We start from the raw sequence: 114,105 nt of genomic DNA, 5'->3' as shown, positions 1-114,105 counted from the left end.
GTCAAGAACTGTTAGTGGAGTGTTTCTTGAAGAAATACGTGTGAAAAATAAAATAAAAAGTTGTCTTTGCCTCAATCTATCGAAAAGCTGGAACAGCCAATGAGATATGCTCAAATTTCGCATTAGGAAGTAACGTAATCGTCGGTAATTTTTCTGTTGTAATAAAAGTAGAAAAAAAAACGCGCGCGCTGATATATGTGGGTGTGCGTACTTTCCTTTTCATAACGCGCTGACCGCTTTCTTTTTTTCCTGGTGGGGGTGGGGGGGGGGGGGGGGTGGAGGCATTTCCATTGAAACACACGAGGCTATATAGTGTTGACGGTAAGCTAACCGCCCCTCCCCCTCCCCCATTTTTGTTTTTATTTAGAATAGCAGCTTGGCGTGTTGCTTATGCATCTTGAGGTGACAGCGCGGAACGTGGACGGGAGCACAAGGTCAGAAGACGACACAACGAATAGATTGATGTTTTAGATTGAGCTCCTTGTGCTATATACAGCAACATGAGCAGGCGGGCTGAAGGCGAATGCACCAGCGCTGGTAGTAAGCGTACATTGGTAATGGTACTCCAGCTACAATAACTACCGCGAGCTCTAGTTTCAAGTCAGTCTGCGCTCTTGTTGCGACATTTTAGCTATAAGGTGCGTTGAGAAAGCGGACTGCCATACTAGCAGCACTCGAGAGCGTGAGTGCAACATATTTCTGAAATATATTCAAAATATATGTAATGCCTCCCTGAGGGGTAATGTAAATAAAATAAGTAAATAAACATATTCTGAGCAATAAGACGACCAGAAAAGTGCGACATCACGAGCAGTTATCTAAATATGCGCCGCTTTGCAACTAGCACATGTGTTTCTTGACAATGATTTCATAATTTGAAATTTGCCAGCCCCGGAATTCTTTTGACATGTCTGGGGATCGTACAATAAGATACCCTTTTTGGTTCATCTGCGGTTCCAATGAAGAAGGGGGGGGGGGGGGGGGGGGATAGCCCCATTTAGACAAGTACTGGCGAACCTACACCGTTTGCAAACATTGTCCCCACGAATGTGTGAAGGGTTTGTTTCATCATTGATGGAAAAAAGAAAAACAGCTCGAGGAAACAGTACGGAAAATCGAAGAACTGACAAACATGGCTGTCAATCCTCACATTCCTTCTGTAGGTAAACCCTCGTAACTGCCATAAATAAAGCGGGTACTCCAAAGCATTTTCCATGCGCCGCGACGTCAACGCCGCCGTCACGGCAGGCGTCGCAAAAGGGGAATGCACCTGCATGTTCGTGGTGCTGGCTCGCTCACCCTCTCGCGCGGACTGAGAAAATTTGAAAACCGTGAAGAAAACTATTCTGTGAAGAAAAGAAGCAGGGGGAGCTAAGTGGACTTCAGGACGAGAAGAACGGAGTAGGGGACAGCCGCGCGGTCCCAACCGCTCGCTAGTTTTCGACGCGTGTAGCACGCGCCAGATATCTGGCAGGGACAGATCACAGCATCAGAGCTCGCGATGCACGCAGGCGCTGCGCGCATGCGCAGACCGGCTTTGGCTGACGCGTGCGTCGACGTTAGCGCGGCAGTGCATGACGCATGTGTGTTTGGAGTCGGGGCTTATGTATTCCAGTAGTTCCCTTCACCCCACGCCACTTCTACCCCCAACATGACGCAATTTTGGATGTACTTTGGGGAAGTGGTATGCCTTTATACTTTCTTCAATAGCCACACTGAGAGAAAAAAACTTGACGAATGCTAAGCAGCACAGGCATCGGAATGTATTCATTTTCATGTTAGACAAAACATTTTCCCAGTGCATGCCCAGATTATTTTGGTCAATTTTGGTCAATCTAGTCTGAATTTACTAGCTTTTGTAGCCTTACAAAAAGCGGCTATGAGCTTTAGGTACACTGTCTCTCTGCAATGCTGTTTCTTGGGCTAGTTGGTGGAGTTTGCTCATTTTGACAAAGCGCAAAAAAAGAGGCAGGGATGGTCGAGAGACATGGGACAAAGCGCTTTGCCTGTCCCTCGTGCCTGTATATTTTTAGCCCTTGCCCAAAATGACCAGTCTCTGTCCTTCTCTCTTCCTCTATCATGAGATCAATCATGGTGGCAATTCGTTGACCTCACCCCAATGTTTTGTTGTTTCACTATGCCATGCAGCGTTTCAGCAGGATTAGAGCTGAACAATGGCAGAGCTGGTTCAGGGCCACTTGTTGCACATAACCCTTATCCTCCTGCTTTTTTTGTCCACACAAGAACTCCTTAGAATGACTTTCCAATCAGTCGGCTGAAGTATGCTCGCGAACGCTCAAGATGCAAGTTGATAGACCCTTGAAGCAATTTCTCTAAACCAAGAAAATGGCAGATGCTGCGAATATTTATGCAGTTTCTTCTGCGGCGATGCTGTTTCAAGTCATTTTGTTTTTTGAACATTATGTTTCCATTCCCTCCCATTTATTTCCGATTTTATCATTGCAAAGGAGTGGAAATTTGTTTTCCTATCACTAAAAAAAAAAAAAAAAAAGTTGTCTGCAAGGCGTGGTCGCCATTTGTTATCTGTGCACAGCAAAAATGGGTGATGTTCGCTACACGTGGGAACGAAGCTATAGCGATAACTCGACGCGGTCAACTGTGGGTTTCACCGCAAGGTCTCTACATACAGCTGTCTACATCGAATTGACGTGGTATTGTTATCAAAAATCATTTCGAAACGGATTGAACAAGTTCAGCCCAGTTCGTGAATGCACCTTCGTGCAAGACTCAGACTCCTATCTCCTGAGGGAAGCAACAACTGCTGCCTTGGTAGATGTTGCCGCGTGTCTTCTGCGTGTTTGCTTGGAATTGCTTTCGCACTGCTAGCTGTGCTACTACGCTTATATTTCTGAATCTTTTTGATAAAGACCACGTGGCTCCTTGATGCTAAGCAGTAAGAATTGCAACTAGCGTTAGTCTTTGGTTTTATTTCCTTTTACTGCTTTGCATGTTTGTTATCGGAAATGCTTTCAGTAAAAAAAGAAAAATGCCGCTGGTGACCTCGACGTCAAAACTGCGCGCCGAATCAGACTGTCATGTGATTTCCGCTCCACACATCGTCGCATATTTCATTTCGGTGGTGTCAATCGATATTCAGTCATTCGGAGGCAAAAATTCTGAGCCTCCTCTACTTACTTTACTAAAACTAACTGACGTGTTCGAAGGTGTGAAGAAAACGATGTCCTATGTCAAAACCAAACGCGACGTTTATTTACTTTTTTTTTTCGGTACAAAACCGAAATGAGGTGCAAGAAACACCCAAAAAGCTTGGAATTTCACCGCGATGACTAATCGGGGATGACCATGTGCGCTCGTAAAGGGAGGCTGTCATTGTGCTAATAAATACGTTCGATTTTTTTCATTGCGGCAGTCTAAAAACAGTGGCGATTTGCGTGTGCCGCGGTGGATAACAGTACTCTCTTCTGCACGACCGCCGGATACAGCCACGCGCTTCATTCCGTCAACCCACCACATGCACTAAATGTCCGCGAAAGCGTTTACGGTGCATTGAATAATAATAATAATAATAATAATAATAATAATAATAATAATAATAATAATAATAATAATAATAATAATAATAATAATAATAATAATAATAATAATAATAATAATAATAATAATAATAATAATAATAATAATAACAATAATAATAATAATATTATTATTATTATTATTATTATTATTATTATTATTATTAATATTATTATTATTATTATTATTATTATTATTATTATTATTATTATTATTATTATTATTATTATTATTATTATTATTATTATTATTATTATTATTATTATTATTATTATTAAAACAGACCCCTGGCCTTGAAACATGAATCCACGGCTTCGAGGCTTACTATTTTGAGCATAGCGTAGACGCACAGAGAAGTAGAGAGTGCCGGCTGCGCACGCGCATTAGCCCTACTTGGTCCCACTAATGCCACTGCGTGTGCGCCGAAGGAATCCGGTAATTCGGTTTACATGTAGGCAAGCACTTTTCTCTTGTCACAGTGAAATGCGCCCAGCTGCCCTCTCGGTGTCACTTTGTTTATGTTACGCTGTCTGCAGTTGAAACTTCTCTCTTTCCACGCAGCGTAGTGCGGTCAACTGTCCCACCTTTGCGAAGTTGTCCATACACGCTTCGTAAGTGACCAAATACAATTAGACAGACGTACAACGGCTGTTACGTTTCATTATCGTTTCATTACAATGATTATCGGTGATGACGTCTGGTTTTTGATTATCTATGAGCACATATTTGTAATGTTTATAAGAATGAAAAGCACTGAACCAAAACAGTGTACATTCTCATTTCAGCTAACGCTCGACATTCGGTTCAGCAGCGTCGAATTCCTTCGTTTCTTTTTTCTTTTTTTTCATCTGTACTCCGTATGCGACGTCGTCCTTTTGCAGTTGTATTTCTTTTAGCGGCTGCGAAGCTACATTCAAAACGGTGCTTTCCGAGAGGACAGCTGCACCTAAGCACACGTGTGCCACTGAAAGCTCTAGGGAACAGAGCACGCACCAACGGAGATGTGAAGGAGACAACCACTCGATACCGCCGGCCGAAACTATTTCTTTTGGTCTACTGTCCTATTCCTTTTTCGACCAATATTTGAGAGTCGCATGACGCACATAGCATCTAAACGGTGGATCATACGCGTGGTATGCCAGCTGGCGTATCGTGATGTCACGTGCGAGCATTTTGCCAGCACACCATGAAGCATAACGTGGCGATATCCGTAGCACTCGCTGTCAAACATAATGTCTACATTTTGCGAGAAATACCACTGGACCAACTGCGCGCACGGATGAAGAACCTCGTCCAAGCAACCTGCAATCTGTCAAGGCATGTCTAGCCGAAAAGCAAGCCCGATACATGTAAATTTACCGGAAGATTCTGCGCATTCTGTTTGGATTTTGCTAGCCGTGTCACTTGCTATCCGAGCTTGAAGCGCCTGGCGAAATACGAATGCGTGAGGGAAAAAGTACAGGGCCAGAAGCATATTCAGAAAAGCACAAAATAGCGCAAAGCCCCTCAGCGATTGGGCGTGAAGGTTAGCGGCTTAGCACTGCAGGCGAGCGTCCACTGTTCGCACACAATGCAGGGGTGCAAAGGGTGATGCGGTGACCATGTGCAGGTTCTTCGTGCGAGCGAATAGCCCCCGCATAAACCACAGTATATGCGCGCAAAACATGTGCACGCACGTAGTGTGCGTGTCATGTCTTGTCACCTAAAAAAAAAACTTTCACACAGCGGTCCTTCCCTAATGAACTGTTTGTGTTTCCACTTTGAGTAGATGCGTCTCCTCGTGCTAAGAACCAGCGGTGTCTCGCACCACGTTCTCAATCGAGTGGTGCCTCCAGGTATCCATTCATTCCTTTCACTCCACTGACACTCCCTGCTTTCCTCTATATCATGAATTGTAGCCTCTGCATCAGGTGCGAGAGTTGTCGAAATTCTTCCTCTATGGGATGTTTGAAACTGGATCTGCTGCAGAAAGAAGTTGTTTCGACAGGCAATGAATTTTTGAAAAGTGTGACACTCACCTCACAAACAGCAATGCAAATAGCAACAAGCAAAACACTTCACAGCACAAAAGTAGTATAGGTGGGTTGCTGAAACCTAGAAGTCAGCAGAGCAAAACCCCTTCACCATGGCAGCCAAACCTGTTTTGAGGGCAGAAGTTGGGTGCAGCGCAGAATACTTCTATGTCCAGCCTGATGTCATGCGCGAACGTGTTGAGCAGAATTCCTTCACTATTGCGAGCCTGGAGGAGGTAGGGGCAGGGGAGGTGTTATGAATGGCACTCACAAACGGAGGGGTTCTTAATCCCATAATTGCGACAAGAAGAAGAGGGGTGCAGGAAATGTATGTGGCCATTATTACCACAATAGACGTCTCCTGCACTGCACCTGTTTTGTGCCCCCAAAACAGGTTTGGCCGCCATGGTGAAGGGGTTTTTGCACTGCAGAGAAGCTGACTTCTAGGTTTCTTGACTAGCTTCAGTACTTTGAAGGAGTGTAGTCACGCGCGCCTCTCCTGGCAATTGAATGAACTCACACTTTTTCTGCTTTTACCTAGATGGCGCTAGCAGTAAAAAACCTTTAATGACCGAATACAGGTGCAAATCACCATGGTTTGTGCTTCTTATTTTAACTTTATTTTACAGTAATACAATATTAAAAAAAAGCCAACTCAAACAAGGCTCACGTTGTTGAGTATGACGGCCTTCTCGATTGAATGTCGTGTACGAAAAATTGATTATATTTGAAGGCTCAGTATAATCGTGCTAATTGTATAAAGCGCAATTTGCGATCATGGTTCACAAATAACGACTATTCTAGTTTCGCCATGCATGATTCCTAGGCTGCAGAATGAGCGGTTTTCCTGGTCAAGCTATGCGATGTGAGGCAGTATTACGGAAATCTTCAAATTGGAAAGGTAATTAAAAACGAACTAGCGAATAAATTTCGATGAAACTTCGTACACTCAACTATTATAATGTGCGCCCGAAGAGGTAAAAATTTTACTGCTGTGCACGTTGATAAAGCGCAGATATTCGTGCCCAAAACAGCCAAACTTTACCATGTTTAAAAGGCTGCCGATCAAATACTGATTAAATTAAAACTAATTACGCTTCAGGTTTCATAATATAAGTACCCATTCTATGTGTAGGCCAAAGAAAACTGTTCTAAGTGCAGCAGTTTCTTCAGCAAACTAATCCGAAGTAGGGTATATCAACGACGCTAGCGAATTTGTCATCTGCAAAACCACCTCTCATGCAGTTGATAACGTTGACACACTAAACAAGCGCACATCATTTGACAGAGAGTATATTAAGCTTTCGAATGATGCCTACATTGTGATGTTCGAAAAAGAACAACGCGCAGAATGCTCACGCAAACATTGCCTAAAATGGCACATTCGCGCTGCCGGAGTGGGACCCCCGCCTTAAGTAAAATTAAATTTTCTCTTTTAATTTTGGGGGTTCAGATTATATTAACTGAAAGCCATAAAAATTAAAGTCGAGTCCAGTTTCTAAATTTTCTTTATCGGCAATGCAGTTTGAAAGTATTTAACATCAAAAATGCAACATAAGAAATGCAACATAAAAAATGCAACATTTTTTAGCTCGGAAAGGTGGCTTCCCGCCTTGCAGAATTTATAAATAGTATCGCTTGCATTTATAATACTGCAAACACGGAATCCGTCTGGCTACTTTATACCATAGAAGCAGCTGGCATGATTTTTACAATAATACTATGTCTAACGACGCCATTAATATATATATATATATATATAGTGCAACGCGGTTAGAAAACTTTACGAGGTAAGTTAAATATACGTATCTTCTACGCTAAATATTTCGAAATTCCATGGCAACTAAAATAAAATTAAAAACTAGACTGACATTTTGTGTTGAGGGCCTTCGAATTCTTAATATAAAGTTGGTCGTTCAAATCAAAAGTAAAAAGGTTTATTAGTTTTATAAATTTCGTTTCAGCAGAGAGCTATATCATTTACATAATGTCCGCCACGATGTACAGTGCAGTTGCAGAGACATGGGAGTAATTGAATATTGCTGTAATTTACTTTTTCTGGTAATCTATAATGCAATGAATTACTTTTTAGGTTTGGTAATTTAGTAATGTAACGAAATACTTTTTGACAATAACTTCGCATCAAAAGTAATTAATTCATTTCGTAATTACATTTATTAAAGTGCGCCACTACTCCTTAAATGAGCTGCACAAATTTAACTGAAGTATCTCGCGCAGGGTTTAAAATAACGATCTGTAAGCAGTTATAAAAAAAAAAAAAAATTGACGGCCTAATCCGTTCTATACGCCTAGATTGAAAATTCCAATACAGAATGCCTGCGTGCTGGCCCATGTTCTGTTGGGGTAAATAAAGTACAGATTGCGAAGAAATTTTAATTTAGCTTTAACCACGCGTGTGGTATTGTGCTGTAGCGAGTAGCGGCATGCGGTGACTGCAGTAACACACATTTCATGCTGATGCGTTGGTCCTCTTCCTGTCCTCTGCGTCGTTATTGAAAATGTCGCTATCCTCCCGACCTTGAGTCATCTGAACCATTGGAAGCGCCGCAACCGGAAGTGGCAGTGACATCAGGTTCCTTCGTTTTCACCAATAAGATGACTCGAGATCGGGGAGATAGCGACACTTTGGCTAACGACGCAAACTCGGAATACGGACCTTGGTTAGCGTTCTCGCGAGTCGCTTCAGAAAACGACCGCGTTCTCGGCGATCGCCAGCAGAACTCGTGGAAGGGTCCTCCGATAACGCTGCCACGACGTGAGCTCATAGCGTCACATTCACAAGTGACAGTTTACATTTCGGATATCCAAAATGAAAAAAAAAAAAAAAATGGTCGTTCAAGCATGAGCACCGCATTAGCATCTTGCTTGAGCGCGCATGCTATGCACTCGACGGTAGTCATACCAAAGGGTGTATTTTTAGTTTAGCGCTGCCGCTTACCGCGGCCGTCTACCGCTACAGCGCGCGGTCAGCACAGCAGGCGATGATTTATCCCTGCGTGCGGCGTTAGCCGAAACTTGTCAGGAACATGGCGCCATCTGTCGCCATCGGGGTGATCTGCGCATGCGTACTTACCGCGCGCCTGTCCCCTGTGGTCTTTTCTTTTCGTCCTGAAGTCTTTTTAGCCCCCCCCCCCCCCCCCCCTTCTTCATTTCTTCACAGCTTGAATGCCCTTTCAGCCCTTCTCTGCTCTTCAGGGCTTGTAATTTTCTTATTACAATAGTGGAGATTCATTCCCATTTTCGACGCCTGCCGTGGCGCTAGCGCCCTCATAGTCAGTCAGGACACCCCGGGATGTCCATCTAAAATTTAGCCGTTGAATTCATTCCTGCATTAAAACACTATAGCAACGTGAGCTCTACAGGAGGGAAGTCATGCAGTTTTTGATGGTGATAGAAACGAACAACATGGCCTCAAAAAAAAAAAAAAAAAACAAAAAACAAAAAAAAAACATTTGTACAGGCACTGCACCTGTCAACAGTAACTATTTGTTTTATATTACGTCTATTGGTAGTTATAAATTGATTTACAGGAGAAGAAAAGTGCCGAATCGCGCAGTAAGGGAAGAGAGGAAGGTCAGAAGAAGAGAGAGAAAGAGAGAGGTACCGTAGTGGAGGGCTGCTGGGGATATTTAGAGTGCACTGACATCGCACAGCACGCAAACGCCTCCAGTATTCGGATCACACCTACCACATGGTGTGGGCCTGCTCATCCAACCACGCTATTCCCCCAAACCACCTGGGCGACTGGGAGGCGACCCTGCTCGGCTGCTATCACCTACAGACCGAAAAGGCCTTAGTCGAGCGTGCCAGGGCAGCGGCCGACGTTACTCGGGTTCCGTACTAGGGACTCCACCCAATAGTATCCTCCTTATTCCTACTCATTTCGAGTGATTACTTTCACCACCACCATTTCCGTTTCATTGGCAGCGGCCGGTCTCGAGGGAGAGCGCGCGCTCCTTCCTATGTCCAGTCTCCTCGGAAGAAATGGGAGCTTTTCTCCTTGAGTTACGCTCTCCTCAGCCGCAAGGGGCGCGACCATCTCATTGTTCGCTCCGTACCTGCTGCAGCGGCGGCGGCAGGGTTACCAGATTGGGTTATAAATAGCCAAATTAGGCTACTTTTCATCCCGTTTGGCGTGAAAAAAAAGAAAAGAATGTTTTGGCTATGTGGCTATTTTGGGGCTATATTTGACCCACAGTTTCCCGCAGGCGGAAGGGGGGTTCGGGGGAGGGTTTGTTGTAAGCGTCAACAAAGGGTAGACTCTAGAACTACCTGCACCTGCTGTCACGACTTGCTCGTGCACTCTCTTCAGGCATTTTTCGGCCTTCCACAGTGCAGCTACAAGAGAATATATTACTGAGATGGATTAGCGTTTCGGCCCATCAGCACTGAAGAGTTGTGTTTCGAGGAAGAAAGAAAACATGAATGAGGAGTGCAGCCAACTCTGCTAGTGTGACGCATCTCCTGCTTCTGACATGCCAACTTGGCATGCCTGCAATGTTGTCTCTTCAGTAAAACGAACCACAGTAACAGCTATGGGGGCCTTCATCTCATCGAATAAATTCGGGCCCACAGCAGTACAAGAGAACAGAACATGAGCGCTACTACCAACTGACTGCTTGCGGAGCAATGCAAAAGAAAAATAAAAACGAAGCGCCGCAACCAAGCACACTCCCACTCAAACGCCATCACCTCTAAAATACGGCAGGTGCAGATAAGCGTTGACGACGAAAATTTTATTCCAAATAGGCAATCTCTTTCGCTAGTAGCGTGACTGAAGGAGTGCAGAAAAGACCAGAAGAGACTAAAAAAATAAATAAATAAATGTACCTCTAGCCCAAGCACATGTCATAGGCAAAAACGCATTTGCATTCTGTATGTGAAAGTGTCAGTGAAACCTTGGCCCCTGTCCATATTCTCGGAAAGGAGGGCATAAAAAAACACACAGGAAACCACTTCCACCATTGGAGGCCTTCTCCCCAACATCTTTGGGGAGAAGGCCTTCTCCAAAGAAAAGGTGTTGTACAATGGCTAGACAAAGAACGTCCTGGAAAGAATAGACCACTACTGGCCTATGGACCCCTGGGCAAAACGTGTACTGTACCTAGGGAGCTCTAAACAGGAAAAGAAAGACTGAAATACAGGGGGAAGCGCATATAATCGGGACAACAAAGGCGGAGAGAAACGCTCCTTGCTAGAAAAGCCGGTTTAGAAGCGAAAGTGGCTGGAGGCATGTCTCCTGCAATGCTTCTGACGTCACACTGTTTACACCAGGGTGAGTAGTATGAAGTGGATGCCAAAGAAATGAACAGCGATCAAAGAGTGGGCAAGGGTAGCGATGTTTACAAAAGTCGAGTCGTGTCCTCTTTTAGAGGGAAAGGGGAAAATGTAGAGGAAAACGTAGAGGGACAGTCAGGCGTTTTCTTTTCAAAACTCGGTTTTTCTTTCAAATAACCAACTCGTTCCGCATTCTGTTGCGTTCATGCATAGGAGACATGCCTCCAGATTAACTTCGGTGGAATCATTGTACCAGACACAGTCGTGTCCTCGCGTGTGGTTCTTGAACTATGGCATATTCAGCAGACACAGATGAATGTTAGCTGCTCCTTAGGAACTCTTCCTTCCCATTACATCTAGGATGTATGGTCGGTGGCCCGGCAGATAACTGAACAAGGGATTCAAAAGGCAAGTAACTCGCCAGCAGTAGCACCTGATGGAGGAACCAAGTGGATTCCGATACCTCGTGTCTTGCCCTTTTGGAAGGGTTGATATTATGGAAATTCCTCTCCCCGCCATTTCACAGGGTGCAACCTTCTTCACCAACGTTTTCTTCACCGGGTCCAGTAAGGGCAATGAAATTTTCTTATCGCAATTAGTTTCTACGTTCACTGCGGAATCAGGCGGGCTAGCGCTAGCTAGCCTGTGCGACCAAAGATGGCCCCCGTGACGTCACGTCTTAAAAAAAAAAATGAAATGACCGCACATGTAATTAACTGAATTCTATTTCCTTCACACCGTTCTGACTATTTCTTTTAGTACTGAAGTACATTGCATATGTTGAAAAAAAAAAAAAAACAAGCAGCAGACAGCTTCACTGGTGGCATAATCTAAAGAAGAGGTGGAGAAAGGCGGAACGAAGCAATTCAGAAGGAAGCGGAAAGAGAGCGATGTTGTGCGTTCTTATTTTGGGCTTACTTATAAACATTTATTTTGGGCTATTTTTGGGCTACATGACATTTTTACATTTGGCTACATTTGAGCTACTTTTTGAACACTTTTGGTGGTGAGTGCTCCAACCCATCTGGTAACCCTGCGCGGCGGCGGGTGGCTTTCGCCTCGTTGCGCGCTGTAATCCGCTGGTTTTTTTTTGCATGCGCAGCACCGCAATGAAAGAAAACAGAACACAGTTGCTTTAGCTGCTTGTCGCCAGCGTATTCAACATGTGAACGAAGTCTTTATAACAAAACCTGCCCGCTAGAACCACCAAAAAGATGAATCATTGTTCTTCTGCAAAAGTATGACAAGCATATATGACAGATACTGCTATATTAGTGCAGAAGATGAAGTATTGATCCTCTTAAAAGAATGCTCTTAAAACGAATTGTTTGGTTAATGTAGAGCGTTTAACGTACTTAAGTGACTGAGGCTACTAGGGAAGTCGTAGCGGAGGGCTCCGGAAATTTAAGTCATCTGGGATTCTTTTAACGAGTACCGACATTGCACAGCACATGGGTACCTTATGTTTCACCTGCACCTTAAAACGGGCGCGGTGAACGTGATTGAATCCAATCCCTTATAATCATCAGTACCATACCTTTACTTCAGAGCCACTGACAAAAAATATAAGGAAGAGGGGGGGGGGGGGGGGCGGGGTTGATGGAGGGCGAAAATGGCTGCTTTGTTTCATCACTAATATGTCTGTTGATCTTGGAAAATTTCATGATGGTCTGAGTCAAAGCCAGTGGCAATTAATATGCCAACCTGAAAGATTTTACACCCTGTAGGAATAATTTTGCGTTATTTTCCGACTGCAGCGAAAAAGAAAAGGTTTTAAGGGCACTGAAGCTCCGCCTTTAGAGATATTTTCACAGATGCCTCACAACGAAATGAAAAAGCAGCAATAGGGATTTACTCCAAGGCACTTGATTGGAGTTTTTCTGTACGGATCCCTGATTACACACCAATATTTACTGCTGAATTGCTTGCAATTGGTTTGGCCCTTCAAAAAGTTCCCGGTAATGTTACTCACGTAATCATACTCTCTGACTGCCTGTCAGTCTTAGCAGCATTAGAAAGTCCGAAAATGTGTCTTTTGAAACAAACCCTGATGTTTTTCCTTCCGATACACTTACAGGAAGTACGTTTTCAGTGGGTTCCGGGACACTGCGGCATCGCTTCTAATACAATGGCGGATTATTTAGCAAATTCAGCTCTCAGTGGGCCTGTTGCCGATGTTGTACCCAATATTATCTTGCTAAATATATCCCGTTTTGAACAATTTCAAACGTTAAACTCCTTGAGCCATGAGCCACTCCTTGCGACTACGGATTTTAATCATTTAAATTTCCATTGGAATGTCCGATGTTGTACCTCGAGGCAATGTGAGGTTTCCATGACGCTCATGCGTTGTAGAATTCCTTCCCTCAATCTTTATTTATGTCGCTCTTGATTCACGCCGTCCAATCTTTGTGCGTCATGTAATGACGTGGAAACAATTGAACATTACATCCTCTCCTGCCACAGGTATGCTACTCAGAGAAGATATTATCTAGAAATACCTCCTGCTCGCCTAGGACTGCCATTTACAGTTCCTGTCCTCCTCTCCTTTGGTGCAACCGTCAAAGGGTATGCCCTAAAACCGGTGTGTGAATTACTTCATAATTATAATATTGCTACTGGAAGAATTGTGTGTTAGCGCTGAGCTGTCTGAATTGTATTTTTTCTTATTATTTTTAGTAATTTACAATTTTATTCCTTTTTTTCATTGCTTTCTATTACATCGCCTCAAAATTTCAAGTTATTTCAGCAACACTAGCTCCTAATTATTAGGTTATTTATATCATATAGTCAAATCGACCTTATCAAAAATAGTATGTCACCTACAACGAATTCTGGCCAATCCCCCACTGTGGGTATGTGCCATTACAACGAGGGAGAAGAAGAAGAAGAAGAGATACGACGCAACAGAGTCAATGGCGCTCATCTGTGGCTCTCCCTTTGCGGATGTCGCTCGGTTATTTTACACATACAGTACCAAGGTACTACAATATGTGAAGGACCTCCTCGACGTAAAAGCATAAACATTTGACTCAGTCGAAACCTCAGCTGCCATACAGGCATTGCGAAATCAGGGTATAGATGAGCCATATGTAAAAGTACTTGATATCTGTGGGGGCTGCACAGGAATCAGAGTCCTTGTTAAGAAACGTAATAAAATTTTCACAAGGAAAGGTGTTATGCACGGACATACGATCTTCCCAGTACTATTAATAGCTTACTCAGAAGAACATTCAAATACATAGAATGGGAGCACTGCGCTGCGGTCACTTTGGGACTCGCAGGCGCCAGCGGCGATTGTTTGGGGCCCACTCTGCAGCGCGGCGCGCCAGCGCAGAGTTTTCCAGTTGTCTATTATCTATGAAAGTTGCCCTGCAGTGAATATAATCAAGTATAGTGACGATGAACATCACACCGGCAATGCCAACGCCAACGCCGATACACCGACAACGCCGGATTTTCCAGAGGAGGGGGCTTTATCACTATATCGCGTTAAATGAAGTGCGTAAAAAGAATATTGAATACACATAGACAATATGCGCAGGTGACAAGGACTGTAGCGTCTCTCACAGACAAGGATTGTAAACCGAAACCCTAAAGCAGTGCAAATTAACAATCGTTTCGTGCTGCTTTTGTGTTCGACGGACAACGAGAACAAATACCGCTTTGAGTCTTTCACGAAACCTTTAACGGCACCATGCAGAGCTGCGATATTACAGAATTTCGGATAAGTAGTGACAGTCACTTTTCTTAGAGACCCGGAAAATATATGAGGTAAGCCCTGAATACTGTTCGCTTAAATAATGTACTAATTCTCGTTGCCATCACTCGGGCAGATAATTTTGCGCAGTGCGGCTTAAAGACGAAAAACAAAAAACTAGTTCTAAAGATGATTTTGCAGCTGAGCTCGAACGAAATTCTTGGCTCGTATCATACACGAAAATTAAGTTTACACTACTGAAAAATGTGGCATAAACTAATATTTTTGTTCAAAGTCGGGCTCCTTTAAGAAAGGAAATAGGTATTTTACTGGAGGGCGTGCGTTAATGAAGCTTCATAGATACTTTCTGGATGGCTGGTGCCATCGCTTCGCCTGGGGTACGAGCGAAGTAAGTTTCTAACGAAGCGTCGCACATTAATCCTTGCAAATAGGTGGCTTCTGTACTCAGTCAACATCCGACCACAACAACGGTGCATATAGCTTTGGGTTCTTCACCCTGCATCGAACTCGGTTCGGTGCATCTCTGAGCCGTATCCTAATCGGCATGCAGGCATCGTCGCACGCTATCGGCCTCGCTGCCAGCAAGCATGATTCGTTGCAGTGGTGCACAGCAAGTGCTTGAGCCCGCCGGATGCAAGTTCAACGACATGGAGACGGTTAAATAAATATTGGTGACTTCGAGGCGCTCAGGCCTGCTCCATGCCGTGGTGTTGAGTTTGTGCGCCCACTGGATAAATGCGTCCGCTTTATAACTCTGCGTACTCGTGTGTCTATGCAAATTTCGACGAGCGCTCTCGAGAATGATGGAAAACAACTCGTTCTGCGGCGCCACGTGAAACCTTCAACGCTCGACTGTATGTTTCGCCTATAGCGCAAATTTATTCTCAAGGTGAGCAGAGTTGCTGTAGCGGCACAAGGAGCAGAACGCTATGGTGGAAAGTGGTAGTTAGCTAAGCTTAGTAAACAAGGCGCAGACGTTCAGGTCTTCACCTCAGGTCTCAGGTTTTCTCATTTTTTTTTTGCTTCCGCGTTTCACGCTCTATGCACAATTTTCATACATGTCGACCTCCTCGAACAACGTGACCTCATCCTTCTCGGGTTCCACTTTGACCGGCCCGACCGACCGGGCGTCCGGCCACTCAGGTCTTGGAGGGGGCAGCGGCGGGGGGTGGGGGAGGAGGTGAACGATCAGCTGACGTCAACAGCCAGGCAGCAACAGGACAACGTTAGTACCGGCGACAACATCCGTAGGAGTTGGGAGGGAGAGGGCCAAAACGGGTGAGAAGAACCGGAGAGCCGGTTTCGGTGGCTTTTGGGAACCACTCACTGTATGGGGTCCATCTCCGCGTGCCCCACCCCACCTCACCCCATCCCACCCAAAGCGACATCACAGAGGTGACAGAGCTCGCCTGCCTCTCGAGCCGGCATTCCCGCCGCGACACTGGAAAGATGCAGCAAGCTACCACACGTTCTCCTGCTTCGCGGCTCCTTCTTGTTGCTGCAACGGCGGCCATTCTCCTGATTCAGGTGAGACGCGACGTGCATTCCATCTTTTATGGTCCCAGCTACTTTCGCCCAGCGCACCTACTTGAAATTTTCACGCTTGTTGCACTCGTTTTCGAAACAAATGTCGATCCTCTAGTGTCCTCGTTTTCAGAGTTTGAATTTTGAAAGGAGCATTTTGCATTCACGCAGTTCAAATTTATAATGGCAGCGCAACTATTTGCAGAACTGATGTTGATTTCTTCGACTTTCGGCCATGCTTCGACAAACTGGTTTCAGGTTCAGTGTTTCGTACGAACTGATAGCATTCTGCTGCTACGTGTTTTCTGTCTTGTGATGCAAACCAGAACTGTGGTGCCGAAGGCGTGATCATGCAGATCACAGGTCACTTTTTGCCTCGGTTCCATCTCAGAACTATTTATGGAAACTTCAGTAACTTTCTTTTTCCTAGCGCGCGAAAGAAAAAAAAAATAAACACGCCACTAGGTATCGGCGGTAATATAGCATTACATTCTGCGAAACGTGTTTCGTTAAAAACAAACTACAGTAATGCTTGCGAAAAAGATTACTACTTTCTTCCTTTACTGCTTTTCCCTTATGTTCTCGCAGCATGCCAATCAATATGTTAGAGGAAAGAAAAACAAGCTTTTATTCTTCTATATGGAAACATCTCTCCAAGTGATTGGAAAGCTTGCCGAGATAGCCCATGTGGCAGCTTGCCCAGGACCAGGCGGAACCGGGTAACGCTAGCAGTATCTCTTACCTTGGGATTCCTAATACTCAAACATTTACAACTTTCGAGGTGGTATGTTTACTGGCGACTGCCGTGAAGCAACACATCTTTGACTCCGCTAACTTGAAGATTGTATTACACGTGGAATAATTAGGAAAAGAAAGGCGTATTGACAAGGCCTGCAAGTTATATTTCTATTAAAAACCTGAGTGATAGTAGACATGTGTACTGCCGGCGTAAGGCTGACATCCTCTGGAGTCGTGTAGGCAAGACACAATGAGGTCTCGTTCATGGGCAACAACCTCATTCCTTGTGAAAATGGAAAGAACTGGGCAGGTGACCTCATGGGACACATTCACTTTTGCGAGCCACGGATATCCTGCACTTCGGTTGTTCGTTGCAGTTTCAGAGTTCTAGGAAAGCAGAAAGGACACGTAAGGAATGTGCATAAAGCAGTCATGCATGAGCATAAAGGCTCCTAACAATCTTCCACCACATTCATGTTGTAACCTTCTTGTACAGAACCAACGGGCCCTCCCACAAATCCGAAAAATCTCGGTCCACTGGCGACAGCCCTGAGTATAGGCAAAAAGGGGAACTTGGTGCTTTTCGTTCCCACAAAGAATGCAAGTCTTCTGAAAAAGAGACCCTTTGGTTGGAAGAGAGGTGTTGCCGAGAATCTGCCTTACCGATTTCCGCATTTTATAGAGCTTTAGAAGAGGGGCACTCTATCGGTTAGGGTATGTTTGTGCGTGCCTAGTGTGATTACCGCACCTTTCGCCTATTCATCGCAGCACTGCGCGCGTGCGCATTGTTGCTCGGCTATTATCCTAATCCCCTAACTGACTGAGTCCCCATATTCTTAAACTCCCTATTGCTTTGCCGTTGTGCGTTTTTAGCGCATGAGTAGGCTGTAGGGTGCATCACGACAGTTTGTGTGCACCTTTGTGTTGTGTTCATTTTTTCGCGGACATGCACGCCGCGAACCTGGTGGAATTTGTCGATACTACCCCGTCAAAAAAGTGAAATGAGCAATTAACTTAAAGACAATGTTCGTGGAACTTGCGCAAAACGCTACCGTCTAAAGATTTACCGAATAGCCTTTCTTGCTTTAAATAGCTATGGAAAGTGACAAGGGCCATGTATATTGTAGCAGAAAACAAGCCATGAGAAAGGCATCTAATGCGAAGGGTCTGCTAGAATAAGAGTTGACATCTATACTTATCTAAATGATGAATTCAGCAAGCGATGCAGTTAACTATAGTACAGATCAGCAGCGGAACTACGTTGCGAGCTGATCGCCTTGCGCTGCTCTCGCACCGCAAAGTATTACGGCCGGTCATGGCGAGGGGCCAGAAGACCCATGAATTAAGTCACAGAGTATGCCCCGCACCACGGCTCTCAAACTGCCATTGAGTAAATTTCGCTTCCCTCGTGCCAGGAGCCAGAAATTACAAAGTGGATGGAGATACATTGACAACGATGAATTTCGTTTGAAAATTGAGGATTCTCCTGTTCATTAAGTGACGGAGCTGCTAATACAGTCGGCCTGCTCAACAAAAAGATTTATTGTTGAGTCATTCTGAAATTAACCTAAAATTCTTACCATACTGCTGGCATGAGCTTCAAATCGTGGCACTGAAGGGACCATCTTTCAGTCTGGAACGCAGAGCAAGCTTGTTCACTTTCAGGTAAACGAATAAATGCTCGCACAAGTATGTCTTCCAGAACAGTTGAATTATTCCCGTCGCTTGATGCCGTATAGCTGAAAAAAATTGCCTTATCAAAGAAGAAAACCGTCCAACTCCAGACACACATTTTCAACTCATCCTAATGTAATATGCAGTGCACCGCCGCAAACATTTCGGTGACTCAAGTCCTCGTTCGCAAACATTGCACACGGTCTGCTTGTGACTGTTACAAAAGGGGCTGTGCGTTCAACAACAGCGTTTTTTATCGGGACCATATCCCCTAGATAACTTTTATCATGTTGAGATCTTTGTCTACGCGCGCAAAGAAAACGGTATACTCTATGCGTTATCTGTAATGCACTAGGCGCCACAGTACTGGGCGGATGATTATCTTATCGAATTCCATTGTCATACCGGACTCGTAGCGCCAGTGGTTTCAAGAAAACAGAAGATCCCTTATTGAAAGACCTTGTAGGTCTTTAGATTGCAAATAACTACGCTCATTAATAATTTCTCCCTCTGATTCGCATGATTATGTAAAACTTGCCATTTTCCGAGCGACGCCTTTAGTCCAGTCGGATACAGTCCAGGATAATACAGTCGGATGGCTGATTAAACACGCCGTCTGGACCCGTGATTGAGTAAAGATATATGTGTTCCCATCGAGGCTGATCATATACCACTTCTAATCTTAACTTCATCGAAGGCACCTACAGCGACATTCTAACATTAAACGTTCACTTGAAACAATCTGTTCTTACCAGAGGGGAAGCAAACATTGAATTAGATATCCCAGAGGTGCGGCTATCGCCTTGTGGAATTTGCCGTAACAGTGTGGGCGCGCGCTTATTTTTCAAACAGTAGTTGAGTGCAGGGCTGGTCTCGCGTGCTGAGACGCTTGAGTCATCTAGGAACATACATTGTTACACAACCCCCCCCCCCCCCCCCCCCTTACTCCCTGTCAAGTCATGACAATGACAAAGCTGGAGAATCTGGCCCTGTCTTCTCTGTTGAGGCAAGCTAGGGGAGGCAGGGACAATGCAATGCGTCTATAACGAAGGCCTAGAAGATGCTATAACTGCATACCATTATTGTACAGCAGTTCGTCGCGTCCATGAAGCGAGGGACGTCGTTTCCTGGAAAAGCACGTGCAACAAAGCCCTCTCCGAATTTTCGCATGGCATCTCTGCAAAAATGGCGGCCGAGGAGCGTGGTTATTGTCATTCTAAAGGGAGTCCAAGCTAACTTTAGTCAAGGGTTAAAAAATAAAACATTTAAGGCAGGTCAGAGAAAACACTTGTATACAGCTGCCAGTAATATGGCGCAACACATGGAATTTCTTTAGTTTGCAATTAACTAATTAGTAATTGAGACTTTTTTCTAATTTACTAACTATTGACTTTAGACAATAAATAGATTAGCAGAGTTAGAGATCGAGCACCTTCCAAAACCCCCAATTGATTTATTTCCGATAAAGAAAGCCTCACGTCTCGTTTTTTCAAGCTGAAAAAAGCCCGCGAAATCCGAACAAAAAAGAAAAAAAAGAAAAAAATAACGTGACTGGCGCATTTGTGGCCGCGATTGTGCGGCGCTCGAAATCGGCTCTACGACCCCGTTGCAGCGTTCGGTGGTTTCTCCGTCCACTTCATTCAGTCGGCGCACGTGACGGTCCAAGTCGCAGCGAGCTTACCGCACTGGCTGCAACCATCGCCAACATATCAGCCTACCGCTGAGACTGCGCCGTCGAGTCACGACTGCAGCTAATTTCGTTCACTCAGACCACGATCGAGAGCATCACAATTGTGGCTCCTGAGTGCGTTAGTCACGTGATATTTTTTGCATTTCGCGGGCTTTCTTTGAGCTTGGAAAAACAATACACGTGAGGCTTCCTTTATCGGTAATATTTTAAATGGGGATTTCAGAACGTCCTCTTCAACTTTGCAAATCCCATTTATTGTCTAAAGGCAATACTTGATAAATTAGAAAAAATTATCTGAATCACAAATATTTAATTGGAAAATAAAAGATTGTCGCTGGGGCGCCAGATGGTTGGCAGCTCTATATAAGTGGCTTCTCTGGCATGCTTTATTTTTTAATCTCTGGATAAAGTTAGCTTGAACATCCGGTATATGACTTGAGAGGTGAGTAATAATTTATAGGCGCGGGCATCTTTTGGCCTCCTTTCAGTAAACCGTTGAGATATTGGGAAGGGCTGTAGAAAGTTATCCCTGCTCCCCCACTAAAAAATAAACCACGCTTTCCTCACGGCCCACTTACATAGGCCTGCTTTGTATGTCCTCAGCCTCTTGAAATCTTTTGTTTATTGAGCGTCCATTCTTGGGGGTGCGATTACGCCCAATGAACAAAACTGGTTGTGAGCTAAGTCCACCTGGAGGCGGAAATCCTAACACGTTTAAATTTTTTGCTTGGTCAATCGACACACTCTATAGGAGTATAAAGCGCCGGAAAGAATGTTTTAGAATAACATAGAAAGGTCACTTTATAACTGAGTTGTACCGTCCTTTCCTACGCAAGTAAACATTTCTCCTTGAATATCCCTCATGCGTATTCCCCCCCCCCCCCCCCCCCCCCCCCCCCCCCCCCCCCCACTGCGGTCTTTTGTGAAGTGTATACCACACACATTGGTGACACCAGAACTTAATAGTTATCGTGCACAGGTGTAATTTACTAGTTCACAGTGACAACCACCTTCTGTGCTTACTCTCAGTACTCGTCTTCCTTTTTTTTTTTTTTTTGTGAGTAGCGTATGATGTGCTTACATATAAACGTCCTCTTTTTCATCCTCACTTAAAGCTCGCAGCGCCCATTAAGCAAGTACCTGCGGTATTTCTTGCAGTGTTTAAGCTAAATATTTTATTCACTTCCTTCACGGAATTGCATTAACACTGGCTGGGTATTGCAGCCGCTTCCATCTGGTAATCTTTAAACTTTATTGTTTACTTGTTGCAGGTATTAGGCGATGAAGTGCCCGCGAAACCTGTCGCAGCTGCTCAACCCAGCGATGAAAAGGTCCCCGACGTGGCCTCTCCTTTACCGTTAGCAGAAGGAGGAGCTGAGGTGGCTACGCCATCTTCAAAGAAACCAAAGGTCTTCGGTCAGCCTCTGCGCCCGTTCAACCTCGGTATAAACATTCCGTACTTCTTCAACATGCGGCTCCTGACGGGACCCGGAGGCACAGGACTCGGTCTCAACGTACCCGCCATCCTCAACCTGCAGCTGGACGCGGCGCATCGCAGGAGGCCGGGGCTCCTGCTTAACCTTTTCGGAAACAGGGGCATCAGTTTTAACCGTCGCAGGCGTCCTGGAAACCCACTTGCCGGCCCGGGCAAAGCCCCACCGTTTGGACAGCCTTCGGAGCAGGACAATGCCATTGATATCAAGCGAAAGCCTTCCGAAAGGCTTCGTGAGTCGCAAGACCGTGCGGTATCGCCATAGCTTTGTCATAGCTTCAGATGTTAGTTGCCTTCTTCATGACCCGCATTTAATCCCCGAAGCACCTGTTCATAAAGATCTGCTTAGGTCCCAGCACCAGGCCAGTGTGGTTAGACGCGCAAACTGTTCCTGCGGAGATTGTTAATATTGTTGAAAATCGAGATATATGTCGCAGTATAACGTTTATGACGTGCACTACGCTTCAACGGCAGCGTTGATTGTCGTTCACAATCAAAATTTCTTTTCATTTTTTCAACTCGAGGTTCTTCTTGGTATCTTCATTTACGTTTATCTGTGTTTTAACAGGAGAGTAGGTGCTCGAATGTAAGTCCACAGCAGTAGCTAGGCCGTACGCTTTCAAGGAAAGAGCTGCATTTCAAGCTTACGTTCAAAAGGGGCCCACAAATCAAGTGTAGATTGTTGATGAAAGGCATTATAGGAAATTTGCCATGGAATGTGATACTCAAATCAACCGAAGAATTTATTTCGCAATTATTTTCACGCCACAACGCTACACTAGGGAGTCAGAGCTGAAGCAAATGCCACGATTTGCCATTTGTACTTCTTAGTCCGCCAGCAGTGTCGCGTACGCTATCGAGCTCAAATCCTGCTTGCGCAACCACATTTCTTGAAATGACGTCTCAAGTGCGACGTAGTGCTCTTTGTACCATTGTATTGTGCCCCCCCCCAAAAAAAGATCAACTGTCGCAGTTGCAGAACACCCGCTGAGATGAAGACAATGTTTTCTTTACCTTTTTTTTTTCTGCCTGTGAATAAAAAAAACATATTACTTCCTGGGAAGCTTCATTTACGTTTGTTTGTGCTTGTTTTATGAACGTGTTCATACAAACAGGCCATTTTGTATAAATATTCACAAGGGATCTCTGCGTCAGTCTTGGTTTCATGGTGGTGTACCGCTATTGGACGAACGTTATACTGCATAATTTGTCATAAGGTAGTAGAGAAAATTAAATTTGAAAGCATTTTGACTGTGACAAGAAACGGGACTGGGGCTCCACTCTAGACATGGTTTTCGTAGGCGGATGTTTGGTCGCTGCCGACTGCCGTACAGAATCTTGTACTGGCCTCCTTGAATAAATTCCTTCAACTTCGCCCAGAGCAAAGCGACGATAGCACAGCCGTCATCAGTGGAAAACCCAGGCCGCCCAGCGCCGACCGGATATTACAGGGGAGCTCCGTCTCGAATACTGGAATTTAGCGGGCGTTTGCGACGATAGTGGTACAATGCGAATCTGTTTTCATTGACGTATTAAGGCTCGGTTAAATGTTTTTAATGCGAAAGCATTACTTCGCTATGTTCACAGATTTCTGTCCGCAGGCCGTGTCCGCAGACCGCATCAGTTGCGAGTAATTGAGAAGTGGTAGATGTTAATAAGTGATGTAAATCGATAGAGGGTGACGTAATGTTGTGTCCGAAAATTAATTAGGTTAATTGGGTAATAATTACAGGCAAAAAATGTAAAAGTTGTCCGCAGCAGTAATGAGTAATTGAGAATTGGTAGAGGTTAATGAGTGGTGTCAATCGATAGAGGGTGACGTAATGTTGTGTCCCAAAAAATAATTAGGTAATTAGGACAAAACACACAAAATCGTGTCCGCAGCAGTTGTAATTGAGCAGTGTTAAAGGTTAATGAGTGGTGTCGATTGATAGCGGGTGACGTAATGTTGTATCCGAAAAAGTAATTAGGCCAATAAGTTAAGTAGGAAAGTATTTAGATGCAAAAAATGTAAAAGTAAAGGCGAAAATAGTCTCATTAGCCAATGGCCAAGATGTGACGTCAGGCAACCGGAAGAAGAGCCGAAAAAGGGCATGGTAAGGGATTGGCGAGCAATTTGAAAGTACCAAAGACTAAAATGGGTAAACAAGAAGTGAATTAATGTGATGTCAAGGATGTGACGTCACGCGACCGGAAGTAGAACCGCAAAAGGGCATAAAAAGGGATTGGCGCGCAATTTTAAAGTACCAAAGACTAAAATGGGTAAACAAGAGGTGAATTAAGCAACCAGACGCAACTAACAGCAGCATCTGTGCTTTCGCATTACTCCAATGCAGATTCTGCAGTGCTCTTTAATTTTTTGATGAGACGGGGAGGGGGATGAAAAGCGGAAGATAGTTGGTAGCGAGTTTTAGAATAGGGTGAGCCTATCAGTTACGAGGATAGGGGAACAGTGGGAAAACAATAGCTTAATTGCTTCCTGAGCGATGAGAAAAGAAGCAGATTGCGAAGAAAGCGGCGTGAAAATGTATTTTTTTTATTTCTTTTATATAATACGAGTAAGAAAGCCCGGTGCCAATAAGGAGCAAGGGAGTAGGCACACGGGTTCGTTCGCAGTGCGGACCGTCTTTATGTGGTTTATTTACTCAACGGTTGGGACTGCTCCAGTAAAGAATGGCGTATTTTGCTGAATGATTGACGGGACGCCTCTATGTGTCTCGTGACTTCTAGAAGACACGCCTATGGAACTTGTGCCTTTATCTGTCGCAGGAAATGACGTCGCGGTTTTGTAGCTTTGATTTTTGTCAAAGGGGTCAGCTGTGGCATATCCGGCAGTTGTGACAGCTTTGGAACATTACCACTTTCGCTTCACCACGGAGAAATTCAAATGGCAAGCAAATATATTTGACGAAGAAAGGACAGGGGATATAACATCCTCTGACCTTGGTTCCTATATTAGAACCGAAGCATCACTGGCTTATTTTGGATACCATCTAGCTTATCGCATTGAGGCACTGAATTAATTCTGATGTGACAAAGTTGTGTTCTTCTCTTTCTTATCTTGCGAGTTGTGCTTGCATTAGAAAATGCAAGGTAAAGTTACGCAGAAAAAAAAAAAAATAGCATCGCCCTAGTTCTTTATTATTTTTCCATCCTATTTTGTTTGTTTTTTTTTTTTTTTTTTTTTTGCAGCTACAAACAACTTGCAGAATGATAGAGATTGTGTGAGTTGGTAGGGTTCGTCTTGAAAGTAGCAGCGTGGAAACAAAGAAGTGAAAAAGCGACAAGACAGACGCTAACTGGCAAATGAATTTATTGAATCAAACATAAATATAGACATACCAAGAAAAACCGTAAATCATTCGATCACCGATACGCAGACAGCAAGAGAAGGCTAACTGGCAAGTTAAGTTTATTGAAGCAAGTATGAAATATATAGACAAGCCGGGTAACACCATAAACCACTCAATCACCAATAAGCAGACAGAAAAACAAGGTGTAAAACATGTTTCGTTGTCTGCTTATTGGTGATTGAGTGGTCCACGGCGTTGGTTGGCTTGTGGATATATTTCATGTTTGCTTCAACAAACTTCAACTGCAAGTTAGCGCCTGTCTTGTCCCTTTTCATGTCCTTGTTTTTTTGCGCTGCTAGATACGAGATTGCTTCTTTTGAGCTGCAAAATACAAGATGAAAGAACTTCTGCTTGATTCAGGAAAAATAACACGAAGATCGCATTAGCTGTAAAAGAGGGCTGAGGCTGACTGATTGTTCGTGCTAATGCAATAGAAAGGCTACAGCTCCGACAGACGTTAAAGATGAGAATAAATGAAGATGCGCTATGTCGTTCTTCTCTTTCATTACTTCTACTGATGCTACCATATTCACATTGCATCATCATCGTCATATAAGATGACTCATGCAATAATATGTTATGATCACATAAAGGAGCGAACGTAGAACTTAAAAAAAATTAGGAGTTGGAGTACAGCGTCCATTAGACAGAAGTAAACAACACGTAGCAGCAGACGTAGCAGGGGCCGGTAGATAGTTAGGTGGGCGGATGATATTAGGAAGTTCGCAAGGGTCAAGTGGATGGATGCAGCTAGCATAGGAACGGGTTAATTGGAGGAATATAGGAGAGGCCTTCGTCCGGCAGTAGGTATAGTCCGGCTGATGGTAAAACAACACGTCCCTGAATCCAGAAGCTTGTTTCATGAACGAGTCAGGTGAAAACCGATTTTTATTTTTAGTTTCTAATGCTTAGTATGCAAAACTTTACTGCATGGCCATTCTAATAAATTGTAGGTTCCAATAAGAGATCTCGCAGCTGCGATGTAAGCGGAAGTGTCGGGAAAGTTCGTCTTTTTTCTACAATGAACAATCGAAACAAAATACATTATATATTTGAAGTTTTCTGAGTCACTATTACAACTACAGTATTCTGCAAAGCCGTTTTGAAAACTTCTCCCGCCGAGGCACGTTTGCGGTACAACTTTGCAGAAAGCTAGCGCGTTGTCGACCCTTTGTTATGTAGTAAGTCTTAAAGTGATGTTCACTTGGTTTGTCCCCCCGTGATGAGAAACTAGATCCGTCTGTGATGAGATTGAAGAAGGGAAAGACGCGAACACCAATTTTTCTGCAAAGAGCAGTAGTGGCGCTATCTAGCATCATTACGAAAACGTGTCACGCTTGCCTGGGAGCTTTAAAATAGCGGCACTTTCCATCGGGTCTAGATGGCGCCACAAATGCATTCTGTCGGAAACTGGGCGTTTGCATTTATTACTCCTCAATCTCGCCACAGAAATTCTGATTTTTAATTTTGCACAGCCAAACCAAATCAGGCAAGCACCATAATCAAACTTACCGCGTAACAAAAGGGTCTATAATGCTCAAGCTTTGTGCGCTGTTTCAGCGCAAATGAGCCTCAGGTTGAGGCAGGCTAATTTTTCAAAACGGTTCCGATAAAGTTGCAGAACACTGTACGTACATGCGTATGAATATTGAAAATGAGGTATCAGAATGAAGTGCCGACATTCGTAATTACCGCTTCCAGAACTTTACTGTAAAGCTCCTGTTGGAGTGGATCGCGCACTCATCAGTGTCGCCACCTAAACTTGACTAAAATAATGGACCGCACAAAGTATACCTGCTATTTCAGCGAAAGGGAGCCAGTATATTGAAAAACAGGCTTAGTGAGATATGAAGATGCATGGTTTTGCTACACAATCTTAGGAGTGCTGGCGGATATCAGAAAACAGGTGAATAATGTTAACCACCAAGCTAGCGACCTACTTTCTGATAATTAAATTTTAGCTCATGCTGTTAGGTGTCTAATTGCAATCAGAGGCTTGCTGCCGGCCCTTAGTAACATCTACATCAGCTTTTAGAAATTCGAAACCTCGAATAACCTCCACTCTATGGCAAATAAACTTTAACAGTTTCACGCTATAACACGTGCGCTTTCGAAAAACCTACACTCTATGCAATGCCCCCAGAGTCACCACTTCTTGAGGTGTCATGCCCTATACTGAGTTTGTGCCGCGTGCTCTGGCGATGCTCGTCGTTGCTTTTTTGCTTGGGCCTACGTGGAACAGAAAACGTCACATCGCTATGGCGCCTGACGGTGCTGGGGCGTTGTTTAGAGCACGGGTTTTTTAAAAGTGCGCGTCTTTTGGCGTAACTAACAAAGTGTATTGTCGCGGAACGGCGAGGGTTGTGGGGCTTTCTCAATTCTAAAAATTATATGTATATTAATAATGGGCGGCTTCAGGACTATGATTTCAATGACGTTTAAATGTAATAGTTATATATCTATTAACCAGGAGTTGTTTCAGCAGGTCGCAATGCGTTATTTATCCCTTCATTAATGACTACCAAGGACGGTAAAGAGAGATTTAGCCTGCCGGAGCCGTACTGACGTAGACGTAACCGGTTAGCGAACCCCCCCCCCCCCCCCCCCCCCCCTTTTTCTTTTTGCGCACGCGCATTGACTGGGGTGAGTGCAATCGCGGCCACTGCGCCTGCATGGTAGGGGTGCTGTAAACCGGTATACGTCTACGTCAGTGCGTCACCGGCAAGCTAAATCTCTCCAATATTGCGCACCAAAAGTAGAATTACATAAAAAAAAAGGCTATCTTTAAAACCTAAAGGTGGCGTTCTTTGAAACAGGTGGTACAAATGCAATACACTGACAATAAAACAAATTCCCCAAATACCACTATAAAGCTGGGGTGCGGCATGTCGGTAGTTTTAAAGGTTTGCAAAATGTCATGATTGTGTATTAGTAAGTGTTTAAAAACGGACCTTCCTGTTTCAGTATTCACTCCCAAGAAACGGAACGACATCATTTTAGTGACTGCGGAATTCTCAACTACGTAGGTCATCGCTACTGTCATCGTCGTTTAATTAGTTCTCCAAACCGTTGATATTTTACTGTGATCGTTCCACTTACTAAGTAAATCTCTAATATTTTTCTGGATTTTATGCTTTAACTTGGAAATCAATACTTTTGTTGGGTAGAATGGTACGATGCATGATTGGTATACCGAAGAAGTTTTTTTCCGAAATATTAAGGATGCATTCCCATTTGCAGTTGTTTAGCCCGAAACGAGCAAGCATTAGTTTAAATGTGAAGTAAATTTTGGCAGGTACATCTGAACATACAATTTTTTAAGGCATAATATAGTTTGCCAAATGTCGTCAAAAGTATGCTGCCGGCCACAGCCTCTTCCTAACCTTTTTCCCGTGGCCCTTCCAAGTGGAAAATATCATTTTGTTAGAACGGAAATATGAGAAAATGCCACTCGTCTCTAGAGACATTTAGGTGGTCGCCTGGATCTTGATTAATGTAAACTGGTCAAAACACTTATAGTAGGCTTCAAAAACTAATCTTATAGAATGTGTGCTGAAGACAAAGAAACATCGAAGGGCTGGTTGCCTGATGTAGTGAACTGGAAGGTGCGCTACTCGAAAAATTGAAGTATTGCAAGCGTGAAAGCATGAACTTTTTGGATACATACAATCAGTTGTCTACTGCAAATACTTATGCAACTGCATGACTAATTCGGGCGAACTACTTCAGCATTAAGAAAGATGCCTGGCGTTGAAGTGCTTGTTTGATTTGGTTCGGCCTATAGGGTTTAACGTCACAAAACAATTCAGGCTATGAGGGACGCCGTAGTTGAGGGCTCCAGAAATTTCAACCACCTTGACTTCTTTAAAGTGTACTGACATTTCACAGCCCATGAGTGTCTTTCTTGTTGCCTCCATAGAGAAGCGGCCGCCGAGGCCGGGATTTGGTTCCGCATCCTTGGAGTCAGTAGTCGAGCGCCCTAACCACTGAATTACCGCGGCGAGGTGAATGTGGCCTTTAGTGGAGTATACGCGGTAATTTTTGCCGGTTCCACGTGTGAGGGTGTAAAATAACGTCCGCCTACTTGACCATAAATTCTTAAACAGGACAGTAAATGTAAGCATTGTAACTTCAAATCAAGCCTTAAAATTCCGTAATGTTGGGAAAGGTTGAGGGTCGCCGGAGAAGGGGTAGGCAGCGAACGCGATGGTTAGATGGCATCCTCGAGGCACTGCAGATGAAGTTATGTGATGTTAGGAAGATAGTGAAAGACCGGAAAGCGTGGCGTGACATGGTCCATAGGGTCACGAAGAGTCGGACACGACTGAACGACTGAACTGAATGTTAATAATAATAATTGGTTCACAGGAAAGGAGGAGGTGCGGTATCTGTCACACTTATTTTATGGACACCTGAACCGCGCCTTAAAGGAAGGGAACAGGGTGAGAGTGAAAGAGGAGTGAGAGAAAGATGTTCCGTAGTGGACGTCTACGGACTAACTTCGACCACCTGGCGATCTTTAACGTGCACTGACATCACACAGCACACGAATGTCTCCCCGTTTCGCCTCCATCGAAACGCAGCCGCCGACGGTTGGGATCGAACCCGGGAGCTCCGGCACAGTAGGTCCACCACCGCGGCGGGGCCGTAATATAAATGAGATTATGGCGTTTTGGTGCTGTCCGCGCCAGTAGGGATGTAATTCATCACCACTGCACTGAGTCTGGTAGGCCGTCATAAAATAACAGTAATCCCAGGACAACAAAGGTTATAACGCTAGGTCCTTCGTTGATTTTTACTCTCCCACTTTCTTTGGCAAAGTTTGAGAGGTCCGCGCCAAGTAGTAGAATAAAACTTTATTCCGCAAAATGGGACGTGGTTCAGGGGTTGAGGTCTTCAGCTGCAGGTAGTGTTCCTAGGTACAGAATCACATTGGTTCTTGCTGCCTCTTCGGCCTGCTCAACTAGCGCTAGCTGACCTTGCGGGTCGGAGCTGGACAGAAGCCCCTCCCACTGCTCGACGTACGGGTTGGGTTTGTTATTCTGGGCTCTATCGGGCCCACCCGACAGCCTCATGTGGAGGTGTAGAGGGTGGCTATCTCTCCGCACCACACGCATTCTGGAGTGTATTGCGTAGGCCAAATCTTACTGTATATGTAGCGACTTCGGAATGAGTTTGTTTGTAGCCGTCTCCTTGTAGTTGCCTGATGTCTTGTGAGTGTCTTGTGGGGAAGCTGGCATTTACGGCGTCCTAATTTCCAAAACATGGTGACCTCTCCGTAGCTGTTTGGAGTAGTGTTGGTTCCCCGCTTGTCGTCCCTCGCTCGGTGTTGTGCAGGGGGCTCATGTTTTTAGGTATAGGCAACGGGCGAACGTAACTCCGGCGTCGACGGGAGCGCCCCTCACGGCGAGGAGCGCACGCAATCTCATTGCAGCGAGGATGCTGCTCCATTTTCAGTTATCAAAAACAGCAGATTTTAAACATAAATCGTCTCGTTGCCGATTGCGCAGACATGAAAACACATAATATTTCTCTACGAACCCTGTTTGACAGCTTACACTAGTGTGTTGATTGTTGTTGGCCTCGCGACAAACGTCGCCTCAGTCAGCTGGGATACAGCGCTTGTCGGTTACCAGGGAATGAATGCTATGAATGCAGCTTATGCAACACTGATCTAAATTTCCTCCCTAAAAGTCAGTCGAGAATAGAGAGCAAGCATTTTGTTTTCGTTGCGAAGGCAAATGAAGATGTCCATTCTACAAGTTATAAAACCAACTCTCGGACCAATTGCTAAGCGATCGCAATGTTATTGAGAACCTTCTGGAAGAAAAAAAAAAAATTGTTCAGAATTTCTGCCTCGCTCAACTTCTACCATCACTTGTCGTATCTGCCATAGTTCGTTCCCATTCGATAGCAAATATATACGGACCTCAGAAAATAACGGCACGCGGGGAACACTGGCTGCTGCAGAACTAGATTTTACCCGAAGCATGCTACTGAGCCCGTCGTACGCGCTTTAAATTAAAAGTTGGCAAACGTTTGAGGCACGTCGGCCAATTGAAAAAAAAAAAAAAAAAATAGTTTACGAAGGTTTTCAAAATACGCGTGCTTATTTCATGTTTAGTTCGTCCCAAAGGATTATCACCCGTTTCCTCCAAGCTGAAAATATCTCCAGTGCTGGAACTGTGTGAAGGAAACTTATTAAAGCCTTAGCTGGAATCAGCTGTGCGCCAACTTGGAATATTTTATTTCACCTGAGTCAGATATAACTATTACCAATTGCTTCGACCATTTTCAGGCTATTTTTTTTTTATATGTCGAATGATTTCGCCGATGAATATTTTTTGCACTGCATAAACAAGCCATACTTCGTTGCTTCGTGATCAAAATTTTGTGCCTTGAATGATCAGCACTGCTGCACTACGTTCACATATGTTTAGTTCACTAGATTAAACGTAACATGATCAAATCAAACCGCGAAGCTTGCATGAAGCCTCTTTCGAGAACAGGGGGAAAGAGCTCTCGGAGATGAACGGGTTCGAACCCAGGAATGTCTCGTGGGAAGTGGGTACCAGGTCCCGTAACTATCGCAACAGCCGATTACCCCGTGTGCAGAATGCGATCCATTCTCGCGCTGTTCATTGCACGTAGTCTGCTGCATGTCAACTTCCATCTGTGTCGAAAAGCTTTCAGCCGCGCTACTCGATCAGTTTAACTACGTTAAAATCATACCATTTTTATTCTTGCTGTCCTGCACTCAGCCTCGGGATGTCAGGAGTATTTTGGCGTCGGCATAAAGTCCTAGAACTCCCTGCTATAAATATGATAAAAACTACGGCATCGCGGCATTCGCGACCAGCCACGCGGCGCAGCACGATTCCGTTTTCTCAATGGGACCGTCCCAGAGTTTCTGACTGAGCAGATACGCAGTTAATCTTGCATTCAGAGACAATTTTTAGCCGGAATCGCTGTTTAAAATGATGACAGACAACCATGCGTAGGAAGTTCGAGTACTGAACCATTGAGACGTCGAAATTATGCCGTGTCGCCATACGTTAACAACTGATACGAGCTATACAGTACTGGCCGTACTAGCCACGCGAATACACTCTAAAAGCAGGCAGAACTTTACGCCAATTTAATACAGGTGCTTTTAAGGGGAACTGAGGCGAAGCGTGCCCCACTTTTAAATTGCCTTTGCAAAATAAAGTAACTGATAATTAAAACATCTAAGACATAAATCGCTGCCGGAATAACCATTTCGTCGCCCACTTTCTTTTGCGATGCCTTCGGTTTCACGCTGAGCTACCCAGCCTCATACGCCGGCTGGGAGAGATTCTGCAACAATTTCTTCGCTACTCGTAGGGTGGCGCTGGCTTGCTAGGCGATCGCGGCGGCTCCTAGCGATTGCCCGTTGCCTATAGGGCTGACCACGAACGTTTCCCTAATCTTTTGAGGTATGTATGCTAACAGAAAGTATACGAATAAAGCGTCAAAAGTATGAATTTCTAGCACCCTTCAGAGACACTAATACGATGCAATTTTTAACACAGTCAAAAATAAACAAGAAATATGCCATAAATATAGTCATTGAATCTGTAAAAAATTAAAAAAAAAACATGTGTGAAGTATTCCCCAGCCAATTGCTATTCAGCTTTCAAAAATTGTTTTTAGAACACAATGGATAAAGCATCCATCTGCGTGCGCGCACGGGCAGACTCGACGACGCAAAACAATTGCCCTGGAATAGGCGTCATGCAGAAAGAGACGTCACCCCTGGCGGACGTCAGTGTGGCACCCGTTCTGAGAATTTATGCATTAAACTTGTGAAGGAAACATTTTTACATAGAGTTGATGGTGGTGCGTCATACAAATATCTGGTTTAAAATAGCATACATCTTTCAGTCAAGTTTGTCTTCAGTTTAGACATTGATTAGGGCTGACGACACGAGTGCCTCCAATTATGAATATTTTGAACGCTAGCTGCTGCTAAACTTACGACAGAACTGTTTGACATACAGCTTTCCAGAAAATGTCATACGGATTCTCTTTGCTCGTAGCGTACGTCTTTTAGATGAGTTGCAGGATAGCGGCTCTCAAGCACCTGGCCAGAAAAATTTAGTGACAGACTTGGCGGCACAAAGAAGCACTGCTTTCGCATTCCCACATGCATTTTCACGATCACACGAAGTTTGCAATAGAGTATTTCTTTTAATTTCTATTCCTGTGTTTTAACCGGCTAGTCAGAATATGCGATTAAAACCGCAGCTTAGGCTAGTAGATTTCACATCTTCTCTTAAAAATAGCGCAGGGACACAGGACAAATGCAAGGAAAGGACACACGTACGGCGCTGAATTTATTTGCAACGGCGTTTATTGAAAATAGTATGCTTGCTTTTTAAAGCAGAGCATCAAACGTGCTCGCATGCGCTTTGCCATAAATACACTTGCAATGCAATAAAATTGGTTCATATACGCACGTGTGATTATCGGCGTTCACCCCTGTTTGATAATCCAATTTCCTTGGAAGACAATGCTCCGGACAACTCGCTCACTCACATGTTTTCTTTTCTCAAGATATCAAATGCCTCGGCCACTTCTGTTGTGCTACGGTCACTTCGGTGTCGACGAGGAATTGAGTACATTGACACTCGAGGCAATGCTGGGCCACGTTTGTTGATGCCTTTTTGAGAGGAATTTTGGTGCTCTAAAATCCATAGATTGAATTATCAGCCTGCCTGACAAAGGTTTGGTTTGGTTTGGGGGTTAACGTCCCAAAGCAACTCAGGCTTTGAGAGACGTTGTAGTGGAGGACTCCGGAAATTTCGACCATCCGGGGTTCTTTAACGTGCAATGATATCGCACAGCACACGGGCGCCTTGCTTTTCACCTCCATCGAAAAGCGGCCACCGAGGCCGCTTGGGAACAGTATTGGGAATAGTAGTCGAGCGCCGTAACCACTGCGCCACTCCGGCGGGGTCCTGACAAAGGTACGTAAGACCACAGGCCGATTAATCTCGTAGAGAGCACTAGTTTTACAGGTGACGAGATTATCACGATTAATTTTGCAGCTTGTCTTCTTGCTCATTCTATATTTCTTCCTTCGGACAACTGCTCTCACGTTTCCCACTTTATTAGCAGTTGAGAACAGAACATTGACACCATGTTTGGCTGGAAATTTCTCAAATCTGTGTGAAAGGAAATGAATTATATGGCATAAAAGCTCTATTAATTTTTTTTGCGTCATTCTTTAGGACTGGTGCACCTCTCAGAGTCGCGTTCAAAGGGTTGTAAAGTTTTGAGGATTTTATCTCAGATGAAACAAGAACCGAGTCCGAGAAACCGGTCTGCCTACAGCGGTGAACATTATCAGTACCACGTGCGTCCTTATATATATATATATACCGAGTGTCCCAACTAACTTGAACCAAGGGATACAAAATAATACATTTGAGGTAGGTCAGTGAAACCAATTGCATTCAACTGCCAGCCTCCTTGCGCACTACAGGCATATTTTTGTTTTACAATTAGTTAATTGGCTAATTATGTTAATTTTTCTAATTTAATAAATATTCACCTTAGACCAAAAATGTGAATTTGAAAGTTGTAGAGCACCTTCGGAAACCCCCATTCCATTAATTGCGATAAAGAAAGTCTCACGTGTATCTTTTTTTCCGGGCTCAAAAGAAAGCCCGCGAAATACTAATAATACCACGTGACTAGCGCATTTGAGCGCCGCGATCGTGGTGCTCAAACCACGACTGACAGCACCACAATCGCGGCGCACAAATGCGCTAGTCACGTGGTATTATTTGTATTTCGCGGGCTTTCTTTTGAGCCCAGAAAAAAAGATACACGTGAGACTTTCGTTATCGCAATTAATGGAATGGGGGTTTCTGAAGGTGCTCTACAAGTTTCCAATTCGCATGTTTGGTCTAAAGCTGATATTTGATAAATTAGAAAAATTAACATAGTTAGCTAATTAAGTAATTGCAAATAAAAAAATCGCCTGTAGTGCGCAAGGAGGCTGGCAGTTGAATGCAATTGGTTTCACTGACCTACCTCAAATGTATTATTTTGTATCCCTTGGTTCAAGTTAGTTGGGATACCCGGTATATATATATATATATATATATATATATATATATATATATATATATATATATATATTATACAAGTTTAACCTTGCATAGAAAAAAGCTAGGCCTGGTTGCTATAGCAACACTTAGCAAAGCTAAGTTTGGTTGTTGTCATATGGGAACACTCGGTTAGATGGACTAAACCGGAGATTGCAAAATCAAATGTTTTAGGCTAGAACCGCTTTCGCGCTAAAAAAATAAATAAATAGAAAACTCCCCTGTCGGCATGAATTGAAACGCCCGACGAATTTTAAAGACACTGTGACTGCGGCACCTTTCTTAGATCTCTTTTTAAGCGATGACTTATACAGTTCGTACGTTCAAAAAGCCGCAGTCGTCTCCGTACGGCGATCATAACAAAACAAAAATTCTCTCCGAAAAATGTTTATTGGTCAATAGGGTCACGACGTCAAAACCACGTGATTTTGGCGCAGGAAATTCAAACAGTCCGCAAAAAAATAAAAATAAAATAAACATGATAAAATTGCTTAATGAAAAGGTGGTGTTAAAGGCGGTATCGCACCTACTCTTAAGGCTACATTTTACACATTTTCTTTTATTCTGGGGGAGGCTTTCGGCTTTGCTGTAACTAGTATTAAGTTATAGCTGTACCGTTGAAAAAGGCTTCCTGATTTCGACATATGTCAACAAATTTCTAAGGAATATTGTACCGCTATCGGTCGAAGATACGGCTGCTCACAACACCCAGATTTTCGGCATATGAGGTACTAATAATTATATTATTCACTTCTGCAATATTTTACACCACCCTGCCTTGGCCGAAAACAAGGATGTCCATGCGACATCCGGCAACTTTCTCTTCAAAGAGCCCGCCGCTTCACTGTACCAAATGCAGCCGAACGGGAGAGCGGAACTGCAGTGCCTAGAATACACAAGAGCGGCACACTGAAAGCGGTGCGCTGGACCAACGCGCAAGTTCCCCTTTCCACTAGCCCTACGTCACGACAGTGAGATCTCGAGATAGATCGGCAGCGCCGAGCGCAAGCCACGGGCGCAAGCGTACGCAAGCAAGGCGATCGACTCGGCCTGAGTGTGCGCATTTTCATCCACAATGTCTGGGTGTTGTGCTCTAAACTATCGCTCTAACTATGCCAATAGATCCAAAGCGCAAGTTTACAAGTTTCCGTTGGACTCGGCTCAAAAGGCAGCGTGGACAAAGGCTGTGCCGTGGAAAAACTTATTACAGATGAAGTGCATTGTGGTAAGAAAGCGTTCTTGTTTGCTTCCTAATGCTGCTATTCATCACTATTTGATTTAGCACAGTGTATTAAAGTCTAGGCGTGGCCATATCGAGCGCACAATTTGGACAGCACAGCTACTAATAATCGAGTAGCATTCGCCCTGTTTTGAGTGCGGAACAAAACTGTTTTGCAACCTAAAGTATTTTCTTATGAAAACAATTTTATTTCGCTAGTGGCCACGTGATCGTAGTTGCCGTAGTAAATGACTGGTTTAAAGCCAAGTGAGCTGCTCGCTGCGTTAATATACTCATGGCAATCGCTGCTCCCAGCTTAAGCAGCTTTTTTATATTTACGCTACAACTTTGTGACCAGCACTTCCGTGAAAGCAACCTCGTATTCATGACAAGGTACATCGAGTGTCGTCAAGGTCACCGTTCAGAGTAATATCTCTGCAGAAAATTTTTAGCTTTATCTATCCATCTAACAAAAAATGTGCTCTCAGATTAATTTTGTGCCTGTCTTAACGTTTATTCAAGTAACTCTGAAGGAAGGGGGAAATTTCCTCGAAACTTCATTTCTGCCATTGAAATTAATGCCAGGTGGATTGTGCCAAACTTCCTATATACTTCAAAAGGCTGGCAATATTAGATAACACAAGTTACCGAAGGATAACCCTCTTCATCGCTAGCACTAGAAATTTCAAGACGTAGCTCCTGAGCAGCGTTGAATAATAATAATAATAAAAAACCAGCCGCATAGGGTGAAGTCGACTTTCAGTATGAGCTCACTATGATGACGTCACATAAGCTTGCACAGGCCTTGTAGTAGTCTAGGTGGTGTTGGCTGGACAGGTGTCCTGCGGCATGCTGAACGACCGAAAACTTTTAATACCCTCTTTACACGGGCAGAGTTAACCACGGTTAGCGTAACTGCGGTTACGCGAAACCGTGGTTAGCCCGTTTACACGGCAGACCAAACCACAGTTACACCCCTAACCGTGGTTATCGCAAACCGAGTTTGGCGACCTCGGTTTGCGTCGTTAACCGAGGTTATGGCGGCGTCTGTTGACGGAGGCTGCTCGTCGGCACTCGAGTGCGCGAAGCGTACGAGCGTGTCTGCTTCAGCAGTGTACTCGTTTGCCCGTATTGAATATCCGGTGTCTACTGTGCCGTCCGGCGTCTTCGGTTACGGCCTACAGCCAAGCGTCTGCGTACTGAAGCCCCGTCCAGTGTTCGCAGTATCGTTTGTGCGGCTTGGTGCTGAGCGCGGAACGTCAGAAAATGCGCGCTCTTAGCTTTATAATGAAAGTGCACAAATTCGCAACGCTTGCAGTGCGGGATGCTGCGAGCAAGCTGAGGTACGTTACACTTACCGCGGCGGTGAAGCGAGCGAGCGCGGCGAACTACGGCGGGGTGCGTAACAGCCTAGTCGTCGATAGGCTTAAATTATTTCTCTTCGAAGCCGCGGCGATCGGCGCTTTGGAACTGATCAACGCTGTCGAAATGGTGCACTGATGAAACATCTTTATTGTGAATCCTATTCTGCCGCCGTAAAATAACGATATGATAAACTTTGGCGATACATTAATCGCAGAGCTAGTACTATAAGCAGAACGGTGAGCCGCAATGTACCGGCGGCAGCTGTCTTGAACAGAAACTTGATAGTATCGCGGTTATCGGTCTTGCCAGCAATTTGCCGCTCAGTGATCAGGAGTGATTCAATTGTGATATTCGGCTCAGTATTCCAGGTGCCAATAAATTTAGCACGCTTTGTTTCTGACATCGGCGCTACCGAACCGCCGTGTCGTTCGCGTACGGTCTGCGGGAGGAGGGGCCAACGCGGCGGTGTTTACGATGGTCGATGAGGTGCTGCCATCGTGCGGGGCTTCACCGCGTTGTTGACGCCTTGCCGGACGGCACTCCGGAAACTTCATTATAAATAAAATATTTGTAAATGCGGCTTCGTTCCTTAGATCACCGCGTCGCTTCGGTTGTACTTTATGGGCAATGGCGGCCGTAACCGAGAACGCCGGCGAGCTGTGTAAGCACAGCTAACCGCGATTGGCGGTTAACCGTGGTTAAGTTCGGTAACCTCGGTTAAGCGTAACCGTGGTTAAGCCGGCCGTGTAGTGTCGCACTTCCGGGCGCCGCTGATCCGCGAGCTGGCAGGCATGCGACTTAGCATCGCCGTATCATTATCAAGCGCGAACGGAAGGCATGCCGTTTGCAGCTGCTACATCATTTTTCGATTGTTCGCGTAAGTGTTCTCTCGACAAGTCTGACCCATAAAGCCTGGCTGCTGTGCCTCTCTGGGTGCAACAGCATGACTGGGACAGGAAAAGCGTTTTTCTTCGTTCCCGAAGAAAAAAAGAAAATACTTTTCAATGGTGGTCAGTGTGGCTTCATTGTATTGCCTCGCAAAACTTCCCGCCATCAAAGAACATTTGCTTGTGAGAGGTGAGCTGGTCCACATTTTCCCATTTTGTGTTCCTAGCCGCAAAAAAAGCCCAGGGAAGCTGAATCTGCGCATGGTGCGCGCGATTATGCGCACGTCTCGCGTTATCGAAGCTGGTGTTATACACTGCCAGTATGTCGCACGTGGGCGAGACCACGTTGCTTTTATTTTGCTTCCAAAGTTTTGTGAAAGCGAACTGAAAATTACGTAAAATATGTAGCCAGCCGGACACCGATATGCTTATAATATACACCTGCATGCTTGCGGGCACACGCCCATGCGCGAACTTCTTCTCTGCGTCTCTTCTTTGTTGGATGTTTACCGTGAATGTGGCTGAAATATTACTGCTCAGCTTCTATAACATTTATATCTTGTTAACTATTCTCGAAAGTCCAAGCAGAATTGTACAGATCGGTCTTTCATATTCCAACTCGAATAACTGACCAAATGTATTTGTTCTCTGTACGCAACTGACAACTTCCAAAATGAGTATATCTGCAACCATATAAACAGGCAAGGTGCTATGCCGATTTCGCGCTATTTTTGCTTGGGAGATAACAAGAAATGGACTGATGATATCTGACAAAACAAAAGAAATGCAATATTCACGACCACATGTTTACAGACATGATACGTTGTAGCTCTAATGGGCCAGTTGGGTGGTTGAGCAGCGTCACCATTGTTGTCAGCGTAACCGAGCGAATAGAGTCACGGGTCACGAGCCCCGAAATGATCTCGGTCCAAATACAATTCGTCAGAAACGAGAGAAGAGCCACTGGCTCTGCCCCGCTCGCTCGTAGCTTTTTTTTTTTTTTTTTTCTCTTCATCAAAGAAATGCTCTCTGGCTCGTGAGAAAACTAAGGAGTGCTCTGTAAATTTTCTTTGATTGCTCTGATCGGACCTTGTGTATTGCAGTAACGATTAAATAGGTGCGCTAATTTGTCATTAAAGTTTATGTTAATTACCCCTAGAATTTTTTCCAAGCTGAGAAGGGGCTAGGCGTGCGTGTTAATTTTTCTGCATTCAATGAGAGCATTGCAAGCAAATTAGGTTTATGCAAACAAATGCTCTTTAGTGAGGCCGTTTAAAACTGCGTTCTCGGTGCAGCGATGATGGTTTAATGACGCTCTGAACAAATTCACAACATCGCAAGTTGGTTTCTTTGTTTACGTTGTCTCGGCATACCTGCTGTTTTATTTTCCGTCACTTACTTAAATCAAGTCGCCGTTGCAGAGTGCACGCACTTTCGTGCAGCCCCCGTTTTCTGTTTCTGGCGCAAGCGGCGCTGATGTGTGATATTATCGACCACTTTAATATACGCACGTTCTATAGTTGCTGAAATTCTGCGAAAACATGCCGTTTCACGTCGTGCTAGTTTATAACGTGATAACACTGGTGTGCATAGAACGCAAGGGACTCGTAACGGCTGTTGATGCTTGAGAGTAGCGTAGCGCCTTGAACGTTTCGCCGATGCACCCGAGTAGTTTGTAATATTCCTCTCTAATGCTGACTAAAGTAACATAATTGTTGACCACACGACAAGTTCTGCTACTGTCCTCACAAAACGCGCTAAAGCGTTGCAGGTTTGTTGAACTTAAAACGGGTTCTAAGCCGACGACGTTGGTCACTCGCTGTTCGTAAGATGGCCGATACGAGGGGCGGAAAGCGAAACGGCGCCTTTAAGCTGGTGCTGCCAACACAAATACCGTCCTTGTAGTACTCCGAAAACTTTCATATGCTTAAAACCGCTACATATCAGTAGCGCTACGTGGTTGCAACTAGCTGATTTAAAGCATGCAAAACAGTCCCATTGTAAAGCGAGCGATGCGGCTTGCATTGAAAATAGAGGATACGCTTGTACGGGATACGGACGTTCGATATGTTCAAATTATTGTTTGTGAGATTTACTACCCCAAAGCGATTCAGGCTATGAAGGAGGATGTAGTGGAGGGCTCCACATAACCTCGACCGCCTGCAGTTCATTAAGGTGCACTGATGTAGCACAGACATTAATCTAGACAGCGCTAACCTCCCCGCCTTTCTTTTCTTCTCTTTAAAACGGAGCGGTAAGGTAGTTGGTACATGTTTAAGGAATAATATGGTTTAAGGAATTGCTACCTCACCTTTCTAAACTGCATCCCTCAACCATTCACTGCTACCCTGCTGCATTCTTCTAAAATTGTCCTCTATAATGTCGATTTCTGGACAGACGCCTATTGTAAATAAATAAATAAATATAAGTTGAAAATTAGAATGCTTGAAGTCCAAAAGTTCCAGAAGAGTCCATAAGGGCCAGAAAAAGGCAAGACGCACCTTGTCCCGTTCAATGCTCTCTGGCACCTGCTTGCTCTTTGTTCTGTCTCGAAGCGACCAGAACCTTAGAGGTTCGAGCTCCTACGTCTCACATTTCAGCGTGTCTATGGCCTCTTGGTTCAAAAGAGGTCATTAAACTGAGTTTCATTGTCGGCGGCATTCCTGATGTGCTTCCTTCCTTTTGTCCTATAGCCTCCTTCTATCTCGTCTTCCTGTTCGCGCTGTTCTTTGTTAACAATGGATGTTTACCAACTCGCCCAACAAAGTATCTTGGTTTTCCTGATGTGGGCGCCCTGTCTATGCCTGGTATCTGCTTGCATGATAAACACATTTATTGCAAGCCTCTCTTATCAGTCCAAAATGTGTTCTGCTTTTTGTGTGAAGAGAGCTAATTTTCTTCATTTTGTTATTCCCTAGGCTTCCCCAAATAGGGGCAAACATCCGCCGCTAGAAGCGGTGGCTCCCAGATACTGCCCCAAACAGTGTTAAACCCGTGGCTTCCGAGATCAATAACGCCGTCGCACTGCAGCTGACTGTGAAGACAATGGTTAAACCTGCTCCATTTGACGCCACGGCTCCCAGATTGCTGGACATGTAGAGCTGGAACTGCAGCGTACCAGGCCCATAGCCACACAAAGTTTGATACTGTACTAAGTAAAGGTCGTGTAAAAAGCAGTAATTTCGCCGAGTTGAAACAATAAAAAAACCCGTGATTTCGCACTATAATCTTTTGCGGACAGCAGCAACTACGTCAACGTCTACGTCTACACTGACGCCGTATTTTCTAATCGTTAATGTTTAAGTAATATCTTTACTTCGAAACAAGTTTTCTAGGAAAATTTTAAGGACCGTTTTAATCTCTTATTTCGAAGCTCTTGATTTACAAGATTTAAGTCTGTTAGAACTCTTTTGTTAGTGCGTGTAACAAAGAAAGTGACAAAAAAAAAAATGAAGCTATTTATCTTGTTTTAAGTGTTAAACTGAAAGATTCGAAAACAATCGGCCTCAGAATAAGCAATGTTTAATTTTTGGTCTTTGCTTCCGGCTAAATATTTAATAAAGGTATGACGGCAGAACTACACAAAATTTCTATGAGGAGTCTTTAGATTAAAGAAAGCAATTGCTTGTGAAATAATCCTTCAGAATAGAAAATTATTAGAAAATAGAAATTCACAATGAGGAACAATAAAAACACCACAACAGGGTGTACATTTTGGTATATATTGATGCTGTTTTGGTTGAAGTTAATGCGTGAAAAGGGCTTGTTATTCTGAAATTTCAGGCAACATAGCGTGATAACAAATTCCACCGCCTTGCTGCAGAAAGCGAAAATGAGAACGAGTAATAAGTTGTCCGAATTGGTGGTGTGGTATCGGCAGTGAATGATATTTACCGAAGTACAGGTACCGCTGAATGAGTTACGAGAGTCGTAAAAGGAGAGCTCACAAACTGATGGAGTTGTTCAAAAATTAACACTACCATGATACTCAATGCATGATGCTAGGGGATAAATATTAAGGAGTAGAGAATCGCGTGTGATATGCTCTAAGTTCGGTTACTCAAACTGTTTGGTACGTCGTGAGAGAAGTCAAATCGCAAAAGATAACTGTAAAAGATGAATATATAACGGCTAGTTTTTATAGACGGCTAAAAAAAAACAACAACTGATTTTAAATTTATTTTAGCCCTGAAACTGTATAGGGAGCTACGGTAGGCACAAGGTAAAACATAATGCTTCAATGATTTCACTAATTAGCTAATTAACTAGATGCGTCAGTTGATATTTTAATTCTTACTTTAGGCGGATACTGTATCTGCCGCATCGAAGATCATCACCAAGTCAACTTGATAGTCATACTTGGTTTTAAAAATTTTTAAACAAAAATATTTATCTTCAATCGCTGTCTTCGTTCCGAAAGCTTTGCCTCATAAAACAATTGCGCTTCGTTTTTCTGCTATTAAGAAGATGTTAGCACCGTCTGAACGACGGTTCGCATCGAGTAATGCGTTTGTGGCAAAACAGCGTGGGACAACGGCAGCGCTTGTCCTTGTACCGTTGTTTCGCGCTGTTTTGCCACAAATGGATAGCCAACTTGTTCAAGCTGCTGTCCTGGAGAAAAGCGCTGCTAGCTCTTTAAAGATGCATTAGTATGCATCAACATGTTGCTAATTTACACCATACCCGTTTTCAAGAAAGGAATTTATACATAAAATGCGTCAAACTTTTTTTCTCCTTCTGTGGTGCGTGCGATGGATCGCCTGTCACTGTTGGATACTTGGCAAGGCACGCGACTGCCTCCCATCGTCAGTTCTGTTCACACAACTTTTCTTGCTGTTTTTGTTCGCATAGAGTTAAAGTTAAGTTGAGTGACGTTGAAAGCTTTGGATACGTAATTATCCAATATCAAGTGCAAGTTGACAATGGCCTATTCTTTGCTGACATTTCCTTATCTCTCTGTGCTCTACCCAAGAAGTTGCCCGCAGTAGAGTGCAAGCTATGAGCGCCAAGTAATGACTTTCACAAACCAGCTGTTTTAAACAGCTCTGGAAGCAGTCGTCTCGCGCTCGTAGATCCCAGTCCACTGCGGACAACTTTCTAGATGCAGTATAGTTCGAAAGCGCGTTTACTTAACGACTGAAATAACAAAATGCGAAACACGGCCAAGAGCACTTGGACATATTCGTGGCATTCAGCTGCTGCTTGGGTTTGTTTAGCATTCTCTCACTTGCCTCAAAACGACACTGATCAGAAATAGGAATAGGACTCTTTGTCACAGTTTTAGAACATGCGATGGAGAACAGAAACAGCAATTCTATACCTAATTGCATACGGCACACTCTTTGAATGCTATCCGCAGGGTAAGTGTCTGTCCTTTTACAGTGTTTTTTTCTTGCAGTGTAAGTTAAACAATTCGGTAAAGAACGGAGAGAATTTTGTTTGTCCTCAAGAGTAGATGCAGGCATGACTTGCACTGTAACACCGCTCATAGCTGGCGGCAGACACAATGGAGCCTTCCGGAGCCTTTATCATAAGCCACTCTATTAGCGAGCATTAGAGCATTCAGCTTCGTTCACCGCTTTTTGTTCTGCGTGTGGTGACTCGCGAGACCAGGGCTCTTTACCAGCCGAAGGAGAGGAGGTGACACAAACACGCGCTGCACACACTGGTGGAACGTTGAGCTTGGCCACAAGCTCTCACCGCTTCCTCGACCGGCACGTGTTTGCAACTGTGAGAAATGCGATCACGGCCATGCAGTAAAAACCCAGATCATCATCATCATCCGCCTGATTATACCCACTGCAGGGCGAAGGCCTCTCCCATATTTCTCCACTTAACCCGGTTCTGTGCTAGCTGCATCCACTTGACCCCTGCGAACTTCTTAATCTCATCCGCCCACCTAACTTTCTGCCGCCCCCTGCTACGCTTTCCTTCCCTTGGAATCCAGTTTGTCACCCTCAGCGACCATCGGTTATCCTCTCTTCGCACTACATGTCCTGCCCATGTCCATTTCTTCTTCTTAATTTCCACTAGAATGTCGGTAACTTGAGTTATTTCTCTGACCCACTCTGCACGCTTTCTATCTCTTAATGTTACCCCTACCATTTTTCGTTCCATAGCCCTCTGGGTTGTCCTCAACTTAAGTAGAACTCTCTTGATTAGCCTCCACGTTTCAGCCCATAGGTGAGTACAGGCAAGATGCAACTGTTGTATACTTTCCTCTTGAGGGATACCGGTAAGCTGCTAGTCATAATCTGCGAGTGCTTGCCAAATGCGCTCCATCCCAATCTTATTCCTCTTGTTATTTCTTTTTCATGGTCCAGATCTGTGGTTACTACCTGTCCTAAGTAGACATATTCGCCTACTAATTCCAGTATTTCGCTACCTAATGTAAACTGCTGTTCCTTCCCGAGGCTGTTGAACATTACCTTAGTCTTCTGCATATTGATTTTCAAGCCTACCTTTCTACTTTTCCTGTCTAGGTCATCAATCATTATTTGCAGTTCATCACCCGAGTTGCTTAGCAAGGCAATGTCATCAGCAAATCGCAGATTATTGAGGTATTCTCCATCTAGCCTTATCCCTAACTGCTCCCATTCCAAGTCTCTGAATACTTCTTCTAAACAAGCTGTGAATAGTACTGTGAATAGAAAACCCAGATGCTCCGCATTAATTCGAAATCTCCTACAAATTACCTAGTTCTTTCTCAGTTTTCACGCGATAGCGTATACAGCTCGTCCACGCTAAAAGTGGCTGATGGCAGCATGCGGTGTCAAGAGGAAACGAGTATAAGTAATTTCGTATCAAAATGGCAACGCAACCATTTTTGTACAGCGTCAAGTAGGATCATACCATTTCGCTTCTCATTTAACCTCCATTAAAGGAAGAGTTCGAGGTCAGTTTGCGACCGAAATTCGAACCGACCGACATATGTACCGTCAAATATATGCCGTTCTAAATGCAGGTGACCCCCCAAAAGTGTGAGGGATACTGCGCCTTGCTTTCCTCCAAAGCCAAACCAATGGCTACGGAGTTTGTTTTCTTTATTATTTGTCACATCAGTACAGAACAAGAAGACAAGGCACATTTCCGTTTTGGAACTTAACAGACACACTGGTAATAAAAGATAAAATTCTGCACAAAGACTCATGTATTATGATCAAAATTCTTCGAGGGAAGCCAGCTGGTCAAACGTTGGTAACCAGTCTGGGGGCACAGTGATTTCAACGCATTATGAAAGTACACAATATGCTCAATGAATACTACCTAGCAGGCCTGACTTCATATCTTAATTACGAACTGCCATCTTCGTCTTCCATACAGTGTGCATACAGACCAACATGATACGGCACCGCACCTGGTTCATGTACTGACAAAAAATGGATACCAAAAGGCGTTAAAGGGAGATATTTTCTTAGAGTTCTCTGCAATATAGCTCATGAAAATACTGCATACCAACATTTCAGAAAGATGGGCTCTGTTGTTTCAGGCTTACAGAAAATCAAGCAATTCGTAGTCCATGGTACAAAAATCTTCCTTTCTTCCAGTCAGAGCTTAACGGAAAACGCTTTAGTATGAAGCTGGAGGAAGGAGGTTTTCGCTGAAGTTAAGACGTCACCTCCTGGAACTGCGCCGTATATGGAACGATACAGGGGTACCAGTATTAGCACATAGCATACATCTTTGTAAAGTTTTCTTCTTGGAACACTAGACAGATATTCCAAATCAATCCAAGCTTTTAAAATCTGGGAAGCTGATACAACCTTGTGCAAGAAATCTTGAACACTTGTAGTTCTTGCTTCATACGTCTACACAACAAAGTGAGGTAACACTTCCCGTAGTTGATACAACCTTGTGCAAGAAATCTTGAACACTTGTAGTTCTTGCTTCATACGTCTACACAACAAAGTGAGGTAACACTTCCCGTAGCCTGACTTGTATTACCATTCGCAAAAATGGATCACTTTGATCGCGCAAAAATAGAAACCTAGATACCACCTGTCGTAAAAAGGAATGAATCAGTCCAAGACCTCCTCTCACAGAACGAAACAAAATGATCCGACAAGTTCGTTCCAACGTAGACGCCCAGACAAAGACCGCGAAGACTATGTATCTCCTCCCGTTTACTCTCTTCATGCATAACACTAATTTCTACCCCCTAGTGATCCTAAATTTGCGATGTCAGTGCACGTTGAAGATTCTCAGGTGGTTGAAATTTTTCTGAAGTCCACTGTAACACCTATTTCTCTTTTTCCGATTTCTCTTTCACCTTCCTCCCTTTCCTTACAGCGCAGGTCCTGTGTCCCAAGAACGTGTGACAAATAGAATGTTTTCCTGTCAAAGAAATATTATTATTATTATTATTATTATTATTATTATTATTATTATTATTATTATTATTATTATTATTATTGCCCAGTAAGGACGCATGTGCGCTGTGCTCCCGCCCGTTTTTTGGCAAGCAGCAGTTTTTACGATGTGCCGACTGTGCGAAACGTGTTCACACGAAGTGCGTCACCTGGGCGGATGACGAGCTGCAACTTCTGAAGTCCGGCTCTCGGCCATTCTTATGTAATTTGTGTGCGTCGTCGTCGTCTGACGGTGTTAGTCTTAGCGACGGTGGTGCTAGAGTCCCTGGTGCCCCGCTCCTGCCCAGCCACCCGACCGGTTTTCCCCCTTCAGCCGCGACCGGCGAACATGGCGGTGAGTTTGCCTCGCTACGGGCTCTCCTCCTCGACGCGCTTGAGGGAATCTCTTTTCTGAGCGATGAGGTTGCCCAGCTACGGGAAGAGAACGAGCGCCTTCGTGTAGAGAACTCGCGGGCTTTCGTACAACAAGCCGAGGTTATCGCCTCTTTACGTGCCGATGTTCGCGGCCTACGCCAGGAGCTTGTGCGGTGCGCTGCTTCGCAGTGTGAGCGTCCTCTCGTCGAGCGTCCTCTCGTTGTCTCCGTGGGCAATCCTACCCGTGAGGAGCAGCCATCTGTGGACTACTCCGCCGCTCTTCATCGAGGGATGACTCCTGGAGATATTCCCTGTTCATCTTCTGCCTCTGCTCCTCGCCGTGCGGTTGACTTACCCAGTGAGATGAAGAAGCACCGAAGTCGAGCCATTACTGGCGCATCGAGCTCATCTGTCCTGAACGTTGCCATTTACCAAAAGAAGCGTCCGAAGACTATTTTCGTCTCTAAACTCAGTCCCGATACTACATCGGTAGACCTTACCAACCATCTAAAATCAGTGAATATTACTCCCATTTCCTGCCGGCAGCTGAAAACAAGGTACGACTCCTACTCGTCCTTCCATATTGAAGTTGATGAAGAATCCTACAGTAAGCTTGTTGAGCCTTCGATGTGGCCGATGGGTTGCATATACAAGGACTTTCGTGGGAAGCTTTACGACGATATGCTTCATCCCTCTGAACTGACGCAAAATTGCAGTGGCCCCTAATTTGGATATCTATTATCAAAACGCCCGAGGTCTTCGGACTAAGGGATCAGAATTTTTTTCTAGCGTCTTGTCCTCTTGTTATACCGCTGTTGTAGTTACTGAAACCTGGCTGTCAAGTGATATTCCTTCCAATGATTTCTTTCCAAATAATTACTCTGTTTTTCGTAGCGACCGCCCTGAAACAGGTCCCAAATCAAGAGGAGGTGGAGTGCTCATTGCTATTGACAGTTTTGTGAAGTGTGTTCGACGTTCCGATCTGGAAACTGTTGAAGAATGTGTGTGGCTCGAGCTCACTTTAAATCGACATGAAAAACTTTTACTTGCAGCTTTCTACATTCCTCCGAATCTACCTCCTTCAGCCTATGATGATGTTCTGCTCTCAATCGAACATGTTATAACCCGTCATAGCAAACACAAACTTCTTATTTTAGGTGATTTTAATACTCCTGGTATCAACTGGAACTCACTTATTTCTTCTCACAACAATCATTACATATTAAGTAAGTGTAACTCTCTACTTGATTTCATAGCCTTTAACTCTTTGCAGCAACACAATTTCATTGAAAACTGTTGCGGTAATATTCTTGACATCTGTCTATCGAATTTTGAAAGTGTTCGAGTCTCGAGTTCGGACATACCGCTGACTCGCTGTGACAAATTTCACCCTCCGCTTCTAGTTACTACTGCTGTCTCTGCCTCACCTTCTACTAACTCAGATCGGGTGGGGAATTCGCCCCGTTTCGCGTATGCACGTGGTGATTATGTCGGTCTTTTCAATTTCTTCTCTTCCGTCGACTGGTCCCTTTTAAATGACATTAATGATTCAGATGGACAAGTCAGTCGCTTTACAGAAATAGTTCTTGATGGTATGCGTCGGTACATACCTTTGCATACTCCTACGCGTAGGAAGTTCCCTTCCTGGTTTTCAAGGGAACTAATAACGGCGTTAAAGCTCAAGGAACGGGCCCATCGTAAAGCGAAACGCCCTGGGTTTCACAATTGGGCACATGAGTTTCGCCGTGTGCGTTCTCTTTGCAAACGCTTATACAAGCGGGACTACGACTCCTATCTTGAGTCTTTAGAGAGGTATGCCTCAAATCGTCCTAGTCAGTTCTGGCGTTACGTTCGCAAGCGTTCCATTAAATCAGATTTAAGTATCAGCTTAGTTGACTCTCAGGGTTCGGAAATACGGGATGTTGCCGACAGTTTTGCACAACATTTTTCCTCCGTTTACAAACATCCACATTGTGATTCCGTTTGCCTCCCATCTGGTGCACTATCTAATTCCATTCTCTTTGACGAGGAGTTGATAACTGAGAGTCTTAAGCGTCTGAGACCATCTTTGTCTCCTGGACCTGATGGCATTCCAGCTGCCATAATAAAAGCCTTCAGTTATATCTTCGTACCAGTACTGACTGCCATATTTAATAACTGTTTAAAAAATGCTGCCTTTCCTCGCGAGTGGAAAATGGCACGCGTGTTTCCTGTCTTCAAGTCTGGAAACAAAACTGATGTTTCCAATTATCGTCCGATTTCTCTTCTATGTGCAACCTCTAAGCTTTTCGAATTAGCTTTGCACAGCGTACTTTCCTTCCATCTCAAACATATCATAGTACCGAATCAACATGGCTTCATGTCGGGTCGCTCTACTTCCACCAACCTAGTCACGTTTATGACGTATGCCTCTGCAGCAGTCCTTCAGAGGGGTCAGGTTGACACTGTGTACTGTGATATGAGCAAAGCTTTCGACGTTGTTACTCACTCACTACTTCTTGAAAAACTTCTACTCTCTGGCGTTGAAGTCTCTCTCGTAGCCCTCCTACGCAACTATCTCCTTGATCGCTTCTGCTTTGTCAGTGTCAATGGACAGACTTCTTTCGTTTACCCTGCAACGAGTGGAGTTCCTCAAGGTTCAGTACTAGGCCCGCTTCTCTTCTCCGTTTTTATTAATGATGTTTCCTCGGCGATAAAGAACTCCTCGTTTCTTCTTTATGCTGATGATATAAAAATATTCAAGGTAATACATTCTTTTCAAGATTGCGTGTTGTTGCAATCGGACATATCTGCTTTTTCTGATTGGTGTGCGATGAATCGACTTACCCTCAATTCTTCCAAAACTAGGGTTGTGTCGTTTACTCGTAAAACACATAGCTTTCTCTACCATTATTCTGTCAATTCTGTGCTGTTGGATAGGGTTGATGAAATTAATGACCTTGGTGTACTTTTTGACCGCACCCTCAGCTTCTCCTCTCACACTAAACGCATTGCTCAGCGGGCTATGCGCACACTCGGATTCGTTTGCAGACTTTCGAGAGAGTTCCATACTCCACTTCCGTTCCTAAAACTGTACCTGTCCATATGCCTCCCGGTCTTGGAGTATGCGTCGGTTGTTTGGAATGGCACTTGCAAATCGAACTTGGACAAGGTTGACAGAGTACAAAAAAATTTTTACGGATATTTCATTATCGCTTTCCTTTTGCAACTTCCCCCTCTCGCTCCACCAGGAGCGCCCAACTGAATCTTCCTTCCCTTCACTGCCGTCGTATCAGACTTGATATCATATTTCTGTACAAACTCCTTCATGGCCACATTATGTGCCCTCAGCTCTTAGAGTACATCCTACTGCGCGTTCCGCGAAAGAGCATGAGGGAATTCAGACCATTTCAGGTTTCTCCTCTTCATTCCCACTCCCCTCTGGACAGGATGCAGTGGTTATTTAACTCTTTTTGTCCTCACCTTGACATCTTCCAAAACTCGCTCTGTTCATTTACATTGGATGTTCGTAGCGTTGTATTCTAAATAGTACTTTATCACATATAACTCCCACTTTCTAGCCTTAAATTGTATTTACTTCACTTTTTGCTTTTTCTCCTGTTCAATGCTGTCTGTATCTTGAACTACTTTTTATCCGTTTCTTGCTTATATTTCAACTTTAAACTTTATATTCGAATCTTACTGTCCCTTGTTCAATTTTACTTCTTTATTGTATTATTCTGTATTTCTAGCCTGTGTTTTAAGTACCATGCACTTGTTGCGCCTGGAATGGTTGTTTATTTTATGTATATTTCTATATTACTATAATCAATGTCAGTCATCTGTTTTTTTTTTTTTCCTCTTCTACCTACCGTTCTTTTTTTTTTCTTTATTTCCTGGTGTGCTAAAAAATTCTCTCACTGTGTATATAAGTGATGATACTCATTGTTTGCTTAATTCCGTGATACTTTTCGTCTCAGTTTCATTTCATGTATTATTTATTTCTTTTTTTTTGTGTTCTCTCTGTGTGTGTAAACATGTTTGTGCTTTTTCATTTTTTTTTTACTTGTGCTGCAGCACAAAGACCACATGGTTGTTCCTGCGCACATTAAATAAAGATTGATTGATTGATTGATTGATTATTATTATTATTATTATTATTATTATTATTATTATTATTATTATTATTATTATTATTATTATTATTATTATTATTATTATTAATATTATTATTATTATTTTTATTATTATTATTATTATTATTATTATTATTATTATTATTATTATTATTATTATTATTATTATTATTATTATTATTATTATTATTATTATTACAAAAAATCTCCCGGAACAAAAAGGTGATTTTAAAGGCGCTACGACATGTGCCCTTAAGGCAAAGCTTAAACGTCCTCCTAATTTTTAATTTCTTTCTTCATCGCATCCCACTTACACTCACAAGTGAGACAGCCACTTCCATTTTATTAAAGCCATTTTCTCCCACACGTATACGAGTGCTGCAACACTCTTGAATATGTTAACAGAGAGGCGGAGAATAAAAAAAAATTACAAGCGGTCAGCGCTGCTGAACCATATATTGAGCGGAAACATTAGCTGCGGGTGACCGAGCGTTCTTCTTCTTCTCTTTTTCGTCGTCCTCAGCCCACATATAAAGCCCCGCTTTAACCAACCCATATGAACGCGCTTAAGTGGCCTATAGGGATAATGTGAGTGCCAGGGTCCTAGCAGGCTGATTCTGACATAACCGTCCCATGTGAAACGAGAGACCCAAGTTGGCAGCTCCTGCCAGCCCGTGTGTCACGTGAGGTGTGACGTCACAGCGTCGCGTGAGTAAGATGTAACTGCGGCCGGGTCCCGTGAAGGCTTGAACGTGCGAGTAGTATTGGTAATAAATTAAGAGGGAGGACTTGAAAGAATTTCGCGGAAGAATAGCTCGGGCGGAAACATGCGCGCGCTCTTTTCCTTCAACTTCCTGGTCACCTGGTGCCCATATCAGCTCCTTCTATGCAGCTGAAATACTACATTGAGTCAGAGCTTTGCAGGCGGGCGGCGTGATCGTTCCACGCATATAGTTTGTATAGTCCGCATGAGAACCTGTAACAACGTATTTCAAATCGGAGTGCGTAGTGGCTAAACTATCGCCACTTCCTCCAAAGGTAGTGTTTCCCCGTTACGAACTGAAAGCTCGTCCACGACCTGTGTTTAATGCCCCACTGAGATTGCGGATTATCCCCTCTACAGAATCCGCAGGATCCACGCAGAAGACTTTCTGCTGTTGAAGAGCCCTCTTTCACTTTGCTCCTCACCACTCGTTTAACGTCTTGATGCTCTGTGTACAGGTCTTTGGGAAGCGGAGGCGTAATTGCAGTTCAATGTTTTAGGTATACATTGCCTCCCAGCCAAGTGTTGCGGAAATCAAATGTTTAAATATTTCAAAACACTGCGGCCCGTCTTGGTTGTGGCCGGTCGCATTACGTGGATTGTAAGATGGGTGCTAATAAATTCATGAGCCGTATTGTGTATCCCCATTGTAGCGGACGCTCCGTAGACCTTTTCATGGGTAGTCTTAGTGCCTTCTTATAAACAGTTCGAATGATAACCTAAAGGTGGTTTAGGTTGATTTTCTTGACGCAAATGTAGGGGGTCACGTAAACTGTCCTGCAGATAAATGTATGTATACGCCTAAGAGTATCATTTTCTTGCATAACATTATTGTTGGTTATGATCCGAGATATCATACGGAAGACGTGTTCGCGTACATTTCTTCGCTTAGTGACCGCTGCTAAGTCCTCGCCTTGGTCTTAATAAACAGCCCAAATTTCCAAATCTTCAACAAAGCAATAAATCTATTGTGGACCGATATTTCCAGTGGTGCACTATCCCCCTTCCCACGTCATACGAGGAGCTTCGAAATGTCCGGTGAACAGCTTAGTCCAGATTCTTCTGTGTTATTTTGAACAGTAGTGTAGGGCATTCTCCATCTGTCCCATGTTGCCCTGTGATGCCCATATGACTATGTCATCCACGCAACGAGTGTGGTGGATTGGTTTCGAATGCCGACACTCCAGAAGCCAGCTAACGGTCTTAGTAAATCAAAATGGTCCCCTTGAAGGCCCCAAACTATGTCATTTAGTAATCCAGCTACGCTTCACAGCCCTAGCGCAGTGTGAATTTGTGGACAGAAGGCAAACTTATACCACGTGGTATGGGCTTGTCTTCAAAATAACAATATTGACATAATAAATCAGCCAATGTGGTTGGCACGCGGCCCTGTCCAGTTAGGAACTTGGGGTTCAGGAGCCTCTGTCGAAAGAGCACAGACAGCGGCTTTTACCAACGGTACGTGTCAAGGACTAGAACCCAGTCAGCTTCCCTTTATCTAAGTCGTACGTATTATATACGTGCAGAGGAAATAGAATTGAGGAACGCTAACGGAGCAATTCACAGCATGCTGCCGGGCTCGCCCAGGCGGGAGATCACCGCCGTCTCGGCAGCTTCATTTATCAACAACACTTCTTTTGAAGAAGTTCTTTCAATACAACCTCGTAAATCATGTAAAGCTATCGTTCACGCGCCAACCCGTCAGTAACAACTCCTCGAGCGAATTCATGCAGCTAATGCTGAATAATGTTACACAGTAACTGAAGCATGCAGCAAAGGTAACAGATGGAAAGCTATGCAGAATATCACGCGCGCCCAGAAAGCAATAAAAGTTCGCTCGCTCATCTGAGTAATTATTCCAAAGGGAAGCATTCAGACGCCGCTCGAGCAGCGCATGTACGCCTCGCTGGAGAAGCGCTTACACAGCACTGGCCGAGAAGCTTTTCACGATACAAACAATAAAACGACGTGTGACAATGTATGAAACATTACAAACCACATTTATGTAGTGTGCAGAGGCTGAGGGCACGTAATGTGACCATTAAGGAGTTTGTACATAATAATGTACATAATAATAATAATAATAATAATAATAATAATAATAATAATAATAATAATAATAATAATAATAATAATAATAATAATAATAATAATAATAATAATAATAATAATAATAATAATAATAATAATAATAATAATAATAATAATAATAATAATAATAATAATAATAATAATAAGTCGAAAGCCTTTAATGGACATACGTGACTATGCCTCAAAGTCACATGGCGAACACCAGGCTTAACACAGAAGTTTGACCTCTAAATCTCCCTCAAGTTGAAAACCGTTCATACCCGACGGCTCTAAATATCTGACGTAGTGAAGCTTTCGCTTCGAAAAGCAGACCATGAAAGAGCGCAGAACGTTGAACTTGTATAGTACCCTAAATTAAATTTTCTCTGTAAGAGATTTTCAACCACCCTGTAATATGACACTCACAATAAGGACGTTGTGAAATAAGTATTTCTGAGTCCATCATCTATCTCAGTATCGGGTTTAAGGATGTTAGCGGAACAATCTACCATTAATATGTACTGCTAAATGAGTGGGGGCAGCCGCCTCATCCAGCTGCTGGTAGCAGTAGCTTTTTGCGGCTGTTCCATCCGTATACTTTGTGCAAAGGAAAATAAAATTTGATCTGATTTGATGCGATAATTAAAAACAGCAATAATTTCCCCACGACAAGCTTAGTGAATCGATCCAGGGGAGCAACGAATGCCCAAAGCTTAGACGATCAGCGGAAGCTTATCTGTAGGTAAACGATCTCTGTTCAGAGAGAAGAGGCATCGGCCAACAACAGCACTTACTGCCGCGATGAATTGAAATTACTCCAGCGCAACAGAGGCGCTTTTCAGAGTTCAGTAGAAAGTGGCGATGGCAATGCACTGCAGCATGCTTTGATGGCACTGAATTTTGGTACAAAAACTTGCATAGTGTTTTATTCGAACGAATATTTATATATTGACAATATATTCGAAGTGTCCTCTTGACAGTACTGGCCTCGCGCACGCACGCACGCACGCACGCACGCACGCACGCACGCACGCACGCACGCACGCACGCACGCACGCACGCACGCACACACACACACACACACACACACACACACACACACACACACACACACACACACACACACACACACACACACACACACACACACACACACACACACACACACACACACACACACACACACACACACACACACACACGCACGCACGCACGCACGCACGCACGCACGCACGCACACACACACACACACACACACACACACACACACACACACACACACACACACACACACACACACACACACACACACACACACACACACACACACACACACACACACACACACACACACACACACACACACACACACACACACACACACACACACACACACACACACACACACACACACACACACACACACACACACACACACACACACACACACACACACACACACACACACACACACACACACACACACACACACACACACACACACACACACACACACACACACACACACACACACACACACACACACACACACACACACACACACACACACACACACACACACACACACACACGCATGCACGCACTCACATGTACACGGCACGAACATGAACCCGCACGCTGATGTATAGAAGATGCTGAAGGATAAAAAGAGGTTAGATTGTGACCGTGCGACTTTCTGGCTTCCATCATGCAGGGGGCCCCGTGACAGCTGTTGTTTTCCCTCAAGTGCTAGAGGAGAGAAGTGACGATGGGGAGTTGACTGTTTCCATCCGGGCCAATCAGACTTTGAGGCTGAAGAAAGCGTCCGTACTGCAGCGAGTGCTGGATGTCACAACATTTGAAGGAAATGAGGAAGTCGTTCATTACGTGAGGATGCCTGATTCAAAATCCTAACGCTAAGACTCTTTCGTTTTTGCACTGATATTATTAAATAATGTGTAATTGCTGTTGCGCAACGTATTTAGCTGTAATTTATTAAGGTACTTGTATCTGGTACTTCAGTATTGCGCAGCGTGGAGAAAAGTTCTTGCCGTAGCAGAACTATAATCCTGCGCCGATCCCCAGCCTTTTGTTGTTTCAGTGTAATGCGACGATTCCCATTGAGCAGAATCATGAGCATCAGGAGATGCGTCTTATCGACTTCTGTTGTCTCGAAGCTCCTCCGATGTGAGCGGTTGCTGCATACGGCAGTACACTGGTTTGGAAATACGATGTCGTTCTTGTTTTGAATTCACACGGTCGTGGTGGAGATCGCCATAGCGCTGGTAGAGGGAGCGCGCCGGTAACTTGGTCGCACGTGATCGTCTTAGACGTGATGTCGTGTAAGCGAAACAAGGCCTTTATGACAAAGAACAATGTTTCCGTACAGTTGAATATGTGAGTTGCATATGTGAGTGATATTATAATTGTGTTGGGATGCCGGTCGCCGCTTTCTCGCGCCGGAAAAGCGGGCACTCAGCAGCCTTTGACGCCGCTCTAGCGATCAGCTGTAACGCTGAACTGTTTCGTGAACAGCGCAGAAGGGTAGAATTAGGCAGCGGTTTACTACGTCGCTGATCGAGTATTTAGGGGAATACCTAAGGTGGAGTAGATTTGTAATAAGGGAGTAATTAGGCATTAGTAATTAGTGGAGCATCAACGGTTGTTGCTCCAGTCTGCAACAATTTTATCGCGAAAACATATCTTGTTTCATGAGAATGTGGACGGGAATTGGGGATAGAGCGTGTCCACGTGAACTGTAAATAGAAAAATAGGCATTGTGCGACTCTGTTTCTAACCCACGACAGAAAGAACAAATCACCTGTTTCGGATAAGGCCCGAGATCAGTGCACTATCGCAGAGCAGATTACGCCTCATGTAAAACTGAAACACACTCTTCGCTGAGTATTAAACATCGTTGTCTTCATCAACTTCAACTATAACATTCTTGCGCTGTGCCGTTAACATCGTCATTTTCATGAAGTTTACGCCTCTCCTTCAGTTAACCTAGGCAAACACACCATACACGTCCCTACTGAAAAACCAAAAGTTCTACGGGGCAATAACCTCATAAAATCTCATCTAATCGCATAGACTCTCATACGGTGCGCATCATTCTCATAAAATATCTTACATAAGTTATGATAATGTACAAGAAACTATGAGACCTTATGCAATTATATGTGACTTGTATGTGATTTCTTATGTGAACTGAGTGAGATTGTGTGAGAAAATGTCAGGTTGTTGCCTCATACAATTTTTTCAATAGGGGTACGCCATCTAGCCGAGTGCGGGTGAGGTCCCCTAGCGGTCGAATCCATTAGGCGATGTGACAGATCTTCGCAATTCTTCCACAGTACTGAACTTAAGTAGACTTAAGCGCACCCCAGAAAATCCTAGTTGGTAACACATTGCAGGGACTAGCATGCGAATATGCATATCTATCAGTTTCATCAGCACAACTCGACACTCTACGGCAACTTACGCGTTTAATTACAGGTCATTGTCCCAGCGGCTAAAACCGTAAAACTTTTCTGCAAGCAAATGTTAGCTGGAGACATTAAATCATTTTTTTGACCGTCACCGCCTTCTTTTTGTTCCTTTTTTCAAGCGCTACATTCATCATTATGAATCACCTCAATGTTGAGTTTTGGACCAATCCAAATGAAAAGATAACTCCGTATCGCACACATCCGTGGAAACACTGAGGGCGAAATACATAATTTCAAGTGTTTTAAAATGTTTGCATTATTGTAATAAACTGCTTGTATATCCCTGCAGATGAATGGTTCTCGAATTGAGCGAGACCTTTACCATGATCCCAAAGCACGTGCGGCTCTCCTGTTGACGCGCCACAAAGGTGTTCGACTTGTGCGTATACGTTCTTTCTTCAAAATATACCTTGGCGTTCTTGCGCTAACAACCCAAAAGCATTTTAATTTATAAGAAGGGCTGATGAAAACAAAAACAAAACAAGTATAATGTGGATGTATAACTTGATATTTTGGAGGAGGAGGAAGATGAGGAGGAAAGGCAGGGAGGTTAACCCGTAAGAGCAACCGGTTTGCTACCCTGCACTGGGGGAATGGGGTGAGTGGATATAAAAGTTGTGAGAGAGGAATGGTTGAAGTTAGTACAGTCACGTCATCGACATGCCTTATCACATCACGTCACAGTCATATCACTTAACATAAAAACAAACTTGTAGTCTTTCGATTAGGCCTGTGCTTTTCATAAAGCAGAGCAGTGCCTGGGAGGCCTTCACCGTAGACGATCGCTTGGCCAGGGACCTAAAATCTTAATTTCAGTCAGTGGGCGCCTATCTAGATGTTCCAGCGTACGGCACAGACACTGCCTTTTCTCACTGTATATCGGGCATTCACAAAGCACGTGGCCTATAGACTCGTCGCATCCACAGTTTGTATGCAGGGCTGTTTGCCATGCCTATCATAAAAGAATACGAGTTTGTGAATGCTACACCAACCCACAGGCGGCCCAGCATGGAGCATAGGGTGCCCAAATTATGAGTCTGCCTTTGGCATTCTTTATAGCCCACAGTTTAACACGTGGAGATTCACCAGTCCAACTCAATCGATGGATTAATATGAGCGGGAATATAAGAAATCAATTGGATGATCCCTTTTCCCACACCTCATTGCAGTGCAATCGAGAGAATAAGTACACTTATTTTGACTGGACCACTTTATGTTAAAAATAAAACTAATAATATTCGGTTGTGCGTGAATGCGAAGAACAACACGAACGATATGAAATGCAGATGAGGTGAAAGAGGGAAGCTAATGAATGTTTGTCTTTTCGCCTCCACAGCCTGACGTTGTTTTTGAAGGGCGGTACTGAAAAGGGGAGGGGGGGGGGGATTAGACGTACGTGAATAAACAAAATAACCAAAATATGGTTTTGCAGCAAAAATTGAGGTCTGTATATTCTGGTTTGTCAGTCTCCAAAAGGTGGGCTTGCAGGCTTGAACGTACACCACATGGTGCGTTTACGAATTGACTTTCCCTGTCTTGAAGTCGTGCAATTACTCCGCCCTGGCTGAAAGCGTTTGGATCTGACATTAAACATACGTGAAGTTGGCTGCCTATAGATTAAACAACAACTTACGGCTTCCACGTCTAGCTTACATAAGCAACGGAGTGTGTGGTATACTTACTATCAAGACACATGTACCTAATATTAGGGCAACATAATAAATAGACCATCGCTTATTTTTGTTTTGTTTCACTTGAAATGACATGCCGGGAAACATACAATGGCTGATTTTTATATCCCTAATCATATTCACCCAGTGTTATGAGGGATTGCAAATGTACGTGTTTTCTTGAGATTATGGAGCTTCACCGGGCCTCTCTGTTTTTCATTAAAGGGTCTCTCTCTCTTTCTCCCGTAAAAAGTAGTCGTTCACCCACGTTTACGACCGCACTGAGAGATACATTACTCGTGAAACGGATGCGCTTAGAAAAATAACTCAAACCGTATTTGCATGTTTGTGATGGGCTTGGTTGCATAATGCCAGAATTAACACTTAGCGTGTAATAAATTACTATTCTCTTGCTTGCATAAAGTACGGAATTTTAGGTCCCACCGAGCGCATACAGCCATCATTGGCCGCAGCGCTGCATAGAGGAAGAGGAATCAAGCATGAGATCATAACTATTGCTGGGAGAGGCCAAGAAGAAAAAGACACGTCTGGCACCGCTCATCAAGGTAACCGCTTTTTGCAGTATGCTTTTATGGGTTCTGCCTTGAAGGCAATTTTCTTTGGCTCGGTAGCCATTACTAGGAAGCTAGGCAGGATAGGGAGGGCGTCAGAGGATGTGTCACAGTGCTAAGTCGTTCGTAATGTAAGCGAAAGCCAAGCCATTTTTAATGTTGGACCGTTAAAAGCCGTATCGGAGGAAATCCTGGCCTCCAGCGCATTTTAATAACATTCGAAGATTGGTCGAACGAGTGTGTGGCCTAGCCCTCGTGGCAAGGCAGGGCGCTGATTGGTCGAGGGAGTGCATGACATCATAAGACCACGTGACGTTGTCGAGTTAACAGGTGCTGCGGCAGTTGGCAGTCAGAAGGTACGCTGGTCGCGTGAAGGGTGGCGCGCTCTGGTAGGCTCAGCGGAAGGGGGAAGTTGAGCAGGGTTGTTTGCACATACATGTCTGCAGACGCTCAGCGGGTCCGGTTGGAATGGAGCCAAAATGAACAACGCCTGTGTCAACCGCGGTGGCAAACCCCTAAAGCAATGAGGGTTACCACGGAATAATGTCTTTGAAGTCGGAGTCATCATCATCATCCTGATTATACCCACTGCAGGGCGAAGGCCTCTCCCATATTTCTCCACTTAACCCGGTTCTGTGCTAGCTGCATCCACTTGACCCCTGCGAACTTCTTAATCTCATCCGCCCACCTAACTTTCTGCCGCCCCCTGCTACGCTTTCCTTCCCTTGGAATCCAATTTGTTACCCTCAGCGACCATCGGTTATCCTCTCTTCGCACTACATGTCCTGCCTATGTGCATTTCTTCTTCTTAATTTCTACTAGAATGTAGGCAACTTGAGTTATTTCTCTGACCCACTCTGCACGCTTTCTATCTCTTAATGTTACCCCTACAATTTTTCGTTCCATAACCCTCTGGGTTGTCCTCAACTTAGTAGAACTCTCTTGGTTAGCCTCCACGTTTCAGCCCCATAGGTGAGTACAGGCAAGATGCAACTGTTGTATACTTTCCTTTTGAGCGATACCGGTAAGCTGCTAGTCATAATCTGCGAGTGCTTGCCAAATGCGCTCCATCCCAATCTTATTCTTCTTGTTATTTCCTTTTCATGGTCCGGATCTGCGGTTACTACCTGTCCTAAGTAGACATATTCGCCTACTACTTCCAGTATTTCGCTACCTAATGTAAACTGCTGTTCCTTCCCGAGGCTGTTGAACATTACCTTAGTCTTCTGCATATTGATTTTCAAGCCTACCTTTCTACTTTTCCTGTCTAGGTCTTCAATCATTATTTGCAGTTCATTCCCCGAGTTGCTTAGCAAGGCGATGTCATCAGCAGATCGCAGATTACTGAGGTATTCTCCATCTACCCTTATCCCTAACTGCTCCCATTCCAAGTCTCTTAATACTTCCTCTAAACAAGCTGTGAATAGTACTGGGGAGATTGTGTCTTCTTGCCTAACACCTTTCTTTATGGGAATTTTGTTACTTTCTTTATGCAGAACTATGGTTGCTGTGCAGCCACTATATTTATCTTCCAGCACTTTCACGTACGGTTCGTCTACCCCCTGATTTCGCAATGCCTGCATCACCGCCGAGGTTTCAACTGAGTCAAATGCTTTTTCGTAATCAATGAACGCTATGTATAAGGGCTGGTTATATTCCGAGCATTTTTCTAGCACCTGATTGATGGTATGCATATGATCGATAGTAGAGTACCATTTACGAAACCCTGCTTGATCCTTTGCTTGATTGCAGTCTAAGGTTGTCCTGATTCTATTAGCGATTACCTTAGTAAATACCTTATACGTAACTGACAGTCAGCTGATTGGTCTGTAATATTTAAGGTCCTTAGAGGCCTGTTTCTGGTGAATGAGGATAATGTTTGCATTCTTCCATGGTTCCACTACCGTTGATGACACCAGGCACTGCGTATACAGGGTGGCCAGTTTTTATAGCACGATATCCCCCCCATCCTTCAGCAAATCTGTAGATATCTGATCCTCTCCAGCTGATTTCCCCCTTTTCATAGTTTCTAGTGCTTTCTTGACCACGTCCTTCGTCACTGGTGGAACGTCTGACTGTTTTTCCTTACCGCCAATCTCATTACGGTCCTGACTACTTTGGCTACTGTAGAGATCTGTATAGAACTCCTCGGCTACTTTGACGATCTTTTCCATATTAGTGATGACGTTGCCCGCCTTGTCCCTTATCGCTTATATCTGGTTGTTGCCTATGCCCAATATCTTCTTTACCGCTTTAAGGCTTCCCCCGTTCTTTACATCATGCTCAATTTTCTTGTTATACTTCCTTATATCGGCCACCTTGCGCTTATTGATTAGCTATGATATCTCGGCCAATTCGATCTGGTCTGTTGGATTGGAAGCTTTCATACTCTGGCGTTTCTTAATCAAATCTTTCGTCTCCTTAGACAGCTTACCGGTATCCTCTCTAACTATCCTACCGCCTACTTCTACCGCGCACTCAGTAATGATATCTCTGAAATTATTGTTCCTTGCCTCTAGGGTAATATCGCCATCCTCAGTTAGAGCTGAATACTTATTCTGTAGCGAGATCCTGAACTCTTCTACCCTCCCCCTCACCGCTAATTCGTTGATGGGGTTCTTTCTTTCTAATCTGTTGCGTTCCTTCTTCAGATTTAGGCTAATTCGGGACCTCACCATCCTGTGGTCACTGCATCGCACTTTCCCGATTACCTCTACATCTTGCATAATGGCGGGGGTTGAACACATTATGAAGTCAATTTCATTTTTAGTCTCTCCGTTAGGACTTTTCCATGTCCATTTCCGGTTCTTCCGTTTGCTGAAGAAGGTATTCATGATTCGTAAGTTATTGCGCTCTGCGAACTCAACTAGTAACTCCCCCCCTGCTATTCTATAGAACCAATGCCATAGTCACCTACTGCCTTGTCTCCTGCCTGTTTTTTCCCTACCTTGGCATTGAAATCGCCCATTAGTACAGTATACTGCGACTTTACTTTTCGCATTGCCGATTCTAAATCTTCATAAAAGCTTTCAACTGCCTGGTCATCATAACTACATGTAGGTGCATAGGCCTGCACAACCTTCAGTTTATACCGCTTCAGTTCAGTTCAGGCGTTCAGTCGTGTCCGACTCTAATTACGATGCCTGCAACCCTCTCATTAATACTATAGAATTCATCTATATTACCCACTATATACTTATTGACAAGGAAACCTACTCCTAGTTGTCGCCTCTCTGGTAAACCTCGATAACACAGTACTGTACATGCCCATCCTTCAGCACAGTATATGCCCATTCGGCCTCCTAACCTCACTAAGCCCTGTGACATCCCATTTCATGCCCTCTAGTTCCTCTAACAGCACTGCTAAACTAGCTTCACTAGCTAGGGTTCTATAGCATTAAACGTTGCCAGGGTCAGTTTCCAATGGCGGCCTGTCCAGCGGAGCCAGGCTTTTTTAGCACCCCCTGCTGCGTCACAGGTCTGACCGCCGCCGTGGTCAGTTGTTCCGCAGCCGCTGGTGACTGAGGGCCGGGGTTTAATGGAGCTTATCATAGGAGGTTGCGGCCAATTACTGCACCAGGGTGGCCAACTCCTGTTCTGGTGAGGGAGTGCGTTGCCGGAGGTGTTCACCGGCATCAGGTCGCACCCCAAACTTGTGTATGCAATTCCATCGACACGCGGATTTTTTTTTTTTTTTTTTCATCCGGTGGAGAATTGCGCGGCACCGGGATTCGAACCCCGGTCCTCTTGCATGCGAGGCGGATGTTCTACCGCTACGCCACCGCGGATTACAGGTGACTATACAGGCCCGTGGTATGTGGCGAGCAGCAATCACGGAGGAAAAGTAGGCCTAGAGGAATCGAGACTTCAAGGCGATTGCACTCAAAACATTTAATTTACCTGTCACCTAATTCTTCTTCGTTTTTTTTTTTTTTTGTTATCAAGTAGCTCTCTGCTTACCTTTTTGTAACAGTCAACGGGGACAAGAGCGTTTTGCTGGAAAGGAGAACCCCTCACAAGGGTACGCAATCGGGCCAGTCTGGTTGAGCCCAGTCCTTTTCGGGACTCTCGAGAAACGACGTGTGTTCGCGTGAGTATGCGAGAGTGCAAAGTGAAAAAAATATAATACCAAAATCCCGTACATAGTAATATCTTGTCTTGTACGTGGAGAAGGTGTAATGAAATATTGGGGGCATACGTAAGGATCCGCTTTTAATGGTATAATGCGATAGCTTTAATGGATCCCATTCACTACCTCCCCTGTGCATCCTGGCTCGCATCCATTCACTTTGGTGCCCGCTTATTCTGTTATCTTTTACTTGTGCCCGTTTTCCCCATAAACACTTTTTAGAATGCAGTCACTAGATACTGCATAATGTAAAAGACTACCCAACATGGATATAAATCCCCCCGTTAAAAAGTAGTCTTAACGTGCCTGGGTAGCCTAGGGAAGTGTGCTTTAACAAGGGATCCGTGGGTCCTGGGAGGCTGGATACCGATCTCACCATCCCACTTCAATGGTGAAGCTGAAATTGGCAGCACCGGCTACCTCGGCCATGTCATATGGTTTCATGACGTCCTAAAACGCAACGACCTGTCAGTTTCCGGCCGCGTCACCTGCCAAATACCACCTGCCATAGCCATTCTCATGGTTTTTTGCTGAAAACTGCAACGCAATACTTGCTGTAGAACGAGGCCTATAAAGCTATCAAATTTAAAGATAGTTTTTGTGCTTTATTCATCCTAGGCTGAAAAAAAAAAAATTGGCATTGAATTCTTTGTACTATTCTCCGCCACTTTGTGACACTATTGTGCTTTTTTTTTTTCATCAAGGTTTAACTGGAGTGTAGCAGAAAACTGTCCCCGAATACTGTAATGCTGCGGAATATTGTAATGTTGGGGAGTACTTTAATGTTGCGGTTTGTTCTGAAGGCCCCGCCTCCTATAGGGTGTGTCCGTGAGCAATATGGTCTCGCCCCTCTATAAACATCAGTTTATTACGGACAAGCAAAAACTACTTTGCAAAGACGAGACATCGGACGCTGCTGCGCAGCAAAGGTTGCCGCCGACGCGCGACAACGCAATGCTAAGATTAACACAGAACGGGGATCTGGGCTTCAACGCAGCAAGATAAAACAGATTGCGGCATGAATAGGAGGATGCGGCAGAGCCAAATGGTTTCGAGCGTTAAAAATTAGAGAGCTTTAAAATACCTAACCTGCGAAGGGGACAAGGGAATAGCGGGGCGACAAAACACACCCGCGGGGTGCTGCGATGAATAGGCTAGGGGTGCGTTAATCACGCTGGGCAGGCGCACTCGCACCCCGCTATTACCCTATTCCCCTAATCGATAAGGCCCCCCATTCTAAATCTCTCTATTGTTTATCTCGTGGCAGCAACTCACGTAAAAACGCCTAACCATCTAAGGAGACACCGCTTCAGTTTTCGCCCTGGCAAGGCTCCGCTTCGCCGTCTGTGTTGTGCGTCCAGCTGGCCCGTTCCGCTCGCCGAACGCGCGACGGCCCCAGTGGGGCCCCCAGCAGGGTTCCCACAGGAAAAAGTGAGAACAAGGTTTAGAAGACGCGTGGAAAGCACTGTGCTTTACAAGAATTCCGCATGAGTGTTCTGGGCTGTGATAAATTAAGTGCCGCAACTTTTCAAGAACGCAAGACTGCTGTATACGGTTATCAACGTGAAATCTGATAAATAATTCGAATTCGAACTAGAATTCGAAGCGATGATAACCTTAAACACTAATTATGTGTAGGCCAAACTATTAGGCAGCTACAAAAATGGGTTGAGATAGAAAGGAAATCAACTATAGAGTACAGATGTAATAACATTTTCGATAGGTAACTTGAGAAAAAGCGGAGTAGAGGTTGTAAATTATCTACTTCAGACATCCAGCTTTAAAACGAGGCATACATTTAGAAGACGCAAATGTTGAGTTTGGTTGATTTTGTTTTGGCCCATAGGCACCTAAGGCCATTATGCGCCAAACACAAATGTAGACAAATTATTTGTAAGCAGATTATACGTAGCAAGCCTTATGTAAGAGAGTTGGAGCTCGTTCTTCTAAAAGCCTTCTGTTGTTTTTTCACAGGTGTTCGTAATGATATGGACATGGCTTTGACAGAAGCCTCAGCTCGAAATAACGACAGAAACCCCGAGGAAAGAACAGGAAGAAGTACTTGTAAGTTTGCTGCTCTTATATTTCAGATGAAGAGCTATTAATACCTAGCAGTTTGTTCTCCTGGAGCGAAGCCTAGACACGAAACCAAACCACTTTAAATTTGGCAATATAGGGCCACATAAGCTTTGAAAACTTGAAAACGTGAACTGAAAACGAGAAGCTACTATGATTTTAACCGCTTGGTAAATGAAATATTGCGATACTATGAAGCATATAAGATAGTGTACGTCCTCTGTATAAATCTGCCGCATCGAAAAACGCGCATCGCGGCCGAAAATGGAGCCAATTACGTTGTATAAAACTGCGGCATTAAATATGCTGTATTAACCCTTCTAAGTAAAGAAAGACAAAACGTATAATGCTTACTCCAAATGTGGAAGCTGCATGTATTCACGTTCTCTAGGAAAATTATTACGCTTAACTATGTAAGAAACCTCAGAAAATTCTTTTTTATAAAAAATTCATACCATTTGCAAACAAGGGACAAAAATTGCAACATTAAAAATAAACGACCCAGCCACTTTTATTTTTCTATTAGAGAGCGCAGGCTCTCCAACAGCAACGTAGCACTATAGCATTAGTACCCGTTATTACACACTATACTGGGTGTTCCAGCGAACTGAGCTTATATTTTTCATGCCCGGTCATTTGCACCGGCGCGGTCTTTCAAGATTGATGTCTATAACACCTGGTTGCGAGCGCCGCTTCGCGAGGCACGCCGAAAACTAAGTCTTCGTGCGGCGAAAAGATTTTCCTGCAATGAGGAGCTCGCACCGCAAAACTTCCGAGCTTCTACCTACGTGACGATATGTGCTTGCCATTCTTGCCATGCGATGCGTGCGCATTGTTGCGGAGAAGCCCCTCACTCATTTATTCATAGGGGCAAGCACCTAGTTCTGTCGCTCGACGCGAAGTGACGCTTGCAACCTGACCTCCCTACTGTACAATCGTGGTGGGGCTCATGTTTGAGTGTTTTGATCTTTTGTAGCTAAAGCTATACTGCGCTAGGTTTTCAAGCCGTCGGTGTGACACCGTGTTACCGTGGCACCGTGGAAGAAGATGATGATGGTTATGATGATGATGATGATGATGAAGAAGAAGATGATGATGATGAAGATGATGAAGATGATGATGAAGAAGAGGATGATGATGAAGAAGAAGAAGATGATGATGAAGAAGACGATGAAGAAGATGATGAAGATGAAGATGATGAAGTAGAAGAAGAAGAATAAAAAGGAAAACAAAAAGGAAAAGAAAAAGGAAATTGAAAAGAAAAGGAAAAAGAAAAGGAGAAGGAAAAGAAAAAAAGAAGAAGAAGAAGAACGCGCGGTCACCCGCAGCTTATGCTATGTATGTCTGCCCAATTATAGATTTTGGATCTGTGTTGTTTTATGGTTCTCCTTTTAAACAAAATTCGGCGGATTTTTCTTATAGAGCGGGAAGCTCATAGATATGCCTTGGGCTCCCCAAATTTGTGGCTAACAATGTACTATATATTACAATCCTTGACTCTAAAAATATGTGAATCTCATTACCACCGCTCCCTGTCAATTTTTGGTTGTGAGCCGGTCTCCTTTTTTTGGAGGCAACTGGCCTCGGTTTCATACCCCACAGGTAATACGAGTGCAAAATTTGTTACAACCTTTAAACGTAGCTCTTTCTAACATCCTTACAACAAATGTCAGTGGTTCTTCAGCTCAAATTGTCTATGATGACATTTTTCCCAATAACGCAAAACACTTATCATCTCGAATTTTAGATAGATTATTAGAAGATTACTTACAAAGTCTTCCATTTACCTAACGATAGAAACTAATGCCACTCAATATCACGAAAAGGAAAGCGTTTGAATATACTGTCCGCTTCTAGACTGGGCAATTTCTGATCGTCTTCCGGATTTCACCCCAATTTTCCAGGCGGAGTTGCTGGCGGTAATGCTTGCTTTGCGCAAACTAGACCCACCGTACTCAGCAGTGGCTATAATTACAGATTCTTATTCCTTGTGCTCGTCGCTTTCTTCGAATATGGATTCGCCAATGTTAAACAACTTTCTTTCATTGCTTCCCTCAGATTTGAGCCTCATACATATAGTCTGGGTACCAGGTCACAGTAATGTGACAGTCAATGCGGTTGCTGATAGATTAGCTGAAGAGTCTCTCAATGGCCCCGTGTTGCCTATCCTCCCTGCAATAGCGTACATAACAGCAGCGCGATTTCGTGAGCGTTCCTTATTAAGCATGCAGACTGAATCTATTTTAACATCGGGTGACTACCTGCATTTCTAGTATTCCTGGAGTAGAAAACCATGTCAATCAAGGCAGACTGAAGTCTACCAGGCTGCGCTGCCGTATTCCGCTTCTAAATTTCTATATGCACAGGTCCGGTTTGGCGCTTACTCCCGTCTGCGCATTCTGTGGGGAACCGGAAGCAATAGAGCATTTCTTGCTGTTTAGGCGCCGTTTTACAATGATGAGAAAATGGTATTTGGAGAAGCCGTTGCAACCGCTGGAACTTAATTTGAGCATGTTCGAGCGGCCAGGTCTTATCGTTCGGAGCCACCGTGCTTGGGTACAGCAACAGGTGCGTTTTTAACGCCATTCAAAACTGTTTAATAGAATCAAAACGTCTGCCTTGCTGATATGCTTTGAATTGTCTAATCTGTAAATATAAATCTCACTGTTCTCCTACTGCGTGCGATATGAATTCAGTTTTTTATTTTGGTTTTTAATATTTTGCTTTCCTTCTCTATTCCCTGGCAATCATTTCTTCTTTTTTTTTTTCCGCGATGTTATTATACATTTATAAAACAAATGTTTCTGCACCCCAAATTCTTGGCCCATCCTCTTGTGTGGATATGTGCCGTGCCGCCAAATTAGAGGAGAATAACGACAACAACATAATGCTTGTGCTCCACATTCGGTTCAGCATCGTTGAACCCTTCTAATTTTGTTAGGCTTTAGCCGCATGTTTATAGCCCTGCGCTTTGAATTCAGTCTTCAGAAGCGCCGAAAAACGATACCAATTCTCCTTGCAGGGCGCATAGACGCGACTGCAGTTAACGTGTAAAGCACATCCTCCCCGTCAGCGCATAATTATGATCGTACTGATCTAGCAAAATGCACAAAATATTCAAGAGAGTAGATCAAACTAATCTGAAGTTGCCGTTGAAGAGAATGCGTGAATCGGTCCTGCACAATACTATACCCCTGTCAGGTGAGTTGCCGATAATGCAATCAGTGATTGTTGTTGGCGAAGGTTCTTTGTTATTCGAGGCAACCCTAATGTTATAGTCTCCTTTGATGCAGTGTGCGTTGCCATTCGAACCGACCGCGCGTTTCTCTGTGTCAGAAAATTAAGTAATTTACACTGGGAGAAGGGGCAGGAAACCTCATACTTGCTTAGGAATGGACGTTGAACAAAGTAAAACAGGCGTATATCACTTTTGCAGTGTTTTATTGCTGACACAGTTCGCGAAATTTCAGCACGCAAGCTGTTTCTTCGTGGGAATGCCCATTATAAATGGAGGAAGATATAGCCCCCAAAACCATGTTCACTTAGCAGCGCACATTAGTGGATGCTATATCGCCGCAGAGCGGACGCGCCGACGGAGCACTATTCTTTCTTCCGCCGTGGCCTTGAACGTGACAACCAGCATCCTTGGATCTCGGCGCCTTTGACCAAGCATGGATAATATAGGAAGTTGTGGCCTTGAGCACAGCAGTCTATCGTCCTAACCACTGCACCACTGGTGCCGTTTATTTTAGTACTACAAAATCGCGAGTAAAGTAGAAAGTTAGTTGTAAAGTTTAGTAGTCATGTTTAGCGCGCAGTTAGTTGTAATTTTTATTGCTGTGAAGGTTCCTGATAGGAAGCCGCAACGTTTTCTGTTTTCAAACCTTCTCTTTCCCCTGCTGAAAGACGATGCCTTTATAAACTGTCGGCTGTGGTAGATCTGCCGCTTCGTTCGACGGCGACGTTCGCTATTTCTTGCCACTAACTACTATTCGCACTGTAGGCTAGGTACGGCACATTTGTATTAACCCAGTTCAATCGGGAGTTCCTGAGGAATTCTCACTGCAATATTTTCAGTAAAAATGTCGTTCCACCAGCATCCTCGTGTTGGTAAACAGGTAATCAGAATATCGGAAACAAAATTAATTCGTAGCTAAACTAGAAAGAAGGCGTGATTTGGGAACTTGTGATGGATTTTGTTTTCCAGACCCTATAAATTCCACATGTGAGACTCGCATTGCTGTGGATTCAACATTTTTTGATGCTTTCAAGGAAGACAAAAATGAGCTTGTGCGGTACATCGCCGTCCTCATGGCATTTGTAAGTAGAGCTGTAGTTTCATTCGGTGATACCTAAAAGCAGCACAGCATTTATGCAAGTAACTAAACTTGCTTGTAATAATAAAAACATTACTTATTCTCCACTTGTAATTCATGTCAGGACTAATTTCTGCTTCCGGATGTTTAGCATTATGCGCTGTGTGTACAGTGTGTTCCCGCTGAATATGGGCGAAGGTGTTCCCGCTGAAATATGGGCGAAGTAAAACTAACTGGATGCGCCTCGCGGCGCTTTTGATTGGCATTTTTTACTGAGATTTAGGCAGCCTTAGTGTGTGGGTGGTCTCGGCGCGAAGCGGCACTTTTCACCGAGTAACAGAATTAGGCGCTCGCCTCAATGTATGAGCAAGTCAAGCGATGCAAGCTACTTATTGCGGAAATGCGCTTCATCTCGACGAACACCTCGTTTTTTGGCACGTGTAGTGAAGCTGCGTGAGCAGCCTCGAGTTGTAGGTAGCAATCTTTAACGGCGGCGCTGGAGCGAATGACCGGAAAGGAAAATGCAGGAGGCTGTGGCTGTAATTGCGGCGAATTCGAATGCTCTGTATTGTCGTATTTAAATTTTCGCGGGATTTCATTCTGCCAAATAAAGAGGGCTACGATAAGGATAACTCGCAGAAAACGCCTGGGCTGGACTACTTTCCTAGCTGTTAGCAACTTTCCTATTCATATTGAGCATATAAATATGTATTTCAAAATTGGTAAAGCTCAGTTCCATGGCTTAACGCATCAGGCAGCGTGAGCTGACTGGTATTTGCCGCCGAGAGGTGCAGATCATCAGAAGCCTGTGGCCTGATCGCCCGTCGTAGCGAGCAATTATAAATCCTTATATGCCAATTATTCATGACTGGAAACAAATTTTTGATTACAACAAGAAACCTGAATGTAACGCATAAAAAGTTAATTATCATAAATTAGCTACTCAATTGACTAGTTCAGTTTATTCACTTGTTACTAAGTAACGCGTCATCGGCGTTAAAAACAATAGCAACTGTAAAGCAGAACACCTCACACGCACGCACGCACGCACGCACGCACGCACGCACGCACGCACGCACGCACACACACACACACACACACACACACACACACACACACACACACACACACACACACACACACACACACACACACACACACACACACACACACACACACACACACACACACACACACACACACACACACACACACACACACACACACACACACACACACACACACACACACACACACACACACACACACACACACACACACACACACACACACACACACACACACACACACACACACACACACACACACACACACACACACACACACACACACACACACACACACACACACACACACACACACACACACACACACACACACACACACACACACACACACACACACACACACACACACACACACACACACACACACACACACACACACACACACACACACACACACACACACACACAAACTTCTCTGGAGGACTCATTGAACTCTATAAAATCCAAAGGCAATCGTACGCTTGAGTATCCAAAACAACACTTTTCCTTCAATTATATATGACATATTTCCGAGCCAATCTTGAGTACGCTTATCCCTCCATGTATGACATCGGCCTTGTGTCAGTGAATACTTGATCATGGATACTACGAAACTGCCCAGCTCGTTTTATCCTCAACAGTTACCTCCATACTGCAAGCAGCACTCACATAATTGTCTTACTTTACCCTCCGGTTCACCATCTTCCCTGTGCACGCTGTAATAGTTCGCATATTTGGCTCATAAGGTTCATAATCATAACAACCAACTGAGATCGTGCCTAACCAGACACGCTGCTTATGTTTCTGAACACGTTGATAATCTCTACGAAGTTACCATATATCTCGCCTAAACAAAATGACTAATGCACAATAATTTCAAGCTAAACCATGTCATGACTGGAAACACCTACTTATTGCACTGCTCGGTATCAACGACAGTCACCACTTTCGTATTTCACTTAATAACAGGGTTTTAACTATTTTATTTACTCGAACTTGGCGTTCCCTCTTTTGTGTGAGATGAGTCTTTCATTTAGATATGCTGGTATTGAGGGAGAAGACTTTATTTGCTGTGACCTGTTCCACTCTATCTACTGAATATTTTGCAATGCGCACGTATGTTGAAGAAATCCAGATTTTATTGTTGTTACTAGCACCCCTATTTTATTTACTTCAAATCAAATCACAGTGTACCATTTACCATCCCCACTACAATGCCTTTGTAAGCATAGGGTAAAATGGATAAATGTGCTTGGCGGTGATCCAAGTATGAATAGCCGTCGCTTCCGGAAGCGTTGAACTCAAAGTCGGCAAGGGAATGTCAAGATGAAGTGGCCGAAGTCCCCTAGAACAAGCTGGAACAAAGTAAAAGCTCTCGCGCGTGGCAGTGATACTTCGAGATAATCTTGGCGCATACTGATAAGGCTCCATGCGATAAGGCTCCGTGCCGAGGGCTGTTGACAGTAAACCATAAATATTACAACCGTTCGCAGCATTATATGCTCATGCAGGTAAGTTGTTCTGATATCCCATTCGGACTCAGCGTTCAGTATAATGGGCATCAGAAAAAAGATGTGCAAAGTGAAAACCACATTCATTAAAGCAAGCCACTTTGATGGCTTCTCCAAAAGATAATTATTTTGATAAATATAGTATCCCTTTCGAAAGCATGGTTTTGGAGGAGCGGACGCACTGAGAATGCCGTTCTTCACGAGGAGAGTACCACGCGACAAGTGCTCATGTAACGCGAATAACTCTAAGGCTTATTTTCGTGTGTTTCACGGAAATAAGCTCCTGGGAGTTAACTAAACTCCCGAGTAGCCCTAAGCCTTTATTGTTCAATAAGGAGAAGAGATTATGTGCCGCTTTTTCTGAAAAGTATATATACAAGTGTCCAGCATGCTGGCCGTGGTTTTCCTGTCAACAGCGTATTAGTATCTCTTCATTATTTTGAATTCGATCTTCAACAGCTTCTTATGCATAGAACAAATTATCAGAATTTTTTTTTTGTTCCATAAAAAACAATTTCGATGGAAGGAGAAGTAAAAACACTTCGAAACAAATATTTTCAGTCCATGTTTCAACCGCAACGTGGTCTTTCCCTCTATTGTAAATAGAGAGAAGAAAATAGAGAGTGAACTGAATATATTTTACTAGGAACACTCCTTTCAATTTATTTCAGGTGAATCTAAAACTTCAAACGTTCCAGGACAACATTCTGAGGCTCCAGGTTATGGTCATCGGGATCATTATATATTCAGTAAGTGAACTTATTGACGTCAAAATGAGAACAGTTCTATATCCTATGTTCTATATCCGATGTGACATTTGGATATGATAAATATCGCCGTCATGTTCTGCATTTCTAAATGAATGGTATCTGCGACTTCTCAGCACAGCATCAGGGAGAGTCAGTAGGCCTCTGATGATGAGTTGCGTGCAACATATTCAGAAGATGACTACTACAATATAGGCAGTTCAGGTCTCCTCAACCCTAAGAACAGAAAAAAAAAACTGAACACAATGCAGAACATAACGTGAAGCGAAACGCGTAGCAGTTTAACACAGGAACAAAGTTTACGAAAAATTGTTTTTGCTTTCTATTTTTTAGAAGGAAAAAGAAGAATTCATTGATAAGAGAGAAAACGGACGCCATTTTATGTTGGACACTACGCTCTACAAGTTCAACTTATACATATCCAAAGAAGATAGATTTAAGCAGGATGATATTGTCGTGCTTATTACTGGGTAAGCGAGGCGGTGTTTGGTTATTCATGGTTGTTATTTCACAACACAAAATAATTGAAATGGAGAAATATCGGTGTAAATAGTGTATTGTTTTTCTCTAATGTTCACGAAGACTACTAAACTACCCAGAAAACATGTGTTATGATACTGAACGCCTCCGCGTGTTAGAATGTGCGCACTAATTTGCCTATAAGCATATTGTTCCCCAATTTCTTGCTATTGTTTGAATCTGAGACTGCGTATAAAATATCGTTTTATGAAACCGTGCTTACAAACCGTAAGAACTCCATCAGCCTGCCCGGGCTTGAAGATGATAACATGGTGCGGAATGTGATTGACGTACATTACAATTAAACTGAATATTGATATTTTCACATGCCTAGCACCGCGCGGCATCTGCGATGGGCTGCAACAACGACGAAGTATCTACTGGCGCGTGGAGAGTGCTCGGGCTAGACCTGGTTAGAAGATTGAAAGAATGCTTCGTGGGTCGGCTACTCGCACGCCTGTGGTTGTTTGAGTCGTTACACTGGTGGCGATGCCAGCAATTCTATTCTTTGGGGCACAAAACGCGACTCACCTACCTCTCGTGACTACCCCTGTGCATGGTACAAGCCGTAGGCTTCGAGGCTTGCCACCTGAGGCCTTTACTCTTGAGGAACACTCCTGCGGACCCCTTCAGCAGACATGACAGCAAGAGAAGCACTCACGGTATGGGCAGGTGGTATGGGCCTGCCCATACCGTGAGTGCTTCTCTTGCTGCTCCCGCCTACGACACAACGCGGACTCCTCGGATCCCAAAGCCGTTCCAAGGTGACCATTTGAGGATGCTGAAGACTGGCTGGCTCAGTTAGAACGGGTCGCCGCATTCAACAACTGGGACGGCATGGCAAAACTTCGGAACGTTTACTCCCCTCTGAGGACGCAGCACGGACATGGTTCAAGAGTCACGAGGCCACATTGTTCAATTAGCCTTGCTTCCAACATCAGCTCCTGCGTACGTACACCAGTAGCGACTGCCAGGGGAACACAGAGTAGGCTCTGAAATCCCGCATACAGCTCTCAAGCGAGGGCGCAACAATGTATGTCGAGGATGTCATGCGTCTCTGCTATGGCGCAGGCTCCACAATGCCAGAAGACAGCAAACTTCAGCACCTGAGGTGTAGAGTGAAAGAACACGTGTTTTTCGACCTCATCCGGAATCCACTGAATACCGTCGCGGCGTTTTCGGTTGACGCCGTACTTATGAAAAACAAACAACTGCTGCAGCAGAGGTCCAACCAGTATGCTCGTCCAACGGCCCCAGTGTCCAGGTCATCCTATAAGCATATTTAAAGGACCAGCTTGACTGTGATCCTCCGAACAATCCGAACTCTTTTCGTGAACAAATCTGCTCCATGTTCCACGAGGAGATCCAGAAGTTTAAAGGATCTTTTTCCCCTCCTGTGGATTCTCTCTGTAGCGTAATCCGCGAGGAAGTCCTGCACGCACTCGGGGCATCAGTCGTTCCGGTCAGTTCACCATCACTCGTTCAGCTGATGGCCTTTGCGGACGTACTACACTGTCCTGCCCAACTTCCTGCTCCACCGACGTACCCTCTTCCGGTGGTTGCGGTGCACTCTGCTCAACCGGTTCCCTACTGGGAGGAACAGCGCCAGGCGCCACGGAAATGAAACCTCTGGCGGGTTCCACATCGATGGCCCCTCTGCTACACTGTGGTGAGGCCGGTCACCTCTACCGACGGTGTCCCTATCACGAACTGGGACTACGAGGGTTTTCTCCCGACAGCCCTCGTCCACGGCCTGGCGAGCTGCCACATGAAATTACCGAGCACGCCATCCGAACGGACTGTCCGACATCTTCGCAGCGCCGCCAATCGCGGTCACTGTCGCCTCATCTTTGGGTGACAATAAAAAATTACACGTCGTGATATTTCAACTCGCTCATCCTGTAGCCTGTCGCACCGGGACTTATGCTGGGCTAAGTTCTAGACGACATGCTAAGTTATGCAAACAAACCTTGGCTTTCCAGCAAAAATAATTCTAAGGCATAAATATAAAATGACAATTATTGGTGTAGTGCGCAGCATCTGAACTTAACTTTCACTTAGCTTTCGTCTGAAAGATATTACCTGTTTGAAAAGTTCTCTTTGCAGATAATTTGTGAGCTGCCTACTATTTAGAAATGTCCCCGAGGCCCAGACAGCTGTAACAGCTTGAATGCATACATAAAAAATTAAGTCATTTGTGTCCTAAAACCCCGGTAAATATTGCTCAGTAAGGGCGCGAGTTAAGTGGACCTGCTGAATAAATATGCGATAAGGTGCACTTTACTGTATTTGAGGTGCACTTTATTCTGAAGGATAATCAATGCGGTAGCAGATGTCCCGAATGAATGCAATTACGAAACGTCATTTCATTTCTTATTCCTGTGCTAAGGTTTAGTAGCTGAGGCAGTTGTGGCATTTTGGCCTTCTGCTCTGATAGTGGACGTGCCGAAAACAGCACTTGAGCATGCCTTTTGGCACTAATGCGCCAATTATTTTATATAGTTTCATAAATAATTGGGGAGACGAAGCAGGAAGCTGCAATAGCAGCTAAATGACATCTACAAGGCCTTTTTACTTTCTCTAAGTCGGTTACTCTCTCTTTCCGGGTTATAGCGCTCCATTCACTTCTAGTTTTCTTCAGAAAGTGTACCGCTTCGACAAACAGTTATTTCCTTTTTTCAGCCTCGACTTGGCCGGAACGTATTCAAAATCAGACAACCTGAATGAAAATTTTGTTGGTAAGTTGAAATAAGAGCTGCAGGTTCTGATCGAACCAGGCCTGATTGGGCACTTACTGAAAGGAAAATTGCATAATACTTCTAATGGCCGCCTATCTTCTAAATATCCGACTAACCCTATCTCCTCTATCCCCGGAACATCCGACCAGCACTGTCTCCTCTAACTGCCGTGCATTCAGAGAATTGAGAAAAAAAGCAAACGAAGCACGAGGAAACCGGCCTTCAATACTGCCTACTAAAGTCCGTCTTAATGCCAAGCTCGAACGGTAGCTGATACAAATTCTCGAGTCATCTGATTGGTGGTGAAAGCGCCGAAACTGAATGTTGTCCCTACTTCCGGCTCTGTAGTGGCAACATCCGGTACAAGCGTTTTCCCCAACCACTGCGCCGGGGTAGCGCAGTGGTACGGCGCTCGACTACTGTTCCCAAGGATGCGGGATCGAACCTGGCCCCGGCGGCCGCTTTTCGATGGAGGCGAAAGGCAAGGCGCCCGTGTGCTGTGCGATGTCAGTGCACGTTAAAGAACCCCAGGTGGTCGAAATTTCCGGAGTCCTCCTTTACGGCGTCTCTCATAGCCCGAGTCGCTTTGGGACGTTAAACCCCGCAAAACAAACCAAACCAATTAGATGACTCGAGGTCACTGAGATAGCGACGCTTTGGATAACGAAGCAAACTAGGCATACGGACCCAGGAATGTGGGTCCCGTGTAGGGACGCATATTTCATAGAAAATTCGTGAAGAACAGTTACTACTGGTCTTAAAGACTTCTAGTTAATAACATGTCTGGAGTACCTCACGGACCATTCGAATTTGTTTGTGATAGAGCTTCACACTAACAGTGATGCGATGATATCTATAGATAACGTAGCATCTATAACATAACATAACATAATGAATGTATGTATGTATAATATGTATGTTGCGAATAAATAATGAAGAGATTACTCGGGCGAAAATCTTAGGCACAACCATAGTTCGCTTCTCCAAGAAGTCAATAAGAGGGAGCAATTCCTGGTCCTCTTGCTGCTTTAGGAAAGAAAGCGTTGCGTCATCTACGCAATGTCTTCATCGGTCATAGTGGAAGTTTCGACCGCCGAAAGGCAATCTGCATCCGTGTGCTTCTTTCCATGAAGGGTTCTTTAAGTTCGTCAGCCAACAGAGAGAGTGATGGTCACTGACTACTGGAAAGGGGCGAGCGTAGAAATAAGGGCGGAACTTCATAACCGCCCATACCACTGCAAGGCATTCTTTTTCGGTTGCCGAGTATAAACCGAACGTAAGGACCTTAAACCATACAATCAGTCGGGAGTGACGAATGCTGTCTTCTCCCGATCCCTCTCACCTACTTCGATTTGCCAATATCCACTTTTTAAGTCCATCGATGAGAAGTAACGTGTATTTCGTAGGCGATCAAGGGAATCTTCGATGCGAGGGAGATGGTACACATCTTTTTTGGTCACAATTGGTTGAGCTTGCGTTAGTCTGCAGAATCGTAAGCTGCCGTCCTTCTTTTTAACAAGTACCACGGGGGAAGACCAGGGACTCTGTGACGGCTGGATAACGTCGTTTCTAAGCATTACGGCCACCTGGCGCTGAATGGCTTCACGTTCTTTCGGAGCCACACGGTAAGGATTTTGTCGAATTGGGCGAATCGACTCATCCGTGATAATTCGATGTTTTGCTAAAGGCGTTTCTCCGATCCGCTGTTCTGAAGCAAAACAGTTTCAAAATTGATCTATGAGATCCAAAAGGCGGTCCCGTTCTGAAGAAGACAAATTTGGGCTCACATCGACGATGGTTACGGGTGTCTTGCACACTGATCCTTTCTGTTGCAGTAAGCAGCAGTGCTTCGCATTTGGGAGGCTGTTGAAAAAAGCCACAGTTGTGCCTTTCGAAATTTACTGATGCTCGTCGCTGAAGTTTGTCAGCAGCACTTCGGTACGCCCATTGGTCAAGTTGACCAGCCCTCGAGCTATAGAAACACCTCGGCTGAGTACCAGGGCAACGGCGACACCATCGCCAGTATGCGCCACGTCGCATTTCACATCAACAAGATTGCATGATCGCGGAGGTAATGTCACCGTCTCACTGGCGACGCGTAAGGGCATCAGTGGTACTTGCGCAAAACCAAGGTCTTCATGATTATTAGTGAAAGCAACGACGCTGTCACAAATGCTGATTACAGCTCTATGAAGATGCAGAAAGTCCATGCCCAAGGTGAGGTCTTTGCAGCAGTCAGGAAGAATAACGAAGCTGCCAACAAACACCGCGTTTCCTATTCCTATCTGCGCAGTGCACTTCCCTGTCGGTGCCAGTAGCTGACCCCCAGCACTTCTTATTACTGGCCCAGTTCATTCGGTTATTACTTTGCGCAGCGTGTCGGCCAGTTTCTGTGTAATAATTGAAAAATCCGCCCCGGTATTCACGAGAGCATGTACCTCCAGCCCATCAATGGAAACGGCGAGGTCAGCGCTAACAAATTTATCTGGGTTTCTTGTCTCATACGGGGAAAAGTAAGCGCAAAAATAAAAGACAACCACAAGAGAGGAGACAGGATAGGCCGTTTGTCTTTTCTTTGCTCCTACTTTTCCCTGTATGATCATGAACCAGCTAGCCCAGCAACAAGTTTTATTTAAGTTGCTTGTCTCTTTCGGTATCTGCGGCGGAAGTGCGGCAAGGTCGGCGCTGTCAACTTCGTCGTCATGGCTGATCATCTGGTGCGGCATTGTCGATGTTAACGGTGGCGTGATAAGCACGGGTTGTTGGCAATTGCGGCGGTGGTGAGGGTTTGGCACTTTTCGACTGGTTGCAACCTCCCCTCGCTAGGTTTCTCCGGCGAGGGTTAGGGGACCGCCGTCCGCTAATGTCAGCAGTGCTGCGACGCATCGGCGAATAATAACACTGTGGCGATGGGGAGGAGCGGCGGCTGAAGCCCGGTGATTCGGTTTCCCCGCTGACCGGAGGGTAGTCCTCGATTTGGGCGGAGTCAGCGTCGAAGCGGCGGCGAGCAGAAGCAGGCGGAAAGGCCTGTCCTTCTTTGCGGTAGCGACAGTACCGATATACATAGCCAGGTTGTCCACAGTAGAAACAAAGTGGTCGGCTGTCATAACTGCGCCTCCTGTTAGTTCGGCGCCGTTGAGAGTGCCTGGAAGCCGCCCACTGAGGTCCCTTGAAGAACCGCGTCTCCTGACGACTCAGTGAGCTCGGTGGGGCGTAGTCTGGAGGCGGGAAACGAAGGACCGCGGCATAGCTCTCGGGTTGCGGCTCGTGGTAAGGTGCAAGAATGTCCGCCGTGTAGCTGACCGGTTTTGGAGCGTTGTATGGTTCGGAAAGGGGTTCCGCGTTATCGACTGGATGAGACTCGTTACATGGTGTAGACGGCTGTAGGGCGTACCGAATTTCATTCCTCACAGTTTTCACGAGGGCCTCTGACAACTGAGCCTTCGTAGCGTAATTCGCTGCAGCTCCTCAATGACAATTTTTTTAATGTCTCGCGCCGCCGCAGTCGTCGGGGTACAGTTGACAGGTCGGTTGTACTGGCGGCACCGGTCTTGGAGGGCTCGCTCGTTAGCCATGGCGTCCTTAATGAACTCACTCATGGTTTTAGGTGGGTTGCGTATCAAGCCGGTAAACACCTGCTCTTTGACACCGTGCATGAGATGCCGCAGCTTTCTTGGCTCACTCATATTAGGGTCGGCACGGCGAAAAAAGGCTGGCCTTGTCTTCCGCAAACATAGCCACGCTCTCATTCAGCTTCTGGATGCGTACTTCAAGCAGGTGCAGCGCATTGCCTCGTCAGTCAGTTCTCGCAAAAGTATCTACCAGCTGGCGGCGGAAGTCATTTCATGTGGAGAGGCGGGTCTCGCTGTTTTCAAACCACGTTTTAGCATTATCCTGAAGGGCAAAATAAACATTGGAGAGCTTCTGGTCTGCGCTCCATTGATTGATATTGGCCACGCGCTTAAACTAGTCGAGCCAGTCCTCCACATCTTCAAACGCTTCTCAGCGAAAACACTCTGGTACCTTGGTGTTCTGAAGAGTCACCGGCGTAGGGTTGGGATGTGCCATGACTTGGGAGACCTGACGAACTTGGACGTTTGAAGAGTCGTTCGGCAGATGGCTGTACTCCGAGCCTAGGCCTAGAAGGCGGTGGTTAGCGCGATGGACAGGCGTGCCGATGTATGGGATCCGCTTTGGACTGCCGGAAGGAGTCTTATGCATAAACCAGCGCGCTCCACCAGTGTCACGTCTCCATAGAACGCCAAGGAGGGCCGAGCCGAGATATGGTTTTAATAGTCCACTAGAACGAGCCTTGCGCTCAAGCTTCCTTCTTCCAGGCTCGCGCTTGTGATCCCAGTCATCTTTTGCGTCGTCTATGCGGCAGTATGTATGTATGTATGTATGTATGTATGTATGTATGTATGTATGTATGTATGTATGTATGTATGTATGTATGTATGTATGTATGTATGTATGTATGTATGTATGTATGTATGTATGTATGTATGTATGTATGTATGTATGTATGTATGTATGTATGTATGTATGTATGTATGTATGTATGTATGTATGTATGTATGTATGTATGTATGTTGGTTGGTTGGTTTTGAGGGGTTTAACGTCCCAAAGCGACTCAGGCTATGAGAGACGCCGTAGTGGAGGACTCCGGTAATTTCGACCACCTGGGGTTCTTTAACGTGCACTGACATCGCACAGCACACGGGCGCCTTGCTGTTCGCCTCCATCGAAAAGCTGCCGCCGAGGCCGGGATTCGATCCCGCGTCCTTGGGAACAGTAGTCGAGCGCCGTAACCACTGCGCCACCCCGGCGGGGTGGCGCAGTGGTTACGGCGCATGTATGTATGTATGTATGTATGTATGTATGTATGTATGTATGTATGTATGTATGTATGTATGTATGTATGTATGTATGTATGTATGTATGTATGTATGTATGTATGTATGTATGTATGTATGTATGTATGTATGTATGTATGTATGTATGTATGTATGTATGTATGTATGTATGTATGTATGTATGTATGTATGTATGTATGTATGTATGTATGTATGTATGTATGTATGTATGTATGTATGTATGTATGTATGTATGCATGTATGCATGCATGCATGCATGTATGCATGTATGTATGTATGTATGTATGTATGTATGTATGTATGTATGTATGTATGTATGTATGTATGTATGTATGTATGTATGTATGTATGTATGTATGTATGTATGTATGTATGTATGTATGTATGTATGTATGTATGTATGTATGTATGTATGTATGTATGTATGTATGTATGTATGTATGTATGTATGTATGTATGTATGTATGTATGTATGTATGTATGTATGTATGTAAGTATGTATGTATGTATTGTGAGCCTTCCGTGGGTGTTCTTTAATTTGTATATGCCATGATCTTCCTCTTTCATTTGTACATACCATCATCATCGTCCCGCGGCGCCGGCTCCGGCACGCGCCTGGGTTTTGCCACCGGATTAAAACGCTAGACAAGGCATCGCTGGCCTTGCCGTCACGACCTTGCCGTCTCAACCTAGCCTTCTTTCACAAGTGGTGGAGGTCGAATTCGATCCCCTTGATGCCTCTCGCTGGAGCTACGTTCCGGTCGTCGTTTGGCAACTACCACCATAACCATTTCCACCGAGAGCAATCCCGACCCGGCCGGACCCTCTACCTCAGCTGCACCGATGTCTCCGACTCTGCCCACACGTCAACGCGACCCACCGCTGTTCGCTGGTCGTCGTGACGAAGACGTGGATGACTGGCTTGACACATATGAACGCTGCAGTGCCTATAACCGGTGGGACGATGCTTTAAAATTCCTCAACGTTTTGTTCTATCTAATTGAGGTCGCCAGAAACTGGTTTATTAAACGCGAACCCCACACTACTAACTGGACCACTTTCAAACAGCAATTCCGCCAATACATCGCCGACCCGGCAGTTCGGACTGAGATCGCGAGAAACAAGCTCGCTTCCCGCCTTCAAGGTCCCGATGAATCATATGCGTCTTACATAGAGGCTGTTCTTGCACTTTGTCGGCGCATTAGCCCCACCATGACGGAATCTGAACGTGTGCACCACGTCTTAAAAGGGATCAATGCTATGGCATATCACACCTTAGTTGCCCAGAATCCTTCAAGTGTTGATTCAATTATTGCGACCTGTCAACGCCTCGATCAGCTGCAGTCCTCTCGATTACAGCCCGGCTTCACAACTGGTCCGACCTCTGCTGACCTTGATCTGCGGGCAATGATTCGAGCAATCATCCGCGAGGAGCTTCAAGCCCTCAATCCTTTCTGTCGACATGGCTGCGATCATTCTTCCGCGCCTCCTAATGACGCCGTTCTCCGTAACATGATTAAAGAAGAGTTAGCTACCATCAGCCGCCCTATGACAACCGAACCTTCTGCAAACCGCCCAGCGCCGACCTACGCGCAAGTCGCTGCATCCTCCCCTTCTTTAGTTCCCCCGCCCCAACCAGCACCAACATACAATCACGGCAATGCAATGGCGATGGCTCAACCTACACAACCCAATTACGCACCTTGGCGTCCCCCCCGACCAGTCTGCTATTACTGTGGTATTAGAGGACATATATCCCGCTTCTGTCGTCGCCGCCTTCAGAACGAGCGCCGTGGTTACACCTTCGAATGCGACATGCCTTCAACCTCATATTATCAACGCCGGTCTATTCCAAGCCCACCTCGACGATCCTCCCCACCTCCAGTATCTTCCTCTGAGCCTCGTGGGAACCATGTATCCCGACGCCGGTCCACATCCCCATACCGCCGCTCAGTTTCCCCTCTCCGCCCCGCAACGGTTCTCCCTGTCCGCCATCCGGAAAACTAAGTGTTGCAGTTTCCGGAGGTCAAACTGCACTCTGCGAACTTACTAAAAGTCCTCCTGATCGCCCGTATAACGTGATTGATGTTATCGCTGAAGGTTTACCGGTTGAAGCTTTGATTGATACAGGGGCTGCAATTTCTGTCATACATGCTGATTTGTGCTACCGTTTGCGAAAAGTGACAACCCCATATGATGGGCCTGAACTCCGTGGAGCCAATGACGTCCCTTTGCGCCCTTCAGCGAAGTGCACCGTACGAGTTGTTATCGACGGCATCCGCCATCATGTGCAGTTTGCTGTGCTCTCAAATTGTGCGCATCTCACGACCTTCGGATGGGATTTTTTGTCAACCGCTTCAGCGTTAATTTCTTGTGGTGACCGTGTTATCCATATGACAGACAGCGATTTTTCATCTGACTTTTCTGAACGACATCATCCACACGTTGCCGCCGCTGATACTGTTTTGCCTCCTCAGTGCGAAAAACTGCTTACTGTTGTTTCTGACCACATCACTGACAGGGACGTACCCATTGCACCATCATATAGTCATCTTCCACGCGGCATCGCCTTCCCGTCAAGTCTTGTCCGGTTCCACAACGGCTCAGCGACAGCAGTAGCCACAAACACTTCACGTGAATCCCTCGTGCTCCCAAAAGGAACTTCTCTGAATTGTATGGTGGATGCTCAACCTTTTTCCCTGATGGTGCTCACCGCCCCTCCGCCTCAGCAACGTGTTTCGACAGACGTCTCTCTTTCTGTTCTCGCAAAGACTATTAATCCTAAACTCCCGCCGAACCAACGCCAAGAACTGCTGACATTGCTTCGACACCACCAAGCCATTTTTGATGCCACTTCCACACCTCTGGGACGGACTAGTGTTGCGCACCATCGCACCATTACTGAAGGTAACTCTATCATTCGCCGACGGCCTTATTTGGTTTCCCTCTCTGAACGAAAAGTAATCGAAGAAAATGTAAATGACATGCTCCATCGCAATATAATTCGTCCTTCAACAAGCCCATGGTCCTCCCCAGTAGTGCTAGTTAAAAAAAAGGACGGCTCGGTACGCTTTTGTGTTGATTACCGCGCACTCAACAAAATTACCCGCAAAGATGTATATCCGATGCCGCGAATTGATGACGCCCTTGACTCCCTCCAAGGCTCCGAATATTTTTCGATCTTGGACCTCCGTTCAGGTTATTGGCAAATACCTATGCACGAGGACGACAAAGAAAAAACCGCTTTCGCAACACCCGATGGCCTTTACGAATTTAACGTTATGCCTTTCGGACTTTGTAACGCACCAGCGACATTTGAAAGAATGATCGACACTGTACTTCGTGGCCTAAAATGGAGAACCTGTTTGTGTTACTTGGACGACATTGTTATCTTTTCGGCAACCTTTAATGACCATCTCACGCGCCTGAATGAAGTCCTCACCTGTCTCGTTTCGGCAGTTCTTCAGCTGAACACCAAGAAGTGCCACTTTGCACAGAAGGAAATTAGAATATTGGGACATCTGGTCAGCCATGACGGCATTCGCCCTGATCCTGAAAAAATAATCGCGGTCTTGAACTTTGCTCGTCCACAACGGACTACAGATTTGCGCAGTTTCCTAGGCCTCGCGTCCTATTTACGGCGTTTTATAAGGCATTTTGCAACTATTGCTGCACCACTTCATGAGCTACTAGAAGCACGCAGCCCTTTCGTGTGGACTGAGCAGTGCGAAACTGCTTTTAATGACCTCAAGCACGCCCTCACATCAGATCCTGTTCTTGGCCACTTCAGTGACAGCGCTCCAACTATCCTGCACACCGATGCCAGTGGTCACGGTCTTGGCGCTGTACTTCTGCAGCGTGATGCAACATCGCGTGAGAAAGTGATTGCCTTTGCCAGTCGGACTCTGACTCCAGCTGAGAAAAACTACACCATTACCGAGCAGGAGTGTCTTGCTGTCGTCTGGGCTGTCCAAAAATTTCGCCCTTACCTATACGGTCGGCACTTCACAGTCGTGACCGACCACCATGCTCTTTGCTAGTTGTCTTCACTCAAAAATTTGACAGGCCGACTTGGCCGCTGGATTCTACGCCTGCAAGAATACCATTTCGACGTCACTTATAAATCTGGTCGCCAACACCAAGACGCCGACGCTCTCTCTCGCTGTCCCCTTTCGGAATCCACTTGCTGCTTTTCTTCCCAATTCATTTCCACCTCTGACCAGAGCCGACCATCTCTTTGCCCGACTTATATCACAACCGTTTGTTTTAACGACTCTGAGAACAAGCACGCTCTCCGCTCACAGCAATTAGCCGATGCCTACTGCCGTCCTATCATCGACCGCCTTATCGGCGCTTCGGACCCTCCCAATGCTAGGCTTCGCCGACAGCTTCGCAATTTCAAGCTCGAAGATGGCATCTTACTCCGCTACGTGTATTGCCCTGATGGAACTCGCTGGATCCCAGTAGTGCCGCGTGTGCTTCGCCCACGTATACTGGCGGCTCTCCACGATGACGCTACTGCAGGCCACCTTGGTTTTGACAAAACCTACGACCGCGTGAAAAAACGATTCTTTTGGCCTGGCCTATCTTCCTGCGTTGCCAAATACGTCGCATCCTGCCCTCTGTGCCAACGTCGCAAACGGCCGACGTCTTCGCCCGCTGGCCTTCTACAACCTATTCCCTGTCCCGCCACGCCATTCGACGTAATCGGCATCGACTTATATGGTCCCCTACCTCTCTCCGATGGGGGTAACCATTGGGTTATAACAGCTGTCGACCACCTTACGCGCTACGCTGAGACAGCACCTGTACCGACTGGTTCCGCTGAAGAAGTAGCAAATTTCTTTTTGCGATCAATTGTATTGCGTCACGGCGCTCCTCGGGTGCTCCTAAGTGACCGCGGTACAGCCTTCTTATCGAAAGTCGTTGCCGAAGTTCTTCACGCCTCATCCACCCTTCATAAGACAACCTCAAGCTACCATCCCCAGACTAACGGTCTGACTGAGCGATTTCATCGCACCTTGTCGGACATGATATCAATGTACATCACACCAGATCATCGAAATTGGAACACTATTCTACCATTCGTCACATTCGCCTATAATACAGCAGTACAGCGAACTACCGGTTACTCCCCGTTTTTCCTTGTTTACGGCCGTCCTCCCACTACAATTCTCGACGCTTCCTTCTTCTCTACGCCCGACTACTCCACATCAGTACCTACCCATTTTTTATCTCGTGTGGCCAGATGCCGTCATCTTGCCCGCGTCAACACGGCAGCGTGCCAGGAAGTCCGCAAAACTCGCTATGATTCTACACATCGAGTGGTCTCTTTTCGTCCTGGTGACGAAGTACTCCTTTACACACCATTGCGCAGCCCTGGCCTTAGTGACAAATTCCACCAACGCTACGTAGGTCCCTATGAGGTCATAAGCCAAACTTCTCCAGTGAACTACAAAGTGACGCCTGTTGATCCCCCAGCTGATCGACGCCACCGTGGAATTGAAATTGTTCATGTGTCTCGCCTGAAACCGTTTGTGCGCCGCGATGCATCGGTTAGGTAGGAGCGGCCAGGCTGGCCGCTTCCGACCCCCCGGGAAGATTGTTTGAGCCTTCCGTGGATGTTCTTTAATTTGTATGTGCCATGATCTTCATCTTTAATTTGTACATACCATCATCATCGTCCCGCGGCGCCGGCTCCGGCAGGCGCCTGGGTTTTGTCACCGGATTAAAACGCTAGACAAGGCATCGCTGGCCTTGCCGTCACGACCTTGACGTCTCAACCTAGCCTTCTTTCACAGTATGTATGTATGTATGTATGTATGTATGTATGTATGTATGTATGTATGTATGTATGTATGTATGTATGTATGTATGTATGTATGTATGTATGTATGTATGTATGTATGTATGTATGTATGTATGTATGTATGTATGTATGTATGTATGTATGTATGTATGTATGTATGTATGTATGTATGTATGTATGTATGTATGTATGTATGTATGTATGTATGTATGTATGTATGTATGTATGTATGTATGTATGTATGTATGTATGTATGTATGTATGTATGTATGTATGTATGTATGTATGTATGTATGTATGTATGTATGTATGTATGTATGCGTGTGTGTGAGTGTGTGTGGATGAATGGATGGATGGATGGAATATAGGAGCGTCCCCTTTTAAACGGGGGAGTAGTAGCTGCTATTATGCTCTTTCTTCTTTATAACTTTTTGTTTTACATATCGGTTAACTGAACTATACCAACATTCCATTTATAGAATTTGTTTTTACATTACAAACATTAGGTTACTTGTCTACTTTTAAGCCACCAATCTTCCAATCGTTTTTTGCTAGCTTCCACCACAGGTTCATTCACCCGTCCACTGGTATCTCTAAATCCCAGGCCCTCAGGGAGAGTGACTGCTCTTGCATCGACTCCCGGATGGATACCGTCACATTCGAGTAAAATATGGTTAATTGTTTCTGTGAATTTACCACATACTGTACATGTGTCAACTTCATGGTTCAATTTCTTTTTGTAGCGGCATGTTTTAAAGCCCCCTGATCTAGCTTCAAAAAGTAGGGTACTGTCTCTTGAGTTATCAAAGAGTTTTCAAAGAAAGTTTCCTTCCTGACCTGCCCGCCGGGGTGGCGCAGTGGTTACGGCACTCGAATACTGTTCCCAAGGACGCGGGATCGAATCTCGGCCTCGGCGGCCGCTTTTCGATGGAGGCGAAAAGCAAGGTGCCCGTGTGCTGTGCGATGTCGGTGCACGTTAAAGAACCCCAGGTGGTCGAAATTTCCGGAGTCCTCCACTACGGCGTCTCTCATAGCCTGAGTCGCTTTGGGACGTTAAACCCCACAAACCAAACCAAACCTTCATGATCTGCCTCTTCCAGTTCCGGTATAGTTCTACACTCTGTTTCTTTTCCACAGAATTTATCCAATCTTTACTTTCTATGTATGTTGCTTAACGCTCTTTATTTCTTCGTCCTTGAGACCATCGTACTTACTGGTTTGTTTCCTAGTTCTTTTCCTCCATTGTGAGCCAACGCATTTTAGGTATAGGTATTTAAATATTTACCGGCCCACCAGTTACTGTCCAATTTCCTCAGCCGTTCCTGATATAATATTTTACTCTGAGCTTCCCATACTTCGAAAGATACCCAGGCCATATCTCCCTGCACCGCCTCATTTGTGGTTTTGCCGTGGGCACCCAGGGCCAATCGTCTGACGGCTCTGATGGATTTCTAATGTCGACTGTACCTCTGCTTTCAGGCACAAAACCGCATTCACGAAAGTAAGCCCGGGCACCATAATTCCGCTCCAAATACCCCTCAGCACCTGATGCCTATTATGTCCTCACAATGCCCTATGCTTCATTATCCCAGAATTTCGTCGCCCTTTTGCCTTAAGTTATTGCTCATGCTTTTCAATGTATGTCAATCCTTCGTTTACCCATACCCTGAGATATTTACATTCTGCCACTCTGGGTGTTTAATGGCCTTGCATTTTACGACCGTGATAAGTTGAGCCGTTTAAAATCACCAGACTCGACTTAACTGCGCTAAAACGTAAGCCTAGAGCATCTCTTCCGCCTCCGCAATACGTAACTAGAGTTTGCAAGTCTTCCTGGCTGTCTGCTAACAGAATGCCATCTGCATACATTAAACCGGGGAGGCGCTGCTCTGCCATCTTTCCGCCTAATCTATATGACAGGTTAAAACCTAGGTTGCCTTCTTGTATCCTCTGTTCCATATTTATTGTATAAAGCATGAAGCGCAGCGGTAAAAGAGGACAACCTTGTCCTAATCCTTTGCATACCTTGACAGCTTCCGTACTTCGTATCCCGGTATATTTGTTATCCTGTTATCTCGTTATCCCGGTATATTTTCCGTAGGAAATTTGTTAGCTCATGACCGATACCTTCTTTTTTTTTAATATGTTCCACATGAGTTTCCTGTTTACGTTGTCGTGTGCCATGTTTGTGTATAAGAAGGCCAAATACAAAGGTCTAATTTCTACTCTAGATATTTCGATGCATTGGGTAAGAATGCATTCGGTAAACACTGATACTGTGTTTGCTCCTTTCAGGTTTGGCTGCAGTCGGAGGGGCTTGCGGATTTCACAAAGCTGCACTTATTGAAGACCTTCCTCGAACGTTCAGCAGTGCTCACACAACTGCGCACGAGATTGGACATCTGTAAGTTGCGCCTATTTAGGCATCATTTAGGAACTCTAGAAATATTCTGAGCAGCTCTGCAATATTTCAAAACGGAGGAAACATCAACCAGAAGACGTGCAAATGTTTATACTGTATCTTTGGCAGACATAAACACACAGTTTTCGCCATGCCTAACCAAACTCAGTCTTTCTCTAATAAAGGTTTTAAGTCGAGAGACTTGTGTTGTGACGCCTGCGATAGAAAATTGACAAATGTAATGTCATATGTTTGCACTGCACATTAATGCTTGCTAGACCTGATAGAAAACGAGAAGACTCCGGTTGAACAAAGAGCGTGATCCCATTATAAATAGCAAGTAACTTTGCGTGCAACGCCTGATGTTATTTTTAATAGGGCAGAACTTCGTGTTTTACTTCATTTCTGATATATTGTGATATATTTGTGTTCATGTCGCAAGACTGAAGGCTGGCGCCTGCACTTCACAAAATGAGTACCCGGACTTCTGTTATGTGTACGCTGTTAAGAACGTCTCTTTTAGTGCTGAGAAAACGTACTGGTTTCGCAGGTCAAAAAACATAATCACAATTTTCTAACCTGCAGCCAACGGCCGCTAGAAAACGAAATTGAGAATCAAAGCGAAATTACACAGAAGGTTGAAAGTGTATGTTCTCTGGTACACCTTGTGAGCCTCTGCACCATGGTAGAGCCTCAAATACTAGTAGCGGCAGCCGCGCTGCAGCGCCACTATCTGCAGAAGTGCGTAGCCAAAGACAGCGGGGTAAAAGCCTAGCCCTGTGACTACTAAAGATAATTAAGCCTGTCATTTGTTGACACCAGGGCAAAATTGGATGCTTACTGTATTTTATGCATTTACGTAATGTAATTTGGACGTGTGAGACCATGCGGATCACTAGTTACATCTGGACATTCTTCTCCGCCTATGAAGGCACGGTCGAGGAAAGTCTAGGTGGTTCCGAGCTTTTATAGCTACAAGATGCTGCCAATGATGATGATGATAAAAGCGTTTTATTGAAAGGAAAATAGGAGGGAAACTATAGGAAGGTTGGTCGGATACTCAATCCGGGTCCTCTATGTCTGAACTGGACAGGGCTGCCTCTCATCCTTCCCGTTTTGGTTGTTTTGTAGCGCGTGAGGCACTATTAGTTTTTTGAGTGTAAAGCATATGACACTATCACTTTTCTCCTTGCAAAATGTACATTCGTCTGAAAAGAATTCTTCCCTTATAGCATGATGATTTACAGGCATATTAATTCACGTGGTTTCTTATTGACATAAATGACACAGTTCTGTTTAACTCATCTTCTCGGTGGGCCCGAGAACCTCTGCTGTGTTAAGAGAAAGTGCTGGAATATGTCTGAATATGTTAATAATGACAGTGGGCAGCCGTAGACTTCAGGGAGGAAGGAGGAGAGACTCCACAGGAGGCAATATTGGGTTGCGGTGTGTGCACGCTCGTTACCCTCTGCGCCCTGATGACATATTACCCAAATAATCGCATACCTCACATTGTTTCAGTAGCTTGCAGACTAGAGCTCGATTTTTCCTTGCATATATATAATTGTCGTACACAGTCTGCGTTTTTTTTAATGATGCATTTGGAATAACTATATGAAGCTGCCTTGACGAGCACCACCTCTTCCAACTTTGAAATTCTCCTGTGCCGAATAGAAACTCCATGGACTACCTGCTCTTGAAGTAACACTCATATTATCAACAACTATCCTACAGGACGCACAACATCCACAAAGAAGGCTTCATCTGAATTAGAGTAGCTGCTCTCATCATCTTGGCCCTCGCACTCCTCTTTGTTTGATGATGTTTCGGGTGCACGTTTTTATGGAGGAGAAGTGTCCCAAATGTACACCTCCACTCCTTCAAAATGTACTGTATTGCTTCCGCTTAGCAAGGCCAGCTGATTTTGAAGTCTTCCAACACCTTATGCCCAGCTTTTGTTACGGACAGTCTGTCATATTGACCTGAGAGTTGGGTCTGTCAGCTCGCACGTCACACTGCGCACACACAAAGTGGTCCTCGCTTTGGAACTCAAAGGCGCATTGGACAACGTGACCTACGACGTCATTCTCACACATTTTTTCTAGACTAATTGTGGCTGCAACACGTTCAGGTAAATCCGACAATTGCTCACGGATCGCTAACCTATATACGCATCCTAGACCAGGAACATGGCCCGCAGCATTTAGGTACAAGAGGAACCCCAGAGGGAACCATCCTCTCTATCCTCCCCTTTAATCTCGTAATGACTCATCTCCCCGCGCTGCTTAATGATGTCCCAAGAATCAGGTATGTCCTGTATGGTGAAGAGATCACGCTGTGGGTAACCCATGAGTCGTCGGCAGAGATTGTGGCCAACTTGCCACAAGCGGCGAGTATAGTGGAGTGATACGCTGGCCGCTGTGGTCTGGAGTCCTCCTCGACCAAATATCTGCTTTAACAAAGAGAGCCAAAAAAGCTCTCGTGAAGAGGGCATGAGCTGCCGCGGAAGTTACAAGGGTTCCGGATTTGGGACTCCTCCTAGATTTTGTAAGGGGTTGGCTCTTCAACCTAGTCCCCACTCTCTTTGTAAATAGGCGTGAATAAAAGTTCTACACCACTACCGCTGCTTTCGCCAGCACCCCAAAGTAGTAAGTGCTCTGTAGAAGTCTTGCCCGAGAGTCTCAACGCCTTCTTGTATGCTGTTCTGCTTATCATCCGGAAATAGTTCATGGTGAACTTAGCGCGAGGCAACTAGAAGCAAATAAAAGAGCAAGAAATGACAAGAGTGCATTTGTTAATGTCAGACTTCGTCATCCGAAGGTACGGAGCCACATACATGATTTGCTGAATATAAATACTTGAACCAACCGAGGAGCGCCTTTCAACACCACTGGATTTTTTTTAGCGGTAATATGGGGGATTATGCGCATTAATTGTTTGTATACTGTATGCAGATAGCTACGCTGGTACCCTTCTTGTTTAGTAGTAACCGGAGGATAAGCAATGTCTTCATATCAGGGATCGCAGTATTTCGTAACGCAATTTCAGCAGGGAGTACATCTATTGTGCGCATGATAAACAGCTCCGGTCCTTTTGGAAAGCAGCGCAGGCCGCCGTCGTTCGCAGTATTTCATGACATTCGATGCAGCCTATTGGAGCACCTATTCCCTCTGCCCCAGGTGAACCCAGGTAACTCATATAGTGACGTCGTTGCTTAGAGGGCGTACCAAATTGTTTCTAGGCTATCAAGTGGTTCTGGAAAAGCATAAAAGTAATGTTGAAGAGCAGAGGAGAGAGGTCTGCTCCTTGCCACAGACTGCTACAGCCCATACAGAATGCTAGGGCACTCATATCACCAATGTTTATATCGGCTTGTCTGCCTTGTGAAAAATATTTAATGTATTCAAAACACTATGTCCAGATTGCATCTTCCACAAGATATCCAGAATCTTAGGAGTGCTTCAAATAATCAAAAGCATCCCTGGGATCCAAATCTAAGTGGCTCTAATGTAGCGTTTGCTGGCCAAGCAAATGACTTCCATCTTGAGTTACATCCGCCCGTGTCGTGTGGAAAGCCAAATATGGTGGGGGGTATGCAATTGTATTCTTCCAAGCACGCCGGAAGGCTTTAATGTACTGCTTTCTCTATTATCTTTCCAGCACAGGAAATGAGTGATACCAGACTGAGGTTAATAATATTTGTCTATTTCCTTGTTCAGGGATAAAGTTGTCTGGCGATTTCTACGCCAGGGGCATTCTTCCAGCTCTTTCGCACTCATTGATAGATTCAGTGAGATAGTCGCATGGATAGCAGAGCCGCCTGTATTTCTTCTACCTCGAAGTCTCTATTGAGTTCCGGATTGTTTCCTTCACAATGCAACACAGGCTCGCACACAAAATAACGGCTTGATGGGCTAGTTGGTGTTGCATAATATTCAGAAATGTGGGGCGTATGTTGTGTCTCTTCTCTTGTGTTTGTGTTTGTTGCGCCACATTTCTGAATATTATACAGGCTCGCCACCTTTGGTCATACAGTTGTGAGGGCTGCAATCAGTCGATCATCGTACTAGCATAGCCACAGAGTGCTTTCTTGATGTTCCGCTGCTCTACTCTCGGTGTCGTTTTGGGTTTGAGCCCACATCGCAGGAGACTCCACATCGACTTAACGCTAAGCCAAACTACCAGAGAGTCGCGCTGTGTAGCTGGTAACACCGGTGTGCAGTCGTCGTCAGCGCATTTAAAAGGAGACGGCACCAGTTCCACCCCCATTTAATATTACACTGGCATACCTCAAGGTTCAATTCCGTGTTCCCTTTCTTTTACACAGATAATGTTAAATACCTAATTACCACAAAATTTGGCGTCCACGTTGTTAGCGAAAAACCAAGGACGTGACTTGGGCAGGCGGTAGTTGCCACCGCGCGGCGTCCGTCAGCTACGTCGGTTGCTAGGCGACGGCTCAAGGTCATTCTGTGCCTCCGCGGAGCACCGCCACGGCGAAATCGCAAGTTCGTGGCCAATGTAGCTTTCGCTACAAAAATATTCTTGCATATTGCAGATGCTTTGCAAAGCCCACATCTGGTAAAAACTGCTCTGAGGCCAGCTGTGTCTGACATCTCATAATTTTATACGACATGACAATGATTGCTTTTTGCATGAGTAGATGATTCCTTGACATCTTACATCATGCACGTTTTCTCTGCAGCTTGGGTGCGTACCATGACGGATCGAAACGAGGAGTAAATTCAACCAGCCAAATTGATCCAGCCGATTGCCCGGCCGGAAACAAAAATATTATGGCGCCTTCCTTGGGAGTAGGGAAAAGGCACGACTTCTCCTACTGCAGCACCACTCAAATAGCGGAGTTCATTTTGTAAGTGTTTTGTGAGCAATGAGAGCCGGAAACAAAAGCTGCCAGAGTTGCTATGCTCTACTGGTAGTTTTGCGTTCATTAATCTCCTCCTTCTCCCCTACCTGCCCTAAACTGACAAAATATTGCGGTTTTACCTAGATATCCGCTTTAAATATGAAAAAAAAAAAAAACAGTTGCATATTTATTTTTATGATAGAAATCAGGAAAAAGTTATATTGCCATAAATGAAATTAAAGCGTTATTAAAGATCTTTTGTTCCTGATAATAATTTAATATCATGCATTTTAACACTGCCTTAACTTTCTTCCCTTATTTTATGAAGCCACTTTTCTATAAGCGCATAGTACTCTTCTGATATTTTAAAGGTTTAGCTTGATTTTTTACGAACGAGATAAATTCTGCAAAACTAGATAATAACAAAGGCTTGAATGATTTTTTTAAGTAACTATAGCAGACTACCAGTAGATTATACTGGCATTTTCGTAATCAAAGTAAGGCGCCAGAAATTAAAGACTTTGGACGAGACGGCGAGTACGCGCTTGTAGGCCTATGTATTTTTCTTGCACCTTATACATTGATCAATCAAGCGGCTTAACTAGTCCGGAAGATAACTTCATGCAATACAGACGCAGTTTGTCCTTTATGGCGCAGGAGACATTTAAATAAATCCCGCAACGACACCACGCGTAGGAATGTAATTTTGGCAGTGTAGACTGTGACGGCAACTTACCATCAAAAGCGTATTTTTCGCGTTCGATGTTTAAAGCCACAATGACGATCAAAAATTTAGATAAACTTTACTCACCTTTTATTTGAAGGACTTCAATTTTGCAATATAATGTCGTATCCTGAAATAAAAAATAAATTAGCAGATGTTTTGTTAATGTTGCTTCAATGATCATTTCTTTATTACACTATATGGCCTGAATAATGTCCAACTTGCTGTACAATCCATCTGAAGAGATCAAACCAGTGCATCTGTGACGACTTTTGTACAAAAAGTAATATTTTTAAATAATTTGAAGCACTTCTTAAACTTCAATTGAGAAATATTATCCTTGAACGCTATTTTGCTGCCCATCGTCTTTTCGAAACGAAGCCAATGTAAAAATTGCGTTTATTTTTCTTTTTACTTTGCCCGTAATACAACCTAAATAGTTTGTTATTTACTTATAGGGAATAGCTAATCATTTGAATACATAATAAACAATGCCTGCACATGAGCCATAAAAACAAATTCGAACAGCTCGCTGCCTATAGCGCCAATTATTCGCATCTGTTTTTATCGCAATGGTACACGGAGTTCCAAGCATCACTGCCCAGCTGTATTTCATCGTCAACAGGTGCTGAAAAGAATATGCAGAGAGACAACTGATTTCCCGTAAGCACTTTACTGAAGCTGTGGATACGCGAAGAGATATCGTATATAAGGAGGCAGGAATACTAGTATACAAATTGTTTCTAAAGAGAAATGTGATGTGCCATGGGATTTCCCTAGTAAACCGTTGTTCCAAAAGATTAGCGTTTGTTGTACAATTTCAGGTTAACACATGCATATATCATTGAATCGAAAACGAATAATTTTGATATCCGTTCAATGGCTAATCTTAAAGAAAATTTAACGCGTTTGGTACTTCAGTTGGTACTTCAATACCAAACAGGGAGTACGGAATGCTGGTATGTAACGCACTTTCGTACTAATTGCGGTATCGAAGTATTACCTAATACACAAATCTCGGAATATATCGATTTCTTACTTGTTTCGCTGTCTAGTCTGTACAATTATTTTCGGCATTAATGTTGATGCACATTTTTGTTCAGTTGTGACAGTCGGTCATTAAATTTGTTGCTGTATTCACTATTCAAAGCTGTGGTGAATTATAGATATTTTGCATTTAATTTGAGCGCAAAATCGCACCTGTTGCGGCCTATTTTGTGATATTATGTATGCGGCTTTGTAAATTAACAAGTTTTGAGTGTGCGGTTTTAATTTCTTTTGGGTTTTGTGTTTTGTTTTCTCTTTCTCCTTTTTTTCCTGTTTTTTACCAATGTTTTCTTGGCGCTCTCATCCCGAGTGCAGCTGCTGCCAATAAACGGGAATTAGAACTTGTGAAGCTGCTTTTGCAGTTTTTTTGCCCCTAAACCTGCCCCTTCTGTAATGCTCATGGTAAGCGGGGAATAAAGTAATTTACCTTACATGCATGCAGCTGCTGTGAATAAAAAGGTGATTATTAATTTTAGTTAATTTTTGAAATTGCGATGAAAATACACACACAGATAGCGTCCGCCGGGCAGCATAACCAATACATAAAACTACTACTGCGTGCACCTCTTAGTATTTAAAACAGAATCTTCTACGCGGCTTCGAAGGGTTCGTAGAAAATGTTCTTATGTGGTAGACATGCTTTCATGCTTTTCCGCTCTCTCGTTTCTTTCATATTAGGAGTCAGGCAGGACACTGCCTGACCACCATATCTGTCAAAAAGTCGACTGCGAAATTGACATTTCCTGCTATTGAGAGCATCCGGACTTCTCTGGACGATTTCTGCAAACGCCACCACGATGATACTGCTGTAGTATACAAGCATGTAAGTGAAGCGGAAGATTTTATTCATTTGTCAAACTGGGAGATAATGAGAAAACAAAAATGATTTATGAGCCAAAGTTGCCTTGTTGATTTCTTAATTTTGACCTCATTGATTTCTCTAGAAGTTTTGGTTTTATTTACTTGTGCTCTGCCATGGAGGGCAAATTGTTGCGAAAAGAGCAGAAAGGTGCAGAACATTTTTTAATTGTGACTTTTGTTTTTTGGTGGAAGGATCATTGCGACACTAGGTTTAGCAAAATACAAGAGAGAGAAAGAGAGAGGCCATTTACTTTCTTCCTTTGAGTGAAGGTTATTCAGATCAGTGGGATGTTTCTCCTTGGCCACGTAAGGTCAAGATTTATTGACTCTCGGCAACCTCCAAAGCCCACGCCAACGTTACTAGTAACGTTGGCCCAGAAAACGGCCTTCAGAGCTGGACACCACAACTTTTAATTTCAAAGTGTTGTTTAGGGGGAGTTCCGCACTAAGCTTTAGCCTGATACAGCCTATAAGTATTTGTGCAAAGTTCGACCGGGTTGCCACCTTCAATGCCTGGGACGCTAACGCGAAGTTGCGCCATGTATTAATTGTTCCTTGATGACTCGGGGAGAACCTGGTATGTCAACCATGAATTTCATCTGCAAATATGGGACATGCATTCCAAACAGACTTTTTGCAGGCCGTCATTAGCACATTCCGCATAGAAAATGCCGATCTTCTGCAGAAGCGCATCCAGCACCCAAATGAAAGTGTGATGGCGTACGCGGAGGAGATGAAGCTTCTGTTTCACCGCGCAGATTGAAACATGTCAGAAGAGCGGAAAGTGCGGTTACTGATGAAGGTTGTGAAGGAACAGCTCTTCGCCGGCCTGGTGCGCAGTCCGCCAGCGACCATGGATGCTTTCGTAGAGGAATCGACTTCCCTCGAGAGAACGCTTGACATGCGAGCCCGGCACTACGAGTGCAGAACTGTGTCGATGCTCTCTACCTGTACCGAGGGAGCCATCGTATCATAAGGAGATTCACTGAGCGAGACTCTTAGAGGCATTGCGCATGGAGGCGGGCGAAACTTTTGCTTACACCGGTAAAGCCGCACGTTGCGTCGGTTACCGATGTTGTTTGAGAAGTGAAACAAGCGGTACGTCGCCGCTTCTCGCAACCTCTCCACAGCCACAAAAAATTAGACGCTGCCGCCGCCAGCCGTTTTTTACCGCCTCCGACACCACGTTACGAAGCCCCTGTGCCAGCCGCTCCACGAATGCCACCTTCCCCGTAGACCATCGTCCAGCGATCAGGCGTCCCGAACTGATGTCTGGTGAACCGCGGACTACCGGCTGCAGTGCTAGCATTGTGGCGAAGCTGATATATGTCTGGTGTCGCTGCCCGTACGAAGCGATTGGTCATCGCAGGTTTTCCCTCGGTGCTCCCTATCCGCATGCCGAAGAGCGCCCAATGGAGATTGCCGATTACCTTTCTCACCCGGACTCGGTCAATGTCGCCGATTACCTTCGCACCGTCGCTATGATTCACCCTTGCCACGGGAGCAGTCTCGAAGTCGGAGAAATTTAATAGGCGCAGCATCCTCTGGACGTATGGCTGCTCGACGACAAAAACTACAGGACCTCCAACGACGTAAGCCATTTGCCAACGCCGAAGAACACAGAGACGACAACGGTTACCAAGCCGCACAAATTTACGACAAGCCGACAATCCGACGAACTTATTCGTAGTCCGATTGTCTCTATACGACACCACACTCCTTCGACGCACCGCACTCGAGAGCAGACACTTCGACAATGCCGCCGCGAAGCGCCACCGCCAGCCGATTCAGAGTTTTCATTTGACGGCATCACCGTAACCACTTTGGTGGATACTGGGGCTGATTATTCTATACTCAATAGAACATTTGCCCCGGCACTCAAAAAATGTGCGACGGGTTTGGACGGTCCACAGATACGTACCGCTGGATGACATTTGATTACACCCAGAGGAACGTGCACAGCGCAGGTCACTGTACAAGGGAGAACATACCTGCAACGTTTCTTGTACTAGCTGATTGCCCAAGAGACGTTATGCTGGATATAGACTTCCTGACGTAAAGGACGCCGGCATCGACCTGCAATACCATTCGTTCAGCTTTTGACAGCGAATATCCTCGAAGCTAGCTGCATTCTGTTGGCGCCACTCCACATTGTCGATGAGCACGTGGCTGTTACTTCCCGCTTCAGTAAAAAATGTGACCGGTGGTGCGCACACCATCTGGGAAGCCGAAGGTGCCGTAGAGAGTAAATAACCTTTGCTCTTGACCGCGGCATTGAAATTGCTCGGGCTGGTGACTCTCTCGAAGATCGCAAAATCGAATTCTCACCAATTTCAGCAATTAACATCGATATCTAAAAAGAGAACAACTGTAGCTTATTCGGGTCCATCGCTGAAACTACATACACGCAAGGTTTAACTCGTGATTATTGGAGCGAACAGGAGGTGGTCCTCACCGACGTCAAGTACGACATCAACCCGGCATTGCCGCAGAAGGAGCAAGACGTCCTGACGAACCTCCTTGATCGCAATAAAACCGCATTTGTGTCGCTGCCGCGCGTCGGCCGAACACACCTTGTAAAACATCGTATTATTACGGACGATACTCCAACAGTAATCCAATCGGGTTTAATCTAAAGAACGTGCTGTCATTACCAGCCAAGTTGAGAAAATGCTTAATCACGACGTTATTCGGCCTTCTCAGGGCGCTTAGGCGGCACCTTGCCGTAATGATGAAATATGTGGACGTCATGTACCGCAGAAATGACACTGTCGTCATCGTTTAGATGGTGGCGAAATGCGAGGCGCCCGTTTATGTGCGATGTCAGTGCACGTAAAAGAATTCCTAGGTAGTTGAAATTATCCTCAACCTTCCACTGCGGCGTCTCTCATAACCTGAGGCTCTTCGGGACGTTAAACCCCATTAGCCGCATTGACTTGTACGTTTTGAGCTACCGAGTGGCTCCCGAAGTCTCCCATTTCCTAGACTGGCGCGAAAATTGTCTTGACTCAATGGGACTAAATGAGTATCAAGTAGTGATGCCAGCCTAAAATATTTCAAGCGATTTCTTTTCCGCAGGCCGGAAAATATGGACCTGAGAACTGCTTCATTACCTGCGAAGTTTTTGGGCCAAATAAAAAATTACTTATAAACGATGCACCTGATGGCACGCCTTGTAACAAAACCTACAAACGTATGGTATGTGACGTCCAATATATTTGATTTCTCATAAATATAGATGCATCTCTTCGAAGGTGTGGTTAGAACCCCCTCTTTCCTTCTTGTAGGTATGCTTGAACGGGGAGTGCACGCGCACTAAGCTGAAACCGGTGTACACTATCGGTGATGGTGTTAAAACTTCGGTAGAAAAAATACAATGAAGTTTACGGGTGAGTATGTTCGACAAAGTATGTATGTAAGCATCGCATACGATCACATTGATCACATTACTTCTTGCGTTTTTCATCACATGGCTTTAATTTAATAGTAAAAAAGGTGTTTGCTTTCTTTTCAAAAGCAAAAGTATTTCTTGTTTCATGATTGATATGTGTACACGAGCTGTCACCCCGGCGTGTCCTAACGAGAAGAAATTAAAAAAATAAGTGAATCGTGTTTCTCCACAACTAGGACTCACATCCTGGAACAAATAGCCCCCCCCCCCCCCCTCAACCCCAAAAAACAACAACAACAACAAAACAACCAAACAAACAAACGAAAGGGAGTGTCAGATGACTTCCCCAGAACCAGTCCACAATCCTTTTTTGGCGTAGAAAGCCGGAGGGTGTTGAGGGAAAGTACAACAGCAAGATCAAGTAAAAAAGAAGATAAATTATAAGAATAATAGCAATCAAAATGAGAGAGTAAAAGTAAATCAATAATCTAAACAAAAATAAAAATGATTATAACGAAAAAACTCATGGAAACAATTAAAGTACGTAAACGAAGTAAGTAATCTAAAAATACATTTGAAGACGTCGGAAACACAACTAAACTTAGAACGAGCTCCAAATGAGACTAGGCATACCACTCGCAATGCTCTCGCATTTGCGGACGTAGGAAGACGAGTGCTCCACCGTAAATTATTCTTCTACCAGATTTTTCTACCTTGTCTTCCCCAATGTTCCTAGCCTCGATCGCTGCTATTTTGTGAATATCAAGGTAGTATCTGCGTAGAACTAATGTGCAGTGAAAATGTTCAGCGGAAATATTCACCATATCAAAAGGCGGCCATATTTGTTGTCCAGTATTTCTGCCCCTATAGTTCCAAATATCTATTACCAGGCAAGCGTGCACATACGGCTCTTGTCTTGCGCGAAGTGCGTAGATAAAGCTTGTTCGTTCGAAAAGTCATCACCATATACCGTAGTTCCGGCTGAGAAATGCGATGGGGGATTGGTGGTTGATACCAAAGCCTTAATTGATTCATTAATTTGGGAAAATAAAAATATTCTTCAAAGATGTGCAAGCATTACAGAAATAAAAACAATACAATAAATATAAAAACAGAATGCAGAGTCATTTCATCGTAGTCCGCCGTGACAAAAAGTAAATGAAGCAAACGAACGCACGCTGCCGCGTCTGTTTGTAAGGCGAAGGATAAGCGCCCTCCTAATTTTTTTCGCATTTTATGGCGTCATTGCTTAGTTATGCATGATGCTTAGACATTCTAGCCAAATGGTTTCGGCTCATATTTATTCTGTATAGAGATTTTTCCGAAAAACCGGGAAAGATTCGTCATCGCACTGTGTTATTTTTTTGCAGGTTTATGCACGTGTCTTCCACGCACTGCTTGGCTGACGTGGTACTAGGTAGTATATGAATAATCATCCTTTAAGAATTCGAACCTAGGGCACAGTATAAAGCGGAATCGGAGGCATTCAAGAATGTAGTTAAACGAAGTTATAAACCTTTATAAACGGATAATGGTATCGAACGAGAAATTGTGCTGGCAGAATGAGTTTATACCGCAATAGACGCGCGAGATGAGCCGGATGTAATCTAGGCGCACTTCAACTAGATATACGTGTTTAAATGCCTCAAACGCAGCAGTATTTTTTGGGCTCTGGACCGAATTGTTCTCGAATTGTTCTAGGATTCACTGGCCGCGTCTATTGGCTCCGTTCCTCTGCATTTCGCCACAGACAAGCGGGACCCTGAGAGAAGCAGCGCTCTTAGCGCTGTGAGGTGATATTGCAAACACTGGTGCATTTCGGCGACACTGACACACTGTTCCATGTCCCGTTATTTTAGGTTAAGTGAAAAACGGCACTGGCAGCAACTGCTGGCATTTCGGAATTAATAAGGCCATTTGTCACAACAACCAGGCCAGTGTAACAAAGCTTCAAAACCTCCAATGGCGTTTTGCTGCACTAGCGTAACTGGTTTACCGTAAAAAAATGGTCTTACTATTACCAGGAGTGTAGCGGAAGCCCTTGGTAAGATGCGCCTTCAGGATTACACCGTGCTAAGTGGGCGAGTTGCGAGCATCCGACGAGAAAACAGAACGGTCAGTGCTCGTCTCTTGTCAATTAAGGTGTTACATGCTTTTAGCATGAAAGCACTAGTCCTGACGGTCAGCGCCTATCAAAATCGTATAACGCTTGTTCTATAACTCGATCTGATCGGCTAAGCTATTTCACGAGGTCACAAACACGTTCACGCCTTCCTCGGGTAATCAAACTAAGTCGGGTATAGCTTCTACAACTCTCGAGTCTCCATAACGAATCTTTCAAGTTCATCATCATCATCATCATCATCATCATCATCATCATCATCATCATCATCATCATCATCATCATCATCATCATCATCATCATCAGCATCATCATCAGCCTGATTATACCCACCTCAGGGCGAAGGCCTCTCCCATATTTCTCCACTTAACCCGGTTCTGTGCTAGCTGCATCCACTTGACCCCTGCGAACTTCTTAATCTCATCCGCCCACCTAACTTTCTGCCGCCCCCTGCTACGCTTTCCTTCCCTTGGAATCCAGTTTGTTACCCTCAGCGACCATCGGTTATCCTCTCTTCGCACTACATGTCCTGCCCATGTCCATTTCTTCTTCTTAATTTCCACTAGAATGTCGGCAACGAGTTATTTCTCTGACCCACTCTGCATGCTTCCTATCTCTTAATGTTACCCCTACCATTTTTCGTTCCATAGCCCTCTGGGTTGTCCTCAACTTAAGTAGAACTCTCTTGGTTAGCTTCCACGTTTCAGCCCCTTAGGTGAGTACAGGCAAGATGCAACTGTTGTATACTTTTGTAGTGTTTGTATCACGATAAGCAACCGGCCAACTCACAGCCACGTGCCGGTATTTGGGCACCGCCCCCTTGCTTGTCTGTATCTCGATATAAGCACATGCGTGTTGGTTTGCACGGGCAGTCGTCGACCAGCGGGACGCGCGGCCTGACGGCCGGATGACAATAAACCCGAGTTCTTGTTGCACCTCGGCTACAGTGTCGTTTCCCCTCGCAAGACACGACAACTTTTTGGCGACGAGGATGGGGTTCTGAAGCAGAACGATGACCGATTCCACGGGGACCGTGAAGACGGATATTCAGCCAAGCGTACAAGAAGGACAACGACGGAGCGACTCGGAAACAGCCAGGATGGTCACGATTGGGCAAGTGGAATCTTTCGATGAATCTCAGTCGGATTGGGAAACTTACGAAGAAAGGATTAATGCATTCCTTAGAGTGAATAAGATTCCAGACGAGAACAAAGTAGATACCTTCCTGAGTATCGTGGGTCCGAAGACGTACAAGTTATTGAAGAGTTTGACTGCCCCGAACGCTCCTGCTAGTCAGTCTTTGTCAGAACTGCAGAAAGCAGTACGAGAGCATCTGTCACCCAAGCCATCGGTTATTGCGGAAAGAGCAAGTTTTCACCGAAGAACGCAACAACAAACGGAGAGCATCGCGCAGTTCGTGGCAGGCCTCAAGCAATCTGCAGAAACATGCAACTTTGGAGCTAACTTAGAAGAAACTCTGAGAGACAGATTTGTATGTGGTATTGCTAGCGCTGGCATCCAGAAGAGGCTTTTTGTTGAGGATGCATCTCTGACTTTCAAAAAGGCGGTTGAGATAGCCTTATCAGTTGAGGCTGCTTCCAAGAACGTCACAGAATGCCGATCTAGCAGTGCAACCCAGGAAGACCTTCAGAAGTTTTCTGCAGAAGAGTCCCTTGCACGGAACGGTTCACCATGCAGTCGATGTGGCTTGCGTCATCGCAACCGGGCTTGCCGGTTCCGAACAGCGACTTGCTTTAAATGCCACCAAGTAGAACATATTCAAAAAGTCTGCCGCTCCCAGCTTGAATCTGATTCGTACCCTTCGAAACCGAGCGGGCAAGGCGCACGAAAAGGAAACTTCCGGAGGCAAAGCTTCGGCGTGTTCGAGACCGAGGAAGACATCGAGCCACTGTTGCAAACAACGCTCGAGAAACCACGTCAAGAGCCGATACGCTTTATGCTGTGTATTCAGGGAATACCGCTTGACATGGAGCTGGACACTGGAGCAGCAGTGTCAGTGATGCCGTACAGTTTATTTCGCTCACGCTTCCCACAGATGAAGTTACGCCCGGCATCGGTGTTGCTTCGTACGTACACAGGGGAGTGCGTGCGCCCGAAAGGAGTGGCAACAGTAAACGTGAAGCATCAGCACCAGTCTCTCCAGCTACCTCTGCACATTCTCTGCCAGGAGGGTCCTGCTCTCATAGGATGAGACTGGTTATATCAGCTCAGGCTCAATTGGAGTAGCGTTAATCACTTGGGTGCGCAAGACTACCGGGACTTGAAACAAGTCTTAAACCGACATCCGCAGTTGTTCAACGATGAACTCGGCGAAATTCAAGGTGAGCAAGCTCAACTTTCCCTGAAGCCAGAACAGCATCCAAAGTTTTGTAAAGCTAGAAGCATTCCGTTCGCACTGAAAGAAGCGGTGGAGAAAGAACTGGAAAAACTAGTTAGTCTGGGCGTGATCGAGCCCATTTCGAACAGTGCTTTCGCCTCACCAATTGTACCTGTGGTAAAAAAAGATGGCAGCGTACGCATCTGCGGAGATAATAAGGCCTCTTTGAACCCTTGCTTAAACATTGACAGCTACCCCTTGCCCAAGATCGAAGAAATCTTGGCCACACTTTCCGGAGGGCAGATGTTCTCGAAGATTGACCTTAGTAGAGCGTATCAGCAAGTGGTAATGGACAAGGTTTCGCGCGAGTACCTCACCCTCAACACGCACAAAGGACTGTATGCAGTAAATCGCTTAGCCTTCGGGGTGGCGTGCGCGCCTGCGATTTTTCAAAAGATAATGGAGAACATGTTAAAAGGATTGAAAGGTGTGATATGCTACCTAGATGATATTCTCGTCACGGGCCGGAACGAAAAGGAGCACCTACTGAACCTGGATCCGTTACTGAACAGGTTGCACGAAAGAGGAGTGCGGATTAAGGCAGAGAAGTGTGCATTTTTGAAACCAGAATTGCAGTTTCTGGGTCACGTGGTCAGTAAACAAGGAATTGCAGCATCACCAGAGAAGGTAAAGGCAGTATTAGAAGCCCCCGTCCCAGCCGATAAGAAACAGCTGAGAACGTTTACGGGCATGGTGACATACTACGGAAAATTTTTGCCAGAGTTACCAACAGTCATCTTCCCACTGAATCAGCTTATGTGCAAGAATGTGCCGTGGGTCTGGAGTGAACAATGCGACATAGCATTCAAAAAGATAAAAAGGCTGCTAATAAAAGCGCCGGTGCTGGCACATTACGATCCGGAAGCTCAGCATCAGGTAGTGTGCGATGCCTCATCTTATGGGCTGGGTGCAGTCTTATCGAAAGTGGAACAAGATGGTTCCAGGCGGCCGATCGTGTTTGCATCACGCACATTATCGCCGAGTGAACGGAACTACAGCCAGTTAGAGCGAGAAGCGCTCGCCTTAGTCTTCGGAATTAAGAAGTTCCATTACTATATTTACGGTAGAGAGTTCAGCTTGGTAACTGATCACAAGCCTTTACAGACGATATTCGGTCACAAAACAGGAATACCAAGCATTGCCGCGGCTCGTTTGCAGAGGTGGGCAATTACGCTGTCGGCCTACCGTTACGATATAGTATATCGTTCAGGAGAAAGCAACGTAGAGGCAGACTGTCTGTCGCGTCTACCGCTGCCCGGGAGTGGCGAGAAGGAAGAGGACGACGAAGTAACCGCCTGCTGCGCACTTCGGTGGGGACTTTCCCGATAACAAGCTCGGACATTGCGCGGGAAACATCGCGTGACCATACCTTACGGCAGGTTCTTCACGCGGTAACGGGTCAATGGCCTGAGCGAGTGGCTGATGAGATGAAACCATTCGTTTCAAAAAGACTGGAGTTGTCGGTTAACAAAGGATGTTTATTTTGGGGAATGCGCATTGTGGTTCCCCCTTATTTACAGAAGACAATCCTGGACGAGCTGCACGAGGGGCATCCTGGAGTAGTGCGAATGAAGGAAGTTGCCCGGAGCTACGTCTGGTGGCCAGGAATTGACGCCGACTTGGAGAACACCGTGAAAACGTGTGCGGCCTGCCAGCAGCAACGAGCGCTGCCTACCCAAGCTCCCCTTCATCCGTGGGCTTGGCCTACGAGGCCATGGGCCCGACTCCACTTGGATTTTGCTGGCCCGTTTCTTCAGCGCAACTTTTTGGTGGCAGTAGACGCTCATTCAAAGTGGCCGGAGGTTTTCCTGATGCCGTCGACCTCGGCAGAAGCTACCATCGGTAAGCTGCGTGACCTCTTCAGCCGTTTTGGATTGCCCGAGGTCATCGTGTCAGACAACGGGCCGCAGTTTTGCAGCGAATAATTTCAGTTATTCCTCAAGATGAACGGAATAAAACATGTACGGTCCGCGCCATATCACCCGTCAAGTAACGGTCTGGCTGAAAGATTTGTACGAACAGTTAAAGAAGCCCTGCGAAAGGACAACAGAGCCCGGCCCATTGAAGAGCGACTAGCCAGTTTCCTTCTACCGTACCGGAATAGACCTCACGCAACCACCCAGCAATCTCCGGCTTCGCTTTTGATCGGGCGACCTCTCAGAACTCGACTCGATTTACTTAAGCCTAGTACTCGTTCAGTGGTCGAGCAAAAGCAATTTCGACAAACTGGCAGTCGAAGAGAATTTCCGAGAAGTTTTTTCGTTGGGGACAAAGTGTTTGTGAGGAACTCTAGAGTAGGTCCAAGATGGTTAGAGGCAACGGTGACGTCACGCTCGGGGCCAGTGTCTTATGTGCTACAGGTGACAACACCACGTGTGGTCATGGAGTGGAAGAGGCATCAAGACCACATACGCACAAGGCAGGCAGACCCGGAGGCAACGTCTGCAGACCACGGTTGTGGCGCCCATGGTGAGGACTCCTGGCAGCCGTGGCAACCATCTGGGTCATCGACGGGCACTGATGAACAAAGTGCTATGCAGCCGCCGAAACAAGCAGCGGGCACAGTTGAGGAAGATCCAGGGGCGTTTGCCGCAGGAGGCGGAGTATCGACGGAAGCCCTCGGTTCCGAAGACATCGATCACGACTCGGGGTCTTCTCCTGGCGACAGGGGCTACGAAGCCTCAACACGACATCGGTATCCGACAAGGGAAAGACGTCCGCCGGATCGGTACACATCAGTGCAGTGATTGTGTCAACCAACTTTTGGAACTAGAGTTTGAACCGTTCACCTGTTTCTCTTATTTCTGTATAAAAACTAACCGTTTGTTATAAATGTCAACCATGTGTAATGAGAGCATGCATCGTCTAGGGAAGGGGGAATGTAGTGTTTGTATCACCATAAGCAACCGGCCAACTCACAGCCACGTGCCGGTATTTGGGCACCGCCCCCTTGCTTGTCTGTATCTCGATATACGCACATGCGTGTTGGTTTGCACGGGCAGTCGTCGACCAGCGGGACGCGCGGCCTGACGGCCGGATGACAATAAACCCGAGTTCTTGTTGCACCTCGGCTACAGTGTCGTTTCCCCTCGCAAGACACGACAACTTTCCTCTTGAGCGATACCGGTAAGCTGCTAGTCATAATCTGCGAGTGCTTGCCAAATGCGCTCCATCCCAATCTTATTCTTCTTGTTATTTCCTTTTCATCGTCTGGATCTGCGGTTACTACCTGTACTAAGTAGACATATTCGCCTACTACTTCCAGTATTTCGCTACCTAATATAAACTGCTGTTCCTTCCCGAGGATGTTGAACATTACCTTAGTCTTCTGCATATTGATTTTCAGGCCTACCTTTCTACTTTTTCTGTCTAGGTCATCAATCATTATTTGCAATTCATCCCCCGAGTTGCTTAGCAAAGCAATGTCATCAGCAAATCGCAGATTACTGAGGTATTCTCCATCTACCCTTATCCCAAACTGCTCCCATTCCAAGTCTCTGAATACTTCCTCTAAACAAGCTGTGAATAGTACTGGGGAGATTGTGTCTCCTTGCCTAACACCTTTCTTTATGGGAATTTTGTTACTTTCTTTATGCAGAACTATGGTCGCTGTGCAGCCACTATATATATCTTCCAGCACTTTCACGTACGGCTCGTCTACCCCCTGATTTCGCAATGCCTGCATCACCGCCGAGGTTTCAACAGAGTCAAATGCTTTTTCGTAATCAATGAATGCTATGAATGCTTTCAAGTTCTCCAGCCAACAAAGAGAGGCATGTAGCTAACCAATGGACTTACCAATGATTGACCATGAACGTTTGTAGTGCTTTCACCTAAAAAAAACAACAAAAAGAACCGTCAAAGTGGATTTGGATAAGTTGGATTCAAAGACTGGTACTCAGGTTGAATATTTGAGCGCCTGAACCGCTGAGCCACACCGGGGCGTAGTTTTGCTCGTTATAAATAGGTAAAAGTAGAATTAAACCTTCGCTGTTTGACGCCGTGGCTCGCAGATGGCGCAACAAGCAGGGTTGGTCCCGTGACCTCTACGTTCTAAGGGCATCTTTGCACCGGAGCTGATTGAAGAGACCATGGCTAATCCACCGCTAATTGACGCGATCGCTCCCAGATGGCGCCACATATAAGCTGAAGCTTGAGCGCGGCCCATAGCCCAGATATTTTGTGCAAGCCAACGCTTTCGTTCGATACTAGACCTTCAGCCAAAATTCTATGCAATTTTTTTGTGCGACCTTCATACGATTATCAGAGGCGAACAAAAATCTCGCTTTTTTCTTGCTGGTTGCCACAGAAAATTCGACAGCAGTCGCTATCGGGCCACCGAAACGGCGATTGGGACGACGACGTGCACAACACACACAGGAGTGTGTGTTGTGCACACAGGGTGGCGGCGCAACGTGTAGGCTCCGTTCCCCTGTTGCAGAGCCTCAGCCCCCTGTCGCCTCTGGCTTGCCATTTGCTTATATGACGGCTCTAACAGACCTCATGTGGCGCCAGATTTCGTATCAAAGTCGGGGTCAATTTCGTTCATCGTTCAGCTTTCATGGTGCTGTAGTACCATTTCTTCTCTTAGAATCATTCTGGTTTTAAAGTTGGGGGCCAATTTGCAATATGGATCGTAACCGAAAACATATATACACACCTACATATGCATGCTGTTTAAAATAAGTGTGGTTCCCCATCGAGAAGTGAGACAGATGCTGCGCCTTTTCCCCCCTCAAACCCCAAGCGAAGTAAAGACGCTTAAGCACTTTACTAACTCCGTGGTAGTCTTTGATAAACTGCCAAAAGCCATGCCAAACAGTGGCATCAGTTTGAGCGGAATTAAACCACGGCTACTACCTTTGGTTATCGATAAACAGCTGGCTTCTTATGGGGCTCCAGCGTCCGTTTAAGTGTCAGCTCATTTATCGCACACAATTTTACCTTATATATCTCGAACCACTATGCCTATTTCCAAGATTAAAATTTGTTTCTCCTACAATACTGAATGTCTTCGATTTAACCATGTGATATGTTCTAAAAACACAACATTAAACGTCGTTTATTAATAATAGTTACTAAACAGCTTATAGCTACGTACTATCACGAATTTAATACTCGTCATGCCGTGTAATAGACTTGAAAATAGCGCCCTTTTACATGCTTTACTGCGTATCAAAGAACAATTAAAGAAGTACGCCATATACATATAAAAAAATTTCTAATAATGAAATGTTGAGCTGTCACAGATTATATATTTTAGGCTAAGTCGGCAAGTTCATCATACGCTTCATCAAAGTGATTGAAATGTTTGAAATCGTCCCCATTTTTCGCATTGTAAAGCACCGGGCGAAGATTCCCCGTTAACAAGAAGAAAAGAACGCAGTAAGCTTGAGAAATTTAGTGTTTATTTGTATCGGTCAGATTTCCTGAAAAGAGAAACAAACAAACAAACCTTCCTTTGATCTGCTTTCAGACCTTGATGCCATGAACAATGTTCGCTCCAAACTGGACCCAATGAGCGGAACGGTAACTTTGAAGATAGTCTCATCTTGAAATTGTACATAACTCATCATCATATTTAATAAATCATGTTCACAAGTTTATTCTCATTGAACGCTATTGCGGCTTGGCTACTTTTGAAAACCACTGTGACTAAATTATGCACTAGAAAGCGCGGGAACTCTCACGTTACACAGATGAGAGTTCCATACGGCTGAAGCGAAATCTAATTTCGGTCGCACAAAAGTTAGATATACTAGGAATAAAGTGGAAGGATAGTGAAACGAAGATTGCTAAGTAAACAAGCCAATAGTGCAAGTAGCGTCATTAAGGAGGTTCGTTATATGTAAAAGCCAGATTACGATTTGAATAAGTGCATAACGTCCAAATACTTGCAAGTTAACACTGAATACCGTATGGAATGAAAAAAGAAAACAACATATTCATGAGGAATGTGGGATCGCCTGAGGAATGTGAAATGGAGGAATGTGGGATTTTAGTGATATTAAGATGCTTTAACTAATCTTTGCGGAAGGTTTTGATTTGTATATGATTGTTTTTAAGAATGTGAACATCAGTGGGGTTAGAAATCGGACGGTAAATTACGCTGCCGTAAGCAAATAAACGAATGTTAGATGAAGTGTTAGACGGAAGGTCATTGATGTAAATGAGGAAAAGCAAGGTTTCGGCACTGGTCCTTGAGGAACATCTATTGTAACCAGGCAACGAGGGGATGAATGGTTCTTAGTGTAAACAAATCTTTGTCTGTTAGTCAAAATGTTGTGTAGTAATATAATAACCAAATTAAACCAATTAAATCAAATAAAGTTTCCGCGCGAAAGTTTGTTTTTGTTATGAATATTGCAATAATATTACTTCCACCACAACTAACGTATCACACAGAAGTTATTATATAATGTGAATGCGATTTACATGACAATAGAATACTCGAGTGAGAGAACAAGCAAGAGCTTGGCAGTTAATATGAATATTCACATTCCTGCTGATCCGAAGAGAGAGTTTGTTATTCCGTTTCACACTTCGAATGCTCTTTGAGTCTGTGCTTCACTCGCACATGGACTCCCCAGCTTTCTGAGTAAATGGTGTGCTTATATAGTCTTTGCGAAAGAAAGTCTCACTTCGTTATTCAACAGACGTTGCTCCTGCCTCCCGAGGCTACGTGCGTTATAACCGTTCGCGCTGTCGGTGAGTTTTATTCAAACTCGGCGGAAGATACATTTATTTATTTTATTTTATTCAGTGATTGTGTGGGCAATACATGGTACTGCCTGTGGGGCAGGACAAAAGGAGGTAATTAGTCTCCTGGCGAGGTCCTGGCCCCACTGGGCGCAACAGCAGCGGGTACAAAGTATAGGCAATGCACATGCAACTACATACAACAATCTTCACCGTATATAACTACACATGAAACAAAAACACCGAGTTTAAAACTATCACCGCAGTACAAATACGCATTCAGACACGTGCCAATAACAAAACATAAGGAAATGTAACAACAGTTATGAAACTCTGGAACAATGTAAAGGAATAACACAATACATTTCGATTTCGCATCTACTTTAGTCATGTATTTGGTTTTCTATTGAAGTGAAAAGAGGTTTTATTCTCCGTTTGAAAGTTGGCAGACTTCTACTTATTCTTGCGATATGAAGTATGTCTGGGTAATTATTACATAGTTTCAAGAAGGACTTTTTGTTGGGCTAGTTGGTGCAGCATTTTTTAACAAAAGGACAAAGCGCTAACGACGTATTGACAAGAGAGAGGACACGGACAAGCGCTTGTCCGTGTCCTCTCTCTTGTGAATGTGTCGTTAGCGCTTTGTCCTTTTATTACATAGTTTCATGATTTGATGATCAATTGTCTATTTAGCATAATTAGTCCGAGGTTTATCTACAACAATGAAAGTCCTCCGCAGATTGTGACCAGTATCCCTACTTAGATAATGACTAGAAAATCTATTATAATTGCTCGACACTTCAGAAAATACGAACACAGATAATTTCTGCTTATATATATCGTGGAAAGGTAGGATATTATGTGTTGCCATGAACGTTACGGTGTCTAAACTTTCCTTATATAATGCTCTAATGGCCCTCCGCTGTAGGGCAAATAGTCTGTCATTATCAGTCTTAATTCCGGTACCCCATACTAAACAACAGTAATTAAAGAGAGAGTGCATTAGTGAGAAATAGAGCTGCTTTTTGAGCTTGACAGGGATAAGATTTCGAAGGCGGCTTAACATTCCAATACATCTCGCTACTTTCATTCTTACATATCCCACATGGTGGGACCATGTTAGGTTTGACTGGAAAGTAACACCTAAGAATGTATGACAATCTACAAGCTCAAGCAAAGCATCATTATAGTACAGGGTCACATTGTTGAGAATGGGCTTGTTTTTTGCAGAAAATATCATATATTTTGTTTTGCTAGTATTTATTTGAAGCTTGTTTGTATGTACCCATAAACCAAGGTCATTCAGCCATGCGTTCGACGTGGTCTCAAGTTCCTCAAGGCTGTGCCCAGAAAAAAAGACACTTGTGTCGTCAGCGTACAGCAACACCTCACCCGCAGTTGAAATGTTAATGATGTCATTTATATACAGTATGAATAACAACGGGCCGAGTATAGAGCCCTGAGGAACGCCGTATTTAATGTTTTCTTTTCCTGACGTAATGCCATGTATGGAAATAAACTGAGCCCTCGAGTGTAAATAACTCCGCATAAGACTTTGTGCTGCGCCTCTAAAACCATATGCCTCAAGCTTACTGAACAAGATATGGTGTTGTATAGAATCAAACGCCTTACGAAAGTCTAGGTAGATTCCAACTGTAAATAACTTGGCTTCGATGTTACGGATGATTTTATCTTTAATATGCAGCAGGGCCATTTCG

General features: G+C 44.7%; 2 protein-coding genes across 5 annotated transcripts; both read left to right on the top strand.

Moving 5' to 3' along the window:
- Window positions 1-15,980: 15,980 nt before the first annotated feature.
- Window positions 15,981-22,641, top strand: LOC146185320 (uncharacterized). The gene is made up of 2 exons (XM_084605508.1): window positions 15,981-16,113; window positions 21,484-22,641. The coding sequence occupies exons 1-2, from the start codon at window positions 16,036-16,038 to the stop codon at window positions 21,967-21,969; spliced, it is 564 nt and encodes a 187-aa protein (XP_084461634.1). The 5' UTR covers window positions 15,981-16,035; the 3' UTR covers window positions 21,970-22,641.
- Window positions 22,642-43,803: 21,162 nt separating this feature from the next.
- On the top strand, window positions 43,804-111,290 carry LOC146185319 (venom metalloproteinase BumaMPs1-like). Of its 4 annotated transcripts, XR_014707986.1 has the most exons (16): window positions 43,804-44,024; window positions 56,050-56,222; window positions 58,116-58,205; window positions 59,921-60,062; window positions 66,172-66,261; window positions 70,481-70,593; window positions 73,839-73,916; window positions 74,268-74,404; window positions 77,136-77,191; window positions 90,173-90,281; window positions 94,984-95,151; window positions 97,595-97,739; window positions 100,856-100,975; window positions 101,065-101,166; window positions 102,539-102,585; window positions 111,165-111,290. XR_014707986.1 is itself a non-coding variant. In XM_084606259.1 (15 exons), exons 1-14 carry the CDS (start codon window positions 43,952-43,954, stop codon window positions 101,155-101,157), a joined length of 1,587 nt encoding a protein of 528 aa, XP_084462385.1. In that variant the 5' UTR covers window positions 43,804-43,951; the 3' UTR covers window positions 101,158-101,166; window positions 111,165-111,284. The 4 variants fall into 4 exon arrangements, 3 of the variants coding, with proteins under 3 accessions (XP_084462385.1, XP_084462386.1, XP_084462387.1); XM_084606259.1 differs by lacking the exon at window positions 102,539-102,585 and having other exon boundaries at window positions 111,165-111,284; XM_084606260.1 differs by lacking the exons at window positions 73,839-73,916; window positions 102,539-102,585 and having other exon boundaries at window positions 43,805-44,024; window positions 111,165-111,284.
- The last annotated feature ends 2,815 nt before the right edge of the window (window positions 111,291-114,105 follow it).

The sequence above is a fragment of the Amblyomma maculatum genome, chromosome 6, assembly GCF_055883805.1.
Source record: "Amblyomma maculatum isolate TAMU_Amacu chromosome 6, ASM5588380v1, whole genome shotgun sequence".
Classification (NCBI taxonomy): domain Eukaryota; kingdom Metazoa; phylum Arthropoda; class Arachnida; order Ixodida; family Ixodidae; genus Amblyomma; species Amblyomma maculatum.
Note: the sequence above shows the minus strand (reverse complement) of the source record. Positions and strands in the feature narration are given on the sequence as shown.

Bases quoted from the DNA above. Each gene is read 5' to 3' on its own strand.
- LOC146185319 (XM_084606259.1), top strand. From the start codon at position 43,952: ATGCGATGGAGAACAGAAACAGCAATTCTATACCTAATTGCATACGGC. The intron at 60,063-66,171 runs GTAACCGCTTTT...GTTTTTTCACAG, and splicing joins GTCTGGCACCGCTCATCAAG to GTGTTCGTAATGATATGGAC. The intron at 97,740-100,855 runs GTAAGTGAAGCG...TCTTTTCCGCAG, and splicing joins CTGCTGTAGTATACAAGCAT to GCCGGAAAATATGGACCTGA.
- LOC146185320 (XM_084605508.1), top strand. From the start codon at position 16,036: ATGCAGCAAGCTACCACACGTTCTCCTGCTTCGCGGCTCCTTCTTGTT. The intron at 16,114-21,483 runs GTGAGACGCGAC...TACTTGTTGCAG, and splicing joins CGGCCATTCTCCTGATTCAG to GTATTAGGCGATGAAGTGCC.